The 144179-nt window shown below is 38.8% G+C and overlaps 2 protein-coding genes across 2 annotated transcripts; both read left to right on the top strand.

Moving 5' to 3' along the window:
- Nucleotides 1–26098: 26098 nt before the first annotated feature.
- lig4 (ligase IV, DNA, ATP-dependent) lies at nucleotides 26099–31215 on the top strand. Its single transcript, XM_036557703.1, is given in 3 exon segments — nucleotides 26099–26182; nucleotides 28020–30674; nucleotides 30676–31215. Coding segments are annotated over 2 exon segments (2751 nt in total). The 5' UTR covers nucleotides 26099–26182; nucleotides 28020–28031; the 3' UTR covers nucleotides 30784–31215.
- A 16691-nt stretch (nucleotides 31216–47906) lies between these two features.
- On the top strand, nucleotides 47907–137778 carry fam155a (family with sequence similarity 155 member A). The gene is made up of 3 exons (XM_036557490.1): nucleotides 47907–48665; nucleotides 131267–131438; nucleotides 137383–137778. The coding sequence occupies exons 1-3, from the start codon at nucleotides 47907–47909 to the stop codon at nucleotides 137691–137693; spliced, it is 1242 nt and encodes a 413-aa protein (XP_036413383.1). The 3' UTR covers nucleotides 137694–137778.
- The last annotated feature ends 6401 nt before the right edge of the window (nucleotides 137779–144179 follow it).

Genomic DNA, 144179 nt, shown 5'->3' with positions numbered 1-144179 from the left:
TCTCTTTCAGTTATCCTCTCCCATGAACACAAACATGCACAGCCAATAACAGACTTTTATCTAAGTAAGTAGCTTTCCGTTCATTTCTATATAATTCACAATGCTCTAGTTTTCTTGAACCTTCTAGATTTGACACCATTATACAGCTTCTAGCCTCATACACATTTCAGCTCCAGCACCATTTAGCTCTGTCCTTTAGAGTCTTTCTGGATTTGGCATGAGCTTCTTCACAGACACGTGAAGCACCACTGCGTCTTTTTGAATGGCTGCTAGCACATCATCACTGGATAGCTCAACACACTTGGAAGAGAACACTTACTGTCGATTCTGTGACATCAGCTAACAGACACTCCTGTTGGCTAGCATTGTGCTGGGTAATGGGAGGAGAGGGACAAATATGCTCTCTTGGATTCCCAGCCAGGCTTGGTGTGTTACTGAATTGCAATCACCACTGGGTCACAGCTTTCCATCCAGGTTTTCCATACTTATACCCTTTCCCTATCACATTTGTTTTGTACAACTGGGATTGGTACAATTTGTTTTGTACGACCTGGATCGGTATAATTTTTGGATTTGGCACCATTAGCTTATAGACATGTACAGATCTCAGCCCCATCACATTTAAGAGACTTCTGGAGCAGGCCAGTCATACACATTTGTGTTTGAGATGGGGTTGCCCCTTTAGCCCTGTAAAATTCCTGGAAACTCTATCAGTAGCTTTATTTTTACTAAATTAAGTGGACAGGTAGCTGTGCTTACGATGAAGTCTAAAGTAGATAGAAGTCAGTTCAGCCTCCTAATCTACTACAGTTATCATGCTGCAGTTGTGCACCAGCACCAAATGTGTACTTTTTCTAAACAACTGTATTCACACTGAGGGTCATCTGAACTAGTCAAACCCATTGTAAGTATACAAATGGTTTGACTGGATAATAAGAAGCAGCTTATCAGATTAACTAGGATGCATTGGCTCTCTATGTGTAAAATGTCTCAGTGTTGAGCTGCTAGTGAGCAACAAGGAGGAAGGGGAGAAGTGACAACACCCTGCAGTGATTCACACCTCTACACAAAGATGGCGTGCTACATAAAACGTACAGCACAACTCCAGCTTTCTTCATGTCAAACAATTGTGAATAACTGATCAAAACAGTTGGACATTACATTTTAAAAGGTACCATGAAAAGAGGTCAAGGTCAATGCTTCTGGACAGGGCTGTTTCTTACTATACATTGTGTAACTCTTGGCTCTTGAAGCAAAACCTTGTAGCTCCAAAAACATACATATACAGAAGAAGGGAAAAACGTTTCTTAACCCCTTAAAATCCCAGTCTTATTACGTACTAAGGTATTATTGTTTGTAACTGGTTGAGCTATTCTTAGGTTATAGAAGTGTGTAATAAAACTTTGGCCATTTAAAAAGTTAACTTTCAGTGTGAGTTAATGTAACAAAATTTTATTGTAGGTTATTTGGGACTATTTCTACTGATCCATTACTTTGGATCAATGTAAGTGGCAGCTGGTATTTTCTAATTGCATAAACAAATGAAAAATGACAAAAATGGAGATACACTTAGGGCCCCAGAGCCACAAGTAACACCATATAAAATTCATTTTATTAATGTTATTGTTATCTTTAGTATTATTTATTGTTTGGGTCAGTCATGGTACTGGAAGAAAAAGGTCTTTGTTGATTGATTTCATTTTGTCATTTGTTAATTTTATTAAAGACAATTCAATATTCAATTTATTTTAATTATTGTTTTTTACCTGATTAAAATAACAGAATTATTAATTATTTTCCATCCTTGTATACAAAATAATAAGACTGAGGTGGGTAGAGGGTGGAAAGAGTTTCTTAGAGACCCAAGTTTTTGAAAACAGCCAAGCTTACTGAAAAACAAAAAATACAGTCATGCTCAGTTGGTGCGGTGCATAGATCCAAAAATTTGTCTCGACTTTTATTAGCAAGCTCCAGTGAGCTTAGCAATAACAAACCTGTATGGGTGCGCTCTTTTCTGTTGTACGCTTGTCAGTTCTTGCAAAGTGATTTGGCAAGAATTTTCCACCCTTTAACGCAAGTCCACCCGTCATGTTTTTGGTATCGAGTGTTGAGTAACAAGCTGCACCTCCATGACCTATAAAGACACAAACAGCAGCCGGTCTGCTTTGTTTACAGCATGGTGGCCCTACCAAAAGCCATTAACCTCAAATTGGATTCCGCTGCTGCGTGCCAACGGCGTGAGAGTGATGAGCGAGAGGAGCGGTTAACGGCTTAGCATGGCAAAGAGGCTCAGCCTTCCTGATTTTTTGTTTCCTAAACTTTAGGATTGGCACTAAAGCTCATTTGGGAGGGTTTTTGCGAGCAATGGTTTGCCACAAGCTCACACGCTTCTTTTGGTGGAGCTGTGATGTAAATGAGCAAGAATAGCTTTGCTGTTGGAAGCTGGAGAGAAATGAACCTGTTGATCCTACTGTTAAAATGGTGAGATTTTCTTTGAAGGCACAGATGGCCAATGAGGGAAGGGTTTTAGAGGTTTGTATGTGTTGGGGAGGGATTCATAGACAGCTGGTCTCATTCCTATGTGGCCTTTTCAGCTCCCCAGACCTTTGAAGTGATTCAAAAGATACAAAGATGGAAATACTTAATGCAATCTTTTGTGTATGCAGATGCATCTACCATACAAACATTTGGAAAAAAAAGTTTTCAATGACATAAGACCAGTTTGTTTGAAGGAAAAAAAAGAAAATATGCCATGTCTAGTTTATAAATTAAAATAATTACTAAGAAGCTACGAAGTTGTTAAATACCCCTCAAATTTTAGACGCATATTTGAATACTGGTGATATCAAGACAGATAACTTAAAAATGGATGTTAATTGATAATAGACCTTTAGAGAAAGCTTTAATATTTCTAGGAACTAAAAATAATTTAACCCCTGAACACATGACAAGTTTTACTTAACTTTACATACTTAAACATGCCATTTTTCTGCAAATTGTAGTGCACAAAACTTGTCTATTTGCCTTAACACAATGGAAAAAAACAGAAAACATAAAATATAAAATGTGCCATAACTTTTGCACAGGCCACATTTTATGTTTTCATTTCTCCACCAATTTGTGGTGTTAAAACACTGAATAAAATCTAAAACTACTTTTTGGTTCATAGTACTTCATTAATATTAGTTTAGAATATTAAAATCTACATGGTATAAGTTATTAATGTATATAAAATAACCAAAAAAAAATATATATATATATATATATATATATATATATATTACAAGTGACTCCATACTTTTAAATGGTAGTTTCCGTTCATGTTTGATCATTTCCAGAAGCAGTGCATCAATATCCAGGCCTGAAGTCACCAAAACATGATTAATACCACTGGTTGTACAGTAAAACTGTGTTAGGCAACATGTAAGCTTTGCTAGAGCGTAATTGCAAGAATTTTGTTCTAAATGGAGGTGGAATTTAATTTGGCTAGTTATATCACAGCTGCGATATCGTTCCAGCTCCCAGTTTCCATTTGATCAATTGGAACAGGCTGCTGCAGCATCCCCTGCCAGAGGCACTACATTCAGACCAAATACACACTCACACATGGTCTCACGGCAGCTCTGCAGGAAGAGGCCTGTAGTCTTTTTCGTGTAAGCTGTCACAGAAAGGCATGTTTGAATCTGTGAAGCACAGGGAAGTATTTTGACCCTTTGGCCTTCACAGGTTCATACTTCCTTTAAGCATCGCACAGGTGTTTCTAACTCTACAACTATGTGTGAATGAGTTCTTAAAGTGATAGTTTGGTTAATAAAATCTTCTATCCCAAGGGTAGTCGATCAGCCAAAACATGTTTGGTCTGAAGTTTGCTTCTTTTGTTTTGCATTTGAGCTACAACAGAGCATTTGTCCAAACTTGACACGACCCAGGTGCTTACACTTCATAAATGTAGTGGTGTGCAAAAATTTGTACATTACATTTTGTTGATTTTATTGAAAATAAGTTAACACATCATCTACAGGAAAAAAACTTAAACATGACATTTTCTGCAATTTTAGAAAATAAAATGTATAATGTCCCATAACTTTTGCACAAGCAAGCTAAAAAGACAAATTATTTTTACTCAGAACATGATTATGTGGGTTGGGTCAGTTCAGGTTCGGACAAAAATATTCTCTGAGCAGGTTGAGTATGGACGCAAAACTTGGCACTGTGGGTTGGGGCAGGCTCAAAGAGAAAGTTTAGGTTGCATTCAGGTTCATGCCAAAAATTTCAGGCCTGACTTAAGCTCTAAGCTACAAGGCCAGTGTAGTTAATAAGCAATGCAAGATCACAGCCTATCAATTAGCATTGTGCAAACTGCATGCCTAAATCATCACACAGTTACCTTGAGTTGTTAAGTAATCCTAAATAGACTTGCTTATGTTGCTTTTGACATTTTGTCCAGTGGTAAACCGTGACTAGTAGAGCTTCAGTTCAGTCAAAATGCAATGATTACACTAATTTCTGCGAGCACCCCTAAGGGATTTCTAGTACTATGTTAGTCTAAGCTAACAGTGGTGTGCATGGACATTTGTTTGTTCTAGATTAAACATGCACATCTGAGAGTCTAAAAGACATTCAGTATATTTTATATGAAGGTTGTAAAACATCAATATATATATATTTTACCTTGTATGTAACAGTTTTGCAGTGACTCTTTCAGAAGAGGCCATGGAGCTGCCACTATGGCATTGAGTTTTCCAGTTCTAACAACTGACTGAAAGCTGGATAGACTACAGCTCAAATTCAGAACCAGTGACGTATATAGTACTACTAGAAGGCCAAGAGTGGTGTTTCTTTCATGAAATCAGTCCCATCTTTTGGAGGAAATTTTGCTGATTCCACTGTCACTTCATAAGTATGTTGGTAATTAGTCTAATGTGGTCTTCAGTCCAGCTTTTGAAGACTTAACAACTAAGAGAACTCGCTTGGCTATATCTACCCAGGTACCACAAAGAAAAAAAATCCTGATTGGACAATTGATTTTTTTGTTGAGTTATTTAAAGGTTTTTTGTTTCCAACCAAAACTTAAAACTGAAATAAGAGTATTACTACAATACTTGCAGAGTTTAAATGCAACAAACCTAAAGATTCTCTTAAATAGGCCTAAATTAAAGTTAGAGACATTTGTTTGGCCAGTAGCGTGTTTGAATGGTCAGTTCAGGGCATGAAAAATCAGAAGATTCAGTTCATTTCTGCATCCAACACACACCCGACACACGGATGCTGTCCAAGCACCACAGCCATTTCAGGTCACTGCTCTTGCCCAGTAGTGGTTGTGACTGACAGACCAGCGTGGACTGCCAAACTGCTACTGCTCTTGCCACAAGAGAGAATAAGAGCCTCTAAGCCATAAAGAACTGCTTTGACTGCAGCCAATAGACCTTTCCATAATATGCCCACAATATCTTTCATAACTACTGTTGTGAGATTGAACAAACTTTACAGAATGTGGCAAAAGTCCCATTCAACCTAATAAGAAACCATAGAACACAAATCAGTTTCCATCTAAATATGCTAATATAGAGCATGTAATTCATAACAAATTATATTTGTTTGGTATGCTTTTAAAAGGTCCCACTTAGATGTTTTTTATGATAGGGTGCAGTTTCTTGCAGAGTAAGCAAGGTTTTTAGGGATAATTTCTAAATACCAGCTTTATCTGTTTTAATATTTCTAGAAAAGCTAACCCCTAAAATCAGGCTATTCCAATCTTAAGGCTTATTATTCAGTAGCTACATGGACAACACAACTACAATGCAAATTGTCTCAGTTATTCTTAAGTTATGGAAGTGTATATTAAAAGTCTGGTAACCCCATCTAAGTGATTACTTTTGCAGCCTACAGCACTAGCAACTGTAGAATGTAGAAATGTAAAGTGGTTAGTTACTCTAAGGGATTTGACACTAACATTTCATGCAAAGTCAGAGCCCACCCATCATTTATTTAATTTAATTTTATTTTTAATTTATTTTTCAGGAGACCTGCTTTCAGCTTTTCAAAGAAATCTGCAGGGATATTTTTCCACACCACCAAAGTTCAGTCTTAGAAGTTGGTTGTCTTTTCTCCTTCTCACAGTCCAAGTAATGATCTGGACTCTGGGGTGGTCAGTCCATTGTTCTGAGTATATAATGCCAATATGTACATGGTTTTGACAAAGAGTCACGCACCACAGTTTCTCATGAGGTTGAATGGGACTTTTGCCAATGTTCTGTAAAGCTTGTCAAACCTAACAACAGTATCCACAAATCAATGCGTTTGTGAGCAGAGCATGGATAGATGAATTACAGAATGCTTGCTTTTTCCCACTATTAGCTCAATTAGCATTTTTGACTTAAGTTTGACCATGATGATGGAAACCTCCGCCAACACCCACAGTCAACACAAGCTGGCCACTAGTCTGAAGAAGCTCCAACTGTACACCATATTTGGGGGCGACTGTTTATTCGTGGAGAGAGCCAGGGCTAGACCAAAGTGTTGTAAAGAAGCTCTGTGTGGACCACAACATTCTGTCTTCTCGTCTGTGCTACGTCATTTTAGCATCTATAGGTGGTGTGTGTAGCTAAGAGACATAAAGAGAGAATCACATTAGCAAATATATAGGTGACAAAAGTACATTTGCATAGCTAAAAGGCTGAGCTATGTCTTTAATTTTGTCTATTTAGCAACACTTGACTTGAACCTTGATACATAACATTGACATAACCGTGCTATACACATGTTGTGAAGAGCTGCCATCACAGACCGAACCTTTGTTTAGTGATTTAACAGTGTTATGTTACCATTTACTGAATTGTTATGACAGATGTCATAACGTTTGATGACATGACTGCTAATGAGTGCAAAGCAAAAATGAGCATGTGACATAAGCTGTCATGACACTAAACATTATGACCTCTGTCATTACAATTACTAGTATAACCTGACATATACAACTCATTACATCATATGACATCTGCCATAACATGTTTATGGCATGGTTATGTTATTGTTATGTAGTAGGTTCAAGTGAAGTGTTACTGTCTATTCTTTTAGATAAGTTTGTCCACTGATTTGTAAAAAAAATCTGCATAATTAGGTCATGAACAAAGTCATTCAAAGTCATTTGGTGTGAAATGCTGTATTCTAGAGAAACTTCACAGCTTCTACTTTCTAAAATTAAAGGAAAGTTCTGGGCAAGTGATTGGAAACTATTTTAACTTTTCATTTTTAGCTATTTAGCTCCATTTACTCCCATTAATTGAGGATTCTGCTGTTTAGCAGTCCTGTTTTTGATATAACGGGGGAAGTAGGAAGAGGCCAGGCTCATCATTAACTGGCTCTGGTACATGCAGGGTGTTCTAAGGCAAAGTAGTGCCCAAAGAAGCAAACATATTTTTAAATTTTCCACTATTTACCATTATCAACATTTCATTCAAAAACTCAGAGGACACATGGTAATTTTGGATGTCAAATAAAATGGGTATATTTGTGTTCTGGACATTGTGACCCCTGGTTCCCATCACCACCACTCTAAAGAAGTCACTTTGTTTCTCTACAATGCACCATTTCACATCAAACCACTTTAAATGACTTGTTTACATATTAACAACTTGATTATGCTGATATTTTGAAAAATCTGAACTCCCCTTTCACCTTTCATCTGCTGAGCCAGCATTCTCCCCCTGAGATGACTGTTACATATGGGCCCAGGTGTCTTGGTCCATTTTGTTCTCCCCTTCAGCCAGTGTTCAAAAACAGAGCATGTTCTCATACAGATCAGACTGTTCGCTCCAATCATTTGCTACCATGATGGAAATATCTGATGTATGATGACCCAGATGCGTGAGCTCATAACAGGATGTCTCCAATGTTATTTAGCACCTCATAACCCATACCAATGTCGTCTTGCCATGTTGTAGTAGTTGTACTGGTAAGTTCCTTTTCATGAACACATCACAGGACCGGCATACTGTAGATAGTATTCCACAATAGCATGTCCACCACGAGTGGCATTCTGTAGATAGTATTCCACAATGGAATGGGAGTGGGATATGGCAACTGGACAGTGCTTTTGAGGACAGTGATGTGTGCCAAAGCCAGACTGCTATGAATCACTTGTACCTTCTTTTTGTACCTTCCTCTTGACCCTACACCCTCAAATTCCCTCAGGCCTTGTAGGTGATGATGGAGGCAGTCTTCTGTGTTCACACGTCTCTCTCTATAATTATCGCTAACCTTATTTCAGCTTGATCATGGGCTCCGATTCTAATTCTGCTGTGTTTTCTTGCCTTTCTTTTTGCTCTTGAGGAAGCCTCTTAGCCTCATTCGCCCCCATCTGAACGGAGAAACCAGGACGTTGGGTGTTAAAAACGGAAGCTGCTTCAGTCAGTCTGGGTAATTGTGCCAGCAAAGCGAAGGCATTTTTCAGTTCAAAAATGACTAATGTGCTGCCATACACAACCACCCACGTTGGTGGTTATTTTAGCAGAGCAGGTCCTCTTTTGCAAGTGTGTATGATTGGATGATGTTTGCATGAGAGGTGAAAGGCTAAATGAGGAGAAGGTATCTAAATAAAGTCCCCAACACTCCATATTCATGGTTCTCAAGAAGTTCATAGCAGGATTGATGATTTTTATATCATTTCTATTGTCCATGTAAGTCCAAGTCTAAAAACTTAAAGATAACATGTGATCTAACATGAGTGAACAATTGAAGGAAGATCATTACAAACAGCAAGTCTGTCTCAAACTCTAACATTAGATGTCTTTCATGACCCACCTACACCGTTAAACCCTGACTCTAACTGTTTATAACTTTTCACCTTTGTGCACAATCATGCAAAAACACAGTTATGAGATCTTATCAGTATCTCTAGACCTCTGAAGTCATGCATCATTCAGCAATTGGTGCCATGCCCATATTAGGAACTCTGAATCTTCATGGGAAAAATGAATAGCATGCTGCCCTATGGTAAATAGATTTATCAAAAGCATTCTGTAAGACTATGAGTGTGTAGATATGTAGTCATGTCCTTTCTTTGTGGGACACATGTGAATGTTCTTCCCAAATATTTCTAAAACAATATGTAAGCATGTCACCATCTTGTTGAACTGTGGGTTCATGATAGATAGCTAGCAACATTAAGGCAGCTGAAGCTGGTTGAGCTTTCTGCTTAGCCTATAAATCAGATATTATACTGTATTTGATTTATAGGCTAAGCAGAAAGCTCAACCAGCTTTGGTTATCTATATGTTACTACCTAGCTAAGTCAATGGCCTACACTACTAGCCACTACAGTGTACACTCACCAAAAACCCCACACAAACCACCAATTTTTTTTAAAATAATTTAGAGGATCCAGTTCCAAACCTGATATACTTTGTCCTGTGTAGATTTTTACCATGACACTCATGGTAAAAATCCAGGTACGCTTCTCTCCACCCTGCCATTTTTTTCACAACAGCCTTGCACAATATGGCATAACCTCGCAGCGGATTAGCGCTCCCGTGTTCATTAGAGTCTTACGTAACGGATTGTTTTCCAGCCACTGCTCTGTGTATCTCGGAGGACTTTGTGTGCTGGAGATAGAGAGATAGCGATAAGTAAGAGCCGCCAGCCGAGCTGCTGCTGCTGCTGCCGCTCTGGCTGCTCGAAGCCTGAGTGGCTTGTGCACTGACCTGGTTTCAGAGACAATAAGAGAGAGAGATGGAGAGAGAGTGAGAGGGAGGCCTTGTGATATATGGCTCTACTTTCTCCACTGTAGTTGTGCTGTTTTTATTGTTCCTCCGCCGGCCATGCAGCACCCAGTAGCCGCAGGGCTCGGCCCAGGCATGGCTCAGATTCCTCAATTAAACCAAAGCAAGCACCAGCACGCACACTCGGCCCTCTAACCCTCGAGATATTCCGGTGTTGTAAAGGAATCGTAATTCTCCTGTTTATGAATGAATTCTTAAACTGTGTTTTCCTATTTTCTCATTTGGTTAAATGGGAATTCCACTGATTTTTCAAAATGTCTGCATAATTCACTTGTTGAGATGTGAACAAAGTCATTCAGAGTGGTTTGATGTGAAATGAGCCAGTTTAGAGAAACTTCAGTCAGAACTGGTCACAGTGGTAATAGGAACTAAATGCCTGGCGCATTAAATACCTTGAAACGTTACATCACAGAAAACTATTACATGAAATGGTTAGGAACACATGGTCTGATGTCTGAGACATTGTGTTAGAATAATTTTGAGTGAGATAAGGTATTGGCATCAAACATAATTTTAAAAAAAAATAATTCATGGCAGAGAGGAACATGCCGGGTGGGGCAGGGCAAAAAAGCACCCCAAAAATGTACTTTTATCAGATTTATCACAATTTCACCATTATTAGCATTACATATAAAAGCTTAGGTGACTCATGCATGTTCTCTGGGTGTTTTGGATAGTAAATAAAATGGCTATATTTGTGTTGTAGACATCAGGACCCCTGGTTCCCATCACCACCACTGTAAAAGAATGGGAGTCAGTATATTCTCTACAATTAAACATTTTACATGAAATGCTGTCCATGCTCTGTGCATCTCGACAACTGAAGTATGCAGAAATTTTGTACCCTTTAACTCTACTTGAAGCTAGCCTAATGGCATTTTGAACAATAAAGAACTTTACACTTTCTATACTACTCTCAGTGCCAAAGCATACATACTAGATTATAATTTATTTGATCTATATGACTTTGATTGTCTGGATATGACCATGTATATGTACACGCAGCCTCAGCAAACAGCCTGTCCTGAAATTCACATTTGCAGTTTTGTGTGCTTAGTAGTTTTATGTTCATTTTCCTTCTGATAAGTGTGTGCCACATTTCTTATACGCGAAAAAGCACAGAGCACAAGAACTCACTAAATGCACACTAAATGAACTCTTTCCCAAAAACACTTCAGAGCAGTATTGGGCCAAGCATATCCCACAGGTCAGCGTATTGGTGATGTTCTAAAATGAATGTAAGAATGTAACTGCTGTTCCATTTAAGGTGGAATGGGAAAATTTGAACAAGAAGCTGGCGAAAGAGAGGCCGACTTTAGCTTTGCAACTTTTTGGTGTTTGAGAGTTTCTCGCTGTAGATTAAACATATCAGGAAACCAACTGAGTGCTTATAAAGTAAATAAGACCAGTGGTCTCTAAATTATGAATTTAAATCTTTCTCTTTGCCTTTTTGTTAGCTACTACCTAGGGCCAGATTGTTGTCTGCATTACTATGGTGACCAGCAGTCTGTGTGCTGATCTTCAAAGGCTGGTTCTACATTAACACCAGCGTTTAAGACGTTAAACCGTGTTAGAATGATCAACAGAGCCTTATTTTACTGCAAAGGAGGATTATTTTATTTTTACCTGTAAATATGATTCTGCTGTGGAGCCACAACAGGACAGTAAAAGAGCCGCATGTGGCTCTGTTGCTGACTCTTGCCGACCCCTGGCCTTGATGTTCCAATACCTTCAGAGGAGACTTGTTACTTTCAAACTCCCTTATTTTAAAAAGAGAGGGAACATTTTCTATGAAATGTGTCCTTTAAAATGACGATATGCTATTATTCCTTTACAGATAATCATCAACTCAGAATGTCTAATTATAATAAACTAAAGGATTTGAAATAGAGAAAAACTGCATTGACCATATTTGTGTAATGCATCTCATATCAGCAGCACAGACTCACTCTGTAATCTGCATGCTTGAGGGTCAACCAATGCAAAAACCAAGCTCTAGATGAGAATGCCCAGAAATAAGTGTCCCTCAGCAGTGTGCTTCCTCCACTGTGTAAACCAATGCCAATCACCCCATAGACTTCACAGTAACATCATTATGATGCCCCATTTGGCCCTGGCCAGGGCTGGTTATCTCTCACAAGGCAATGTAATGGGGGATGGGTAGCGGTAGAATTTGCCATTCTAAACTGACCTCAGGTCAGTTTTCCACTTTAGTGTATAATGGCAAAGATTAAGGCTTGAATAATGGGAGATGGTAACAGATCAGAGTCAAAGGGCAACAGCTGCTTGGAGTGGATGGGAAAGGCTGCTAGGAGTGCTGATGCTGAGAGATAGATGGCATTGGAGGAACGTGAGGGGTGGCTTCGACACGTGCCTGGTGCTCTTGGAGGAGTCATTTCAATAGAGGAGGTGAAGGTGCTAAGGTGAGGCCATCTCCTTATTGAATTGCTAACGCAGCTCAGGGTTAATGTGTCTTCCTTTTCATGCTTTAGTAAGCATGTTGAAGAGCAGAAGAGCTTGCAAGGTGATGCTGCTTGATTTTACAAACTTGAAGCTGTATTCATTGTGTGCACATGTGCATTGGACCATTTTTGAATTTAGGTGATGCTGATCTCCAAGCTATAACAAGTATTTTGTAAGGCTCTGGCAATTTAAGACTGCTCATACACATGCTAATGAAGAGCTTGATAATTCTCTAAGATCTTGTAACAAGAACGTCTGGGGTCAATCATGAGAAATTCTGTGAGAGGAGAACTTATAAGGGTGGGAACAAACTGTTGGCTAAACCAATCCAACATTTTGTCAAGGCAGAGCTCAAAGTAGAGATGGTGAACTCCACTATTGTCAACAAGCCTGTCATCAGTGCCATGGAGGTAACAGAGCTTAGCATATCTGAAAAATCCTCCCAAAAACTATATGTATGTGTCATGTCTGTGGAGAACACTTTACATGTGGTACAAAAAACATTTCCTCCTGAGTTTCGGTAAAGTATAAGCGAAACGTATTTGAAGTGGTTTCATCAATTGTATCAGCTCCAGACGTAAAAAGACACATAACAAGAAGAATTTGGGGGCAGGTTTTAGATGGGTGTACCTTTGTTAGTGGCAGATTTCGCCACAGTCCAGAAAAAGTTTTAAGAGGTCGTCCCCAGATGTGTAAGGTCAAGTCCGGCCCTCAAGTCTAGATAAGTAGCTGAAAAAGGCTGTATCTATTCTCTTTGAGCCAAATGGGCATTAAAGTGTGCAGCGCTGTAAAGGAAGAAATGGAGATGGAGAAATTGCCTAAAAGTTAACTTTGGGGCAATTCATAACGTTCATAGCAGTGTCACCATAGAGTTGAATGGATTAGGCCTGGTGACCATCCACCATCTCTAAAACATTAGCGTTTAAGACTAAGACAGAATATTTGATATATAAGGGTTGGGATAACACATTTTCAAGTAGAAAAACTCTAATCTGGCTAATAATATAAGCTAGCAGCTCATTTTAAGTAGTGATAAATCCAAACAGAACAGACTGAACCAAAACATTTGGTCATACTGGAAGAAACACTGTTGTGTAAAGGATCAGTGAAAGTTCTTAACGCCCTTTGCAATCTGAATACATTTCCTTCTGCTCTAGACAGCTTGCCAGCCTGCTCGCCCTCATGACTCTCTGAAATAATGTAACAGCGCATGTAGCAATCTGGAGCAGTAGGACTGCAATTGGAGTTAAAGGGGTCCAGTCTAAACCTACTCTTTAACAGGATATGTGTCATAAATGTGATATTCTGTAATGCAGCATTGCATCCCTCCACCTCATTCGGTTGATAGAATTTGTGATTTGGTATACTTTTGTTTTTGTGTTCATTAATGTTGTCTCCAGTATGCATTAAGCAAATACATCATATGATCATTGAGGAGCCAAACTACTAGTGAAGCCACTGATGTAGAGGCAAATAAATACAGATGTGAGATTTGGCTTCCTAGCAGTAATATTAGCTAATATTAGCACCCTCAATTATCTGTCCCAAAGTGCTTGTAGTTTTTCAAAAGTTCCTCCCACCTTCCAGATTCATCATTAGAAGCGGGTTGTGCTAATCTTTAAACCAAAAAGTGTTGCTTTAGAAATTACTGCAGCACCACCATAGGAAGCAAATGGGCCCAGAGCGGTAGGCAGCCCTATCCACAGCACCAAGGGAGCAGTTGGGGGTTAGGTGCCTTGCTCAAGAGCACTTCAGTCATGTCCTGTCAGATAAGGGGATCGAACCGGTGACCTTCCAGCGACAAGGCTGGCTCCCTAAACTCCAGCCCACAACTGCCCCCAATATCAATTGTTGCCTCAAATCAGATGCGGTTAAGAATGGAGTCTCGAGAGTCATGCTTATCTCCAAAGAGTCTGGTGTGCAGAGCTGACAACATGCTTGCTACTGTTGACAAGTTTGCATTTAGATGATAAACAAACATTTGTTTCACCACAAAATTTCATGGACTCATAAAAGTGTTGATTATTTCAATGTTTTTGAATACTTTAATTAGCAAACTTATCAAATATTACTAAACATTTATTGTAGCTGCACTCTTAAATACTAAATTTAGTACATAATCCTGTTGTTGAAAAGAGGTTTCCTAGCTTACTCATCTATGATGTAATACCTATGGTCTCATCTCAGAGCTGGGCCAGTATTGGCCTCTGTGATGTAACCATTTGGGCTGTTTTTTATGACTAGATTAAGAGTCCCTGACCGTTTACACGTGCAGCCAAAGTGGCACCCAGATGTTCAGACAGGCAGCATTGTACCAGACAAATGGATTGCCCTGATATCAGTGTGGAGGCCTGCTCACTTACACACAGAGTCTTGTATTACTGTTTTTAGGGGGGTTTCCTCTGAACGATCAATTACTTTAGTTAAACATTGGTCTACTTATATATAAATCTAATTCTTACCTCAATTTCACTGACCACAAGGAATGTTCTTTGCTGTCAGATTTTAAGTTTTGGTGCAAAAAAGCTTTTTTTCTGCACAGAGATCTACCACATAGGTCCCCACAATGTAGAATAGTCTTGTTTTCATGATGGGGTTTTATCTCAACAAAGCATGTATATACAAAAACATCCATCCACAGCAGACTTAGACTGATAGTTTGGCAAAAAACGTCAAATATATACAATATTTCTCTTACCAAGACATGATTTGTGTCTTTAGTTTTGCTCTGGGGTGACAAATTCAGTTGGTCAGGTCGATAAAAAGTAATAAAACCCAATAAGGTTCTACACTAGTGGAGTAGTTGGGTGTATACATACGTATAGGCTGGATACTGACAATTTTTTACAGGGCTTTTTCCGTATACTGACTTCCAAATCTTTGTATATACACATTTATATGTAAGTTTCCTAACATTAGCTCTGTTGAGTTAGCAGTGTTTTAGCAGCTGAGTAAAAGACAGACTGTGGCTTCAAAATAAGGCCAAAATATTCAGAATCAAGAGGGCCGGCACTGATGTCAAAAATGTTACAATTAAAAAAATCTTTATTTGTTGTCTGCCCTGTGATGGACTGGCGACCTATCTAGGGTGTTTCCTGCCTTCTGCTTGATGACCACTGGGATAGGCTACAGAACCCCCCCCACGACCAAGAAGGATAAATGGCAAAGATAGTGTGCAGGTTTATAGTATGCAGATTTTATAGTATATACAGTGGAGTCCAAAAATCTGAAACCACCAGTGAAAATGCTTTTATTTTACATTCTTGCAATATTTTGCAATTCAATCAAAAATGTTTAATTCATTTCATTAATAAATTATATCATCAGCATAACAATTGAGTGAAAAGTAGAGTCTCTTAAATAATACATGAATGTCAGAATTTCTTAGTGTTTGGTGTGCATCCTTGAACTTTAATGGCAGCGTGCACTCGAGTTGGCATGAACTCCACAAATTTGAGCAGAAACCTCTGATGAGCAGATCTGAGTCATCTGAACACAAGCTTTAATGAAAAGAATAAGACTAAAAAAACTCTGACTTTGTACAAAGGCCTTAACATGCTCAGTGTCAAAAATATGCTTGCATTTAAATAGCAACTACGACAAAGTGCAGAATCTTGCAAATTTCTTCTTCATTTTACGGAAGAAAAATTCAAGATTCATAACCTCTTTGTTTTACATTTTTCCTCATATTTTCTCAAGTTCTGTTGTTTATTTCTAGATTTAAACAAAAAATAAATCATAGATCTTCAGTGCATTCTCAGACTTATGCCACTCTGTATTTCTCTCGTTTATACCAGCACTCAGGCCTGGTTTGGTTGGCTCTGAAAGTTATAGGTACAGGTCAGGTTCAGGCTTAAATTTCATGTGTGTGCAAAGCAGAGATGTAGATCTAACAAAAATGAGTTCTCAGACTTTTGGACCCCATTATAGTGTCAGTGACAGTGACAGATGGATTATGACAGACACAATTTTACAGCGCTTTGCTTTGCTGGTAAACGCTTGAGTTTAATGACAGAAAATGATCTAAAAAGTCTACACACAGAGGTTTTGCTATAGTCAATACACACTTAAATGGTATGAAAAAGTACTCAGACATTTGTTTTTGGCTAGTAGCTGCTGCCCTAGCTCGACCCAAAATCCGATATTGCTGTCTGGCTTGAGCAGAGAGCAGACCTCTATATCTCAATAATTAGCATCATGCTAACTGCAAGCCCAAAAATCATCACACACACACACATATGCCAAACAGAGGGACCATATAAAGCTCATTTGAAATGACTTAACAACTCAGTACAGTTTAAAGGCAAGTGGGGTTGTTAGCTACATTAGCCTCATATAGCTTCAGTACAAAACTAAAGATAGAAACTTCAGCACCAAACATGTGTTGGCTGATCAACTACATTTGGCACAAATGTGACTGTTTGCCAATCTATCCCTTTAAATCAGAGAGGAGTCCCAAGCAGCCAGCAGCTCCACTGTCTCTCTCTGTTGTTTACCAGTCCCAGGAGGGCAGCAGAGCGACAGCGTGGGGACGGGCTAAATTTAGGGAGGTCACTGTATGCGCGCATGTGGGTGTATATCTGCCCACACGTGGGCTACGTGAGCAGACAGACAGGTTGTATAGTGTTACGCTGTTTACTTGATTTAAGGAGGCAGCGTTTGGGAAGAAATGCTGAGTGCTGTGCCACACTGGCCCCAAACTGCACCTCAAGTACTCTAACAGCTGCCTGTACTGGTACAATCATTGGATAGAAGTTTCACAGTTTTCACAGTTGTTTACAGCTTCAACTGTTTTCTGCTCTTCTCTGTGCTTTTTGTAGGACTGTCCACCATCAATCAACTTCACCAGTGTGGCCAGAGGCTTGTAAACAGCTTCATCCAATGCATTTCCTTCAATTCAAAAAGCTGTCCAGTCAATTTTTCCGAGAATGCTGACTGTCCAAAACGTGTCTGTATCAGAAACTCCACTCATGCATGCCACATGGCACAGCTGGGACTCAAACTTGGGCACCATCGATGAGGCTCATGTTAACATTGCTGAAACAGTACTTTGTCCAGATGGACCTGTTAAGGACAAGAATTTACGATTTTATTCTTAGGTTTTGCCATCTTTCGTCCAATGTAGAGGTTCCCATGTACAGTCATATACAAAAGTTTGAACGCCCCAGTCAAATGACATGTCTAAGTGAACATAAGTTAACACATCATCTATTGGGAACAAACTTAAATATAGAATTTTCTGCAATGTTTAGTGTACAATTTCTGTTTGTTGCTGAATTTAACATTATAGAAAAAAAAAACATAAAATATACAGGGTGTCCCAAAAAAATTGACATCATTTCGTAGTCTAATAACAATTCTCCCTCAAATGATCTCAAATTTGAACAAAATGTGTAAAAACTAACCAAGTTTAATTTTCAATGTTTTTTCTCAGGTTGAAGAATGGCGTTCACTAGATATGAAAATGCATTTTGTGCGTTAGAATATGCTCGAACACAGTCAAACAAGAATGTGCAGCGCGCATTTTTGAGAAAATTCAATAAAAATGCACCAACTGGAAAGCAGATCTGGACATGGCACAATAAATTCAGAGAGGAAGGCTGTCTGTGCAGGACAAAGGGATCTGGATGACCACCAGTACACTCTGAAGCATTACAGAACTCTGGCTAAATTACCACTCAGTGGAATGAATTCCTACTCAATGGGATTAGAAATTGTAACACATTACTGAGTTTTTGTCAAAATGCTTATTAATTTCAACTTATATTTATTTAGGGTGCATTTGAAAGCTAACACCGTCAAGACAGATTGGATGTAATCAAGCTAATGTTAGTGTGGTGGGAAATCGCTGTTGACATTTCCAGCCTGCCTAGTTTCAATTACAACAACATTGTCCAGCTCTGTGTTGTGGAACATTTTTGTTTTTCCTCATTTTAAGTTACTTTCTTTTTATTCTTAAGTTGTAAAGCTCACTCATATGAATGCTCTGAGTGCCAATGCTGAATCTCCATTTCCTTTAATCTTAGTACACATGACTTATCATCAGTACAAATACTGACTCATCTAGTTCTGTATTTACAAGTTATTGATTGATGCTTGCATTGATACTTGTGTTTCCTGACTTGCTACAATAGACATTAATCATTAGCAACTGCACTATATAAAGCCTGTTTTTCTGAATTGTCACATTTAGGCAAAGACTCACAAAAGTATTGTAGCATTTTAAACTGGAAATGTAGTGAGTAATAGTGCACTAAATTTTAATTGAATGATTTTGGTGAGCAGTCTGTATCACTTCTCCAAAAGTTGTGACAAAAGGACACATTTTAAGCGAAGCATGGATATGCCAACTGGGAACCACCACACTGGATGAAAGATGTTTGTTTTAGCCTCACTAGATTTCCTCACTGTAAAGAATCAGTGTAAACGTACAACGGAAATTTATCAGTAATCTACTCTATTCCTTACAAAAATGTTGCATTTTGGGAGAAACAGGTCAAGCTTCTCATCAACAGATAATGGTAAAACTGAGTGCTACAATTTGTCATTAGTTTGAAGGGAAATGTTGCCAGCATTCTCTAAAGCTTGCCCAGCCTTGCAACAGTTCAATAAAAGAGCATATTTGTGGGTGCAGCATGGATAGGTCAACCCTGGTGCTGCACTACCACCTTTCCAGCACATTTTAGTGTGTTCTCCACACTTACAAACTTATGTCCACACATTTAGGGCTTGTTAAGAAGGAATTCCACCGATTTTTCCAAATTTCTGCAAAATTAAATGATTAATATGTGAACAAAGTCATTCAGAGTGGTTTGATGTCAAATGGTCTGTTCTGGAGAAACTAACTTTGTCAGATTTGTTCAAAGCGGTGATAGGGACCAGAAATCTAAAGAGTTTTCTCCCCTAAAAGCTACCTCACAGAAAACCACTACACGAAATGGTCATGAATATACTGCCTGATGCCTCAGACATTGTTTCATGCCAGTTTCTGGTCTAAAACTTTTTTTTTTCCAATTCCATTCGAGGTGGACAGGAACATGCAGGGCAATCTAAAGCAAAATAGTCCACAAAGAAAACTTATCTTTTCAGATTTACCACTAATTTTCCATCATCCACGTTACATTTAAAAACTCTCTGGAGGTTCAACTCGGTGTGGGTTTACTGGCCAGATAAAATGGCTTTATTTGTGTTGTTGACATTGCACTGTGGTTCCTTTCACCACCACTGTGAAGAATTTAGAGTCTGCAAGCTTCTTTACAATCTCACATCAAATCACTCTAAATGACTTTGTTAACATCTCAACAATAGACCTATGCTAACAGTGGAATTCCCCTTCAATGAGCTGATTAGCTGGACCAGGTGCGTTAGAGCTGGAAACCCCCCAAAAAATATGGAGGACAGGTGGGGCTCGATTGGGACTCAGTGACCTAATGGTTAGAGTTAGGCTTTGGGTCATGGGAAATGGTGCTCTATCACTGATAATACATCAGGCATCATCACTTATCATCTACCAGTGAGTAAACATTTCCCATACTTGTTTGGTTGTCAAGCCACTGAAGTCTGTTTTGCTTGTCCTATTGCAGGTTGATGACTCCCTTCACTCACGTCACTCCTGGACATTTCCTGGCCTGTTTGTTCACAGTGACCTCACAGTCCTGTATTAAACTGGGCATTGGTGCTGGGAACCGCTGCAGGCTTTTGGGTCAATAATAATGATCTCATGTGCCTTCTAAAAACAGTGAGCAGTCCTGTAAAGATTAAAACAGCAACAGCGTCTGGGTATGCGCATGTAACAGCACTGACCCCAGAGCACTGACATACACAATTCCTCCTTTAAATCAAAAAAACCTCCCCTCCACTCACATATGCAGTGCTCGGTTCTGGTTGGAAGCGGACTTCACATCACTGACGTCACTTGTTTACCATCTTCCAGGTCAGCTCTCGCTCTTTTCCTCAGCGTAGATCAGCTTCGCTCTGCACTGTATCTCACACACATCCACACACACACACGCACACCTCACACGGGGTGTTATGTAACCCTTTTTCTCATTCCGTGACCCGCTTGATAGTCAGGCGTACAATTGTTATGATGGCGCTTTGATGTGAGGGGACTGATGCTATGCCACTGGAGGAGCTTTTTTGGCGAGGTCTGGAGAGATGGAGGGATGGAGGCAGGAGAAGACAGGACGAGTGTGCATCCAGAGGTTTCTCTGCTGCTGCTGCAGAACTGGTGTAAACAAGCCAGGCTTGCGTGTGACACAGTTTCTACTGCGCAGCTCTCTCTCAGTTTCCCTCTGCATTATTACTGTGCAATAGAGACTCCTCCTAGTGGTCAGACCTTTCTAGTACTGAAGCTCTGTTTGAAGGAATTCTCCACCCATAGTCGCAGTGTTTTTAACGGAATACCCCCTTATTCCCCTAACTGACCCACATCTGCAGTATATGGTTGATTACCACCGAAAATAATTTCTCATTAGTAAAAAGTAAACAAATCCTGAAACCTGACCTGAAACAGTTGACTGAAATTAATAGCATTCATAAAGCATATTTTTAAATGCAGCATAAAACTGATTTTAAAAGACATACATATACATATTGATAACAGTCTACTACTGTAATGCTACTGTAATCCTGTAAAATCATTTTTCTGAATAGTACTCATATACAAACAAATATTAGGAAATAAAAGAGTTAAAACTGCTAATAAATACCTAAATAGCTTTTAAAGACCTAAGAATTCTAACATTAAAAAATCCATTGTTTCATTTCAGTTTTTTAAAAATACAAACAGCTTTTCTTTCAAAAGCTAACATGCTAACATGCTTCTCTAATAAAACTCAAAGTTAGGCTTTAAGTTGAAGTAGTTACTTTTAATCACCTAAAAACTTCAATACACAATGTGAAAATATGTTACATGCGCACAAGCTCCAAAACTTGTGTTTAAGTGTTTAAGCTGGAGCTGTAAAATTCTAAACTCAACACAAATTTACTCGATCAGGCAAGACATGTTTGATGTCTAAAGTTTGTTTCTTTAGTTCTGTAGAAGAGCTGTGAAGCTAATGTAGCTAACAAGCAGTGGAAGCAATAACCACCACTTAGCATTATGAAGACTCATCTTGAATCCTCATGCACTTTCCTCAAAGTCATTTTATGTCACTGTATGACACACTGTTACCCAAACAATGGACAGAAGTATGTTAAATAGGTAGAAATAGCAGTTGCAGCCATTGTCCACACTCACACCTGAATTTTGTCCAGTTGTCCAAACATCTTGGCTGATCAACTAGATTTGTAAAAGTTGGGTAAAGGGAAAAAAAATAGTATGATTAAACAGTAAAATGCTTCACATAAGCTGATTTACATAATGACAAAAATAGCACCCCACCAAAGCAAGCCAAGACAGACAGATACGTATCTTTATGCTTGACAAAAACCTTGATATTTTAGGACAAATTTATTGCCATGACTTGTCCACGCACACCCACCCCCCCCCCAACCCCCCCACACACACACACACCAAAGTCATGTAGAAAAATACCTCAGCCATGAGCTAATAGAGCACAGAGTCATGATAAATTCCTGATTTTATGAACAGCCCTGTAGTGTTTCCATGCGCATGAACAGGGTCATAAAACATGTTTGAATCTGTGAAAATGAGTGAGGTATTTAAAGCTGTTTGCTTCCTCAAAGTATCACACAGATGTCAGGGCTGTTTTTCATTTTAAGTAGCTTTATTCAGACTCTAATAGTCAGAGCAAATATATATGAACAGCACTGCGCTGAAGTCAGAGAACACCTTTCGTTTATTTTATTTGCAGTCAGAACGGTAATTAAGTACAAGTTATTTATTTTTCAGTGTCAGATTTGAAATTTTCAGTATTTAACGTGTCCACACTTTGCCTTTATCCCAGCTCCTATTTTTCAAGAGATTTGTTTTCAGTTTTTCAAAGAAATCTTCAGGGATATTGTTCCACACCTCCAAAGTTCAGTCTTAGAAGTTGGTCGGCTTTCTTTCTGCTTCTCATCATCCAAATAACACCAATTACAAATTAAACAATAAAACTTTACATCCACATCAGACATCCAGTTTTGATGTTCTAGTGTAAAATTTCTTCTTGACAGCTACACATCCCTTGAGACTCATAGTGCTGAGTCTGAGGATGGACAGAAACACCTGTGGATTTTTTCAGATCTGAATCAAGGGTGGAGATTGATTTTCTCCTCTCTCTCAAAGATGAAAGATTTATGTTCTGTTTATCTGATGGTAACAGTTTTGGTGGTCCACCAGGTCTTGCATGGTTGTTTGGAGCACCATTTTCTATGTGTCTTTTAATGATTTCTTGAACTCCAGTTTTCCCCCTTCCTTATGCAACAGGATTGTCTTATATCTAATCTTCTGAAAAATATCTCCTTTAGTCATTTGAGATGAACATGAGAAAGAAATTTTAAGGTGGCTGAAGTGAGTCTGGGTAACTGTGTGTGTGAATGTTAGTGTCTCTTTCAAGGGGAACATAAAGCCAGTGACTTTTGGGAGCAGCTTTGGTTGGGAGGCCATTGCTGTACCTTGTTGGTTTTAAGATTGGAAAGATGGAAAATTAAAATGGCATAAACATAAAGAGCCTACAAATTAAACACTGATAGATTACTGTAATTGCCAATCTGTCACCAGCTTATCCTTGATGCTGAAGTTATGGCACATTTTATATGTTATACGTTTATTTTGTCCAATATCTTAAACTCAGTAAATAAACAGAAATTGTGCGCTAAAATTTGCAGAACGGTATATTTAAGTTTCTTCCTGTAAAGAATGTCTTTAACTTATTTCCATTTAAAAAATCAACAAAATGTATTTTGACCAAGAGTGCTCATACTTTTGCATATGACTATATTTAGTGGTGCTATGGGAACATAACTGTACAATTTTGTCTTTTTTTGTCATTTTACCTCATTGGAAAATGCCATCTGTCCTTTACATTGTGCTAAAATTTCATGATTAATGGACCAAGAGAAATGGTTTTAAATGACTTGAACCTGATTACAATAACATACATTAAAGTGTGTGGCATTTGTGTGGGTTTACATACTAAGAACAGTCATTATTTATTTTTACATGACCAACTTTCTAATCTCTCTTTATCCTTTAGACTTAAACAGGTTTAGTTACTGTGCATGACCTCTGTTCTGTTTTGCTACCCCTGTTTTGTGCCTCAATCAAGCAGTCCAGGCTGAAACACTCTTTATAACGTCAACGTGAAGGGGCGGAGCTAAACTGCTGTAGGAAAACAATGACAAAAACAATGAATTCGAAGCAGGCTGATTTTGCAGCTCAGTTTACATATATGGACTGCATTATTGCTTTGATTGTACAGAGAGAATGGTATGTTTTAAAACCTGTTTACATTCGACAATAAATTCTTGAATTCGAGGAAATTCAGATCATAATTTAGTCACTTTAACCTCATAAATATATTTACCCCTGACTTCAACTAAAACTGCATAAAGAAAAACCATTGCTGCAGTTTGTGTGGGTAAAATGTAAAAACAACTCTGGTTCCTCAGCTAATCATTGAAGGTCTGTTTATATGGTGTAGTCTAACATGTATGCACTCTGGATAAACACAATGTACCTGGATGTGCATCACCAGCGGAGAGAGAAGGGACTCAAAAACAAGAACTTCATGACCCAGTTCATGTTTTTTCCTACCACGTTCTGCTGACAGACATTTCTTTCTTTTTTTTCTTCCTGTGTCTGTGTGTGGTGTGTACTCTTTTATGTTTTACTCTCTTTGTAAGAACCAGTTTGTTGGTCACGATTTTCCACACAATCTGCAGCTTTCAAGTGGAAAAAATGTAACGCTGTAAACTTTGACATTGTTTGTGCTTAAATAATCACTATAATTTCTTTTATCACACTTTCCCTTATTAGTTGTTACCATTTTATCTAGGCAAAAAATTCAAGTGTACTTACAACAAACTCAACAAAATAAACCATAGCAGCAGGTAAAACGTTGTAAAACACATACAACATTTTAATTGCTCAAAAAACATAACCAGTGTATAAACTTAAACATATATGACTGAATAAACTTGTTTTATTTCGAAAAGTGGAACATGTAACACATCTTTTGAGCCAAAATCACAGAGTTGAGAGGGCACATACCTTCTCTCACAACTGCTTTTTTCAAGGAGGACGAGAGGCGGGCTGCACTTTTCTCTTTACTCTGTTGGCCAAAACAAGCGCAGTGCCAGACGTCAGCCCATCTGCTCTGCTGCAGGTCTTTCTTAGGACTTTCCAGTATGTTTTTAATTTACAGTTAAAACTGGGACATTTCCAGGGACATTAGCACAGACAATAATGTCAACCCGTTTCCTTGAACTTGCTTAAATAGAGGATCTGTTAACTTTGAACTCACTTATAACAAAAGCCGTTGAGCTTCTTCTGAATGGTGTGAATAATCATTTGAAATATTCCACTATATCATGGAAATTTTAATTACTAATAACTGAATAATAGGCCTGCAGTTAGAAAGGTTAATAGCAACATATACACGGAAAAGCAGCGTCTGACAACTGCTTTGGGGACAGCGGCAGCACAGTTTGTAGAAAACTGATGGTAATCAGTCTAACCTGACTTTTGAGTAGCCTTTTACTGATCAGTCTATTTACGTCCATATATTTAAACATGTAATAATCAAATACACTTCTGATTTCTACAGAATCTGTGCAGTCACTGAACAGAGACACAGACAAACCATCCAAAGCGTTTGTGCTTCAAAGCTGAAAAAAGTCTAAAGGCGCCACCTTCTGGACTTCTTAGCACAGTGATCTCACGGGAAAACCAAATCCAGTCACCCACAGCATTCATCCGGCTGCCCTCCAATACGAGTATCTGAGCACTAAATGGTGACCACAGGACCTCCAGCGTAAAGCAAAAGAGTCACATCACTCCTAACATAGTTCATCTTCATCGGAACAGTCTTCCTCCGCTTTGCCCGCTCGGCACGTTTGTCGTTTGATTAATTTTGCCAAATGTTGCCTACACTATAAAAATGTCACCCAAGTTGACATAAAAAATATTTCATGTGATAACAAGCGGTCGAAGTAGTATTATTTCATTTAAAATGCTTTGATTGAAAGAATGGAGCATTTAAAGTATTTATTGTAGTTGAATCAAATTAGTTCACTTGCTTTTTACCACATTAAATATTTTTTGTTAAAGGTTGTCCTTCCATGGTTGGTGACTCATAGCCTCTAAAATTAATGGAGGCACATTTGTTAGACTTTTCAAATAAATAAAAATACAAAAGACGCCGTTAATATAATGAACTTATTACTTATTAATTTATTTATTTTATTATGACGAATTCTGCCCAAACCATGAAATTCACATAAAAAGCATCCTGCGACTTGTAAACGTGTGAAAGCTGCGACGCTTTAACGCGCTCACAAAAACTCTACTCTGTTGTTGTTTTCTTGGTGTGTCTGAATCGTTTACTGAAGCTCCCTTTCCTCCCTGCGGCCCTTGATTTGCCTGATCTGTAGATCATCGCCTTACCGAGCTGTACTGACGGAGCTGACATGCAGGCGCCTCCGCATGGCTGACAGATCAGGCAGAATCAGGGTCGTGAGGGATTCCGACTCAGCCCTTCTGTCGAACAGTGAAACGATATTAAAAACGACTCTATATGTTACGTTTTTTAGTTTTTAAATTATAAAGTAACCAGTTTTTTAGGAGATACTATCCGTACAATCCCTACATCAGAGGTTATATTATGAAATCAGATCCGTTTCCGTCACAACGCGGAAGAGGAAGAGGTTTAGAAAACAACGGCAGAAGTTTGTAGTGACACCGACTCTCCGTCCCTGTAACCGCAGGTCAGCCGCGCTGCGGCTTTCTTTCTTCAGGTTTGCAGCTTATTAAGATATCGAGCAGAAATGATATATGTCGTGTCAGAAATATCGTATTTATGTACACATAAATTGTATGTAGCGCACATTAACTCCGCCACAATTTCTTGTTTACTAACGTTGGTGGGAAACTGAGTTTTAGAGTTGGGGGCGTGTCAGCAAAAACAATGTTACTGTAAACGGGTTGTATTTCAGTTAACTAGCAGCCACACATGAACAGGATGTGATCATGATCACAAGAAAATACAGATTCAAACCGATTTTATGTACGAGGTTGTAGTCGGCTTCTTATTTGCCAGCGTCTTTTGTGAAGTTTCCCGTTCCACCTTAAATGGTGCAGCAGTTAAAGTACATTCTGGCGCCTGCCGCACCTTTTAAGGTGGAACGGGAAAATTCGAACAAGAATCTGGCGAATAAGAAGCCAGCTTCAGCTTCCTCTGTAATGTGATGCTTCTGAGTGAATAAAAACATTAGTCATCTCTTAAACATCCACTGCTTCACTTTGTCGCAGTAACTCAAAATAAACAGACTCTCTAAGGACAGAAAAACAATCTTAGCTAAGTTGTTTTTGACCAATATCACTTGAACACAAATCGAGTCGTACCTTCCACCTTCGAAGTCCTTAGTAGGAACTTCCGAGGAGGACTTGAAGGCAGCAATAGTTAGCTAATTTAGCTAAATCATTGTAGTGAACTGCAGGCTTCATGAACTTGAACCAGAAGACCTTCATCCAGAGCCTCTTGCAGCGATAGCAAAATGCTGAGTACACCTCCTTCTTCCTCTTGTTCTTCTTCTCTGACCTTCTGTTTTGTGTCGTTCTGTAATGGAAATAATGACTATATTAGCACCATAAAAACCATTTGACTAAGTATTATCACACTACCCCTATTCATTGTTAATTAGAATATTGGTTAGATGGATATTACACACATGTAATCTTCAGCTAAGGGTTGCACAGTGACATTGCAATCATGTCTTACAGGTAGTTAATTGCTTAAAAGTAATTAACATTATTTGCATTGGACAGATGTTTAAATATTTCAGACTGACATTCGATGAGGTGTTTATTGTATTCCAGAAGAGCAGAGTGATGCTGGTGATGCTGGGCTACTGTGCTAAATGGCTGAACGATTTGGGGAACATATCTAGTTGCAATTTTTTTTTTAACAATTTTGTGATTGTTATTTTAATTTCTATTATCTTCTGTAAATTGAGGTTCATACCTTTTTTGCCAAGATTACCAGCATTTCCACCTTTTCTGGCTTGTTGTGGTTATGATGTCACAGCACGAAAGTGTTTGGTCTTGATTGGTTTTAATTTCAGTATAAAAAAAATCGATTAATGATACATTATATAATTTAGAGTACAACCTTTGTCTAGTGTCCTAAATGTGTTTTAAGTATTCAATAGGTCATCATGCACCAGCAAGGAGGGAAAAAAAAACTGTTATGTTCCTTCTACACAAACCTATCACCAAGCAAAAATGTCTCAGATACGACTTTTGATCCCTGATACCGTGTTTCACTTGAAAATTCATCACGATTTGGAAAGAAAATAATTTAGGATTCACATTGACTTTGTAATTCTGTAGATAGTTTCAAAGATGACACTATACATTTTCATTGAATGCATGTGCCAAATTCAGCACACCAGTCTCTACAAGGTAATAATTAGTTATATAACTAACTAGTATCCCTCTTTTCTCACGTGTGCACCCACAATACATTCAGCATGTTGTTAACTTGCATTACAATACCTTATTGGATATGAAAAGATATTTAAGTATTGAAAAAATAAATGGCTAAGAGTGAAACATTAATAGCCTTTGACTTAACATTGTGTTTATGTTTTGTTTACTTTTTCCCAAAGACATTCTCTGCAATGATGGAGGGACCGTCTAAAAGTGATGCTACACCTGGAACCTCCAAAAGCGATGTTACGTCTGTTGCTGCTCAAGTGCCATTTCTTCACCTGTGCACAGTTCTGGAGAAGATACAGAAAACCAAACTTAGACCAGATAAAGCCAAGTTCTTAAAAGATTTCATGGATTCATGGAGAAAGTTTCACGCAGCCCTTCACAAGGATAATCCCAACACTACAGACTCATTCTACGCAGCCATGCGTCTAATTGTGCCTCCGTTTGAAAGGGAACGAATGGCCTATGGTATCAAAGAAAACATGTTAGCCAAACTCTACATTGAGGTTTTGGGTCTTCCAAAAACTGGCCCGGAAGCAAACAAACTTCTCAATTACAGAGCCCCCACTACATCCCAGGGGGAAGCAGGAGACTTTGCCCTTACAGCTTACTTTGTTCTCAAAAAAAGATGCACAAGCCAAGGTAATCTAAGCATTAAAGAAGTCAATGACTTTTTAGACTCTGTAGCTATGAATAATGCTAGCAAACAGAAAGACCTTGTGAAAAAAAACCTTCTACATCTAATTACTCAGAGCTCAGCTCTGGAGCAGAAGTGGCTCATTCGTATGATCCTGAAAGATATGAAACTTGGTGTTAGTAAGGAAACAGTGCTCCAGGTTTTCCACCCAGATGCTCCAGAACTCTACAACGTCACCACAGACTTGGATAAAGTTTGTAGACAGCTTCACGATCCCTCCATTTCCTTGAATGAGGTATCCATTGGTCTCTTCTCTGCTTTCAAACCCATGCTGGCCGCTGTAGCCAACATCCGCCAAGTAGAGAAACAGATGGGAAACCAGACCTTTTACCTTGAAACTAAGCTGGATGGTGAACGTATTCAGCTTCATAAAGATGGGGATGTTTACAAATATTACACGCGCAACTCATTTGAGTATACACAGCAGTTTGGGGCCTCACCACTAGAGGGTTCCCTCACACCATACATCCATAATGTCTTCAAGCCTCATGTGGTCAACTGCATCTTAGATGGGGAAATGATGGCTTACAATTCCATGACAGAGACCTTCATGCAAAAAGGCAACAAGTTTGACATCAAGAGGCTAATGGACGACTCAGATTTACAGACTTGCTTTTGCGTGTTTGACGTCCTTCTTGTCAACGACCAGAAGTTTGGAAATGAGCCTCTCAAGAAGCGTTACGACACTCTCCAGACGGTGTTCACACCCATCAAAGGCCGGATCCAGCTGGTGCCCAGAACTGAAGCCAAAACCATGCAGGAAGTGGTGAATGCCCTTAACGAAGCCATCGATGACCGGGAAGAAGGGATCATGGTCAAAGACCCCATGTCCATCTACAAGCCAGACAAACGTGGTGAAGGGTGGCTGAAGATCAAACCTGAGTATGTGGATGGTTTGATGGATGAATTGGATTTGCTGATAGTGGGAGGCTACTGGGGGAAAGGTAGACGGAGTGGGATGTTGTCCCACTTCCTCTGTGCTGTTGCAGAAACTCCAGCTCCTGGAGAGAAGCCCACAGTGTTCCACACGCTGTGCCGCATTGGATCAGGCTACACCATGAAGGAGCTATATGACCTTGGCCTGAAACTGGCCAAACACTGGAAAGTTTACCGCAAGAATGACCCTCCAGCAGCCATTCTGTGTGGAACAGAGAAGCCTGAGGTTTACATTGAGCCACGGAACTCGGTGATCCTCCAAGTGAAAGCAGCGGAGATAGTAACCAGTGACATGTATAAGACTAACTGCACACTGCGTTTCCCCCGGATTGAGAGGATCAGAGAGGACAAGGAATGGCATCAGTGCATGACCTTGGATGAGCTAAATCAGTTCCGTACGAAGGCTTCGGGTAAGCTGGCGTCCAGGCACTTCCAAATCCAGGAAGACCAGCCGGACAAGAAGAAGCGTAAGCTTGGGCCTAAGTCCAAGAAAACCATTGGTATCATCGACCACTTCAAATCTCAAGACCTCTCCGCAGTCACTAAGGAGACGGACATGTTTGAAGATGTGGAATTCTGTGTGATGAATGGAAACGATACCCATTCTAAAGCTGAGCTTGAGAAGGCTGTGGCCCGTTGCGGAGGGATTGTGGTGCAGAACCCTGGAAAGGACACCTACTGTGTCATTGCTGGTGTGGAGAACATGAGGGTGAAGAACCTCATCCGTTCCGACCAACATGATGTTGTATGGGCTTCCTGGCTGCTGGAATGTCTGGAAAGGAAACAGGTGCTACCATGGCAACCACGGCACATGATCCACATGTCGCCTTCCACGAGGGAGCACTTTGCTAAAGAGTATGATCGCTATGGAGACAGTTACTACATCGACACGGATGAGCAGCAGCTGAGAGACGTCTTCGGCAGAATTGAACCTGCTGAAGTGGAGCCGACCTTTGCAGCTTCAGTAGAGGAGAAGTACGGCTGGGATGACTTGCCTACTAGCATGTTCAGACCGTACTGTGCGTACTTTGATCAGTGTGCTGACATCGACGACCTAAAAAGTCTCATCCGGGGTACATGTTTAGACACTAGGGCTCTGGAATTCCGCTTTCATGGAGGCACTGTGGTAGAAAAACTGGAGGAAGGCATCTCGCATGTGGTTGTGTCAGAAGAGGTGAGATTATTGGACCTGAGGGACATTGAGACGTCTGTTTACGAAGAAGTTCAAGATTGTTCGAGAAACATGGGTGACTGATTCAATTAAAGCGGGACACTTACTGAATGACAATGATTACCTCATGTAATGGTGGAGGCAACTGGGCAAAACTACATAACACTTAAATCTTGGTTCCAGCTGTCATTAATTATGAAGAGATGTGTGGCTCTAGTAGTACTTTTTAAATTGCTGAAATGCAAAATGTTTTAGAATAACCCAGGAATGATCTTTGGGTTTGTTTTATTCACATAGGCCTTTTTAACAGATATGACTTTTTAGGTGCCTTTTTAGTTCTACATAAACATTCTTATATTTACTCTGGTCTTAGTTCGCTTGCTTAGAGAGCAGTGATTAGTATGTTTTAATTTTAAATTATTTGATCCTTGAAGGTTTTATGGAAGACAGTTTGATCATGTTCTAGAAGAATGGCAGGGAATGTTTTTACAATCCATTTTGCTACATTTTAAGAAAAGTTGTGAATATTGTCGATATAAATGAATAAAGATTGGAAAGGTGAACTGTTTGTTGTATTGTAATTAATATATTTTTGGGGGTTGGCGATATGGCAAAAGCATATCACGGTGTTTCCAGTAGTGCCACATTTACAAAACACTATCAAAAACTATGAATACAATGATTATTCAATGTTTCACATACTGCACAGCCCTAAATCCAATTAAACATGGCTAATTATGCTCTCTTTGTAAGTTGGTCAGTATTTTTTACTAACGATATCTGTGACATGCTTAGAAAAGCACATTGTGACATATCATGGTGACATCAGTGCTGTGTTCGACTGAAGCTTGTTACTCAGAATTTTCCACATCTGGATGGATGGTGCTCTCAACCCCAAGCTCAGTGTATGACGTCAAAGCAACATGGCTGTCAATAGTAATAAAGAAGCACTTCTTTACTTCTGAATGATTGCAGGCATAGTAATTAGTTAGACCACAAAGTTCAATGTATTGATTAAGTAAATACATCAAAAAATATGAGATCACTCATATCACTAATGTTAGCTGGCTAGCTTGCTGCTAACAGTGCTCACTTTGATGGAGGGATCCATGTTTTCCCCTTTTGCTGCTCGAACATGCAGAGACCGAAAATTATGCAATTCTGAGCTACGCCTTCCCACTTTCAAGCTAAGTTGGTTCCAACTGTCATTAATTTTGTCAGTAAATATTGTCAAATATTGCCGTATTGCTCACCCTATCTTTGCATAGTTCTGAACTCAATCAATTAAAGTACAACTGTCAAAGCACACTGCGTTAACCTGAGCTGAAATGAGGTAAAACCCAAGCAATTTGGGTCTTTGACAAGCATGAAAAGTTTCATTTAGACAGCTTGTCAGGCATACAGAATTTATAGATCAGGTGCTTTGACTTGCTGATTGTTTTGCATTTGAGTAATTCCTTCAGCAATTATACCGGCAGAAGGAGGAACTGAATAGTTGTCAGAAAGCCCTCGCTAACATGAGCTTCATTGAAAAGTGCTTCTGTTTTTTTTTCCTAACAGTAATAGCTGCTTGCTTAATCTTGGTTCTACTAGTTTAAATCAAATATCTTAAGAGGATTATGTTCATATGAAGTTATATTGAACTTCCCCGCTTTTGTTCTTTCCAGCTACATTGAAAACATTGGTGACATTTTTCCCCTAAAAGCACCATTTCAGTGAACCTGAAAATGCAACATCGCTCTCTCTCTCGCTCGCTCACTCGCTGACACACACACACACACACACACACTCATTGCTCTGAGGGGATGAGAGGAGCTTAAGAGCCCTTTATAAAGGTAATCCAGGGGGAATGAGGAAATACTGCTGCCAGAGGGTTTGGACAGCAGAGCGAGGGCATGGCTGCCAGGTAAGAGGACAACAGGAGTCTGAGCTGAAATGGCTCCCTGAGTGCTCGCTGGAGGGGGGCACCCATCTTTGAAAGGTTCCTGTTTGGAAAAGGTCAGCGAAGTATTGAAGGACTGTGTCAACTTGCATTGTGTGTTTTTTTTTTTGTTTTTTTTACTGTAATGGTAGATGTTGCCCTTGGCTGCTCTTTTGTGAGCTGTTGGGTGGTCTTTCTTATTAGAGTATAAGGGGAATTCTGTCCTAAAACTGGCCTATGTTATTTGTGGTGTTAAATGTTGTGGTGCTATATGTTGTAGTGCAATTCACAATTGTATACCCTTTATACACTTATATGGACAAAAGTATTGGGACACCCGTCCTAATTATTGAGTTCAGGTGTTTCAGCCACACCCACTGCTAACAGGTGGATCAAATTAAGCACATAGCCTTGCAGTCTCAACAGGCAAACACTGACAGTAGAATGGGTCGTACTGATGAGCTCAGTGACCTCTGCCACAAGTCAGTTTGTGAAATTTCTGTCCTGCTAGATCTGTCAATAGTCAATGCTATTATTGTGAAATGGAAGTGTTTAGAAGCAACAACAGTTTAGCCACGAAGCAGTAAACGATGCAAACTCGCAGAGTGGGGCCTAACTGCATTGTGCCAAATGTAAAGTTTGGTGGAGGAGGGATAATGTTGTGGGGTTGTTTTTCAGGGGTTGGCCTAGGACCCTTAGTTCCAGTGAAGGGAAATCTTAACGTTTTAGCAGACCAAAACATTTTGGACAATTCCATGCTTCCAACTTTGTGGGAACAGTTTGGGAAAGGCCCTTTTCTGTTCCAGCATGACTGAGCCCCAGTGCACAAAGCAAGCTCCATAAAGGCATGGCTGGGTGAGTTTAGTGTGAAACAGTTTGGTGTGAAAAACCACACAGAGTCCTGACCTCAACCCCATCAAACACCTTTGGGATGAACTAGAACAGAGATTGTGAACCAGGCCCCCTCATCCAACATCAGTGTCTGATCTCACAAATGCTCTTCTGGATGAATGGTCATAAATTCCCACAGAATTTATCAAAAAATAATTAAGGGTATAGTTGTTTTGACACCATATAACCAAGCTAATCATATAACCACAGCAATAAACAAATCCACTCATGTACAGGTTAATAAATACAGATGTGATATTTAGCTTCCTAGCAGTAATGTTACCTATCTGGCTTTCTATTGCATTGGCCAGCTAGTGATGGGGAAAAACACAGTACAAAACAGCCCACCCCCAAGATCCATGCAAAGCGGTTCAAGATACCTTTAATATACCTCATCAGAAGGGAGATTTCCTAGTCTTCAAACTGTGAAGTCTCACTCTAGAGACTACTGTGCTATCACTGTTGAAGATGGGTAAACAACTGATGCAATGATAGCTACATTTTTCATTTTGAAGTGTCTCTTTAAAGTGAGATTATTGGAAATGAATTCTGAAACTAGATCAGTGCTGGTCACTTTTACCTCTTATGGCCTTTATGCAATGCTGTTGTGTTCTTGCCATGCCTGTTGAGAGTGGAGCTGGGGTTATTGCTTGTGATCTGTAGAGGGAGCACTTTCTTTTGTCTTTCACAGCAAGAACCTACTGTGGAATAATGTGAATCTTTTCAAAGAAAAGAAAGTAACTGTATTATTGAAAGTGTCATGAAGGAACTGCCACATAGCCACATGTCTGCTTTTTCATAGGAGTTACAGGAGCTTGATTTAAATAAGGGAAAATCGATCTGTTGCTGTTGCTCGGTAACTGATGGCTAATTTGTCTGAAAAGTAGAAGTCTTAATCAGTTAGCAGTGGTAATTGGACTTATCTCCTAGGCAGACAGGAGAAGGGGTTCCGTCGCTCCAGGCCTTGCCAGGAATAAATCGTTTGGAAACGGCTGCGTGCCTTTGACAGAAATGAGGCACCCCATGTGGAGAGCCAGCAGACGTTTACTAATAAAGGCTGGATTTGCCTTGCAAATGAATGTTCCTTGGCTCGAGGGACGTATTACCTTAGAGCTCTGAGTCCACTGACTACTTTTGGATAACTAACCCCCCAAAAAATTCTTCCCTTCTTACATGTCAAGGTCCATTAATGTACAAAAAGGCTCAAGAACAGGGCGCAGTTGTGAGGATGTACCTTTCTTTAGGTTTCGCCTCACCCTGTGGTCGTGTTTCAAATGTTATCTAGAATCTTGCTTTCCACAGAGTCCTTTATGGGAGTCCTGAGTATTTATTCTTCTGCCCACAGATGACAAGGACAACCCTGCCAATCAGATCTTACAGTGAATAATGAAGGAGCATGGACTTTCATAGCAAGTTGTTTAAAAGAAAAAGTCAGAGACCACCATTCATTTAGTTAATTTCCAGTCAAAAAAGTCATTTTTTGGTGTCAGTAAAAAGCAGAAATTATATATTTAACAGAAAGTTACACAGAGGCCTGACCAACTAAATAGTCTATCATTTTATTCAGTATTTAATGTGTCCACACTTATTGTCTTTTTTACAGTTTCCATTATTTTCCGTAGACTTATTTCATTTGGAATCAAAACAGCAACTGAGGAAAATTTATATAATTTTCAATATTTAATGTGTCCACATTTGGATTTGTCGCAGCTTCCATTCTTTTTCGATAGTTTTGCTTTCAGTTTTTCAAAGAAATCTGCAGGGATATTTTTCCACACCTCCAGTTTTTAAGTTCAGTCTTAAAAGTTGGTTGCATTTTCTGCTTCTAATGATCCAAATTATCTCAATAACAAATTCAGACTCATCAGTCCTGATAAATTTACCCCACATCTCAGGTTTGGTGTTCTAGTACAAATTTTCGTCTTTTTTTTCCAGTTTTTTTTTTCTCAGTAACGGCTTCTTCACAGCTACACATTCTTCCAGTGTTGAGTTGTCTTCTCACAGTGGAAAGATGGACAGAAACACCTGAGGATTTTTTCAGGTCTGAATCAAGAGTGGAGCTTGTTTTTCTCCTCTCTCTCAAAGATGAAAGCTTTATGTTCTGTTTGTCTGATGGGGACAGTTTTGGTGGTCTATCAGGTTGGGAAGAGTCTCTATATCTCTTAATAAAATTTTTGAACTCTAGTTTTGGAAACTCCCCTCTCATGCAAGTGGAATATCTTATATAAAATATATCAAGGTGATATCTTGGAAAAAAAACGGTTATAAATGGTTCTTCACACTTAAAAAATATGGTTCTTGAAAGGTTCTATAGTGAAGGCAATGTTTCTATTTAGAACCATGAGCTCTATATAGAACCACTTCTGCTTGAATGGTTCTCTGCATGGTGAAATGATTCTTCAGGTTGATATAAAATGTGGAGAATTCAAACTTCCTTGTATATAACATCAAAAAGGGGTCTTGTATTGTTAAAAGCTTGGCATCTTAACAAAGAACCTTTTTTTGGTGTTATATAGAACCTTTTTTTAAAAAAGATCTTCAAAGAACCATATACAGCACATTTACCTTCAGTCTGAAGAACCATTTCACCATGCAAAGAGCCATTTAATCATGAAATCATCTAAACCCGAAACAATGCCTTTACTAAAAAAACCTTGAAGAACTATCTTTTTTAAGGGTGTTGGCTTCTACATACGGTTCTAGGAAAAAAAAACTTTTACTGAACTATTACCTTTTTTTAAACTTTAAGAAGGTTCTTCACACTCGCATATCTCATTTAAAAAGATGCTTCCTTGAAGAATCTTCTCTTGAAAGGTTCTTCTATGGCATCACTCTAAAGAATCCTTTCTGGTACCTTTGCTGTTGAGAGTGTTGGTGTAGGTGTGCACTCTGTCTGCACGTCTGCCTGGTTGTGAAAGTAGAATAATGCTTCAGTGTCTGAGCGGCATCCATCCCTCATTATGCTCCATTTCTAATCTCTTTTGAATGAAGCGGAATAAAGCAGCGTATATGGATGCAGATTGGCATGCAGAATCTACAACACAGTTTGGGTCCAACTGGCTCCTTTCACTTCTGCCTCCAGCCAAATGCTACTTTTTATTGCATATTATTGCATGCAGCAGTGCCGGGCCACTGGACGTCTATTCAGGAACGTCTTTATAATAGTTCCATTATTGTATGAGGACGGGGCGAATCCCTGGTGGAGAACACCTGGCCTTTTAAAAAACAGATGAATAAAGAAGAATGCTGAATGCAAGAGTGTAAACATCTTTGCTTAGGCTTTTAATACTAGTGTATTATAAGCATAAGCAGAGCATAGTGAATATACATTGTGATTGGTAGTCATTTCCAAAAATTGGACTGCTGCATATGGTCCTTTATGTCTTTATTTGTTTCTTTTGTTTTCTTTTTCTCTCCGATTTAGTCATGTCCAATTCCAAGCACTAGCTCGGTCTCCCCAGACCACACAATGCTACCAAGCTGGGTGAGTGAAAGCTACACAATTCTTCTGAGACATGTAAGGCAACTTCTCCTAATCCGCTTAAATCACATCCAGATCATCATTAAGGTTGCACAGACTTATTGATGTGGATTAAAGCACAATATGACTTCCTGCAAACTATAAAAATGAACAAAAAACCTTTTAACTCCCCTTTATGTGCACACACCACTAACCAGGAATGCTGACAAGTTCTGCTGTTTTTCTGTTAAACACATTTCTTTAGATAGAAATTCAAGCTTTAGAGTGTGCTTTTCTAAAAAGAAACAAGAGCAAATGCAAATGCATTCTTTAGTGTCCATATGCCTGCAAAATCTAGTTCACCCAAAGAGGAGTTAGAAAACAGCACAACACCTGTTGTTGCTAGTGGCTAGTGACTGCCTTTGGCTACACAGTGAAGTTTTGTTCATTTTTATAGCTCACAAGAACATATTTTGTGTCCTAAACCACATTTACAAGTCTGCTGAACCTTGATTGAGTCTTTTTTATTTCTTTTCTTTGGGAATCTTTTCCCATTTTTTTCCACCCACTATTTATCTTATTGAACTGCTGCTAAAGCAATGTCACTGGACAGCTAGAATGCTAATCACGAGTTCAGTGACATCAGCTAACAGGGGCCTGCACTGGGTGATGGGGGGAGGGCCATCCTATTGCGGTCTCTTGGGCATCTGTGCAGAGATAAAGCTTGTGATCTCCTGATTATAGGGTTAACTCTTAGATGGTTGCACCTATCAAGAGGTTTGAAGAGGTTGAGAGAAGTTTTAGTGATTTCATGAAAAATATTTGGGCGACTATTGCCTGCACCACACAAAATAGTATCTTGGCAAGTGAAATTATCTTCAACCTAGCCAATATATCAAATATTTCTCATTTTAAGATTGTTGTAAGCTTATTGTAACATTATTTAACTTATTTCTAGACATTTTCTCACTTGTTTAGGTGATTTTAGTAAGTCAAATTATCTCACTTTATGGGCAGATAATTTGGCTCAGTTCAAATGTATTTCTTACATCAAGTAAAAATTATCTGCCATAGTAGTGAGAAAATTTGACTTACTAACACCACCTAAAACTAATACAAAAATCTCTGGAAATAAGTTAAATAATCTTATAACAATGTTACAACAATCTTAAAATGAGAAATATTAGATATATTGACTAGATTTAACCCTCCTATCTTTGGGGTCAGTTTGATCCCATTCAATGTTTAATGTCTCCAAATAAATGACTGACATCTCTTTTTGCTTTTTTTTTCCCACTATTCCTAATTTAATAGGGACAACTGGGTAAACATAGAAATGAAGGTGATGATATGTTTTCAATGTCCTACATACATTTTGTACAGTATTGTCTGGGGTACAGTAGTGTTTGACCCCAGGCTGTTTTAGCTGTGAAAACACAAGAAATATCAAGAAATACACACATTTGTTTTGGTTGTTTTGGATGATATTGAGGTCTTGCAGTTTTATAGTCTTCAAAAAACTTCCCTCTGTTTTAGGGCCCTAACCTAACATAACCACAGCTGTAGTGTGAGAACCACTAATAGTTCACACCACATGGAGGAGGAGGAAACATAATTGATACTTTGAGGTTTAAACTGATGGGTCAAATTGACCCCGAGGTTAAAAGACATTAGTAAATTCTGGAAAAAATGGAAGAAATTCTGTAAATTATTTTTTTTTGTAAATGAGAAATACAAGCATAAAGAACAATTTGTTAAGCTTGAGAAGTTCCACATGCAAAGGTTCCATACCAGTAAATCTAAAAGTCTAAACCAAGAACCATTTAGGAACCTTTATTCACTTTGAAGTGTATTAGTATCGATATCCTCAATTGTTCAATATTTATAAATAACTGTGAAATAAATGTACAGTTTCTATACTAACTAAAGATCTTTCCTAGGACCATACATCCAAAACAGGAACAGTTTAGGACCTTTAAAAAAGTCTGCATCAACATACACACCTTTATTCTCGGAATGACTCATCAATCATTTATGAGCTGAACCTAAGATCCCTTCTCAGATCCTGGAGGAGGCTGGTGGTTGATGTTAGTCTTCCAGCTTTGACAATGTGCACCAACTCTCTCTGGAGTTGCTCTCGCGCTCTCCGCTATGACCCATTTCTGCAGTGAGGATAAACTCATGCGCTGAGTGATTAAGTGTCGTCTCCGACCTTCTTCCATACTTTTCCCTTTGAAGTAATAAAGCTTTTCCTAAATAGTTTGTGGAGGAGATTTTGGAATTGCAAGGCTAGACTGAGCGAATGGGGACATTTTTTTTGCTGTTTGGGCGTCACTAACTTCATTAAAATGCACTATAGTTAACATCACTGGAATATTAAGTGCTTCTTTACAGGATTTTTCTTGCCAAAGACTAACTGAATGTGAAAGTAATCACTTTTTTGTGAAGGGTAATTCCCTTGGCTCCTGGAGTTTTTGCTACTGCCTGTGTTGACAGAGGCTTCTTGATCTCTTCAAAGTCCTTATTTTTGGCTCCAAGCAGATACTCTTCCTCATTAAACACCCTTTTAATCAATGTATGATAAATTTAACTCAGACTTATGGTCTGACATTACGCTGCATTGCTCTGCATTAAGCTTAACTGCCCCATTTATTCATCATGACATTATTTTAGCTATATACAATATATTGGATGTCTGATTGTGTTGGCATGTGTGGTTTCTATATGTGTATATATATATATATATATATATATTCATATACTGTCCAGTCTTAACACTGAGTTACAGCAGAGTTATGCCCAACCAAAGCTGTTCCCAAAGGTTCACTGACATGTTCCCTTAACATTTACACAACCAACTACCCAGACACACCTCAGCTGCCTTCAGATTTCTTCCTCATGTTCATCCAAAATGTCTAAAAGAGATATTTCTGAGGAATGCACTTACATAAGGGAGGGTAAGGTCAAAGGAAAATAAGTGAAACAACATGGCATCTGAGATCTTTTTTTAGTTTTATGGACTGATGAGTCTAATGAGACTAATGAGCAGAAAATGCAACCAGCTCACTTCTCCTACGCTCCATGAACACTCAAAGAACCATTTGCATGCTTAAAGCGTTCTTTGTATGGTGAAATGGTTCTTCAGATTGATGATGAATGTGTTGTATATGGTTCTATGTGGCACCAAAATGGGCTCTGTTATGTTACAATGTCAAGCTTGTAACAACTAAAGAACCCTTTCAGGTGCTATATAGAACCCATTTGCCAACAGTTCTATATAGAACTGCTCCATCAGTCTGATGGACTGTTTCACCATGGAAAGAACTATTGAGGAAAACAAATGGTTTGTTGAGTGTATATGGTTTACATAGAACCATTATCTTTATTAAAGAACCCTTGAAGAACTATATTTTTTAAGAGTGTATCGCTAGGCTATTATTTATAAGCCTCTGACACAAGACGTAAGATATTTAGTAAACAATATGATTAATTTGGTAACTACTAAAACACAGACATGCATTGTTAGCAAGGAAGAGCAGCGTAGGCCCAAATACAGGCCTGCACAATTCAAGGAGTTAAACTGGATAAAAGGACAGAATCTTTTAGTTCCAGGTAGAATCATTCCTTTACAAAAACCATCCGCTATTGTTAGAATTGTTATACATGGAACTTGGTTATTTATGAGAGTAGCTCATGTTTATGTATATAAGGCCTACTTTCATTTTTGTATTTTACCAAAATTTATTTGTACTTTACGAAAAACTAATTGCTCTTTGGTGTTAATTTCATAAGGCCACACATTTCAGATCAGTCAAACAGGGGAAAGACAGCATGTACAGACTTTTTTATCTTCACATAAAATGCAATTTTAATATTATTGGCATATTTTTGGATTGTAAATCAAACAGGCTCCTTGGTTCGTTTGGATGAGCGTATATAAAACAATGTGTTTTTTTCCGGGGCTGATCACCGCCTCCCTTCTCTTGGTTGATATTTTCATCTTCCAGTAGATAAAGCCCCCAGTGGGCTTTCCTAAAGAATGCTCACGTCAGAAACGTATTGATTTTCTGCTTTGTTTGCGGATTGAGCACTCCGCATCCTCCGCTGAGGAATGAAGAGATGGTGTTATCAATGTGAACGGTCAGGCTAAGTCCAGATGGGCTCATTCGCACTGTGTCTCTGTTTTAAAGGGTATTTATTTATTTATTTCACCGTAGGTAAGAATATGGTGCATTTCAATTACATGCAAGTTTCTTTTCACAGATCTCTAAACTAAGTTTAATATTTTTAAAACTATGTTAAATTTAAAAAAATTGTTTTTAGGGAAGATTTTCACCCAAATGTTTGTAGACATCTGCTAATCCAGTGTTTCTTCTGAAGCATATGAGTAAGGAGTCTGTCCTCTTTCGCTGCAGTAACAGTTTCTACTCTTCTGAGAAGCTACACTAGATGTTAGAACATTGCTGTGAGGATTTGATTGCATTCAGCTACAGGAGCATTAGTGAGGTCAGGTACTGATTGGCTGATGGTTCTGGATGCCACTCCAACTCATTCCGAAGGTATTGGATCCATCACTCTCAGATAACACAGTTCCACTGCTCCACAGCCATAGATGGGGATTTAAGTCAACGACTTGGACTCGAGTGGAATGTTAACTGACTTATGGCTCGTCTAGGACCTGAGACTATCACTCATGAAATTACAGCCTGAATAAAATCGTAAACAAAACTGATTAATCACCAACATTAATGTGGAAATTGAATAAAATCTTTAGTTTCCAACCTTATGTATGAGACTTCTCCACCATGAATGGATTTCAAAAATGTTTTAAGCCAAAACTTTCTTGAAAATGTTTTAAAACAATATCTTGGCCATCAGACAGTGTGTTCATAACTGTTTTATATAACTTTCTGTGAGGGAGCTTTTAGAGACATTAACTCTTCAGATGTCTGGTTCCCATCACCACCAATTGTTCACCAACAGTCTGAGTTTCTCTTAAATGGAGTATTTCACATCAAACCACTGAATGACTTCAGTTCACAGTGATTTATTTATGCGTAAATCTTGGAATATGTGTTATCCTCCTTTAAGATCATTTCTTAAATGCATAATGTCCTAATAAATTCATTTAAATTTAAAATCTGGACAATTTGAAACCCTGATCCCTTTCTAACTAAGCATAAATGTCTAATAATGGCAGTATGATAAATAAACCCAAATAAAGATTTGTACCTTTACTTTCAGTGTATTTTCCTTAAGGGAAATGACTTGATAAAGAAGTCAATCAGTACCCTATCAAAACAATAGAGCAAGTTTAATAGCCTTTAAAACACACAGACTTTCTTTCCATGGAACACAGTTATCTTTAAAATGTTAAAACACAGCTCACCATGTGGCCATGATGAAAGAGCCATGCAATCATCATGTCGTTTCCTTGTCAAGAATGCAGAGGTGGTCTGTCTCTTTCTCTCACACTTGTTCTCTGTTCTGCTTTTTTATCATTCAGTTCTTTTCAGTGTTTAATAAAGGTGGGCAGGGTGGTCCTCTTTGATGCTGGAAAATGGACACAGTGGACCCTCTGGCTGGGTTTTACAAATCTAGGCCAAATGCTTCATGCCAATCTCAAAGCAGGTGGTATCTCTCTCTCTCTCTTTCTCTCTCTCTCTCTCTCCTTCTCAAGCAACTGTCAAGGTCATTACAACCATCTACTAACATCAATATGTACAAAATGTTATGTCCACTGCTGTGCAAAACCCAGAGACCACCCTTCACTTACTTTCAGTTTTTCAGTGAAATCTGCAGGGATATTTTTCCACACTTCCAAAGTTCAGTCTTAGAAATTGGTTGTATTTCCTGCTTCTTACAATAGAAGTAATCCCAAACACTTTCAGTGATTCATTTGAGACCTAGACTCAGGTCCACTGTTCTGAGACCACCAGCTGTTTTTTTTTTTTTTAATTTTTGTCTGTTTTCTTTCCTGAGTAACGTCTTCTTAACAGCTACACATCTTTTCAGACTTATAGTGTTGAGTTGTCTTCTCACAGTGGAAGGATGAACAGAAACACCTGTGGATTTTTTCAGATCTGAAGTAAAAGTGGAGCTTGATTTTCTCCTCTCTTTCAAAGATGAAAGCTTTAAGTTTGTCTGGTGGTGACAGTTTTGGTGGTCTACCAGGTTTTGCGCGGTTGTTAGAAGTCCTATTTTCTCTGTATCATTTAATCATTTCTTGAACTCTATTTCATTATTTTCTCTTATTTTCCTTTGACTTTTCCCTTGTGCAAGTGGATTATCTTATATCTGCTCTCTTCAGAAATATTTCCTGGATATTATGGACTCTGACTTTTGCACAGTACTACGTGTTAAAAAATAAATAAAATCAATCTTCCAAAAAGGCTATTTTGAGGTGCTATGAACCACTTTTACTTACCTTTTTTGCCATAGAAGAACCACTATTGGTGTCTATTAAATTCTTTAAACAACCATCCACTAAAAGCCACCCAAAAGTGGTTCTTTTATGGCGTTCCTACAAAGACCTCTTCTTGGCGACTTAAAGTTTAAGAAAGTATCTGGTGAAACTGATTATTAGTGGCATTGATGGTTGGTTTTGGCTTGAGGTTAAGGTTAGGATTAGATATGTGAACATCTACAAAGCATCTAAAGTAGACTGTCCAACTCAAATATTACCAAATGACCTTTTCTCTTTATTTTCACTTCAGTACTTCTGTGGAATAGGCAATATCACACTTTGAGCTTTTATTTTTTTCTTCCTTTATTTTTTTCTTCAATCTTTTGAAAAGTTTTATAGGCTACAAAAAGTGGCTCTGCCATGGCACTGTTCAAAGAATCCTTTTTGGCACCTTTATTTTTAAGAGTGTACCTTTGTGTTCATGTAATAACACTGTCAGAATACTTATCTATTAACAGAATTGCCTGAACTAATGCTACACCATCAGTCTAGAATGTTTCTCTGTCAACCAGTCAACGAGTCTCACAGCAAATCAAACAGCTGGTGAAGGGGAAAAGGCAGGATGAACCACTGTCAATCAATAGTAAATGCTTTCAATCAAATAGTGAACGCTACAAATATAGTCGATTTCAATCATCTGAAATCTGTTGGTGAGTGCAGTTCAAAATGATCTTTGTTTTGTAGTGTAATATAATATAATATAATATAATATATTTTTTACATAAAATTTTACATTTATTTTAAATTTATTTTAAAATATTTTAATTCAAAGCTGAACTGAGGGACCTTTTATAGCTACTTTCATAGCCCAACTGAAGATCACTATGCCCAGAATATAAAAATACACTCCACATGGCTCATGGTACACGGTGGTTGCATTAAATTACTTCTTTATTTATGTTATGGCTGTGTCTTCTTTAATTTACTACATTTCAACATCCACCCTGAAAGAGCATAACACGATTATAATGTAATATCAGCAACAATGTAATTGAATGTAATGTATATATAATTCCATGTACGCAATGTAATATGAGATCAGTCACATTATTAGTCTAGATTTTGTCACCTGCAAGCACACCACAAGGTGCTGATACAAAGAGCGATTTGGCAGAAGATACACAAGCTAAGGACACATATGTTGTTGATTAGCCACCTCTCATGTGTCAGGCTCCAGGTCAAAACACACCGTGTGTGTTTGTGTGTGTGAATGTGACAGGTTCACACTATACCATATGGCTGTCCACTGTGAGACAAAACAGGAAAACAGGGACCACTGCAGAGTACCTACCTGGTACTTTGGCTTGTCCTTCCTAAGACTTTAATTTGGGACAGAGTAATCTCTGCTGTAAAGTCTCTACATTAGGCCTGAATATCAATCATTCAGCATTATTGTGATATTGGTCTTTGCAGAAGGCTGTAATATGCAAATGAGCCTGCTAATAATATATATATATATATATATATATATATATATATATATATATATATATATATATACATATATAATCTGTTCAGAAATAACTACTGAAAACTTATACTTACTGGCTTTGATGGGCAAAATTACGAAAATTAAGGATGGTCTTTGACCTTTGCATAGAAATATATACATATATATCGAAGAAGAAAACCTTGTATCTCCATTTTTGTTGTTTTTCAGTTTTTGACATAATTTGAAACTAACTGTTGCTCTTTACATTGTATGTGAATTTCAATATAAATGGACCAAAAGAAATGGCCCAAAATGACTTGGGTAAAAGTCTGGCTCCATTGACTTACATTAAAAGTAAAAGTAGGTTTTTTCCTTCTCCTGTTTATTAGTTACCTTTTTTGGAGATATGAGGTTTTCTTCCGACAACAACGATATGTACCAAGAGAACAGTACATAGCCATCATAGGGGGTAGCTCTGCTATGCTGAGGGGCATCTTGCTGGCATGGTTTGAGTCTACCTTATAGGAAACCCCAGCAGCACTGCTGTGTCTGATCCATTCGTACCAGCACAACATACACTAACACGCCACCACCATGTCAGAGTCACTACAGTGCTGAGAATGATCCATCACCCAAATACCTGCCCTGTGGAGGTCCTGTTGGGGTCCTGACCACTGAAGAACAAGGTAAAAGGGGCTAACAAAGTATGCAGAGCAACAGATGGATATATATATATAATATATATATATATATATATATATATGTACCAAATACTAAATTAAATCTAAACAAATCCATGTATAGGACTTTTTTTTGCATTTTGCATAATCAGCAACATTGCTTTCCTCCCTGCTTATGTAGCTAATCTGTCACTAAGTGGTAATAAACCATCACTTAAAAGTAGAGTTCTTGTAAACAGATGACTGTAATAAAGTACTGTTACAGTCAAGTAGTCTACTTACAGATTTTACAACATTTAAAGGGCTCTTAACTTTCCACACTGGAAGTGATCTGTTGCTGGAAGTGTTTTGATGTTGCTGACACAGATTTTATTCATATGGGAGAGAAGTAAATGTCTAAATAGTTGTCAGTATTTATGGGCTGTCTGTCAGTGGAGAACACTGCTGTAACTAAACCTTGTATCTATGATATGGTGCATTTACAGGAGAAGAAAAACATTTTTAACATGTAATATAAGTTAACATTACTATATTATTATATAAGACCTTTTGTAATTTTGGATAATTTCAGTTATGTCCATTCATCATAATAAAAAAGCAATTGCGAGGTTGAACATGTTTTCCTTTCAAGAGCCCATATCCTGCATTTTTCTCATATTTTATTTTGTTTTTCCCCTCTTATGATGACTGTGTAGGTTCATTTACCAAAAACAACTGTAATTTATTTTAATCATTGTAATCCAACCTCTCTTTATTCCTTAGAATTAAACAGACTGCTTTTGACTAGGCAGACATATGTGAATGTGTTGCTTTTCATGACATCATAAAAGCCAGTGACTTCAAACTAGGCTCTTTTCAAAGCTTATAAACAAACTAGAGTGAATGGGAAGAGAACATTCTAGAATCTTTAAACCATCAAACATGTGTAGGTCACACCAACCAAACATCTGAGTTTCCTTATATGGACTGTGTGGACTGAGGAGTAAATATTTTGAAACCTTAACAGTGTTTATGTCACTAAAGTGTTTCATTTGAAAAAGTGAAGAGAATGTAGTTTACCATGACAAGTGTTATCATCTCCATTTGTGCAGTAAGCTATTGATCTATAACGCTGGTCTTCAGTTATGAATTTGTAAATATCAGATACAGAATCGTTATATTGTTGTGTACACACTTAAAGATGGTACTTAACAGGTTATTCAGTAAAGGTAATGGTTGTATATGCAACCGTGAACATTCAGAGAACTATATGAATGCATAGTTCTTTGCATGGTTTCTTCTATAGAATGGAAAACCTACTGTATATGGTTCTTTAAAGAACCTTTTAAAGCACCAAAAATTGTTTTTTTTTATTTTTTTAAGTTATAGAAACCTTTATTGGTCTTATACAGTTAATATATATATATATATATATATATATATATATATATATATATAGAGAGAGAGAGAGAGAGAGAGAGAGAGAGAGAGAGGACCATCAGTAATAATGTTTGTAGGCTATTGATCTATAAATATAGATCTGTTATGAATATGTATCGGTTTGCTGAATTGTTCTGTATACATATTGATGTGTATGTGTGTCTTTAAGTGAATCTCTGTCTGTAGTAGGTTACTGATCTAAAAGTATCCGTTATAATGAATATGTGAGTATCGCTGAGGGGTATCGATGTGTATCGGCGCCCCTCATATCGGGGCAGATCACTCAGAGCGGACGGGATGACGCAAACGCTGCTGCTCTCAATAAACCGCTTTCAAGACGAACATGGCGGCAACCCAACATTAGAGCAAGATGACTGTGGCTGCTGAAGTGGAGAGAAAAGAGCCCAGCACCTCCGTTCACGGACGCGGAAACGAGAAGAGTCGGCGCGCCGAAATCAGTCCCTGCGCTCGTGAGCAGAAACCCCGGAACCAGCAGCAGCAGCGGCAGCGGCGGCGGGTCGGGCGTGTAGCGGCGGAGGGAACGGCTCGTGCGCTCGAAGGGCGAGAGAAGCGGACGCCGCGCTAAAAGACGGGACAGGACAGAACGGGACGGGACGGGACGGGACGCCGGGGTGGCACGCGCGCGGAGGGGGGAAGGGAAGGGAAGGGAAGGGGGGAGGAGAAGAGCCAGCCATGTCGCCGCAGCCTCGCGCCTGCTTCTTTTTCTCGGTAGATTCGCGGCTCGCGGGCACGGGGAGTCGACGATGCGCGCTCTAAAAGCCGCCAACTGCCGGGAATCGCTCGAGCACCAGCAGCAGCGGCGGCGGCGGCAGCAGCAGGACTCCTCGGCGGTGCGGGGGAAGACGCAGGGCAGCGGCGGCGGACCAACACGTCGATGACCATAGCGGCGGCGGAAGAGCCCCCACGGTGGAGTCGGCCCGTGCTGCTGCTGCTGCTGCCGTGCGTGGTGCCGCGCGTGCCCGAAATATGACCAGCGGCGCTCGCAAGGCTCGACATCGGCAGCGAGACGACGGCTCCAAAACGTGGACGTGCTGTTGGTGCTGGTGGTGGTGGTGCTGGTGGTGGTGGTGCGCGCGCGGCCAGAGCTCCGACGACAACGAAGACGACACACCGCCGCTTTTTACCGACTCCGAGAGGGCCCAGCGATGGCGCCGGTCACTCGCCTCCCTCCTCTTCCTCACCGCGCTGCTCTCTGACCGCCTGGGGCCGGGCGCCGAGGCCAGGCTGACCGGGAGCCTGGACAAGGTGATGTCCGCGAACCTGGGGACGGGGACGGGTGCGGGAACGGGCCGCGAGCCCGGCATCCTCAGGAGTAACGAAGATACTACTTTTGTAGGGAACTCCTCCGGCGCGAGCGCGCGCGCGTGGGGTCCGGAGAAGAAGACGTGCGCGGCCAAGAACTGCCTCACTTTCGTCGACGCCGACCACCTGTGCAGGGGCCTTTGGGGCGCGAGTGAGTGGAACGTGAGCGCGGCCGACTTGTACCTGTCCTTCTGCGACGCGTACTCCCTCATGGATCTGCTGGACGGCTCGTCGAGCCCGGACCGCTTGAACTGCAGCGTGGACGCCATGCGCGCCGGCGGCGTGGGCCGCTGCAGCCTGTGCGTGCAAGCGTACCAGCGCTACGACCTGCACGCGCAGGAGAAATACGAGGAGTTTGAGCTCATGACGGACCGATACGTGACGGATGCCTACTCAGTAAGGACGTGCATGGAAGAGTGCAAGGTAGGGCGAACCTTGGCTACAGCTCGCGGCTTTAACTTGGGTTCTTCTTCCCTTTTTTTTGGTTCGCAGTCCGGTTAGAGTTGGGTCTTCCACCCGGTCGTCATGGTAACTGCTGACAGTTTCGTGGAGATGTTTTTTTCTTTGGTAGGCACCAAAAAAAAAGTGCATTTTCATATCAGAACGCTCGCTGTCTTTGTTCTTCACTGATGCACCGCTGCTGGTGTCGGTGCATCAGGCTTAGAGGTCTGAAAGAAGACGTGGATACCTGTGTGGAGTAGCATCCTCACCCAAAAATCAAGGAGTACTTGAGCTTTCACCCTCTCCTGCTGCAGTCTTATTAGGCCAGGCTATGAGGGGCCACCAGGTTCAGCACCATGGACAGGGCTCACGGTTTAGCGTAGTGTTTCTAAATGAGCGAAACTGTAAATAAAATATTGGCCTTTAAAAAGTTGGTAACTGAAGAAAGGAATGATTTTGTCATTTTAATATCCAAGGCCTATGACGTGTGTCCATATGACATAATCCAGTTCACTGTCCCATATGACCTGGTGCCCCATAAACCTTACAGAAAGAGCTGCTAATACAATGAGAAACTAGTGCTGTAAAATGCTTTTATAGTGATCTATAATACTTTAATAACGGTGTAATATGCCTGTAATACTGTTCTGTAGTGAGCCATAATGCTTTAGTGACAGCCTATAGTAAACTATAGTCCCATTTTACAGTGCTCTTACTACAATATACTATAGTGCACTGCACAATACTATAGTATTACTATACTATTACTATACTGTACAATACTGTTCTATACTGTTGTATTACTATTACATTACTATATTATACTATAGTATTAGTATTACTCTAATGTACTATACTAAAGTATTACTATAACTTGTTCTATACTATACACTAAGAACTGTTTCTGCAGTTCTTTTTCATAAAAGAATAAGTAAATCCGTCCAGTTTAGTGCGTATATTGGACAATGTGAAAAACAAACAGGTTGTTGTTACAGAGCTTTGAAGGTTGCCAGTGGTGCAAGGTTACTGTGTCAGTGGCCAAACAGCTGCAACGCCACTTCTTTCAGAGCGCGTGCGTCATTGTATACAGCACAGGTGCTGTAGGATAAAAAAGGAGGGGTAGGGGGGCTTTACAGGGTCTTAGCCTTATAGCAGCTCCACCAGGTGTTCATGCACGTCCGCCCCACTCCACACTGAGTACATTTCAATAACACTAATAGGGCACCGGTGCTTTCCCCGGCTAATCTGTCAGAAGAGCTTTTTCCCTCTCGCTCATTTGCCCTTGTTTGCACATCACTCTACGTGACGCTGAAGAAGCGCACCCTCTTCAGCGCCATAAACTTGACATTAAGGTTAATTTCGATGCTGCCATTGTCATCTTAAAGGGGTGGTGGGTGGGCTGTTAGCTACTTTTTGTACTGATATGATAAGGAAAGTGTTTCTTGTTTTTTGTATTATTTGTTGGTGAGTGTAATCAATGGTCAAACATTTACAGAGAAAGCGTGGCGTGAAGGCGGAGCAGAGAGAGCGTGCTGGAGATAAGCTGCTAAAAGAGTGGCTGATGTGTTTGGCTTTATTGTCGTTTCATTTAGAAAGAGCAGATTCTTGCTCATAGCGTTGTGTCTATAGAGAGAGAGTGAGTGAGAAAGAGAGAGAGAGAGAGAGAGAGATAGAGAGAGGAGGGGGGGGGCTGTCCGCAGTGTTGAAACTCCAGCCATTCACTAAACAGCGATCAGAGCTCAGGATATGTTGTAGCATGCTTTGTGTTTGTCTTACATATTAGAGGCAGGCTTGGGTGGCTGATGGAGCGAAAACATTTCATCTGTTTTTGTGACTGCTGCTGTCATTACACTCTTTATGGGCTCTTTGGAGTTGTGCCACAGGAACTGGATACCTAAAGAACCCTTTAAGGTGGTTCCTTAAAAACCTCCCATCTTGTGAGAACCAAAAGTGGTTCTTCTATGGCATTGTGCCAAAGAACTAGTTCTGGCTTCTTTATTTTAGGACATTAAGGTATCATTAATAACAACAATTACAACAAAATAGCCCTGCAACAGGTCTTTTTGTGCATGAATGCCCAACTGTAATACTTCAGTATCATGAATGAGAAGATTTTGCAACAGGTTGTAGGTTTGTCCCTACAGGCTGAAGCCGCTTGTTCTTTTTGAATGCACAAATCAGTCTTGCATTTTAAGATTTGATAAAAATTCAAAGTGTTCATGCCACAGAACATAGAAAGTGTTTATGCGTTAGTTACTTTTGGTTCCCTAAGGTACATTTCAATAGATAGTTCTTGAAAAATCCAGTTGAAGCCATTGCCGTTTTGTTTTTGTGACTGAAAGTTGTTCTTCAATGGCATTGCTCGCAGGAGCCCTTCTTGGAACCTTTATTGGGCATCATTCACCAACCGTCCTTAAGAAGAAATTTCTTCTTAAAACCCACTAATGCAGTTTTCATGAAGATTTTGACATTCACTAATGTTTTCTTATTTAGGATTTGTTCTCAGGTAGGAACAGAGTCTACACGCAGTCAAGAGCACAAAGGTGCGAACAGTTCTGTGGTTTAAAAACACGTCATGAATCTGTCGTAGACTTTTTCTTAGGACCTTTCTCAAGAACAGATTTAAGAAAAAACCTGTAAGAAGATATTGGCGAATGAGGCCCATTATCTTTAAGACATCAATAATAACTGCGGTCATAATTATAGGCTGGTGTATGAACAATATATGTCTAGCTTCAGTACTAAAATAGCATGAATGGAGATGTTGCAACAGGTTGTAGGCTGGTTCTTGCAGACTGAAGCTGTTTGCGTTTTCTGAAAGTGATCCATGCTCAAAACCATTCTCGGAATCTCATGTGCTACGCTCTCAAAAATAAAGGAGCTAAAAAGGTTTCGTTGCAGCTATACCATAAAAGAACCACTCTCAGGTGAGCAGTTTAAAAAAAAAAAACATCTATTGAAAGTGATTTGCTCTAAAGCACACTGTTTGATGTCTTTATTTTTAAGAATATACTTGACTTGAACTGTTGAGAGCCAGCACTGTATTCAGCTTTACCAAGAGAATAATATTTTCCTACCAAATAGGCCTACAGCAGGTCTTTGCACCTTTATTTTTAAGAGTGTAGAACATTGCCATTAAGACATCATTAATGACATCATTAATTATAGGCTGGCATTTTAACAAAATAGGCTACAAGAGGTCTTTTTTGTGTGTGCATGCCTAACTTTAGTACTTAATAGCATGAATGAAAAGATTTTTTAAAACCAAGCTCGGAACCTGATGCACTGCACTCCTAAAAATAGAGGTGCCAAAAAGGTTCATTGGTGCATTACCATGAAAGAACCACTTCCAGTTGAGTTCATTTTTTGTGGTATCACTCTAAATAATTGTTTGAGGCCTCTATTTTTAAAAAATACACGTATACTTTTTTGTGTGAGTTATATGAAGGAAAGGATTTTGCAAGAGGTTGTATAATGTTCCTTATAGGCTGAAGCCTTTGGCTCATTTTTAGTCACTGGCTCTTTTTTCAGTGCGCCAAACAAATTTAGAATCAGGATTTGCATTACCTCAAATGATGGTGCTTACAAAAGAAAAGTGTAACAACATATTAGAAGAACATATTTCTTTTATTTGACTTATCCATGCTCCGCCCATAAACATGTTCTTTCATGGCAACTGTTGGGAGCTTGGACAAGCTTTATAGAGTGTTACAAAATCCCATTTAACCCTTGTGTGGAGGTCATGTTTTTGTTACTCAGTGGTCTGGTGGACCCATCACATTATTTTTTTTAATCAATACAGTCATAACAATTTATGTAAAAATACCAGATGTTTAAAATATCACAAGTGGTCAGCATAGGGTTCTTCTTTAGCAGCTGTAGCCAGTCAGCAGCCTGTCCATGTTGTCCACCCTCTCACACACACACACATATACAAACACATACACACACAGACACACACACACACACACTAACATCAGGCCATGTAGGAGGAGAATAGAGTGAAGGGACACAGCACCTCCACACTTCATTCCCCGCAGGTTCACCCCAACACCACGTGTCATATAAATGTGTTGATGTTAGTGTGTGTGTGTCTGTGTATGTTTGTATATGTGAACAGAGTGAAGGCACTGAAAATGTGTTATTTTATAAGTTCTTCACTGAAAATGAGCAAAAGCCAAGAAAGGTTGAAATAATAATAAATCATATTATTTTTTCTTTTGATAAACATTGCAACTGGGTCCCACAGACCCCAACACCACACATTAGACTAATGAATTTTGGTTAGAATTTTGATTTTGCACATAAAGTTTACTTCCAGTTGGACCCCTTACATGACCAGGACCAGCTGGCAGGTCCCATTGCTATAGGTTACTATGCTGTGCTACAGAGCTGGAATACACTATTATAGCTACATTGAAAATTCACCAAGCCAGTGTTAGCTCTATTATATGACTAAAAAAACAACACCTGATTTATCCTAAATCACAGCCTTTCACACAAAATAACTTTACACTAATGGAATGGAAATTAACTTGAATAGTTTTAAGTAATGTAAACATATCAAATATTTTTCTGTGTATGAGATGAACAAGGACACCGTTGTCTCTCTGTATGTGTCAAATGTTGTGACTCTGTGTGGAGCTGCTGGTGAGCAACGAGGGGCAAAAAGTAGTGAGAACCTCTTGCTGTGAAGATGCTCGTGAGATAAAACAAAGAGCACAACTGCAGCTTTCTTTGTATCAGTGACCCTGCGTTCACACCGGCAGCGATTTTTCATCTCTTGTTGCCCAAATAACTGATTGCTGAACTCCAACTGACCATGGGTTGCAATGGTTTCAGATGCGTTCCCTGATAAGAAATCGCTTGTGTGCTTATTTTTTATTTAATCCCTGCATCTGTGTAGTCAGTATGTGAGGAAAACAGTATCTGGTCTTTGCAATTACTGTCAATTTGTGGCAAAAGCACCGCCTCCATTATTCCGTCTCTAGTAGGAACAATTATCTAGGACCCAAACGGAGTGTACTGTTTCACAGTGGTGGAGATAATGCATGTACTACTCTGCTGAATGCTCAATTCCTATTGGTGATTGCCACATCGCTTTGCTACTTATTTGCATAAAGTGAAACACCGCTCGACTTTGTTGTGTCACAGACTCCGCCCACTTTGCGTTGCCAACATTCGCACTGCCTCCTGTTGCCGAAAATCGCCAGATCTCATTGAAAATAAATAACCTCCGACCACCTTGTTGTGTAGCTTCGCTGCCGGTGTGAGCGCAGGGTAAATTGTGTACAACTATAAAACAGCATTTAAACAAAATAGAAACACTTTCGTAAATGCTGACTTGCTTGCTCACCTACAGACAAAGTTCCAGTTCTCATGCACATTTCCATCACAATATGTTCCATCAACTTCTTTGGAAAACTGAGGGACCTCCATTTGTGGAGCATGGATTGGTCAGTTAAGCTGACCGCAGTTTTGGTGGACGTGTTTTCTCTTGTACTTTGATGGAATTTGAACTGATGTGTCTCTGCTTGGGGGCGAGATAGCTTCAGGGTTTATTTTTTCATGTGGAGAGTGGCATGAAGGCTGACTCCCACCTGCAGGTGAGTTATGCTAGCGGGCAGAGAGGCCAGCACATGCTGCCACCTGTTATTCCTTTTGAAATGTCTCGCAGAGCAAACATCGACACAGAGGACGTGACGGAGGCAGACTCATTGTTCCAAGGCCATCAGAACAGATAGGCTAATCTCCACAACCAGATGTGAACAGAAGATTGATTTTCTTATAAAAATATAAATAGATTTCCAGCACCTCATATGAAGAGAGACATCATGAAAGCATATTGACAAACAGTCATATTACGGTAATCTGCCTGTGGCAGAATTGATACTGTTACTTTTTTTTTGTAATGGCTCTATACTGTGGCCTACACAAACATTTTGCCAAGTCATTATTGGCCATGCTCAGGCCTGGCTAGTTTTTAAAGGCTTTGTGATAGTGTAGTGTCAGTCAGCTGAGGATTTGCAAAGTGGCAAATGCCAGTTTTGGCATTATGACAGATGATATTTTGAAATGGACAACTCAGCATAAGCCTGGTGAGAAAAAAAAAACATACATCCTAAACCTCATGAGCATTCACTTTGTTTGTCTCCACGCCTTCAGTCTGGCATTACCCCAACTGGAAACCATTTTTTAGTTGGACCATGTTTTAGTTGGACCACTTTGCGTGTTCTGATCAGCTCTGGGAATATTCAGTTGTTGTCATCAAACTGATGTGTGAATTTTGGTTGAAGACGCCAACTAAAAGCACAAATTTAGGCCAAGAAGCAGCGACAACAATGGTGACGCTCTTGAGATTGAATTTAACTGAACATTGCTATGGGCCACATGCATAAGTGGGCTGCTATTGGTGGAGTGCCAGACTGAATCCATGGAGTGAACCAAGCTGAAAGCCTCTGAGATTCATTGCCTGTTATGTTCATTTAAAAATGAGAAGACAGTTCAGTTATAGTCTTGTATAGACTGCTGGTCCAAAGGTGAAATTCTCTACAAAGATCAAGGAGTGTAATGATCCACTCAGTTCAAAATCCAACTCAGTTCACAATATTGAGCTCACAATTGGATGTTCTCATGATATTTTGGGAGGCATTTGACACTGAACTAGGGGTATAGCCTTATCTAGACCGGTCTTTTTTAATATAATAAAATTTGATTTGTTTTCTGTGCATGCTGTCACTATATCACAGCCAATGAAAGCATTCTAATCAGTCTAATCACATTCAGTCTTCCAATCACTGCTTAGCACATGTTGCTATGCACCATTGCTTCAAGCTTTCGGTTCATTATCTATGTGTCAGTGTTTTGAAGCTCCAGCTGTGGTCAAAAGATGCCTGGGAGGGGCTGTAAAAGTAAGATCCCCAAGAGTAGCTTATGTTATTTTCTACCCATGAAACACCAAATACAAATTTTAAAGACATTGTTGACATCAGTTTTCAGTGAATTTGGTCAATGCTGATTCCCTACAAAAGCTAAAATGGGCTGGGTCAAAATGTCAATGCAAACTACTTCCATACATCGAGTCACCAAAAGTAAGACATAAATGGTCCATAAACATTTCTCATGCCTGCCGTGTCAGTATGCTTTAGCCTAGGATGTTTAGGTTTAGGTTTAGTTGTTGTTTTCTCTCATCTTTGTACACTCCAGCTGTCTGATTTTTACTCTTTTGTGTTGTCTTCAATGGGCAAAAGTAATGCATATTTTACAGTGAAGGGTGCTGTAGTGCTGGTTGAATTCTGTCAGCAGTAGGCTAATGCCTGATGTTACGACATTGCAGTACATAGCACACTTGAAAATTTTATCTACCAAGTTGGGCCCACTTACTTTTTTACAGACCTACCCCCCAAAAAAACACCACCGCTTTGACCGTGATGGTGTGGGTAATGGTGGCTGCAATGATGTTCAAACAGAGCAACAATGTTTTGTCACACCTCTGTTAAGCCAAAGCTATCTAACCAAGACCTATCTGATAGCAAATTTTGCAAAATGGATCACTACAGATGATATTTAGAGTTTATCAAGGTTAATGACGGTGTTAGAAACGGCAGTTTCTTCGACCCACATTTATGTTTTGACGTCCTTTCCAATAAGGACTCGCAAAAGTGGCCAGTTCATTTTCCACACAGTTCTCCTGAACGAATCTGAATGGAGTCGCTGATGTGGAGGAAGGTGGCAGGAGTCAATCTGAGCTTCTGGCAGGCAGCTGCGAGAGATAGCCAGTCGCAGCTGTGATTAAGCAGAGGACAGCGAGCGAGAGAGCAAGAGAGAGAGTGAGGGAGTGAGAGAGTGAGTGAGTGAGTGAGAGAGAATAGGTAATCACTGTGACAGCCGGATCAGCCCTCAGGTTGATTTAATCTGCCAGTGTCTCTCCGCCATGACTGGCTAAGTGTGGCAGGAACTGTCGCTTGTGTATATGAGTGTGTGTTTATGCTTCATGGGGGTGGGGTAGGGGGGGGTCTAAAAATAGTGAACAGACATGTGAACGTGCACTCCAGCAGGGGGGACAGCTTACAGGGGAAAAACACAGCGAGTGTGGAGAGGATACAGGAGGACATGTTTTCATTCAATAGCACGCTATTCTTAGCTAACGCACCGAGTTCGGCGCCGCCGTTACCACTACCGTTACCGTTGCCGCTACTTTTAGCATCTCTCCAACCATACTAATGCTTTCTCACCATCTCCAGCCGTTCCTTGAAATGCTCCCAGGAGTGGAGGCTACATGGCTGAGGTGGAAAATTGCGGCCAGGGCGCCGTCCATCAAGACATGTTTTATCTCACTCGTGTGGCAGAGTGCTAGAGCACAGAGCAGCCAGGCAAAGTGTTCATTTCACATTTCACAGGGTAAATGGAGCATGCAAGGTATGGAGGGCAATGTCCGATTGGTTGCATCATTCCCAAGCGTAATCATTTCAACTGATGGGATATTCCAGAATTTTCCAGATATCATGAGGATCTTCCAAACTGTGACACTGACTGCATGCAGCACTGCAAGAAATACCCCCTCAAAAAAAAAAGATATATATATATTTTTTGGACAACCCACGTTACACTCTTACAAATAAAGGTTCCGAAAAGGGTGCTTTACAAGAACCACTTTGGGTTCCCTAAAGAACCTCTCAGTGGATGGTTGTTTAAGGAAGGTGTTTTAAGTTTAGAGAACCGCCTCTGGGAAGAAGTTTTGCATTATGCGAATGTTCCTTTAAAGGTTCTTCATACCCACAGATCTCTATTTCAAGCATGGTTCCTATAGTGAACCAAAAGTGGTTCATCGATGGCGTCACTAAAAAACCCTTTCTGTCTCTGTTTTGTAAAGCACTGTGGATGCCTCAATGCATAGTTTTTCAAAAGACCATTTTAAGATCAAGTTAATGTTTTACAGTTTTATAAATGAGGCCCCAGGTGCATTTTTTGAGCTAAAGTTAGATTTACACCATTTCTAGATGTGGTTAGCTCACATCTAACCTTTAAATTCAAGAACCTTTTTCTGGATATTTTTTTGAAACATTTTTGTAATTTTTTAATTTTTAAAAAACCTCCACCTCATCTACATAATATCCACATAATGTTCTTCACCAATTAACCGTAAAATCCAACCCAGAAATCATTTACTTTAAAGAGTGCAGTTTGTAAGCGATTTGAGTATTTGTAGATAAGCTGATGAGGACCATTGAAAGTAAGTGTGACTGATGTTTGATGGGTAGTTATTAGTCAGTCATGTGTTTTTTTAATGACATCACCAGAGTTTCGGTACAGTAATGTAATTACTTTTTCCTGTAATGAAGTATCCATGCTTGTCCTTGTACAAAATTTGTGTGCATATGTGTTACCTTCAACAGCTGACTGTGTGACCTAGACTATAAATATGACCAGTGCAGTGCAAGAAGCACCTTAAACTAAGTAAACAACATGCCTATATTAAACCTCATAAAGATAAAGGATAAAGACCTCTGTTCTGTACAAATGAGATCCCCAACCTTCCTTAAACAGGCCAAACTGCATTTTCACTCAGAAACAACTCTGTAAACTTTACATTTTATTCATAAACTGTTTCTACTTGTGAGTTTTTCTGTTTTCAAGCAGCCAGATTTCTAATTTTAATTAACATAGCTGGCTGTGTCTTGAAAGCAAAGACAGGGACAGGCTTTTTTAAAGATGTTACAGTGATTGGCTATTTCTAAATAAACATGGAATTTATCCTTGTACTTTCAGTACAGTTGTGTTTGTGTTTTATCTCTAAGATAGTAAAGTAATGGGTAATGTAAAGAGTTACTTTTTCCAGGAAATAATAAGTTCCCTATGTTTATTTATTTCATATATTAGAGTTGTCGAGATATCATAGGTCTCTTCCAAATTTTGATGATGGATGTATCATTAAGGTCCCACATTAACTGAAACAACTAAACAATAACAACAAAAAGATATTTTTATTTAGTAGTTATGAGTCAGCAATAGATGTCCTATATCCACAGCAACTGGGAAGTATTCAGCACACATTTGGCAAAAAGAAAAAAAATTCTCAATTTATATTTCTCATGTTTTACTGCTTTATTAGATCAGATATTCCAGACTTTCCCAGTAATTATATGTGTCTTTGAAATTGTAAAGAGTGAACGCTACCCACATATAGTTGCTGGCCATTCCCTTCATCAAGGTGGGTGTGTAGCTTTCTCTTTTATGTCCTAGCCTTTTAAAAAACTATTTTACATGGAACATGCCATGGAAATGAAGGTTTTAGACATTGTTTAATCATGACATGTAAGAGTGCCTTGGTGTGAGCTTTGAATATTAGGCTTTACACTAAATGTTGGAACGTACTGTGAGGATTTGATTGCATTCAGCCATAAGAGCATTAGTAAGGTTTGGTACTGATGCTGGTTGATTAGTTCTGGATTACAAACTCCACTCCAACTCACCCCAAAGCAATTGGATGGAGCTCCATCACTCCAGACAACACAGCTCCACTGCTCCACAGCCCAATGCTGGGGGAAATTCATACCCCTCTAGCCAATGCTTGGCACTGGACACGGTGACTTTAGACTCATGTGTCTTAAGGATAGTTTTGGACATAGAGTGTATTTCCCCTGGGTAGTTGTTATAGGTCAGTCATAGTTTTCTGTACTATATCATATTGACACCAACTGCAACTTAATATCACATACAGTGAAAATGATTTGATGTGCATTTGGCAAAATAACACTAACTTCACATTTTACAGGCAAACAGTGGAAGGCAGCATGTTGTTGGTTGTCCCCAAGTTTAATCATTTCTTCCATTTTATCAGCAATCTGACTTTTTCCTGGATGTCATGGGGCTCCACTAAATTGTAATGTTGGCTGTATCACTGAAGCGCCTAATTACCGCTGTATTGCTGCTAAATTGCTGCTGTTACACTTACTGCTCTCTTATGAAACCACCACTTTATTAAACGACTCATATCTTAAAACTGTTCAGAGAGTGGAGGCCAGGTGTTCTGCTTGGTAAACGGCCAAAAGTGCTGCTCGTGTTACAGTTTCAGAGTAAAAGTGGATACATAGCATGTCTGAATGAACGTTTCACTATATAAACTGCACTGGTGGAAGATCTGTTTAAACTCGACAGCTCTTTGATATGACTCAACTCTGATATTACTAAGCTTGTTATGCATTTAGTATTCAGTAACTACATAAATCATTAAGTGGCGAACCATGACTTTTAGAGCAAGTCCTTCGGTTTGGGCCATAAATGTCAAAAACAAGGCAAATTGATAATACTAATTTTTGCTATCACCCTTGTGGGATTCTAGTAGTGTGTTAGTGCTAGGCTAACAGAGATTCACATGAAGATTTCTTCGCTGTTCTAGATTAAACACAGACATTAGACGCTTGTGAAAGACATTCAGACATATTAACATATATTTACCCTTATATGTAGCAGTTTAACAGTGACTCACTCTTTCAGGAACCTTAATATAGAGCTGCTGATGTTGCAATTACAGTTTGAATACACAGTCAGTGAGATCTTCCAGACACTGACATTTTTTCATCATGAAATTTGTCTCACCCATTAGAAATCACTTCCTAATTATGTCTGTTGCTAGCCTGACACATTTGGCCATCAGTCCAGCTCCTAAAGTCCTAACCAATGAGAGAGCTCACTTGGCTGTATCTACCAAGATACCACACAGGAAAAAAAACCTGATTGGATTGTTTTCCACTGAGCGTTTCCAACCAAAACCTAACAATAAAATAAGAATATGGGGTTCCCACTCAAATCATTCAGTTACTGAACCTAATATATTAGATATAGATGACATATGCAGTTATTAGAGTGAGGAATTAATGTGTGAAGCCACTCATGTATCCTTGGAGTTTAAAGGGTTAACCTGTAGAATCAATCAATGCAACTTCTGAGGGGTAATTACATACGGTCACTAACGCTCCTCTTGAACACTTTTTCTGCAGAGTTTAGTTCCAGCCCATATCTAACATGCTGCCTCTCTCCTCCCCTTACCTCACACTAACACATCTGATCCAGCCAATCAAGAACATCTGAAGAAGTTAATCAGCTGGGGCAGATGTGGTAGATTGTGGTTGGAAAATAGATGTATTTCCCCACAGGAAAACAGATATTTTTCACAGGTCACATTTTATGTTTGACTTCTTTCCCAATATGTTAAATTAAAGAAAATAAACAATAATTGTTCATTCAAATGTGCAGAAGTGTGATTAAGAGGATGTGATAGCTTATTTTCACTTAGAAAATCAAACAAATGGGTTATTTGACCAGGGGCAGCCAAATTTTTGCTCAGGACTGTACATGTTAGCTAGAACCAACACTGAGGATGAAACTCATTTCTAACTCTCTTGCTTTCCCACTCTTCTTTTTCATTTTAAAGTAGTTTAGCCCTTCAGAGGTAAAACATGATGTTTATCTACAGGCTACACTAATGAAATTTTACGAACTTCAGTTCCGAAACTTGGCCTCAGCTGTAACCTGATAATGCCAGCAGTGACTGAATTGCTTTCTTGACTTGTTTCTTCTCATAGTTTTAACATGATTGCATCCACCGTGTGGCATCTTATATCAGTTGTTATTCAAGGGTCAAATTCAGCTTTTCAATTCAACTCTTTCTTTAACATGTTTACAGAAAGGCCTGTTAATCTGTTTTAATTAACTTCACCAGGAGAGCTATTACTGCAGGTCTCATTGTAATCTCATGCTCAGTCTTGGTTGAAGCCATCATGAATGCTGTAGTGTTGTTTAGGTATGGAGAATTGTAATTGTAATTGTAATTGTAATTTGCAATTGAGTAGACAAGTAATATGATTTGATTTTGAATAAAAATGTACTTGAGTAAATGTAACTAGTTACTACCCACCTCTGAATAGGTTTATAAAGAAATATTTATATATTGCCTTTAATTGCATAAAAGGCCATTTTCGTCAGTGGTCTAATTGCGTTTTGTCACTCAGCCAGTGGTTTTACATGTTTTGCCCCACCACTTTTGGAGGTGTGGCACCAACCCTGGACATTATGTTTCATTTTTGCAAATGTTCTTTGGTAGAGTGAACTCTCAGAGCAGTCACTGTCTTTTCTGGCTTTGGCATGATGACAACCAAGATGATGAATGCGCTGTGTCCAAGCAACTAGAATTTTTAACAAACAGAAGGATTACATTGCCCTCTGCTTCCTCACGGATGGTCTTAGCATCTTCAACAGCAGCTCAATCAGGGCTCTAACTGGGCTACAGACATCCGAGCTACACTCTCAGAAATAAAGGTAGTAAACTGTCACTGGGGCAGTATCCCTCTTATCACTGGGGTGGGACCCTCAAGGGTACAGCTCAGTACCTTTTGTCAGGGAATATAATTGGACCATGGTCCATTGAAATTATATTTTCTAAGTTGTACTGACTTTACACACCCCGTCTCATCTCCAGGCTTTTTATTTTATTGTTCTGTTATGAAACGATACAAATATGTACTTTTCACCTGGAAAACTTACTTAAGGTACACAATTGGAGCTTAAAACCACTGTAGTTCCTTTAAGGTAGATTTACATTGTTTATACCTTGATGAATGAAAAATGTACCTGTACAGAACCTTTATTACTAACACTGTATATGTAAACATCTGTTCCGGCAGTCGAATGAGGTGGTGAAACTCTCCATGCTGCTTTTTTTCCAAAAGTCTACCTAATTACCTACCTACATCACTGTTTGCCAGTATTGTGAGGAGCAAAGAGTTTCTTCTGACACATTTGTGGTGTATAATGGCTTTACAGGGAAAAAAAAAGAAAAAAAAAGAAACATTTTATTTGATTGTATTGATCAAAAATATTTGAGTCAATTTCCATTCTGCTGATGGAATGCTGGACTCGTTTTGTGAAGTGCACCGAAAAATGTGAGGAATTGAATGTTTTTGAAAGGTGAAAAATAACCAACAGTATATTACATCAACACTGCTAAGCTTTTTTCAATGTCATCTTGCTGTTTAAGCCACAAGCCTCCCATTCTGAATAAGCTGACAAGTCATGTTTTTGTGCATTACTTGTGCCACACGGCACACATTTCTTATGCTATTGTCAGATTTAAAAAGTGATTTCAAATATGTTTTGGAAACTTTATTGTTGCTTTTAGTTTTATCCCTCTCTGAAAGACATAGGAGCTTGGTCTTGTAAGACTGGAAATGACTGGCTGGGGGCATTGCCAAGATGGTTGTTGAGTGGACAGACTTTTCTATAAGGACTGATTATACCTAACATAGATGAGATTGATCTAGAAATGCAGCTGCACTTGTTAAACCTGCTCTGTGCTGCAGGCAAAAGCATAACTGTACAAAAAGCAGGTTTCAGAAAAAACTTGTCTCAGCTCTCATTCAGCAGGTGAAACAAGTAATTTCAAATGGTCTTGAGAGTAGAAGTTAAAGGGCTAAGCTAAGCGGCCACACACACAGGTGGTGAGGCTCATGTGACATTTACAATTCTGTTCTTTCCTGCTAGAATAATTACAGTTTAGTGGCCAAATTAAAGATGACAGTGTACTACAACACAGTTACCTGAGTAAGAGGACTCTGTTGCTGGCACAGGCTTAGTGACAGCAAGGTTCTTTGGAGTGATAGCATAGAAGAACCATTTCTTGTTCCAAGAGCTTTTCAATGAATTATTCTTTGGTAAAGAGCCTCCACATGAAAGATCTACACCAGCCATTCAGGAACCTATACTTCTAAAAGTGTGCGGAGACTCTGCAACTCATTAGTGCAAGCGAGAAGCTCATCAAACCATACTGAGATGAAGCTAGCATAACACTGGCACACTGTGTAATTCAAATAGACCTTGCAATGCTGCGCTAGACAAAACAAGATGGCTATTATTAGCACCGGCTTGGAATTCGATTTGCCTTTCACACTTATTTAGTGCCAGCTTCCTCAGTTCTAAACTTATGGAACCATTTCAAGAGAAACTGTAAAACAGATCTCAGATTATCAACATGGTAGAAAGAAGAAGAAGGAAACTCATGTTTGATGGAACTTGTTTATAGGCTGTAATAGAAGCAAATCAGGCACTAAATTAATCTCAAACTTACAGAACTATCTTTTATCACATCAGTAGCAAAATATACAGAAAGTCAGATGAGAAGAAATCAGCAGAAAGATGCTTGAACCGCAGGTGGTTTTCAAAGCTATTTGTTTTCATTAACTAACAGTTATTATTTCTACATTTTTTCCTCAAACGCTGTTTCTCTTCTATGCCTCAAGAGCTCAGAGCAATATTTTATACTCCAAATGAGCAAATATAAAAAGGGTTCTCATTTCATTGTTCACAGCCTATAACAGCATGACCAGCGCAGCTTCAAAAATACATCTTCAGGATATTAACTGTTTGTTCTTCAATCAAGAACCACCCATTTCATCCCTTTATTGCAAATCAAGTGATAGAATTACTGTTTTCTTCTTGTTAAATCACGAAATGCACATTTAAAAGGCAGCTTCAATGATTTATGTATTTCAGTGTATTTTATTGAAGATTTTAATAAGTACGCTGCCTGATTCCTGAGACAGTGTTTTATGATAGTTTTCACATAAAGTTTTAACATTTGTGGCATGCATGTTCACGGATCATTTTGGATAGTATATAAATGGTCAATATTTGCTTTATTCCTGCTTCCCATCACTGTATCATAGTAAATTGTCAGCAACACAGCCCATGCACTGCTATTTTATTTGTAGTCAGTGTAGTAGTGAACAAGTGACTGGAGGGTTATATATGTGTGTATATATATATATATATATATATATATATGTGTGTGTGTGTCTGTGTGTGTGTGTGTATGTATTTGTATATGATAAATATGTATTTAAATGTAAATATATTTTATATATTATTTATTTATTTATTATTTACTTTTTATGTTTATACATATACATACATGAGAGAGAGAATACTGGTCAACCTCTGTGGTAAAATACCACAGTACTGAATAACAAGTGAGAGTTTGTTAGTGGTGGAATAATCTGTAGATTTTTTAATCATTTTAATGTGAGGTGTCCAGCTTAGTGTGTGTGGTGGACGGGGGGGGTACTCATTCCCTACACCTCATCAACTTTCCACATTTCATAAACAACTAATTCTATATACAGTGTACAACAGCACTGTGAAAATTAGTTTTAAATGATCTAAGAGCTGCATCAAGTTATAAGCAATGTAAGTAAGGAATGCGCAATGATCATAATGGTCATAATTGTATTGGCTGAGGTAGAGGGGTCTAAACATTTTCACTGGCCACTCAGAATTATAGAAGCATGTTTACTGTGTATACATTTTATGTACAATTGAAGAACATGCTTCAGTTCCAAAAACCAGCCAAATATTGCTTTGAAATATTTATTGAAACTTTTAAATAAGAACTGTGCCATCACATTAGCTATTTCAGTGGTGAATTCAGACAAAATCTTTTTTTTTTTCAAAATAAGTTATTAATGGTGGATATTTGTGAATATGTGAAAATTCAACTGGTTTGTTTAAAGCAGAAAAAATACAAGGCAAGTGGACATGCTGTAGTCAGGGGCACCATGGAGCAGGCAGTGTCTACTTGTGGTGGTGCCACACCAATAAAAAAAATGTGGCTGGCTAAGTTATAAGCAATTAAACCACTATCTTTCATGTCATGCTAGTAACATCTCTATAAACCTACTGATGAACAGTGTCGGTGTTTGTTTTGAGTCTGTGCTTCACTGGGTTCAGCCTCATATAGCCAACTTTGCTAGCTAACATCTCTGGCTGTTTTAAAACCCAGTCCATTTTCTAAAGCCCAGAACCGTCTGGGTTTTTGTGATATTGTATCTTGGTTAAGTCCTCACTCTGATAACTACATACTTTACCTATTGTTAGTTGTTTCCAAATAAAACATCTTGAGATTAAAAACTAAATAAGCCACATACGGCCTCTTGCAGTTTAAGGGGTTAATATAGCCTGACACACAGCTTGTCCAGTGTTTTTTTTTTTTTTTATATAAAGAAGCCATTCAGACATGCGCTGGTCTCTAGATAAGCTGGCAGCCAGCCAGCCATTACCCCTATCTTCATTAAGGTGGAGGTTTCCATTGGCTGGGGCATGTGGGGTGTAGGGTGAGGGCTGTGCTCTATTGCAGCCCCCTGTCCCCCTTCATTAAGGCAGAGTTTTCCATTGGCTGGATCCTGTATGAGGAGGCGGGGCTGTTTGCTGAGGCTGAGGCTGGGGTCAGGTCTCCATGGCAGCATTAGAATGCGGAGCATGTTTGCTCATTCATAAAAGCCTCTGCCACAGGCTGCTGCTGCGGCAGCCTCGCAATGTGGAACACAAGCGCACCAAGGTCAATGTCCCTGAGCCCGGCTACTGCTGCTGCTGCAGCAGAGCATCTGCACTAGTGAGACGCGTGCACACAAACTCACATAACCGTCCAGGCAGGCATGTGCACCCACGCACGCCCACACCACCATGGCGAACTTCAAAAGCTTAAATCCATGCATGTACTTATTTTAATTATTGCTGCTCTCTTAAAGAGGGAATTCCACTCATTTTTCAAAATTTCTGCATAATTAAATCATTACATTGTAAACAGAGTTGTTCAGAGTGGTTTGATGGGAAATGCTCTGCTCTAGAGAAACTTGCCGAAACAGAATTGTTTCCAGTGGTGGTGATTAGAACCAGACGTCTGAAGAGTTGAATACCTCCCTCACAGATAGTTATTACATGAAATAGTTATATTTATTGCTGCGGTTGGAAGAAAACCTTGTATCTTGTTTTTCAGTTTTTGACATAATTTGAAAATGCCTGAGGTCTTTTACACTGTGTGTAAATTTCATGAAGAATGGTCCAAAAGAAATGGGCCAACAGGACTTGGAAAAAAGTCTGGTTCCATTGACTTACATTAAAAGTAAAGTAGGTTTTTTCCTTCTCCTGTAAAGTTATCGTTTTGGTGATATGAAGTTTTCATCCAACAACAGCAATATGCATTCTTCAACATTGATTAATAATACTTTTGATGTACAATTTTAGCTTAAAACACTCAACACTTAACACTTAACATTAATGGCAGAGAGATACATCTGGGGGTTTGTGAGGCAAAATAGTACGCGAAGAAATCTTCACCACAATTTACTACTATTTTACCAATATCACCATTATATACGCACAGTCATAAGGCACTTGTACGTTTACTGCTTTTGAATAGTAAATAAAATAGCTACTACTGTAAAGAAATCTGAGTCTTGAGTTTATCTACTATAAACCGTTTCATATCGAACCACTCTGATCGACTTTGTTTACATCTCATCATTTGAATTATGCAAAATATTAGAAATAGCTCTTTAAGAAAAGCTCATATCTCATGAATGACAACTTTACCGAAAAAGGAAAACAGCTTGTTGTTAATGTGACAAGACTTTCTTTTGAGAAAATTTGCTCCACTTATCATTAAAATGTTCACACGTTGTAAAAGGAACTTTCGTTCAGTCAAATAGATTTTAGTCGGCCTACATCTTGTTACCTCCACACAATGCAATTGCATGTTAACATGGACACATTTTAACCCACTCGGTTCATTGATTGAGTGCCTCAGTTTGTAGTCCTTTTATCAGTTGCATTGTTCTTTGGGAATACAAAGCCGAAGTGATTGCGTAGTAAGCACGAGAATTAGCACAAGGTTATTCCGGTAACTTGAGTTTGCGGATGAAGGTCGCCACGCCACTGCAATGGGTCAGCATTGCCTTTCAGTTGCCGTGTCGCCAAGGAGACAGTACAGCAAATTAATCAGCCACGGGAAGTCTGACGTCAATCTTCATTCACCTTCTCCCACTGCCAACAAAAGGAGTGCGATACACCTTGGGCTAGCAGGGCTTAGCAAGTCATACCTACAGTGAATCCCAGTCTGTGTGGATTCAAGCAGTGGTTTGGTGACCACAGTGTAAAGCAGTATTGAGTTAGGTTGAATAAGAATATCCACTAATGCTTTACAGTAACATGTATGTACATGAAACATTCGTGGCATATTTATTGTTCAGTATAGTGACACTACATTACAAATTGCATAAACTTTTGAAAAACAGTCATTAATTACATTTGTTAATGAGTAACAAGCCTGTAATATACAGAATTGTTGTTTCTTTTCAGGGAACAAATGCAGTTCTGCATGATCATTCCCTTAAAGTCAACCTGAAATCAAAATATTTTACCATATTGTTTCATGTGTTTGGATATATTAAGCACACTTCATCATATCACTTAAAAGACAAAATGATTGTTTTCCTCTAATTTTCAATGGCAGTGTTATGATCTTTGCTCGCCTTTAAAATATCTTCTGATTTTTATGTTAGCATGCGCCAGCGGGTGGGGAGGATTATGATATGAATTATGAATGAATTATGTTATTTACCGGTAACATTCTGTTTCACCTCACCCTTGGTGTTCCTCTCATCTTAGTGATAGATGACAGTATGTAGCTGTTCAGAATCGTAAATCTCCTACTGTGTTTGCTACTAAGGGTGTCCCACAGGGCTCAGTTTTAGGTCCACTACTCTTTACACTATAAATACAGACAACATTCAGATCTCTGTCAGCATCAGCCCTGCTCAGATTACACCACCACCTGCTTTATAAATACATAAGGTCATGGATGAGTATGAATTTTTAAAAACAATGCTAGAAAAACTGAGGTGCTTTTAATTGGCCCTAAAAGCTCTGACATCCAGTTTATTGAAATTGGTATCAATATTGATGAACCTCCTGCTTACATTTGGCAATCTTGGAGATAACTAAATCCCCACACTCTCCTTGGACATTGACAGTTCAGACAGCATTTTTCCATCTCTGTAATAATTTAAGTTTCTGGTCATCCCTCAGTCTAATAGATGTAGAGACATTTCAGTGAGACTACTATAATGTTCTTCTATCTGGTCTCCTTGTCAAAACCTTTGATAGGTTACTGTATGTACAGAATGCTACTGCTAGAATCTTTACATACTCTAAGAAGACTGACCATATCTCCCTCCTCCTTCAGAGTCTTGACTGGTTACCCATTGCATACTGTATTCAGTATAAGGTTATATGGCTCCTGATTACCTGGCTGAGCTTCTCCATTTATATGTCCCCTCCCATACCTTACAATTGAGCAGTTTGGGACTTCTACCCATCCCACTGCTCAGAAACATGTCACAGTGTGAAAAGAAAACTTTATTTCTGATCTATGTTGACTTGACTTTAAGTGTACACTACAAAAACCGAGTTTTTTTCAATTCATTACATATGTTTGTTACTCATTAAAGAAGGTATTAATGAATGTTTCTAAATAATTATGTAATTTTAATAGAGTGTTATTGTACTGTTCATAAACATGCAATTAATGTTTCATGTGGATGTAGGTAATGTAAATCATTCCCCAATATCATAATGATGGGTCATTCTACAGAAACATCCATTTTTCTATCTATCCATAGGTGTCACTGGTGTTACCAATCCTCACTGGTGTTACACATAAGAAAGGTAACACCAGAGACAGTAACACCAGTGACATTTTTAATGAAAAATGCATTTTACAAAATGACTGCAGAGTATCAAACCACATGTTGTTAGTCATGGAACATCCACTAAAATATGTAATTTAATCCATTTGTATTCTATTTTTTCACACTTACCTGAGAATAAAGTAGGTCACACCAGTGACTCAGCTTCATATGAAATCATGAGCTAAATGAGAAAATGTCTGATAACTGAAAGACACAGTGTACTCACCATGTGCTTTTTTCAGAGATCCTCAGAAAATGGGTAAAATGAAAGTCAAGTGATGTCATCAGTGTGATTTTTATTTCAAAATAAGAGATTTTTTTGTTACACGGTAACACCAGTGACACGACTCCTGGGGACAACAACTTTCATTATATATTTTATAATATTTATTTGGCATTTGTTTTCTTTATGTCATTTAATTTATATATTCCATAGTCATGTATAGATAATTGTAGTTAGAATTGCAGAAAAATGTGTTTTTTATCTTCCAAATACGGCACTCGACCTTTACACATGACTGTGGGGACAAGCACTTCTGTGGTGCTTGGAATTCTATATAATTGATTTAAAAACCAATATTGCTAAATTGGTGGCTCAAGAAGGTGTAATTGTTAAAATAACTTATTGTTTTATTTTAAAATATAAATAAATTGTAACCCTAACATGTTCTTTTTAAGTGTAATATATCTGTAAATGCTAGGGACACAAAAATGGACGTTTCTGTAGAATGACCCTAATAAGAAGAAAACTCTTCAGTAAAATATCTAATTCTTGCAATTTTCCTCCTACCCAGAACATAGTCAAGAGATGTCTCATATTTATGAAACTTTATTCTGTATGACACAGTATTATCTATAGAGATAGACAAAAGTGAGAAAAAAAAAATCAGGCTCGTACACGGCTGCTTGTACTGTTTTAGCATGTATGAACACTTTACAATAACTTCAACTGACCATCACAAATCATTATCAAAATCTGAAACTGTACAAATATTTATACATGACAGTGTATAAATAACAATGTAATTGTTGTGTGTATTCATATTTAGAAATGCTGGACATGGTGTACCACATTCACTAATAGCTAACCCCTTACCAAGCCACATACTTCTATAACCTAAGAAAAGCTCCATTAGTTTGTATTGAAGACCCAGTAGTTAATGAATAAAAAGACTTAGTATGTAATAAGCCTGGAATGTTAAGGGGTTAATGAGTTGTACATCAGTATGTGTATACAAATCATTGCAGCATATTACTAAAATGCATAGCTTTCTAAATGTGATATAAGCTTTGTATTTTGTCCAGTATTTATATGCATAATGACAAAATATCTTTTGGCTAAATAATTAGATAATTAGTATGTAAAGCTGAAACTCCTGCTAACAGATATTTGTGAAATATGTATTCTTTAGTTGTAGACCTTTTTGCAGTAGCTAAAGTGGAAACTATAGCCAACAGTTTGTATCACACCTCACTTCCTTCATAAAACCCACAAAAAAAAAAAACAAATCGTTTTCTTGTTTTTGCCATTTAATACAAGTTCAAGAAATGCAAGTAATGTTAGGAAGTGTTACTGATACATGTTTATTCATTTTATAGATAACAGCATATCATACAGTGTCAGAAATGACCTATTTTAGATTATTTAACAACACAGTTTGAATCAGTTTTAATGGTGCTAATTATACATAAGCTTCCACTGTGTGTTAGCTACATTAGCCTTGTAGCGCTAGTTGAAAACTAAAGACACCAAGCTTTCCTTAGTACAGATATTTTCAAGATAATGTATTGAATGGGGTTAAAAAATGTAATTAAACCATTCTTTCATAAACCATTTGATGTAGTACCTCACATTTACAATGGCAGCTAATGTACTGTAAGTCCTTAGTGTAGCCTTAATGGCATCAGATCTTTCAATAGCTGCCAGGAATCCAGCATGGGACTTGCTTCTTGGACAAAGAACAATTTCACACCTTACTTCCACTCCTCACTGTTTAACAAGGTTACTCATACCCCTAACTGCACTGCACAGTCATCCAACCACAGTTTCGCTATAGGGAAAGACTATACAACAGAGAACAGCCTTCTGCTCATTCAGTCCAGTGATTTTAATTGATCACACACAATTCTGCAGACGGATTTCAGAACAGGAGTGTTTTATCCTAACTAGCAAAGGCTTTTTAGTTCACATTTTCTCAGCAGGCTGACTGAAATTGCTACTTCACAAGCAGAAAAAAGACATACAGTAAAATGACAGTAATTTACTGTATTATGCCACCAAGTTGTTTTGTATATTTACAGCATATTAACTGTCATGAAAATACAGATTTTAGAAATAGAAAGGAGGTGATAGTGTGAAGAGTCTGAATATGAGACAGGAAAAACAATTTTAACTGTGCAAAAAATAAATAAATAAATAAATAAAATAAATTAAGCCTGCAGATCTTTATTGTGAGGTAGAACTGCATTTCACCTGCCACAGTTTTACTCAGTCTCGTCAACAAAAGGTAGTCTAATGCATGGCACTCTGGAGGTGTGATGGCTGTAATATTGAAGCAGAGAGAAAGGAGAGAGAGAGAGAGAGACAGAGAGACAGAGAGCAGGAACCATAGCTCGGGCTAAAGCTAATTCACCTGTCCATTACATGTCCGGTAAGTGGTGTTAATGATGGTAATCACTCCCCCGATGGCGCTGATGGTCAGTTTGGCCTACACCAGACAAGCAAAGTGGAGCTAACCGCCGAGATTATGACCATAGCTCCCCACCGCGCAGGAAACTACTGGCTACTCATACCGCTCTCTCTTACGGGGGTAATTTCATCCCAGCATGCTAAGTCAAATGTGTCATTTATGTTAGGTGTAGGCTACATGATGGCTGGAGGAAAAAGCTAGAAGGCAACACCAGCACTTAGGCCTACAATCAGCCATGCTCTTATCAGAAGCTGCAAGGGTCTTTCTGGCTTTGAGTCAGCTAGTGAGGACCCTTAGACATCCATGTTCCTTCTGCAAAAAGACCACAGGCCAGGTAACAGTATTAGCATGGTAGGTCTTCACTCTTAGCCTTAGAAGCTCTGTCCCACAAATGTACATGAACCGCCTCATATATATATTATTATATATATATATATATATATATATATATATATATATATATCCTCTGAAAGGCTCATTCTCAGCTGCTACTGCTTCACATGATCATAACACTGTAACACTATTAATATTCCTAATGTTCTACATGAGTGGCCAGTATTCGTTCTTCAGACAGAGAAAACATGGGCTGTTTATATCACTGATTCATTGATTCTTTTGCTCACCTAGTTTGGTGGCTCCTCCGGGGAACCATAGATAAAATCAATGGGAAACCAATTTAGGACTGTGCATGTATACGTTTGTGGAGAGGATCAGGCATCTGTTGCTTTCTGATGGCTTTGAACCAAGTTGTAAGAGAGATTCTTTAGGTTCACCTGCAGCTCTGGCATATGTTGTAATGCTGAGATCACTGTAAGACTGGCTCGCAAGATATGGCCTGTTTTCTGCCATAAAAAGACTTTTCAAAGATCCTTATCCAGGCAGAATAATACATTGAGCTTGAAAATGTTGTCTGAACTTGAGGGGACCTGACTTTTGACTTTGAGCTGTGGTTGGTTTCTGACATCATTTTTTAAATGTTTGTCTGGGTCGGGTCAGATGCAAATGTTACATTCATATTTCTTACCTTGAATGGATATTCGTCTGCCTTCTCCTCTTCACTTTATTCATTATCAGGAATTTTATTAGGCCTACCTTAAACGGTTTTCAATCTGGCATATTGGTGTCACTGAGGTCCACTGAGGTCCACAAGGCCAGCATGACAACAATGCAGAAGCCTGTGTAAAGGATGAATTCATCAAAGTGAAATTTACATTTCAATAGATAATAATCAGACTATATATAGAATATATATTTTGAACATTTTTAATGTCAGTGAGCTGTTGATGGCTGTCACTAACACAAAGTAACTTAACATCAGGTGCTAACAGTAGAAATGTTGAATCTTTGTTTTTTGTCTTTCTGAGACTTCATGATTTTCACATCTAGCTCATTTGCTAATGTCCGTTTTGTGACATGCTTTTATTCTTCAGCATTATTTAACAATAGCTTGCCCCTACATGCATACACAGCACAGGTCCACAACAGAATTTGAGTTTTTGTGACATTGTATCATTTTTTTTTATTGGGATTCATTGGATTCACTCAGCAATGGCTAAAATGCTGAAAGTGCTAATAACGATCTACTTTCTTACCTGAACTTTAGTTTAAAATCCAGGGCTATCGCTCAAATATATTTTTGGAAAAATGTATAATTCTACCCATTGTGTTGCATTATAAGGAGGTGGTTAATTTGGCATCAGTTTGAATTGAACAAATCAGTTGGCCAATACGTGATCCAGTCTACCAATATATGTTCTGCGGTCCATTAGTTAAAATAAAATGCTTTGTTTATATTCATCTATAACTGTAATGTGATTACAAGAATTTAACCCTCTTGAGTCGAGAATATTGCATGTGACCTCAAACTATACATAAAAGAGTATACATCTTGGGAACACTGCATGCTACAGACTTACTTTCATTTTTTCCTTGAAGTCTAGCATTTTGCTGTTTCAATTAGGCCTGTGGTGTGATCGTACCTCTTTCAGAGGCTTTCTAATCCAGCTTTGAACTGCACTTTTCAGAGATTTTGTAAAGTAAGTCCATAATGACAAATCCAACATTGAATGTCTATTGTGGTTATTTTACCATTTCTCCTTTTTGAAAAGAATTACTGTTGTTGTTAGCATGGCTGTAAGCCATCCGCTGACACCTTGGGTTGAGTCTGTTGACCAACTAGAGGCTGTGAATAACACTGCTCTTCTAGGCAAAATGGAAGTACATCTCTAGCATGCAGTGTTCACAAAATATTCATTCTTTTACGTACGATGTGCTTTGATGTCATATATGACATCATCGACCTGAGAGGGTTAAATTGTGTCGCATTACGTCATTACAGAAAAACAGGTTCAGACAGAATTTCAAATCAAACAATTCAATTGGAACATAACATAGAAAAACTCAGAAGACGTGTAGCTTCACTCGCCATTTCGGATAATAGATAAAAGGGCTATATTTGCACCATAGACACTTCAACTCACCACCTATCACCACCATTATAAAGTCAAGAGTCAACGCAATAAACTATTTCACATAAACTTACTTTGTTTACATCCCAATGACTGAATTATGTAGAAATTTTACAAAATATTGTGTTTAAGTACTGGAAAAAATGTAACAAATATGTATGTATTAACTCTTGTTGTTTGGCTCTGTACTCTTGCACATGTTGGGGTTCAAAATAAATTGATGACTGCAGTTAAAGTGACAATGTTGGCTTCATTCCACATAAAAATCACAGTCCATTTTATAAGCAGTCCTTATCAGAGAGCCTGGGGGTCCAAAACCGCTTGGATAAATCACCATAATCTATGCTAGCACTGCTCTTCTAGGCAAAATGAAACTACATCTCTAGCATGCAGCATTCACGAAATATTTATTCTTTTTCTACAACGTCCTTTGATGTCACATATGACATCATCAACCTGAGAGGGTTAAATTGTGTCGCATTACGTCATTACAGAAAAACAGGTTCAGACAGAATTTCATCGAGCCATGATCAGGTTCCGACTCAAAACTTTTTGTTATGGGTCAGATCAGAGTCATTCAAAATATTCTCAGCTACATTTAATATCACAGCTTTACCGTGACATTCTATGGTGTGAATCAGACAAAACACTGGTGACCTAAAATCATCTGCCATGGTCATGTAATTGTCACAGTGCAAAACAAAGAAACTGGCCTTAGATCGGTGCTCTAACTCTGATGCAGTTTTAAGTGGGAGTATTTCAACTCGTGAAATAGATTTTTAGTGAGTCATTTGGGAGTCAGCCAATGAAATCCATCAACCACACCATTCTTTCTCTATAGCGGTCTGACTCTTAGTCCTATGGGAACGATGCTCCTACGTTATTGGCATTCGGCCTCTCTGAGCCTGGCACCCCCTCAGTGGGACGTATGGTGCAGTGGAGCAATGCTTTATGCCCCCTACTGGGGCAGTGGGAGAGGCTGGCACAATATGAGCCTCGATGTTTCCTCCTGTGCCTTATTGCCTGGGACACCCTGGGGCACATTTAGCAGGGCTTTACATTGTAAACTAAAAAACCTTCAAAACAAACAATTTACATTGAAACATAACATAGAAAAACTCAGGAGACGTGTAGGTCATTTCGGATAATAGATAAAATGGCTATATTTGCACCATAGACACTTCAACTCACCACAAATGTTGGCTTCATTCCATATAAAAATAACAGTCCCTTTTATAAGCAGTCCTTATCAGAGAGCCTGGGGGTCCAAAACTGGTTGGACAATTCACCATAATCTATGCTAATCCATAAGCAATGGTTTAAATCAAATTTACACAATTTTCCTCTTACTAAAGGTAGCTGTTCAACCAGGACATGTTTAGTTGTTTTGCACTGTAGCTTTAAGGCTAATGTAGCTAACAAGCAATGCAAGCTTACTGCAATGCTAAAAGCTTCATTAAATCTATAAGGAAATTAATACTAATGCTTATGTGGTTATTATGTGATTAGTAATGTTCAGTAATTAGGAGAGTTTTTGTAATGGTCACCTTACACAAGTCTTAATAATATCCAGACACTCAGTGCTGGCTCTCTGCACCAAATAGATGGAACGAAGAAAGTGCGTAGAAGCAAAAAATATATACTCATGATCTTAAACATACTACTTTAACTGTGAAACATGGTGGAGGTAGTGTGATAGCTTGGGTGTGTATGGCTAGCAGTGAAACTGACTTGTTTTGCTCACATCCTTCCAAAATCCTTAAAAAATGCTTCACTTTGCAAATGGACTATAACCCCAAACATACTAGTTAAGCAACAATAGAGTTTTTCAGGGCCATATGAAATGCTCTTTATTAGCCAAGTCAATCATCTGACCTGAACCTCACTGAGCATTAACTTCACTGAAGGTGAAAAGCCCCAAAACAAAACTAAGCCTTCTGTGTTAGTTTTAATCACAAATGAGATGCATTCAGCCTGTGCTATGGATGAAACACCGACAGCTAGATGTTGCTGAAAGTTGTGCTGAAAGAATAGAGAAGACGCAGCGTACAATGTGCCGTGATGCAGTTACAATATGTGCTTGCAATCTGAATGATCTGTATAGAATGTTTTGATGAGAAATGAGTTAAATTATTAGCGCCACTATCTCTTCATCATTGATCTTTCATTTTCAGTTTTGTCTCAGGCTTGTTCACAGCCCCTCTATTTCACTGCACCTTTTAAACTGGTCACCTGATGAGTGTGCCAGCATTGAATTGTATGTTAATTTCTGGCACACTGTAAATGAATATTGTGGATCAAGGTACAATTTGCATTGCAGCTATGCTCATACATACATCTGGTCCTGAGTATTTTCTTTGGTGGCGCTCTGCCCATAATGCAGTCATCTTCATTTCTTGCTTGTTTTAAGGCTTTTCACCTTCAGTGAAGTTCATGCTCAGTGAGGTTCAGGTCAGATGATCGACTTGGCTAATGAGGAGCATTTCATGTTTTGGTCCTGAACAGTTCTGTTGTTGCTTTAGTACTATGTTTGGGGTCATTGTCCTTTTGCAAAGTGAAGCATTTTGAAGGATTTTGGAAGGATGTGAGTGAGACAAGTGAGTCAGATTCACTGCTAGCGATACACACCAAGCTATGACACTACCTCCACGAGGGGTGCGGGAAAAAATCGATTCTTAGATGCATCGCGATGCAGACGTGAACGATTCTGAATCGATTCACAAATGTCAAAAAACAATTTTCTAGATACTGACTGAGGCGCCGAATGTAAAAGCGGCACCATTTAAGGTGGAACGAGAAAATTAGAAAGAGAAACGACTTCATCTTCGCAACTTTTTAGTGTTTGACAGTCTCTCGTTGCAGATTTAACGTACCAGGAAACCAACTGCGCTGCTTATAAATGCGAGTAAGTCCATTCATCTCCAAATGTTCGTCTGTCTTTCTCTTTTCCTTTTTGTTCGCTACTAGCCAGGCGAAACCTCGTTGCTACGTGACCTGCAGTCTTTCGCGCTCCAAACCCCCAACCCGACCAAAACCGAAGTTATGAAATCACTAAAGAATATATAACGTGCTGCATGGTCATCTATTACAACTGGACCTTATTTCACCGTAACAGTGCATTTTATCGCAGATGAGTGGCAACAGCGTCTCATGTGCTCCAAACAAGAGCAGTGAATGAGAGCCTTCTAGTTCATTTGCCACATCACTTCAATTTGATTTATTAATAAAAGATATTGGACATAAATGCATTATGGATCATTACAAATACTTTGTTTTAAAACTACCAAGTCCTCAGACAGTAAGAAAATAGAGATCATGTGTAGAAAAAAAAGATGCATCGAGATGCATCGATAATCGTTTTATAATCGCATCACAGCCCTCTGAATCGTAATCGAATCGAATCGTGAGGTGCCTAAAGATTCCCACCCCTAACCTCCACCATGTTTCACAATTAAAGTGGTTTAAGATCACGAGTGTATGTTTATGTTTCTCCACACTTTCTGTGCTCCATCTCTTTGGTGCAGGTTAATCTTTGTCTCATAAGACTTTAGCCCTATTCAAGCTGGATTAATTTTACCAGAGGAGGTCCTGTTGTGCATGATTTGTCTAGGCCATTTTGTAAGGAATCAAGAATCTTAAATACCATAAATACTTTAAATACCTTTAATAGCCCAGATCAAAACATTATCATGTAGACATTTACATCGGCATCATTTTGCAACAGGCGCCACATTCTGAACAATAACAACATGTAAATGGTAAATATATATCAAAACTTCTTGAGGCTGACCGGCTGAGGTTTTGCTGACATGTTCTTTGCTTTTAAGCATCCTGGGCAGTATTCTGGATCAGACCAACAATTAAAAACTTTTTTTTCTATTCTTGTTATTAATCCGCTACTTTGTTCTTCTATATTGTCGTATGCTGTTTACTCACTAGTCCACCAGTGCACCTTTTCTTAACAATGCACCAGTTGATGTTTGTTGTTTGACACAACTAATGTTTTTGCTATGTCTCTGCTTGACTTGTTTGGTAACCAGACAGCAGTTACAGACTCCAGGTATACATGTGACAGCTGGCAGGTTCTTTGTCAAATCCAATGTGCTGTACAAAGTGGAAACAACAAAACATCATTACTCTGTATTTCTCCAGTGCAGTACATGCTCAGATTCCATTGGATGTAGCTGCATTTAATGTTGCCTTACTTTAAAACCCTTTCACTTGTTCACTTACTGAAGCATGACAGTACGGAGCCCCGCTGGTGACATCCTGTATAAATAAAAATAATGCGTGGCCACGACTTAGTAAGGCATGGGAATGAGATGATTAAGTCGTGGCCACGCCTTATTAATGCATGGGAACGAGATCCTAATGCGTGGCCACGACTTAGTAAGCCGTGATCTCGTTCCCACGCTTTACTAACTCGTGGCCACGACTTAATCATCTCATTCCCATGCCTTACTAAATTGTGGCATTATTTTTATTAATACAGGATGTCACCAGCGGGGCTCCATATGACAGTCTGGATTGCCTTTTTTTTAAAACTGTCTATAGCAGCCACTGATTGCTGCTATTGATTGTCATAAGGACTGTTCTTGTGATTTGGCTTGCAGAGTGGTCCAACTCATCCCCATCCTTGTCAGGTGGGTAAAGGGCTTTTAGTTATTAACTGACTGCCGGTCAGTATCTTGTATATTGGCATTTTGAATGTTTGCAGAGGTATGTGTCCAGGCAATTGTTAAATTTAGTGTTTTATAGTATTCCTAAGCCTACAGGTCTAATGTAAGCACAGTACTATCTGATCGCCAACTATTAGTTAAAAGGGAATCCACCAATTTTTAAAAAATTCTTAATAATCAAATCATTATGATATAAACAAAGTCATTTAGAGTGGTTTGGTGTGAAATACTCTGTTCTAGGGAAACTTACTTAGTCAGAACTGTTCACAGTGGTGGTGATACCAGGTGTCTGAAATATTTAAAGCCTTTAAAAACCACCTCACAGAAAGCTATCACATGAAATGACTTACAGTACACTGCCTAATGCCTAAGACATTGTTTTCCAACACTTTTATGATAAAGTTTTGGCCTGAAATGTACCAGTAATGCTGCAGGGGTACATGCAGGGCATTATAAGTCAACAAAGTTGCCAAAAGAAAAGATATTTTTCCAGATTTACTGCTATTTTACCATTACATTGTGATTCTAAAAAGAAAATTCTGATTCAGTAAGTTTCTCTACAAAGAACCATTGCAAACCATTCTACTCTGAATGACTTTGTTTACATCTCAACCACTGAATTATGCACAAATGTAGAAAATTGGGTGGAATTCCCCTTTAAGGCTAAGTTATCAAGTGTTTACTAGTCAACGCTAAAGCTTTAGCCATAAGGCTGTCTAGAACACCATATGTCAAGACATGTGCTAGCTAGCAAAGACAAAAGTAATAGTTTTGAGTTCTATAATTTGTTTTCATTTAAAATATTAACTGATTATTTGTATATTTTATAAACATTCAACAACAATCAGGAAATTAACCGGTTCATATCCAATGACTACATTTACTATAATAGGGAAACATGCCACTGAGCTTGTTCTGATTGGCCTAAAGCAGTGGCCACCAACCCTCCTCCTGGAGATCTACTTTTCTGCAGAGTTTAGTTTCAGCCTGTATTTATTATGCTGCCCCTTCTTACCTCACAGTAACACATCTGATCCAGCCAATCAAGAACTTCTCAACAAGTCAGTTAGCTGGAGCAGGTGTGGCATAAAGGAGTTGGAACAAGACTATGCAATAAGTAGATCTCCAGAACCAGGCTTGGTGACCACTGGCCTAAAGTAATGCAATTTTTTATAGCTATATCTTGGATGAATATCTAACAGCACCCATTAGAATTTAGACTTTCATCCACAATCAAACCTGTTTTTCTATTGCTTTGTTTCAGATATGGACATTAATGGGTTCTTGTATGTTCATGTATATCTCATTAATCTAATCAGTTATTAGTAAACACTAATTCTTTCCCTGAAACGTTTAATTGTTTCCAAATTGGATTTTGCTCATTTGAACTGAGTGATTATTAAAAACAGGGATGTCTTGTGGTGGCGAGTTGGCTACAGTTCAGAGCATTAGGCGAGGCTGGGTTTGGTCTGTAGAGACTTCTGTTCCCGCAGAACAGAGCCCTTCTCTCGCTCTTCCTGTTTCTGCTCATTAAGCCTCCTGGGGTGCGTTCAAGGTGCACAGTGTTCTCTCAAGTTCTCCCTAGACACCTTCACGCTTTATTCATGTTTTGTAAAAAATAGCAGAGCTGTAGCAAAGCTGCAACTTTATTACTATTTATAGAAGATAACAATAGTACAGTACTGTAAACACACTGCAAATCATTTCTGCTGAAAAAGGTAATGCATTGAATTTACTTGATTCAACAAAAACAATTCACATGAATGAAATTTTGTCTGAAAATTTCATGATGAACAGACCAGTAGAAACGTTCCAAAATCACTTAGAATGATTCACTTTTTCCTTAACTTACACCAAAAGTTAAGAACATTTTTGCCTTCTCCACTATTTTGGAGATTGGACATGAATAATCTACAATTTAGTGGGGGCGATGTGCACATCTGAATCAAGTAAATTCAATGCCTCACTTTTTTCAATTCACAGTTTAAGAAGCCATTGTTCTCTCCACCATTCATAAGTGCAGATTCACTCTTTTGAATTATATAAAGCCAAAGTTGTTGCAAATGCATACTGTCGCTGCCCCCAAGCAGCTGTCCTTTATATTGTGTTAAAATTTCATATTGACTGGACTATGGACTCATATTAAAGACAGAAATGGAAAAATATGTCATCACTTTAACTTACATTAGAAGTAAAGAGTTTTTGGGATGCTTGTTATTCTTATACATTGATGTTCAGGCATCACATCAGGCATCACATTATGATCATCTCCTTGTTTCTATGCTTATTGTCCATTTTATCAGCTCCACTTACTATATAGGTGCACTTTGTAGTTCTACAATTACAGATTGTAGTCCATCTGTTTCTCTGAGTGTCTAATAGAGTGGACAGTGTGTGGACACAGTGTTTAAAAACTCCAGCAGCACTGCTGTGTCTGATCCACTCGTACCAGCACAACACACACTAACACACCACCACCATGTCAGTGTTACTGCAGAGCTGAGAATGATCCACCACCTAATAGTACCTGCTCTGTGGTACCTCTCTCCATGGGGGTCCTGACCACTGAAGAACAGGGTAAAAGGGGGCTAACAAATTATGTAGAGAAACAGATGGACGACAGTCTGTAATTGTAGAACTACAAAGTGCACCTATATAGTAAGTGGAGCTGATAAAATGGACAATGAGCGTAGAAACAAGGAGGTGGTCATAATGTTATGCCTGATCGGTGTATGATGCATCAAGAATGAACCAGAACCAAATTGGACCAAATCTCACCGATCAAACAGCTATTCATAATAATTTTGTGAATGAAATGACTATACAGTGATAAACAGCTAAGTTTTTAATAACATTTACTATTTCAAACCATGCCATAAATTGTCACCTCTACCAAAATACCACTTAGTATTCTTTACTTTTAAGAATGGGCACAGTACAATACACTTACATGAACAGTATAATACTGTAATATAATGTAAATGGACAGTAAATATTTAATTTGCAGTCCATGTTTAAACATCGTAACCTGCTTTGTGATCAATGCAAACATGCACTTTCAGTTTGTCCATCTATATTTCCAGGCAGTCAGAGAAAAACTCGTTTCCTGGACGCTGCAGAGAAAAGCGTTTTCTCAGAACAGATCTGACCTCTTGCTCTGTCCTGTTCACCCTGAAAGTTCATAATGCGCAGTTCCCTCAGGTTCTTTGTGCAGACGTTTTCCAGGGATGTTCTGATGACAGGATGTGATTATGTGTGGATATGTAAGTGTAAAACATTCACTTCAGACTCAGCACTTCAGTGTAGTGCTTAGATGCCTTCATAAATCCAGAGCAGCTGAGCAAGACTTACCCGCACCTTTACAAAATCTCAGCGACTGATAAGATACCAAATCTCAGCACATAACAAGACATAATAAAATAATGTTGATGAAAAAGATAAACAGAAAGCTCTCTCTCTCTTTCTCATGCAAAAGGCCTCTTCTTCTCAGTCACTTAACCTCAGTTATTAAAGGGGAATTCCAGTGATTAAAAAAAGAAAATGCAAGTAATTCAATGGATGAGATGTAAATAAAATCATTCAGAGAAGGTGAGGTGATAGGAACCAGGGCTCACAATGTTTACAACACTAATAGAGTCTTTTTATTTACTATCCAAAACCTTCAGTAACCCTACAATTGTTTTTTACATATAATGTTTAAAACAGGCAAATAGTATTTTACTTTAGAACAGCCTGCATGTATCCTTTGACCAAGAATGTGTTTTAAAACAATATGTATTGTATGTAATATGTATGTAATAATTTTAGGCCAGTAGTAAAACAATGTCTCAGACATCAGGCAGCGTATTCATAATCATTTGTGTTATAACTTCCAGTGAGCTTTTGGAGACTCTTTTGGAAACTCTTACTCTCTGTAAGCTTCTCTAAAAAGGAGCATTTCACATTAAACCACTCTGAATGACTGTGTTTGCATCTTAATAATTTCATTATGCAGAAATTTTGGAAAAAAAAATGTTAGAATTCCCCTTTTAGGTACTTTTGTTATAGTCTAACTATATAATTATAATATGAATTGCATGGTTAAGTAATTTCATTTATATTTATATACAGACAAAATGTTAACATAGCAAAAATGTAAAGGATGCTTTTTGTCCCACAAAACAAGAATGTCCACACAACAGTAACTTTTCAAACATCGAAAGATTCAGATTTATCATGAGTTTAACATTCAAAAAATGCTGTTCCACATGTTCATTTTACTACCAAAGCACAAAGAGTTTTAGCCCATAGGCGGGGCCTTATTTTAGCCACACCCGGCATTTTAGGGCAGGAAGTGAGACAGCATCCCTGTCCCTCATGGCCACATAGTGAGCAGTCTGATACCATTGATTAGAAGTAAATGTGTCCCAAAGTCTGAAAATCAGTGTGTAACATTAAGAACTGTCACTACTGAAACACATATTTTCTGCTAAACGTTTTGTGTGTTTTAATGAAACTGTCATGATTTTATGTGTGTACAGCTGTTTAAAGCTGCGTTTGCTAGCATTTTTGCGTTCTGCACAGAATGAACTAAAATTGTCACTACTGAAACAGTCGCTACTGAAGGTTTCAGTATTGTGATTGTTTTGATAGTGATGAAATGGAATGTTCACTCATTTGTTTTAATGAAATAAACATAATGAATGTATAGGGTCACTCAAAGCAAAAGGATTTTAGTCTACAGTCCAAATCAGTGAAAAGTCTGAAATGTGTTTTCAACTCTGACTTTGAAGCAATTCAATAAAATCATTCATATCTAAAAACAGAAACCAGTAAAATGTGAATGGAAGCCTTGTCTCTCGGTTTGTAGCAGAAAGTCTGCCTGACCTAAGACTGTCTCTGTGCACTCCCATTCATCTCAGTGTGACTGTGCATGAATAGCAGAAAGAGAGCAGTCTAAACGCACCTCTCTCACTCACTGGAGATGAGGGAATCCTATAGACTTCAAAGGTTCTTCCTTTCTCCACAGAGAAAAAAGTGATGCGTTGAATTACATCACTTTCTATGAAAACAGTATATTACAACATTTATTTTCAAAGGTAAATTAACTGAAAGACAAAATTGTGTTGATGTAATATATTTTTATTGTCACCACATTTTTATTAGTTATTTTCCTACATTATTCGAAAATGCCATATTTGCTGTACAGTTGTACGTAAAGCTTGAACAATCCTGGTCAAATGAAATGTTTGTTGATTTTCTAAGAAAAAAAAAGTTAACATGTCCTTTACACAAAAACACTTATAAATGTCATTTTTAGTGCACAATTTATTTATTTATTTATTTACTAAGTTTAACATATTGGATAACATAAATTATTAAATGTGTCATAAAATTTACACAGGCCACATTTTAGACTTTATTTTTTTCCATTATGTACAATTCAGTAAATAAATAGTAACTCTGTGTTAAAATGTACAGACATGTGTTCTCTGTAGATGGTGTGTTAACTTATTTTTACTTAAAAAATCAATATAACATGCCATTTGAACAGGGGTGCTCAAACTTTTGCATACAAGTATACATTGTATAAATGTTTTTGGAATAAATTGTAAATTGAATGTTTTGGTCCTACTTTACATTAAATGTCTCTAATAACTATGTAATTATACATTGACAATACATGCAACAACAAATATAGCTACAAGCAATGATATTTGAGGTTATATTTGGGTTACAAAGTAGTACAGCTGAATACAGAATTCTGTATTAACATTAATTTCTATCTTATGTAATGTGTAATTCTGATTGTAACAGCAGGTGTATAATTAGATGGACAGCAGATACCCACATATATTTAAAAGTAATTTTAATGAAAATATGCACATTGTATTATATGACACCTAAAGTCTGGACAACCAATGTGCTATTTTACTGTACCCACATAACAGCGACACAGGAACTGTCCACTTAAATAAAAATGTGACCTTTGCATAGTTACTGTGGAATATTTGTGTTGGTAACAGGGTGAATCACATGGATTAATATAATCTGTAATTACACGGTGCCTACATAAAAATAAATCTTCTAAAGATAAATTGAAAACTGCTGTTGCATCATGTTCTGTCACATAACAGAATGGTTTAAAGCCAGAACATATCACCAGCATACTAATGCAGCTAGCTAAATGTTAGAATAGTTGGTATTTCCTGGGCAGATACAGAGTATGTACTATTATGATAGAGTCTTGTTGGAAAAACAGCCATTGTTTTAGTTACAAATTTGTAAACAAAAACTGAAGTTGATAGACTGTAATCCATCTGTAACAGTGAATACATCATCAGTAGCTACACTGTTGATGCACACACAGACACTTAGTGTCCGGTGGGGCTAAGGTTTATTCCTTCTTCCTTTTTTCCTGTTCACATTTAGAAATACACTGATATTCTATTTTTTATGTTTTATTCTGTCAATTCAATATCAATATTTCCCCTTTTTCCAGAGAAGAATCAGCACAGAATTAGTTTTCCTCTGAACTAGGATCGGTTTCTTCAGAGAAAATCCTTAGTCTTAGTCATTACACTTAGACACAAAACCAGCCTCTGATCTGCTCATAAGGGCCACCTTTCCACCAGTGCTTTTCTCGGCAGGGGAGGGCTAAGAAAGACGCTGTGTGATTGGTTGGAGCTAATGTTTGCGGCGGTGAGGAAATTGAATCAGGAAGGACTGGTTCTTGTGAAGCAGAGCTGGGTATGCCCTGATTGATGGATTGATATGTGGATCACAGTACACAGGAGAGTGCAGGGAAGCTGCTTGCTGCATAGAGAAAGACCTGTTTCTCCATTTTAGAGGGAGAGAGATTGCAGGAAATGCATTTACTGTGACTGCATGATGTATGAGCTTCTGTGGAAATGAAATATATTGTTATATGTTATGACTCCATTTCAAACCTGCCAGTTTATAAGGGTAAACCTACCCTGTACCTGCATCATTGGCCATTTTATCAGAAACACCTACCATATAGATAGACTTTGTAGGTCTGCAATTACTGACTGTAACCCATCTGTTGCTGCACACTCTCCACCTCATCCATCAGTTGAAAGTGACCATCATAGAACCACAGCTGACCAGATTATAGAGTGTTATTTGAGTGGTGGATCATTCTCAACACAACAGTGACACTGAGATAGTGGTTGTATGGTAGAATGTGTTGTACTGGAAGCATCGCTTAGGTTTTTATATACCTTATTGTCACTTCGTTGAGCATAGTTCACCTAAAATATCCAGCCAACAGGTGTCCTGTGGCCAGAAACTGACCACTAATGAAGGACTAAAGGGTGACTAACACATTGTGCTTGGGAAAGATGAGCTACAATCTGCAGGACTGTATGTAAACATAAGCTCACACAGTTTTTTCACCGGTATTTAGCTGTAATCTTTTTTGTATTTGCACAAAATTCATTTCTCTTAGCATGTGCAAATATTTTGGCACACTATTACAAAAATATCCTAACTCTGAAATCTGATATCTGTTTAGTCACCATGATGACTTCAGTAAGGACTGGATTGGACAATAGCTATTGCAGAACAACAGTTCCTAACTTCTGGACTTCATACTCTTACCTCCAGATAAGAAAACCCCAGAAATGTCCTAAATTATGTTTTAAACTTCCATTTCTATCACTTTTAGGCAACTGTGACATGTAGCATAATTCACTACTAGTTAGGTTACATTTATTTATATTGCTAAACAGTTTCAATTGTGAGATGTTTTTGTTTTGTAAGTCTGCATTTTAAAAGTCCCAGATACGGCAGACGCGATTTCCGCATTAACCTTCGTGTGTTATTGTTGATGAAAACTCATCAGATAAAATATTACACTGATAGTGGTGAATCATGAGGAAACTCTGTTGGATGTGTTGTGTGGCTGTTTATCAGTACAAATAACATAGCATGGCTTGCAGCTCGTTTGTGAAATGGAAACTGAAACTGGAGAGCGGTAGCGCTCTGCCAAACAGCAGGGGGCACTGTCACAAAATTCTTAATTAAGAACAGTTCATTGCACTTTAATTTTGTTTTAAAATAAACTTTATTTTTTACATCCAATACAATAGCTGTAACTTACATATTGTCCATTTTTTTGCGATTTTTACTTTTTTGCATCATTTGAGCTTAGTAGCTGTCCTTTACATTGTCTCAAAATTTCATAATGACTGGACCAATAGAAATGCTCCAAAATAGCTTAGAATAAAATCTCTCTCTTTCCATTCACTTACTTAGAAAGCAAAAAGAGTTTTTGCCCTCTCCTGTAAAATTACCATTTTGGAGATTCTTTTTTTTTCTTTGGACAGCGATGATATTTAAGATTGAGTATCAGTTAGATAAAAGTAGTTTCCCTAGGACAGTAGTAAGATTTCCTAACTTGAGAGAAGATAAGATGTTGTAAGATATGATAATATTCCTCAATAACATTAAAATTTGCTTCTGTAATATGAATTTGTGAAAAATATCCTTGTCCTTAACTTAGGGCAAAAGATAGGATGTTTCTGTAATATGTCCACTGGTCTGTAGCTGTACGTTTACAAGGTGAACCAACAAGGTAGATGTTTGTAAAGTGGCCAGAAGGGGTACACAGTAGGGATGTGAATTATCAACCAAATGACCCGTTAACTGACAAACAATTGCTTGACTAATGCTATTGGTTAAAAAATACAATAATTTGATTTAATTTCCTATGAACAACTGTTCCTATTGTTGTGCTACAGTTTTGAGAGGACTGTAGCAGAACTACAGTCCAATCATGGCATTTGTATAAATGGTAAATACAACTTCACAACTTTAGAATGTTGAACTTTCAGTAGCCCATCGTTGTATATCCCATTCGTTTTGTCAACTTTGTAGTTGGTCCAAAAACAATAAACATGTTATTATATTGGGTATTTTTAATACGGCTTCAGCTGTTACTTCATGTATGTGCTTATGCCTGGTTCTTCCTGTCAATTTGTTTCATGATCCATAGAAGGAACACTTTTTATTATCTTGGTGCTTTAGTAGAGAATTCAGCTGTGTAAGCTACTAAGTGTACATATATCAAGTATTCTCGAGTGGCTTCGGACGTGGCTCAGCCAATCAGATTTCAGAACTGTAACTATCTGTTTTATAATAAATATTTTATTGGGTTGTGTATGCACAATATACACATTATTGAAAATACACTGTATGCAACACACACTGCCATGTCAGTGTCACTGCTGTGCTGAGAATGATCGATCACCCAAACAATATCTGATTCTGTGGTGGTCCCTTTCCATTGATGGATGGGTTAGAGAGTCCTTGATAAAATGAGCAGCAACAGATGAGCTACAGTCAGTAACTTTAAACCTACAAAGTGCACGTATATGGTAGAGGTTTTGGATAAAATGGCCATGTCTGTGTGTAATAAACTGTCAACCTAATAAACTTGTAAAATATGTTCGATACATCGTGGTTCTTTTGTGTGGGATCTCCTCAGTGTGAAAAGGAGAAGGAGGACGTCTCAGTGATATAACAGGTGCCATAAGGCCTGGTGATTTCTCATTGGCCGTGGAGCTCAGGGGCACAAAGCAATTACCTGTTTCTAGCTTTTTCAGTCAAGTTGCTTTCTGGCTTTGGGTTACAATTAGAGCAGCCTCGCACACACTCGCACTAACAAACACACAGCACACACACATTGCCTCATCGCTTAATTTCCTGGCTACTTGCGTCAAAGTCTTAATGAAGCAGCCTGGGCAAACCGAATGGGCCTCTACACCATGTTTGATCTGATAGCTTTTGTCACAGCAGATACAAAAAGGCACAGCAGGCGAATCTCTAAGCCTCTCTGGCTTGTGCTGTGAATCAAGAAACTGGGAGAATAAATGAATGTTTGGTATTTCGAAGTGAAAGAAGTGTATATATGAGAGAGAGAGAGAGAGAAGGAGAGAGAGAGAGAGAGAGAGAGAGAGAGAGAGAGAGAGAGAGAGAGAGAGAGAGAGAAGGAGAGAGAGAGAGAGAGAGAGAGAGGATAATAACAGGATATGTTTCAGTGAACCATGAACAATGTCTAATCTGACCTTGTGACATTTATCTGTTATGTGTCTCAGCCTTGTAACTCTTTTCTTCTTTTTTCTTTTACATTATTTGATAACAGCAACAGGTCTGACAGAAATTATGTAAAATTATTTGGAATAAGACTTCATTATATTAACATATGTTTTTTCCTTTTCCTGCACAGTTACAATTTTGGAGAAACAAGGCTCTGTTATGACTGTGACATAAAGAAATGGCTTTTGACGGAAAATATAATGTACACGATTTTCCACTTACCCCTGAGGGAGTCGATCAGCTGAGACAAGTTTGGTCTCCAAATTTTGCTTCTTCAGTTTAGTCCTGTAAAGACAAGGCTAAATTTGCTAACAGACACTAGAAGTGAATAAATCCTTTCTGTATATACATCTCACAGACTTATTTACGACATGGTATGACTTACTGTGAACTATAAAAATGAACAAAACATGGACGCAGACATTATATTCCTTATGTTTCTGTTTGTAAATATATAACCTTAGTTAAAAAAAATCTATACAAACAGAAACAACAGACATCACAAACATAATCTAGCGTCCATATGCCTGTGAGACGTGCATGCACACGAAGGGGAGTCAGACTTTGGCATAACATCTGTTGTAGCTGCCTGCAGCACTCAGCTGCAAAGTGAAGTTTTAATTATTTTTATAGTTCACAGTAAGTCATGCTGTCATAACCCACATGGACAAGTCTGTGTGACATTAATAAAGACCTGGATGTGGTTTTAATAGCTTGAGATGAAAAAGATTTGAGTGACCATTGACTTCTAGTGTTTGTTAGCAACATTAGCCTGAGAGCTCCTGTTTAAAAGTAAAGAAGAAAAATTTGCCAAGCAGATTTGGCTGCTTTTTGGTGAGAAATTGTTTAGCTGAATTACTCCTTTAACTGTAATATAAGTTAATGCTGTGCTTTCAACTCTGGTCTTGGAGAGCTACATTTCTGCAGAGTTTAGTCCCAACCTACATCCAATAAGCTGCCCCACCTCTTACTTAATTCACATCTGATTCAGCCTATCTGGGACTTGAGAAGAGGTTGATTAGCTGGAACAGGTGTGGCAAATTTTGATTGTGACTAGGAAGGTAGCTGTCCAGAACCAGGATTGGAGACCACTGGGTTAATGTTACAAAATTTCATTCCAAATAAATCTGGATGATTTTTATTAGCCTATTTGTTAGGAAATGTTCATGCAATGTAAAGGGAAGCTGGCATTTTCAAGTGCTAATTTGACATAAAGCATTTTTTTTCTGTTAGTAGTGCTTGTATATACTGTACTGCTGTATATGTTAGCTGCAACCTACTTATAGTAAGTATTATGCAGAACTTTCACATATATCAGTGTTTATGTCATTACTCGAGACCGCCTTTGATACTCTTTGATTATGGGGTCATTGTGATTGCAAACACTCTGGGACTGTTTTTCATCCCACAATCCTCTCTGGCATACATAAAGCAGAAAGGAGAGGTGCGTTTATCTGGCCCAGCCGAGAGTGTGTCGTGTCTCAGTGCTCAGCTAGTATTAATAACAAATACGAAATGCCAACTGTTGACCTGGAGCTGACCTTAGTCCTCTAACCCAGAATGCACTTGCTTGAGTAGCTCTTTCCAGTACTGTTGCTTTGTTTGCTTTTACCGATGTAATGTGCGTGTATGGTTTGAGTCTCTGATGCTACACATTAGTGAATCGAGTCCTTACTGTTAGAAGCTCATATATTGTAAGAATTGGGGTAGTAAAGTAACCCATTACAAATGACTAATTACTCCTCACACACCGTATTGGAATTACTTGTTACTTCCTTTACTTTTCTTCTACATTAGGTTGGCTTTACACGGTGAAACATTCATACAACATGTTGTTAGCTGCCTGCAGCCAGGGCTGCACTGGGAACTAAATTCAGCCCTGGACTTCTGTCTAGACCAGTGCCCTACAACCACAGTGACCCCCCCCCAACACAACACTTGAAAACTGCGACAACTCCAACCCCCTGGGGGTGGCGGCATTTTGTGTGACTGGCCGATGGCAACACACTGAAAATTCGGTGGGCCACTAATGTGTCTAGCTATGTGCACTCCAGTATTCACCCAGCACATGCTGTTTGTCCAGGACATTTTCCATTCATTTTAAATAGGACTACATTAAAAACAACTATACATATCCCTCTTTCTCCCTCTCTCAGTGATCCACACACACATAGCAGTTGTTCCAGTCCTCCCGATAGCCAGTCCATCCCTGCCTTCAACATAATTTTCATGCAACTTGACAGTTACACAAAGTAATTCAACAACAAAGTTGAACGTGGAACACATTCAGTTACCCCATTAGATGATACATCATATTTGATACACCATATCATTCTCGCTAAAAAGTCATTTCCCAAGTGTAATTCACATATTGGCAGCATTTTTATCCTCTTTGTATATTTTTACCAGCTGTCATTGCTGCTCTATCTATCTATCTATCTATCTATCTATCTATCTATCTATCTATCTATCTATCCATCCATCCATCCATCCATCCATCCATCCAGTATATATTTGAGTTTTTATCTGTTGTGTGCATGTTAAGCCATAGAAAATTAATATTTGAATAGCCATTACTGTTATATAGCACAAGTAGTTTATTGCAGACCGCACCACAATCTCCTGTTCTGTAATAATGACCATTATGTGGATTCCAAAAGAATCTGAGCATCAAGAAAGGAGAAAAAGAATCTAGCTACATAAATCACATCACCAGCAGGCTAGAGAAGAAGAAACAATGGTACAATCAGCTGTTTAAACAGCTGATAGCATTAGCTGCATTACACAGTTGGTTACAGGAACATTAGAGGTTCCTCAGTCTGTAGGTTAAGACCAGCCTATCAGGCAATATTCGTGGCACCTTTCTTCTATGCATTCTGAAAACACTCTCTGCTTTTTTTTGGTTTGTTTTTAAAGTAGATCTTGCCAGTAAAACCCCATGAAATTAGTGCACTCTAAATGTATATACATTGACAAAAACTACAATTTCTTGTTGGGTTGAATGAGATTTTTTCAGGCATTCAATTAAGCAATAAGCCATGAGAGGCTGTTCATTACTGAAATTTTATCATGGGTAAGGGTACCACATGAAGCAGAGGGCCTAAAACTCCCTTCCCTGTGATAAAATCACAGTAGCACAGTGCCTTATTGCTTTTATAAAACGGTGGACAACATAAAGAATGATAAAATACTTTTTTTTTTCTGTAAATAATTTATTATCAATAATAATCAACATAAACAAGTATTCTGCCAAGAAACGTAGTTCCTTTAGAGTGTGGTACTGTTGCCAAGCAACCACTGACTGCTAAATGAGGAGAGGAACGTTTGGTCACCCATCGCTGTATATTGCAGTCATTTCATGATCTTTTTTGTTGTATAATAATGAACATATCGTAACATAACACTGTTTAATGCAATATCTTTTGCTTTAGAAGCACTTTTTGGTCACCGAATTACCACTGTCATGATTATGCTAATTTCTTTTAGCACTTCAATGCGATTTAGCACCAAGCTAACAGGGGCCCTCTTCCCACACTGGAGCTGAATCTCAAATGGCTCCCTGCTCCCTACACAGTGTAAGAATTTAAACACTAGCTCCTGCACCTAAACATAATATAGCTTTAAAAAGTAGTCATTTGGGATTCAGCCACATCCATACTCAGCAAACAGTGCACTATTTGGATGTAGAAGCTATAAATAAACAAAATTTCCATAGCAAATTATTTAGGGAATATGGAGTCGCTTCAGATTCAGTCTGGGATTTGATGCTATTTATAGCAGATGTGACTGAATGGACATTTGAAGCATGTAATCTATTCAAGTGACATTTTTAGTCTTTTATATTACAGTTTTACAGCGAATCATAACATAAGTACTTTAATTCAAGCCTATGATATTAATGATGCAGTTACCCTGTTTGCTAGCTTTGTTCTAGTTAACAGCCCCTCAGTTTAAACAGAACCGGGTTCTTACTTCATCACTCAGTACACTTGGTGGTCCATGGAAGCAGCAATTCTTCCATGAACTGCACAGGGATTTTTCATGATGTGGTGCAGTAGTGCAGAATTCAGTTGTTTTGAGGTGGTCATAGCTGTGCGTATATCAAGTATTTTACAGCGGCTTACAACAGGGCTCAACCAATCAGATTTCAGGACCAGGACTATTCATTGTGTAAGCATATATACATCCAACCTATACATGGACTAGCTCGCTCATTTCCTGCATGGTTATCATTTTGAAGAAAAAAAAATTGTTATGACAGTTACAAAATGTTTTCACTATAACTTATTCCTAGTGATTTTGGGCCATTTCTAATGTTGAAGGTTATTAATAGGGGGTTTGTCCCCCTTTGCTGCAGTAACAGCCTCTACTCTTCTGATAAGGTTTTACAGTAGACGTTGGAACATTGCTGTGAGGATTTAATTGCATTTAGTCACAAGAGCATTAGTGAGGTCAGGTACTGATGTTTGATTATCCCAAAGGTAATGGATGGAGCTCACAATTCCACTGCTCCACAGCCCAGTGCTGGGGGGCTTTATATTACTCCAGTCAACGCTTGGCATCAGGCATGATGACCTTAAACTCATGTGCATCTGCTTCAGAGTGTTTCATTCTAATGTCAGTGCTTTTCTATGGAGTCTGTGTCAACAATACTTACACTGAAGTCACTAATTATAAGAGATGTTTGTGAGTGGAGCAAAGATAAATCAGTTGGCGATGATTTACGATGATCATGGTTATGACGTTAAGGTCTGTGTCTGCCATAAAATAAATATGTGTATTGTGAAATTTGAAGGCTTCTGAGCTGAGATGCATTTTCCCCCCCTAGACAGCTCTTTTCTAGAGAGAGCTTTGAGAGTTTTAAATGATTCATAGGCAAATACAATAAAGTACTGTAAGAGTGATGATGTGATCTCTGTCTCAGAATAGAAACCTGTGAATGTGTGTTCGCGCTAGTTAAACTAGGGCGCGGTACGTCTCCCATTGTGTGTGCAAGGAGTCCTGTAATTAAATACACCTGATTTCGCTCTAACGTGGTGATGTTGACTCATCTGGCTTCTTTATTTAAACCTGGAGTTTGTTCCTTAACACAGGTGCACATGAGTGGACTAGACTGCCAAATGGAGCTAAATCCATTGTTACACTGGGGAACTTTAAAAGGCAGCTTGAAAGCTAGATATTGAGCTAAATGCAGTAGGAATGATCTTTTTGGGGCTTTGAGTTGCAAGCGGGTAACGCCTTTGTTCAAATACTGATCAGGATGGTGTCTTTGCTTATAAATGTGTTTTTGTGAGCTGTCTTTCCATGCCCAACTAATTAGGACCAAGGGTAATAAAATATGTTTGTTTTATTTTCTATATATGTTTTTAGTTAGCTCCAAGCACCTAGTGGTGCATTACATTTCTCATATATTAATGGAAATCTATACTTGAGACTGAATCATTTACAATGAACAGGGCTGTGTGGTGCAAGAGAATTATTTTTGCTGTTATATAATACAAAAAAACAGAAACTACAAAGTGCAACTAATCCATGTGTTAGGCTGGCAGTTAGAGTGCTTTGTTGTCACTCATGGACCAATTAGCTTTGTTAGATCCAGTCATAGTCACATTGTGTATCAGGTCTGAAAGAACAATACCAAAAGAGAAAAAAGGGTTACTGCACAGTCCCCAAGGTAGTAACGCTGTCAGTGTTCCCTCAAAGGCACAACGGTCTTTATTGTCCAACCAGGGGCATTTTGTCCATTATGGGTGCTGGGGCGCCACCCTACAATGAGCAAAAAAAGAAGAATAACCATATTAAAATGCTAAACTATTTTCTACTAAATGCTTTGTGTTTGGTACAGGGCCCCCATAATGGTTAGTGCTTTTTTTACCCCCCAGTTTTAAATTTGTACTCAAAGTATTCATGTGTGTTCAAAGAGCACATTTTCTGGTTTCAGTAAAGGTTACTTTTATTTTTGTTTTACCAAGAAGAATTGATGGCACTTTTCATACAACCCCCAAAATGTTTGAGACATAGCAGTGACATGTACAGTAAATTAATCATGTTTAGTATTTTATTGCATATCCTTAGTATGCAACGACTCATAGACATCACTTGTTGTTGAGTAGCTTCTCTGGTGATGCTCTTCCAGGCTTGTATGCGGCCATCTTTAACTCCTGCTTGTTTTGGGGCTAGCCCCCTTAAGCATTTGAAAAGCATATTCAATGGGATTCAGATCAGGTGACTGAGTTGGCAAGTTAAGAATTTTATAGTTTTTAGCTTTGAAAAACTCCCTTGTTGCTTTGGCCGTATGTTTGGGATCACTGTCTTGCTGTAGGAAGAAGCACTGTGCAATGAGTTTGGATAAGGTATTATGGCCTGGGCCTGTCTGGCTGCCACAGGTACTGGCTCGCTCATCAATGAAGATGAATGAGCCAGTACCCATGGTACCCAGACAGGCCCAGGCCATAATACCCCCTCCACCATGTCTTACAGATGAGGTGGTACGCTTTGGAATTTGGGCAGTTCTTTTTCGCCTCCACACTTTGCTCTTGCTATTTTCCAAATGACCTTTTTTTCCAGAACTCTTTAGGCTTGTTTAAGTACTTTTTAGCAAACTATAACTTCCTGCTTTTGTGGCTAACTAATGGCTGCATCTTGCAATGTAGCCTCTGCATTTCAGTTCATGTCTTCTATGTAGACTATTCATTGACATTCACACGTGCCTCTCTAAGAGTGTTTCTGATGGAGATCTTTCTTCATTATGGCGAGAATTCTTCTGTGAATTTAGCTATGGGGGTGTTTCTTGGGCTGCCAGTCCATTTTATGGTTGCTAAGCCTTCTTCTAATTACTTTGTTCTTAATAATGCTCCAAAAAATGATTTTGGTAAGCCTAAGGTTTGGCAAATGTCTCTTTTTGTTATATTCTTATAAATTTTTATGGTTTCCTTGACTGTCATTGACACAACTCTGGTCATCATGTTGACAAACAGCGAAAGCAAACTCCAAACAAGAGTAAAACCAGCACCACAGGATGGTGTAATTTCTACATGGTAAAGTTAAAACTGTTGCAGGTCCTCCAGATGATCAGGATAGCTGGTGTCAGGCATTATACATGCCTCAGTAACATCTTTCCACTATTTTTAGTCTAATAATTCCGAGCACTTTGCCACCGCCGTTCTCACTGCAGGTTTGTTGTTAGGAGTTCTTTGCCTGATAGAACATTTAAAGGTGTGACTGGCTAAGATCCGTGTAAATGGTCAGTTGGAGGGCTCAAATCAAATAAAGATAATGGAAAACATTCTCAAGTTTCTTCTCAAACAAGGAAATTGAGGGCAATATGCTGAAGAAGTGGTAGAAATTGTGGAAAAGGAGGCTGACAAATAGAACGATAAAGACCTGGAGGATGGAGAGGAGGTTGAAAGGAAAGGAGATTGGTGTGGAGGCTGATGTGCAAGGAGAGAAGGCCAGGTGTAAGAGGAGGACAGCAGTGTCAAGGCTAATGCTGCACAGTACGCTAATCTCATTTTTTTAAATTGCCAACTGCGAATTGTAGTTCAGAACATCTGGGACAGAATCTGTTGTTCGAAAAATAATTGTTTGATGATGCACTATGGTTTTGATGCAGTCGGTGCACATCCCTATACTGTATTTAGTTGCAGTATGACTGTAGAGCACATATGAAGCCAATACAGTAATATCATTATGTTCCCATTCATTTTAAAGTATAAGTCAGATATTCTGCAAATGTAAGTAGGTAGTGCTACCCATTGGTGTGCTTTTGGCCCCCTTGTGTCATCCAATATCTAAAACTGTGGACACACCTCTAGTTAATGGTAACCTACTTTCACTTCCCCAAGAGCAAGGTGCATATTTGTAGTTTTATGCAAAAGTTTGGGTGCCCCTGCTCAGATGAAAATCAACAAAATGTGATTTGACTGGGGTGTTCAAACTTTTGCATATGACTGTGCCTTTTCGGAACTTTTTTAAAGGTAGAACGACAAAATAAAAAGCCTGGAGTCAAGACTGAGTGTAAGGAGTATATGCAATTTAAAAATCATTGCAAAGGAATATGATACAATTATATTTTCTAACTGAAGGTACTGAAGACAGACCCTTGAGGGTGTCAGCCCAGTGATGGGCATTTGTATTCTTAAAGGTACCTTTATGTTCTGAGAGTGAAGAACAAATAGCCATTTTTTGGTATCTTGTTTATAAAGGTTTACTGCTTATATTATCATAACGCTTTATTAGGCTCTGAAACTTGCTGGGAGCATTAAACACCACTATTCGCTATGCAGCAGATTCAATCCACTGAATAATTAAGTAACTTTCTTATTACACAGCCTTTACTTAAGAAATTAGAGCAGCGGAAAGAACCAGGCAGTTTCCTTTGATTAAGAATATATTATGTATTTCTCTGCCAGTACCTGCTCGTTTCTGTAAATAAGCAATATTTTTTCCTCCTATATCCAAATTCCAAACTGCTGTGTGTGTGCTGTATTCTCACTTCTCTCTGGCACGTGACAGGTGTGCATGTGAAAGATGAGGGGGGAGGGGGAGAAAAACACCCCGCTGAATAAACGTGTAAAACAGAATTGGGAAGAAGTTGCTTTTGAAGAAGTGAATCTGTGAAAGAGGCTTAGATCTCCAGGCTGTCAGTTGCTGAAAGTGGAGGCCCTTTGAAGTGGGTTGCGTGGAAATGAGGATGAGGCACTGATGTGTTTATTCAAATGGAGGTATCCCCTCTGTCTGTGGGTGTGTACTGGTGTACTGGTGGAAAGGTCTCTCTTAGAGAGTATATGGAGCGTATAGAGAGTATATTCTACCAAGTTAGATCAAACTGCATTCCCACAATTACAACAACTAAAAGTATTCAGACCTTATATTTTTACAAGGATTGTGTTATGAGCTTTTTAAATCCAAGGCATTAATTGTGACTGTAATAAACTAAATAGATAAAACCATCATTTATATGGTGATATCTCAACAAGTTAGGCTTTCTCTTCAGCTCTTGAAGTCCTGACCAATAGGAAAGCTCACTTATCTATAATCTAGCTAGATACCATGGAGAAAAACAATACCCGATTGGCCAAGTTTCTGCCCAGCATTTCAAAAATGTCAGATTTTGTTTCCAGCCTACAAGCAACAGTGAAACAAGGATAGTACTGTAATACTTGCAGGGTTTAAATACAAGCATGATTCCATTGAATAAAAATGAATTAAAAATTGCAGACATGCATTGTTTAGTTTCCAGAAGTCATTAGGATTTCTCTCAAGGCCTAGAAGACCATGAGGGTTCCCTTCTGGTTATTTGACATAACAGAATTGTTGGTTCTCCTCCAAGCGTGTTCGAAAATATGTGGTGGTGGTTCACATGTTTCAGAGCCTTCACCCTCCCAGTGCGGCAGCATCATGTGATAGAAGGAGGAATTGGCAGCAATTAAAATTGGGTAAAACCCCTCATCCCCCCCAAAAAAAACTAGCATTGTATTGGCAGCTTTTCATTGTATTCAACCATATCTTGTTTGAGCTAGTGAATTAACAATGTGGAATTTATGGGCTATATTTTACTATATGGGCTTTATTTTACTATATTTATTGATGCTGTACATATAAAAATTGGAATAAACTTTTATACTAAACTGGAAAACCCAATTATGCACTTTTGTCACAATCAAAACTGCATTCTGCACAAATATTCCTGATTAACTAAAGCCAGTCTACTTTGCGGTTATGCAAACAGAAACTTCTGGCAGGAACTGGATTCTGAGACAGTTATACAAGAAGAAATATTTTTACAATGCAACCAAAGGAATTCTGCTTTCTGCTTTCAGAATGTTTCAGAATGAATATATTCCATAAACTGAAAATGTAAACATAATGTATTTTTACACGCATTCATTTGTTTGAAAAAACAAATTTCATTATTTAGTGTCCACTCTTTGTCTTTATTACAGCTTCTATTCTTTTTGAGAGACTTTTGACGAAATCTGCAGGGATATTTTTCAGTTCAGTCTTAGAAGTTGGTTGCATTTTCTGGTTCTCACCATCCACGTAACCCCAAATTACCCAAAAACCCTCAGTCCATAAAGTCTTACTAATATATATCAGATGTCCAGTTTCAGTGTTCTTGGGCAAATTTTGTTTTTTTGCCTGTTTCCTTTTCTCAGTAGTGGTTTCTTTACAGCTTTACACCTTTCAGACTCATGGTGTTGATGTTTTCTCACAGAAGAAGGATGGACAGAAACACCTGTGGATTTTCTGTCTCTCTCTCAAAGAGGAAAGCTTTAAGTTCTGTTTATCTGATGGGGAGAGTTTTGATGGTCTGTCAGGTCTTGCATGGTTGTTAGGAGCCTAATTTCTCTGTAGCTTTTAATCATTTTTTGAACTTCAGTTTTGGAAACAACAGTTTTTTTTTTTTACTTATTTTCCTTTGAACTCCTCTTCCTTGTGCAAGTGCATTATCTTATATCTAATCTCCTCAGAAATCATTCCTGAAAAATGAATACTTTGTACTTAATGGCCAATTTTGAATGGAAATTAAATAAATGAGAGGTGGTCTCTGACGTCTGCACAGCACTGTATGTGTTAATTTATTTGAATACCTACAACTTCGTAAGTATTAATTTAGCTAAATTTCAATGTTATCAGAGGAAGAATTCAGCACTGATGATCTCAGCTTTTCAGACACTTGCGTAACTGCATAATAGTACATAGCAAAATTAATAGCAACAAAAAAAAGTTGTAGCAGCTGTTTTCTCTGTCAGTGAATGCAGATTAACAGACTAACAGACATTCCAAAACAAAAAGTCCAAAGAGGGGCTAAGCAGCACAGTTCTGCAATACTTCATACTGATGTTTGCTTGATTTCGCTACTAATAGCATCCAAAATACTATGCGTTAGTGAAAGTTAGCATGTAGTAGATTAATGACATGTTTTTAAACTGCAGAATTGTTTACACCTTTGTGCTCTTTAGTGTGTGTAGATTCTGTTCTTACCTGAGAACAAATCCCACATAAGAAAACACTGGTGACTGTCAGAATCTTAGTGAAAACTGTGTAAGTGGAAATTTCTTCTTAAGAACGGTTGGTCAGTGAGGCTGTCTGACAGCATAAAGTAAAACACTAAACCATTATAAAGAAAAGGCAAAGGAAAAAGGAAAGATGAAAAGAGCATCTCTGATGACCACTTGAACGGGCCAGTAGCTACTAATCTTTAACCCAAACCACAGCCTCGGAATGACCACGGAAGCATAACTACATGTCCTTGAACACGTCTCTGTGAGGCGGATGTTCATATAGAGCCGCCATGTGGAAACTGTCTATAACCAAAGGCAATGTTCAACCGTAACTCGAGGAATATGGTCTGATGAGTCATTGTTTACTTTTCTTCTTTCTGCATCTGGACAGATTGTGTTAAGAAAAGTCAGATGAAGCCCTTTAGTCTACTCCGCCTGTTCCCAACTGCTTAAAATGCTGTTTTTCCCCTTAAAGACCTGCTGTCTTGAGCTCAGAAATCTCTCTGATTCATTTTATTTTTACACAATTTTGTCATTATTATTATTTTTTATTAGTATTGCAGTGTGGAATCTGTGTGTCCATGCAACTCTCTTCATTCATGAACTGCACACAAGCTGCAAGAAACATCAGGTGGGCTAACAGGCTTATGCAAACAACAGAGCTGTCATACAGGTAATAACACATTTCTGAGGAAATGGGTTTAATTTGGTTCAGTGCTGAAAAACAGTGGAATATAGGGTTTGATTCGGTGCAGTGCTAAAAACAGTGGCATGTTAGTTTTGATTCGGTGCAGTGCTAAAAAAAAATGCTATGTAGGGTTTGATTTGGTGCAGTGATAAAACCAGTGGAATGTTAGGTTTGATTTGGTTCAGTGCTAAAAACAGTGGATTGTTAGGTTTGATTCGGTTCAGTGCTAAAAACAGTGGAATTTTAGGTTTGATTTGGTTCAGTGCTAAAAAAAATGCTATATAGGGTTTGATTTGGTGCAGTGATAAAACCAGTGGAATTTGGGTTTGATTTGGTGCAGTGCTAATAAACAGTGTATTGATGGATTTTATTTGGTGTAATGATGTGTTTGGTTTGGTCAAGTGCTGAAAACAGGTTGTAATGTTGGGTTTGATTTTTGTCCAAAGCTAAAAAACAGTGAAATAGTTGATTTGACTTGGTTCAAAGCTGAAAAGCAATGAAATAGTGGATTTGGTTTGGTTTAAAGCTAAAAAGACAGTGGAATATTGGGTTTGATTTGGGCCACTGCTACAAAAAAAACAATGTGATGCTAAGTTTGATTTGATTCTTGTAACTGTAATTTATTATTGCGCAGGTAATAGCATATTTCCGCAGTGATATTTGGATCATGATTTGGTTCAGTGTTAAAAAGCAGATGGGCTATATTGGTAAAACACAAAATGCCTATAACACTAAGGCCTGTAATGTTTATTATGGTGCAGGCAATAACATGATATTGAATGAATTGGAGAGCATGGCAGTTTTTTTGTAATCTCATCAGGGGTAAACACTGTCTCACTAACAGGTTTGTTGTTTACTTCTGTGTGGGTCACATGTTTCTGAGGTAATGTTTGGTTTGATTTGGTCCTGGATTGGCACAGCAGTGTGTGTGTGTGTGTGTGTGTGTGTGTATGTGTGTGCTCTGTCACTTCATTAGGGGAAGCAGTGACTCAACTCAAGGCTCGAGGGGGCGGAGAAGTCATTTGCGGCGCCCGTTCTCCCCGTCCCCGTAATTAGTGTCTGTGTGCGCGTGTGTGTTTTGTTTAGGGATGTTGCCCTCTAAGGGGCATAATCACAACCGAGTTTAGAGATCACTGGCTCAGAAAATGTAACTAACAGTGTGTGAGCAGTGTTTCACACATGCCTTCTTTACACTGTAGAGTTCTATTGTTTAATGGTGGTGTGTCTGTATAGAATCATATGCTGGTTGAGCTGATGGCTGCATCTGAAATCACTCTGAATTTGTCATGTAGGGCACTATTTTTTTATTTTTAGTGGATCATTGATCCTCCATATATTTCACTACAATCATGTAATGACAAAAGTGTATCTTGATAGAATCTTGATAGTAAGTTTTGCCATGTCCTGTAAAGTTTTGGAGGTATAATTTTTGGACAACAACAATTGTATGGACTGTTGTTTTTCCAACAATACCTTTCTGATTAAAACAGGAGGTGTGTAATTACCTACATCTTGAGAGTATTTACAATGCATATGCACAAGAAATACTATCAAAATATTTAGCTAGCTGCAGTAGTGTGCTTCTGTTATGACATAGTTTTTATTAAGTAATTTAAGTTATCGTAGTGTTATATGTTAACATGTTAATTGGTTAACTACTCACAGACCTGTATAAGTGGTTTCCATCTGCATTTGTCATGATCGAAAATGACTGCCACATGATAGACTTGCCTTTAGTCGGCTTTATTGTCCTTTACTTGCCTTTATTAAGAGCACTTTCCATAACTGTGACCATTTGACAGTTTTAAGGCCTCGCCGATTCTGTAGTCTACAAGAAAGCAATTCACATCATTCATGTAATTGTTTACATGGTTGGTTGCTTCTATTTAAAACTAATTTAGGACTGCTATTTAGAACAAGTTTCTTACTGTTTGTTATTTTGTTTTGTTGTGACTTATCATTTCATTTCCTCCTCATTAATTTGTGGGATTTCTTTTTACATATTTGTTGTCCCGCTCCCGCCCACACTGTGCTAGTTAACTGTTCACTCCTGAATGTAACACTGAAAATTAAATCAAATCATGATATTTTCTGCAAAGCTCCACCGTTTCTTCAGCCCTCTAAGCACTGTTTGCTATCTGCCATTGCCTCAAGTCTTCAGTTCATTATCAGCACACTAGTGTTTGAATTTAAAGCTCTAGTTGCAGTCCCAAGATCTAGATGGGGGGAACTGTGAAAATTGAGAAGTTGTTGTTTTCATTTTCTACCCATTTCAAAAATTTCCACAAAAAAAAACCAAAAAACAAAAAAACGAAGTTGTCATTATCACCAGTTTTCTGCTAATTTGGTACTTGCGAGTACTTTTACTGCAACAGCTAAACTGGCCTTTCAAATGTCAAAGCAAAAGTTTTTCCATTTCAATTTATTGAGTCCTGATGCCTGCATCATCATAACTAAGACTGGTTATAAACATGTTTCATGCCCTCTGTGGCAGTATGCTTTAGCCTAGGATGGCTAAGTCTGGATTTTGACTTGATTTGAAGTTTTCTTTGTTGTCTTCCTCATCTTTGTACATCTCAGCTGTTTTATTTGGAATCGGTTATGTTGTCTTTGTTGCATAAACATGCCTGTGGGCCTGTGGTGAGCAGACTCATGCTTAATAGCAAAGGGAGTTGCAGTGTGGGTGGGGGATGGCTGCACTGCTGTCAGGAACAGTCTGATGTTATGTGATGGTACATTGAGGGACATTAGTGTGTTTGGAAATTATATCTACCAAGTTGGCCTTCCCGCTTTTTCACAGGTCTCCCCAAAAATTTATTTCTGTCTACATCACTGACATAAACATTATTTACAATACGTGTAAAAACATTACTCTTTTAAGGTTGGCTTATGTTGGCATAGCCAGATTTTTAATGCTGATGCCAAAATTGTGGTGCAGAAATTGCAGGTGACATTGCCCATAAATCATGGCTATTTGAGACATGGGGTCATTTCTGACATCATTTGTAGTTGCCAAATTATAAAATTGCACTATTTAATTGCATAAAATACACCATGTCTTCTGCTCAGATTATGCAAAATCATGTGGTTGATCCAGGTCATGTGACTGTGAGTCATCCTGTGCTTCTGGACATTAGTCCTTGTAGTCAAGTCTGGACAAGATCGGCCTTGTTTACTGCATAAATAATTAGCTCCCTGTAATTATTCCCTTAGCCTGGTGCTCCACAGTTACTGTGCAAGTCAGCTCTCATCTCAGCTGGAGGTCTAAAATCAAGAGCTCCACAATTCTCATCTCCACTCGAGAACTCTGATTTTTTTCCCTTTGCTTTTGTTGAACACAGTGAATGCACTGGGCATTACATAAGAAATGATGTTTGTCCTTGCTCTGCTGATGCTGCTCTTTGAAGTCCCAAAGATCTTGCTTTTGTGGGTAGCAATAATCATGAGGCGAGCAGTACGTGTTCATCAAATTGAAGATGAGGTGTATATTATGCATGAAGTTCAGTCTTCTTTGCTAGTGTAATCTCTGCATGAAGACCTATGATGGACGAGATGGACAGCTGCAGTAAGGAGCTCTCAGTTAAAGGAATACAGTTTTCAACCTAATCTCTCTCTGCTGCATCTGTGGTGTACGATGAATTGAGATAGACAATCATTCAGAAGTTTTCTGCTGTACTTACAAAAGAACAGAACACATGTTGACTCAAAACACATTTGTAGTGGAAGCTGCTGAAACCGAAGCTAACAGGGAATGTGTTTTACTGTGCTGCTGAAGTGTTTGAAAGTTGGGTTTGGAAACTTTAAACATTCTGCAGTGTGATGTTACTTACACAGCCACAGCACAGGCAGCTGAATGCAAAAGTATGGGCAACCCTGGACAAATGATGTTTATAAGTTAACTTAAGTTGATTATCTTCTACAGAAAATGCATTTCTGCACATTTAATGCACAATAGCCATTATTTCCTGAATTTAATGTATTAGGGGGACAAAAACATAAAACATGGCCTGTGCAAAAGTTGTGGCACATTTTATATTGCATGTCTTATTTATTTATTTTTTCTATATGTGAAACTTAGCAAAGAAATAGAAATTGCGGACTAAAAATTGCAGACAAAGGCTACATTCAAGGTTATTCCCTGTAACTTTTCATTTAGAAAATCAACAAACTGTACTTTGACTAGGGGTGTTCAAACCGTGCATACAGCTGTAGAAGATGCTACATGAAGCTTGATCCTGGTGTTTTATAAGATACTTAAAAAAACCTTTCTTTTGGCATGTGGAAAGGAAAAGTTATGGTTCTGGTAAATTTTAGTCTTGATTTTGTAGTAATGTAAACAGTGCAGTGTTATGTTAATGGCAATAAGGCATTCTCTTATGTTAATATTGCTTTATTGGATGTGCTGGTCTTGCTGTTATCTATAAGCTGTTTCGCATAAGGGACAGTCAACATACAGCAAAGATGTGATCTGAAATGCTATTAAATGCTTCTTGCTCCTTGCCTGATTTGCTACTGTAAAGCAGAGCTGGCAGTGGTTCCCTGGGGCTGATTGCACCAACATGGCTTATAAATTTCCTGGTGTAAATTTGAGGTGCGCCAGCTGCTCTTCAAATAAATTTTCACAAAACTAGATGTAAGTGTTATGCCTAAGTTTTCTTCATTTGGAGTACATAAAATAATCATTTAAAATGTACTATTAACCAATAATAACATTTTTTTTACCTCTCCCTCACACCACCCCTTATCTAATGGGTTTTGTCCTTCCTGGATTTGCTGAAGCCTGGATCATCCCATAGATTTATGGCTGCATCCACATGGACCCCAGCCACTAGGGAGCCACATGAGCAATTATGACAAAATGTAATCAGTTGTCTTGACTCACGGTGGGAACTTTACTAGCAGCACAGTGAAAAAATGAACTAATATCTGGCAGTTGCAACTTCTACTAGTCGACTACTTGACAGTACTGAGAGTGAGTGTGAAAAGTATTCCGCTAGTAACATTAACTTGATAAGTATATAATCTGGGATGGAGATTCTGCAGATTAAAGTGCAACGTGCTTTTCACAACGGTTTTATTTGTTGTGTTTCTGTATGTTTCAGTCTCAGTCATCTCTCAGATTCTAGTCTCTCACAAATAATTTACACAGGTGACTGCTTTTCACTGGTATTATTAGTCTGATGGGAAACAGAAGACTGTTTGTCAAGCTAAATGCTAGTAGCAAGCTGTTGCGTCTCTACTTGCCAATAAGCTTTTTAGAGCAAAACATAGGCCTAGTGGCTGAGCCAGAAGACATTCATGCTGTTTGAAGATGTTATTCCAAAATTGTATTTGAAATCATATTAGCAAATGAGAAATCCTTGTGCATTTGCTAACCGGTACTCCACAAAAGCAAGTTTGTTTTCATTGTGCACGTCACCCTAAATATTCGGTGACTGGTCATTTGCATGTGATCAAAATGGCCCTTTCCTCACAGAGACGCAAGTTATCAAAGCCTGCCCGCAAAGTTTGACACAACTTGCTGTGGTTTCATCTAGTATTTCCTTACTAATAAAGTACTTTGGGTTTTGTGTTTAGTTGTCTCTCCTCCTGCTTGTAAATGGCACTGCTTACAGCGCTGACTAGTGGATTTATTATTCTAATATTTGACGCAACTCCTACTAATTTCAAACTTGCTGATCATGATTATGACGCTGTCCATGTCTTTCTTGAACATCTGCTTCATTTCTTCCTCCAATCACTGCAGGTTTCCAGGTTCTGGACAATTTAATTGAAATATATATACATATATATATATATTTCCTAGAATCATGTAGATAACCTGATTTTATTTTGTATACCACAAGCTCCAGACTATGTTGGGAGCCTTCCAAGACAGTGACATGCACCCAGGGGTGTAGCACCAAATTTTGGGCCCTAGTTAAGCCACCCACTCACCAGGGAAATGAGGAAAAAGAAAAAAAAAATGTATTATGTTCTATTTCTTTGCTTGGTATGCATGTAAGAATGAAATAGCTGACAATCAGAAAATTAAGGAAACAGGCAGGTTCTCAGAACATGGACGACGCAGTCTCATATTAGTTATCTCTATAGTAACTGAAAGTATCAAAGTTTGAAACCAGAATAAAAAAATGCATGTCCAAGGCTTCCAAGGCTTTTTGTCATCCAACACCATGATTTGTATGCTGCCATCATAGTGCTGCACAGCTCTCATGTAAACCTCTGTGATATTATAAAAAATTAGCCAGGTAGGGACCCTTTAAACGTTTGTGCCCAGGGTCTATGATGATGATCTGGGCCTGGCCTTGCTCAGTTGATTTTTCCACTTTTCTTTATATCTTAAATGCTGTTCTCCTGAAACCATTATTTTCCATGTCGCCCACAGATATACCAACAACAAACCAGCAACACACACCAAGCCATTTTTTTGTTCTGTTTTGTTTTTAACAAAATGTCTATTGAATGAAAATGTCTACTGGGTTCAGGTGTGATATGAAGTTCAAGGTTAACATTTGCAGTTCTGTGTGGGTTGTGAATACAAAGCAAGAGGACGCAGCTTTCAGTTCAAAGAGAAACTGAACTGTAATCTAACATGACGACCTGTTTCCTGACTTATAACACACTCCAACTCAAACGTCATCTTCCCTCTCTCTGTGACTCCCCTCTCTCTAACAGACACTGGCATTTCTTAAATTAATATGCTTCTTTTTTTTGTTGTTTGAGTTCAGCACTTCTCTGTGGTGAAGCGCTTTTGTGGAGAACTGTTGGGCCAAACAGTAACCCTCTAAACGAGCTTTGGGTAACCATGGTAATTGGACATGTGCTTGATAGCTCTCTCTCGCCTCTTGGCCATCACTTGCTTGTGTGTATGTGTACATGTGTGTGTGCATGCAGAGATCGCCTGTCAAGTCAAATCGAGTCAATACAGTACCGGTCTCCATTTTCAGACGATTCTGCCCAGGGCAATGCTGCCTGGAAACGACTAGTACTGTGATACAATGCCTGAAACAGGCGTGACCAACCAGTAACTGTAGGAAGGTCATTCAGACTGACAGTTAAAGGAGCTCTCTGGTGTTTTTCATCCTAATCTCCATCTGCTGTATCTGTAGCAAACGCTCCATTACCACAGATGCTAACTTCGTTTTGCTTCCTTGCACTTAGTAAAAGAATAGAAAACCTTTAAGCTTGAAAGGTATTTATAATAGAGGCTAATGGGCAGTTGCTTCAGCCCATTGTCTTCTGTTATAGGACTGTTTTCAGCCAACAGATTTTCTGTTCTTTTTTAAATACAGAGAAATTCTTCAAAATCATGAGTGCACAGAGGCAGCAGCTGAGATGAAAAAGGGCCTTTAAAAGGGCTTGTTGTGGGGGAGCTTCTAGAAGAGTTCATATCAGGATTTGATCATGAATATTTTATGTACAAACATGCATTCAAGTGATTTTTTTCCTGTTGCAGGAACAGACTTTGTCCTAATAAATGTCCTATTACATAATTACTGTGACACTTTAATATCATTCAATTTTATCATTCAACCATTATTTTACAGTTTCATTCTTTGTGATACACCAAAAGCCAACCCGTGCATAAACACTATGTGATGATAGCAGTTAGCTAACCAGGAATGCTTTGTCCAAGCTTTAAATGTAGTTCTGTTAGAACTGAAGTTTGGGTGGAGGAACATGCCTGAAACCCCTCCTTCTTCCAGTCTAATGCCCTATAAATTCACACCCTCACCTTCCGTTGCTGTGACAAAAGGTTCGCAATCCCCACCACCACCCCATCTCCTCCCTGCTCCTCAGTCCTACATCAGTCCTTCTACAGCTATGAGGGGGTCTGGCCTTTTAGCTACAGGCAGAAGCTGCCCAGAACTCCAGCCCAAGTTCTCAGAGTTCTCCCTCCTCCCTCAATAAGTCTTCCCTCATACTGCTACCATGTTGAAGTCATGGCCTGGACTCACAAAATGTCATGAAGCTTTGTTAAAATACATTCTTTTTTAAAAATGTAGATATTTCCAACATCACTTCTTCATTTATTTAATGTTCATTATTTTTGGGAGACTTGCTTTCAGTTTTTCAAAGAAATCTGCAGGGATATTTTTCCACACATCCAAAGTTCAGTCTTATAAGTGGGTTGCAGTTTCTGTCCTTAAAAATTCTAATAATCCCAAACACATTCAGTGATATTGAGGTCTGGACTCTGAGGTGGTCAGTCCATTGTTCTGAGAACACCAGCAGCTTCTTTGTTTAATTTGCAAATTTTCTTCTTTTTTTAATCTATTTTTTTTTCTCAGTAACAGCTTCTTGACAGCTACACATCCTTTTAGACCCATAGTGTTGAGTGGAACACAACGGAAGGATATACAGAAATCTGTGTATTTTTTCAGATGTGAAGTAAGAGTGGAGCTTGATTTTTTATTCTATCTCTCAGAAATGAAAGATTTAAGTACAGTTTCTCTGATGGGGACAGTTTTGGTGGTCTACTAGGTCTTGCACAGTTGTTAGGAGTCCATTTTCTCTTCATCTTTTAATAATTTTTGAACTCTAATTTTGGAAAATCCTGCTTTTTTCACTTATTTTGCTGATGCTTAAGATTATCTTATATTTAATCTACTCAGAATTATCTCCTGAAAAATGAATAACTAGTACTAATTGCCATTTTGAATGGAAATAAAATAAATGAAGGGTGGTCTCTGACTTTTGCGCACCTCTGTACTTGAGCAATGCACCTTGTAGTCATGTACGTTGCAAAAGATCTGCTGGAGCTATCGTATGACATAAACTGAAAGCATTGGGCCTTGAATTTTGCGCAGCACTGTATGATGAGACTGGTGTTTTATGGACACAACCAAACTGTGCCCGCTTTGTGTTTTACACAGGTTTTTCACATTGAGCCCACCAAAAAGGGCAGTATTCATTTTCAGACAAAAGGGTCAAGGTCTGTCATAATTGACCGCATGCTACAGACGCAGCTGGACTATCCCTTTAAGCTCTTAACAGTGCGTGAATGCTGTCAGTAGGACATTTGATTAGTTTATTGTGTTAGATGTCCACAAAGTGGCCTATGTCATGGCGGTTATTCCTGCTTCAGTACACGGGAAAAGCTCGTTGAATTCAGCAGGTAATTATCAAGCTCTTCACAGGATGAGTCATACGTGTTAAAGGCAGGGAAAAGAGTGTGTGACTGAGACCGAGAAGCGCTGCTATTTACCCTTGTGTACTACTGTTTACTGTATACGTGTCGTCTGTGAATGCCAGGGTGGTCTCTGTGTGGGCCTGCTCGAATGAGACACGATTGTTCCTCCTAAATAGCCATGACTGATCCACCAGCAGGAGCCAGTCTGCTTTGGCTGTCTCCCAGTGCCTTAGCTTAGCCGTCGCTTGCTCCGTTCTCTCCACCTGAGACGTTTTGTTCCTTTTCCACTGCTACATCTTTGTTCTGCGCCTTGTTGGTTTGGATAAACGGACCTGCCATCGCATAGGATACGCTCCAGCGTAACTGAGATTCAATTACTGGTGCCTTGCACTCTGCCAAGACCAGAGATATGCTCAAACTGATGTTAGCTTGCTAGCGCTGGGAGAAGAGCTAGCCATACAGGCCTTCTCTGCTGGCTTAGCCTCAGATGTTGGTTTATACGAATATTCTGCATTTTGTCTCCATTGTATGTAAGTCCGGAGAGGCCATGAAGTATTTTTGATTTTCTGTATTGTTAAGATAATTAACTTGTTATCTCAAGATGGTGAATTTGTTATCTTGAAATAACAGGTTAGTTATCTTGTTATCTCAAGATAACAAAGGTTGTTATCTTGAGATAATTAGTAAATTAACTTGTGATCTCAGGATAACAGAGTTGTTATCTTGAGATCACAAGATAATTGTTCCATACTGTTGGGAAAAAACCCTGTTATTTCCTTTTTCCATTTTTTAAAATTATTTAAATTATTTAAAATTATTTAAATACTACCTTCCCTTTACATTGCATGAACATGTATAAGAAATGGACCGATCGAAAGGGTCTAAACCTTGCAAGTTTATTTTATAGTTACATTGCCAGACACTGAGTCTAGTGTGTTTGGTAACGAGACCTGCCACTGAGGTGAGCAAGAAAGATGGACAAAAATCACTCTGACATCATGCAGATGAAGGAAAAAGTGTGTTTGTAGTTAGCGAGGAATGTTGCCTATCAAAAGCTATCTTACTGAAATATGTGCAGTCGCAGGGTGTGAAAACAAAATGAATAAATCAGAATGGAAAGTGTGGATGTATTGAGAGACGTGTAGAGGGAAAAAGAATTCTTTCAGTCTTGCTGGAAGCTGACAAAACCGAGTAAAGTATAATAATTAAAAAATCAATCGGTAAACCTTAATCAATGTTCAACATCTTTGCTGGGAGCTTTTGACATCTTTGAAACTCACATATTTTATGGCTTTAAGGCTTCAGTCATGTGTAGTTCTATTCTAGGTCTCCTGGGAAGGCAGGTTCTTTTATAAAATTGCTAAATATAGCCTGAGTCATCAAAATAATTATCTGGGGTGAGTAACAGCGTGGTATTCTAGTGAAAAAATACACAGTTATTTTAGTGCTTTTCAGTTAAATAGTGCTTGACTGTTGAGCTTTAATTCTGAGCTGTCTGTTAAAGGGGCCACATTACAGTAAACCAAATGGTTTCAAAATGTCACATAACATTCCCTAGCTCATAAATGAAATAAATGAAAACTAAGCTGCAAAAGCTGTTTTGAATTCATTATTTTGATATCACGACCATAAATGCATTTGCATATGACTGCCCATTTAGCAGTTTACCCCCCATGAAAGATATACAGAAACAAATAAACATTGTGCTGTTCATGGCTGTCAGAAAAAACGTATCATTTAGAGATCATATCAGTATTTCATGGGGATCAGTGTCAGAAAAAAATGCTGGATCAGATATCAGAGCGAAAAAAAGAATGAATCCAATTCATTGACAATGTAATAATCTGATAACTGCAAAAAACTGATTTGTCAGTAATCCAATAAACATGTTTACATGCACTTGAGTAATAAGATAATGGAAAAACTCCAGGTTTACATGAGTCCAGCAGTAATCAGATTTCTGTTTTGCGACCAGCCAATGAACTCAAAGTACATAAACATAACGTAATACTTAAACTTCATGCCGCAGCTTTTTATAAAAAAAAAACATCGTGCCACTTTACCTGAAAATATGAAAATACATCATCTAGATGATAAAGAATATTTAATTCTTAATTTTGTCAAGCATGTAGTTGGTTTCAGTGTTGCTCCAAAAGTGTTTTGCTGCATCTTGCGGCAACTCTGCTGCTTATTTCCAGTACTCCCATTTGTTTCGCATGTGCACAGACTGAGAAATCTGAAAAAAATCAGAGTAAGAGTTTACATGCACTGAGAAATCTGATTACTGAGCTAATATCCAGCTCTCTTTATCAGATTTCTGAATCGGATTTCTAGACCTTACTTTGATCTAAGAAATCAGAGTATGATGTTTACATGACCATTTGAATAATTATATAACTGCAGAAATCCAATTATGGGATGGGTTGGATTATTGAGTGCATGTAAACATACTCATTGTGTGCTGCGATGTTGCCAGCTGTGTTCCTGTGCAGTAATAGAGTGAAAACTCATCTTAAGTGTTTTAATTAAAAATACCTTATTTTAAAGTTTAGTTGTTAAAGAAAAATGTCGGATTGTATTGGCTGAAGGTTTCAATATTGGTGTGGGATTAGAAAAGAAAAAATGGTATCGTGCCATCTCTGCAATCATTGCAGCTGTCCAAAGAATACAGATATTCTCTCTGCCACCCTTGAGGATTTCTCTCTGAACCGAACAGTTTGTTCTGTACACTTGAGCTTGGACTGCTTTTTGAATGAGGTGCAAAACATTCAGAACAGCCAGTCAGAACAGAAGTCATTTACATCCAGTCCCCTCCACAGTTACTGGCACCTCTGGTAAAGATGAGGAATAAAAGTTAGAAGAAATTCACCTTTTGGTGAATAAGCTTCATCTCACACTGAAAAAAAAGGAGAAAAATATAACCTTTAATTGCAGTAAATTTATTCAGAGAAAAAAAAAACTCAAGAAATAATTATTTCTAACAAAACCACATGTGGCACAATTGTTGGCACCCCTGCATTGAACACTTTGTACAACCTCCCTTTGCCAATAAATCAGCACTTAGTCTTCCGTTATAACATCTTATAAGCTTGGAGAATACAGAGCAGGGAATTTGAGACCATTCCTTCTAACAGAATCTCTCCAGATCATCCAGGGTCCCATGCCCTCTCTTATGCACTCTCCTTTTTAGCTCACCCCTCAGGTTTTCTATGGGGTTCAGATCAGGGGACTGAGATGGACATGGCAGAACCTTGATTTTATGCTCAGTATACCGTTTTTATGTTGATCTGCACATATATTTTGGATCATTGCCCTGCTGGAAGATCCAAAGACAACCCATTTTTAGTTTCTTGGCAGAGGCGGACAGATTTTGATTTAAAATGTCCTGGTATTTCATGGAGTCCGTGATGCCATGTACTCTCACAAAGTTCCCCTTGGCCTTTTGGAAAAAATCAACCCCATAACATCACAGACCCTCCACCATATTTAACAGTGGGCATCAGGTTCTTTTTCAGTGTAGTCATCTTCCTTATTATGCCAAACCCACCTTGAGTGTTTGTTGCCAAAAAGCTAAATTTTGTTTCATCTGACCAACACAGTTCCAGTTAAAGTCCCAGTAGCTTTTAGCCACTTCCAGGTGCTTATGTTTGTGGTTAGATGAAAGGAAAAGGCTTTTTTCTGATATGCCTTTCAAATATCTTGCTGGCATGGAGGTGGTGTCTGATGGTAGTTTTGGAGACTTGATGACCTCAAAATGCTACTTTTTCCTGTAACTCAGTGATCCTTGGGGATTTTTTTTGCCTCTCTTACTATCCTCCTCACTATGCATGAGAGCAAAATAAACTTGAGTCCTTGTCCAGGTTTGTCACAGTTCCAGTTGATTTTTTTTAAATTATTGCTCTAGCAGCAGATATAGGCATTTTCAGGCGAGTAGCCTTTCTCTGGCTTATGAAGGTCCACGCACTTTTTTCTTATTTGAATTGTGTGTTCTCTTGTCTTTCCCTTGTTGAGGAATGACGTCAAGGAGCTCTGGTTGAAATTTCCTAAACACGCTGATCAACTGTTTCTGTTACATTTCGTTTTTAAGAATTTCTAGGGGTGCCAAAAATTGTGACCCATGTGGGTTTGTTAAAAAAAAAAGAAATTCTTGACGGGGATTTTTTTTTTCTCAGAATAAATTTACTTAAATTAAAGGTTGGATTTTCTCATTTTTAGTGTGATGTTAAGCTAATTGAGCCAAAGCTGAATTTCTTACAACCCTTTTTACTCATCCTTATCAGGGGTGCCAATAATTGTGGAAGGTGAGTGTAGGTGTAAGTGTAGGGACCATTTTTCTTTTTTCTGTTGGCCACCTCCTCAACTCCCACTCTTTAGGGGACAGTAACACTTATCACTTTATTTTAGATTAGATTACAACGTGACATAGTGGTAATCCTGTGTAACCTACCCATCCATAAGCCCCCAAACTGCACCTCCCCAATGCATTCATTTGGATTTTATGGGTTTGAATTTAAGTTTGAAAAGTTTGCTGTATGTGTGTTTTTTCTGTAACCATGCTGTGGGTAAATGTCAAACTTCATATACATACTTTTAATGTCTCCATAGAGACAGTGTGAGACAAGGAATTTGCTCTTAATATACTGCAGAAAGTGAGGCCAGGCTTCCTTAAATGATTTAGAGTTATTTTTCAGATTTGCTGTGTCTGTTCAGGTTGGAGTCATCTGTAAGGAGGATGAGTCAGTGGTTTATAGAGATTTGGGTTCTACCTGTCCAGTTCAGCAGAATATTTGTTGGCAATGTTGAGTGATATTAATATAAAGGGTTTGGGATGTTTGGGTATTGTTAATGAAGATATGTCATTAAGTTGTACTACAGTGGGACAGGCAGGAAAGCTGAAGCCCAGAAATTATCTAACCTCTTTTTATCTCTTACAATTAAACATACTGTTTTTCTTCCTGCCTCTTTAAGACTGATACATGTAAATGAGCTAAATGAGCTCTGTTCTGATGGGCGTGTGCCTTGTTCATAACAAGCTGAAACACTCCTGAACTGCTGTAGGCTGAGGAATGTGTTAATCTGCTGCTTTTTGTGACTTCACAAACAGTGAATGCAAAAATTAGCTTCCATTAATGGACTGTATGGACTGGTGAGTGAGCAGTTCGTTTGTAAAATGTTGGAAAATGGTCATGTGAAAATAAATTGTGGCTGTTTTTAGCACATGAAACAACACAGTTAGAAGTGGAGTACAGTTTGACCCCTAAAGTTTTGACAGATACTCCTATTTTGGTAAACCAATGAAGCAAAATGAGGATCGGAGCCTTTTTATCACATTCTGTCACTGCCTCATTGGTCCTAGTCATCCAGTCATAATGACGGCTTTACGCTGCATTGATACAGCTGTTGTCAAAGGAAGTTTACGCTTAGAGTGCGCACTTCCGGTTCCGTCTGCCTAGAGAGATAGATAGAGAGAGAGAGAGAGAGAGAGAGAGAGAGAGGAGGCTTAGCAATGTGCGCATGAGCTCATTCCTAGAAGAAAGCTCTCGAGGGAAGCAACGGGTGTGAGCATGCCCAGGACGAGTGCAGCACTCTCTCTCTCTCCCTCATACACACTCAAACACACTCAAACACACACACGCACACACACATGGGGAATCATTGGTTCTGCTTTTCAATCTAAATGCAAATGCATGGAACGAGGAGCTCATGAACAAAAGAGACGAACACAGCAGACAAAAGCAAAACAAAGGCCGAGATTCGAGAACACTTGTTTCATGTATGTTCAAGTGCTCATGTGCGTGTGCCAGAGAGCGTGCATGTGAATAATTGAAATGTGAGGTAAGCACATGACTAGTGCTATAGAGTTCAGTGTCTGGCTTTAGCTGCTCCATCGCAGTGCACCCGCCGGCGCGAGAAATGTGACTAATTTTCCCTTAACAAGCTGCCAGTGTCATCAGTATGATGCGTAAGCCATTTTCCGCACACGTGATTGGCTGAAACCATGGTGATGAGGCAACTTCCACTCAGCGTGGCCATCAGCAGGATCGTCTCAGTCATATGGTGATGCAGTTACATCATGACAGGCATGAACAGAGATGACATGTATATAGACTGCACTAAGTTTAGCACATCTAAAATAGCATAGCTTATGTCTCCTGCTACATTACCTAAATGAAAACATCAGGGCTGCATGCAACATTGGTCTTGGGGGTCCCACTCCAATTCTGTTCTTTTGTAACCTAATTACCTTTGATCAGGAAAAAATAAGAAAATCTCCAGATTGCACTTTTCTACAAATGATACTGAATTTATTGAATGATGAATTTATTTTTCCACATATTATCCTTCCACTGTATGAAGACAGCTCAATGCTATGAGTCTGAAAAGATGTGTAGCTGGTAAGAAGCTGTTACTGAGAAAAGACGAAAACTCGCACTAGAACACCAAAACTGGACATCTGAGATGTGGAGTAAGATTTTATTGATGGATGAGTCTAACTTTGTATTTGGGATTACTTGGATCATGAGAAGTAGAAAAGACTGAACTTTGGAGGTGTTTACAAGAAGAATGACACTGAAAAATGGGTACATTGTGCTTAGAAGCTGATTTGGAAACACCTTATTTTAAAGAACACATATTGGGGGTTTATTAATTGTTTAATCAGGACTTAAATTAGACACATGTCAATGGTTTATTCACTATGCATTGAGCTTTATTTGTGATGACCTGTATAGGTACATAATTGGAAGTCTGTTATGTGGAAATCATTAATTATTGCATTATGAGTTGCTGTAATGCACAACAAAAAATGTAAGACAATATTATGGAAATTATATGAAGGATAAGGTATCTTCTAAATTCACATTATATTTTCGCATTATGGCAACATTTGCTTTGATGGAGTGTTGAAGTTTTACTTATTTATTTATTATTTATGATTATAATGCTTTAGTTGAGTTTGTTACTTAAGAGTTGATAAGAGTTCAGTGAGTCACAAATAGTTTAAGATGTTTTCCATATTCTAAAGTGCAGTTTTAGTTATTATCTTTTAAGAATATAAGCTGCAAACAGACTTAATGAAAATTTGGTCAGTGCTTTTTAACTAATTAGTGCTAAGTAAAACTGTAATATAGAATATGGAACATGTTTTGATGTATTTGTGAATTATTAAACTCTTACTAGCTGCAAAGTAATAAAGCCAGATAAATCAATAATCTTGACACTATCTAGAATCAAATAGTGCCATAATACACTAATAAGATATGAATTTAGATGGTAATTCATGCTCAATAATCAGCATGACAAGGTCTTACCAAAGTGTTTGTTGTGCATTATTACAACTTATTGTGCAATTATTAGTAGTTTACAATACCAATACAGGTCATAGTGTATAAAGCATAATGTACAGTGAATAAACTGTATAGAAGTGTCTAATTCGAGCTTTATTGAACAAAGAAGGGCTTAATAACCCCCCAACATGTGCTCCTTAAAATACAGTTTTACTGGTCTGACTGAAAATTAAATAAATGATGTCATGTCAATTATAAATATATAAATCATCAAAGCTGTTGTTTTATGAAACTTTTATTGCTGGAGCAGCACACTAAAAAGCAATCTGCTATCTGGCATCAACACTATAATGCTGGTAATATTGCCACTTATTCTTCCCTCTGGAAAACTAGTTCCACATCTGAAAGAACAAACTGTACAGTTTGCAACTTCATTTAAAAATTCCTTTGACTGCTCATTGGCTTTAAAGTGCGTTTTGAGTCAGTGAGTTTCTAAGTACAAGGAAGTGTTGAAATTACGGCCCATGATAATCGACCGCACGTTATATATGGGTCAGATACAGATTAGGCTGAAAAACACTAGAGTATTCTTGGAAAGCTCTGCTGACAGTGTCAGACTCGGAGAGGAGTCGACATGCCGTTATGTGGTGTGCATTTCACTCTGTTTATTTCACTCTGTTTATCAAAAGGGTCGAGTCTGATGTAATAATGTCTCTCCACAGCCAGTGGCAACAGCATTTAGTGGTTGTGTCAGAAACACATGTAAAGCCATGTAATGCACTTTGCTCCCTTCAGAAAGCCAGGCATGGGAGAGTTGTTGAGTAGCTGTTGACTTTGTGCCATCGTCTTCTCGATGTTTGTTCCTGACGAGAGAGTTTGAAGCGCTGTACGGGCAGAACGCAGCACTGAGGGTATTACGTAAAAGAAGACTGCATACCTTGAACAGAACTTCAAGTGTTGTGAAAGCTGTTCTTTCTCGCATCTCTCTCTCTCTCTCTCTCTCTCTCTCTCTCTCTCAGACACCCTCACACATTCCCAGTTGCCTAAGCAAAGACAAGACAATATTTGAAGGACGGCATCCATTCCCCCGTTCTTGGCATGCGTGCATAGTGTAGGGAGAAGTGCTCTTTGGCGCAGACCCCATCTTTCTCCCCTCCTGTCGTGAGCCTTGCGACACACATAAGCAGTTGCCAGATTAATAAATAAACAGGCGAATAATTGCCGCCAATTAAATATTGAAATGCAGCAGTTGTTTACAGAGAAATGCTGGAGCTACAAATTGAGGTATTAAGCTCCAGTATGAAACAGCATGTGATCTCATTTGAGGGATTTTGAGGAGCACTTGCCAAGTTTCACCGGATCTTTTCATGTGGCTTGCTGCTAAGGATAAGCCCTAAACTATGGGTCAAAAACGAGGGTTATCTTTTCTTTTTTATTTGATATTGCTAGCTAATTGCTAGTGGGCTAACAGCTATGTGATTAGTAGTTGTAACTGGAAATAAACGGTGCCACTTGACCAGATCTCTGTTTCAATTTGCGCTTGCCATTTCCTCTTAGGGGAATCCTTGATGCCAACATATGGTCTGTTCCATTACTATATTAGCTCAAATTAAGTTCATTAGATGACCCCTTTTCAATGACAATTTCCTTTTCATGCAATATATCATTAGCGTTATCATTAGCTTTGGAATTTACAGCCAACAGTCAATGTCTCCACATTAATCTAACTGTTTCTGTCATTTTAATGTTCACAGACTTCAGGTAGGACAGCACATATGGGCTCAAAGTGCTATACAGCTAGCAGCTAAAAAGGGCAGTAAAGACCTGAAAACCTGAAGCCACTGCCACACAAAGCAATTATTCATTGGGCTTCTCAAATTTCTCAAAGTTTGCTTTGTAAGCTAGTTAACTGACTGAAGCTAGCTGAGGAAAAGAGCGTGTGTACTGGAAAGTCCTGCTCCTTGCGGTTCCTTCTTCCCCGAGCCCTGCAAGTGACCACTTGTGTAATGCAGATGCTATACTCTTTTAGAGGTCAGAGTGTATTCTGTCCATAACACCATGATATCCTAGGATAGGAGGCAGATTCCGCTGCATTCAACTTCAGCGGAAAAGCTGCCCTAATCGTTTGTCACTTTTCAGGAGGTAACTGATCAGAAAAGAGGGCGGCTCAGACTGAACCTGAGAGTGAATACTGGGCTGAACAATAGAGCAGGTTTGCTCACATTTATGCTCACAAATATGATGTGTCTCTTTGCTGGTTGTGGTATTAAGGCACTTGTTAAGGCTTGCTAATGTTTACGTGAGCTGATTATGAAGAATTAAACCTGGTGGAAGTGCAGTAAGTGCTAGTTTCTTGTGCTATCTAAGTCATATGGTAAAGTTGGCCAGGGTAAAGTGTTTTTTAGGGCACACTCAAAAACTGCACATTCAAAAACAAGTACTGACCCAACCAGGAACCAATAGAACTTATGGTTCTAGCTCAAGTTCTTTTTTCACCTACTTGAGAGATAGCGTAATAACCTCGATTCTTCTTTTTTGGCAATTTTATGCCACGAATGTTATAAAAGAATATACTTCACTGCCCTCTGGACAAACACTCACATGTGTCTACAATTTCACAGAATCGTATGTGTCAAACAAAGCTAACATTTTTCTCTGTCAAGTGTGAAAACATGACAAAAACACTCATTCTGTTGAGGCTAGATTGACTTCCTAACTAGCTCACCTTATCATGCTAGTTTACATTGTAGTGCAACTATTGGTCATATTAAATTGCTTGGTGACTTTATGTCCATCTGGAAGACTAAAGAATTTGATAAACTGCTGTTGTTGTTCAGCTGCAAGTGTTAGCAAAGACAGAGGTGAAACACCCTGAAGTGTCAAAGACCATGAAACTTTGGCACTGGAACCTTCAGGATGTTACCTGATTTCCAATGGAAAAAGCACAGTTCCAGTTTGCTGGTGCCAAAAGTTCCAGTACTTTATGCAGTAAAAATAAATTGGAGCTGGTGCAGAATCGAAAAGCATGTAAAAATCATTCACTTTCTGAGACTGTGTGTCGCAGTGCAACTCTGCTTTATGTAAACGGGGCTATTAATGCAGCTTTCAGTATGCACCTTAGGGCTGGGGATCAGGTGTGAGCTAAAGTAGCTTGTATGCGAATATGCTTTATGCTGAACTTATTCTCATGCGTAGACCGACAGAATTGGTAAATACAAACCATTGCTCACTCACCCGAGCATAGAAGTCAGGGTCATAGTTATTTATGGTTTGTGGTCGCCTCTTGCTTTTGTGTTGAATAGAATATTGATAGAAATACTTGAAAGACTCAAGTGTTAAGACCCGATATCGACTCTCTCCCCCTGTATGCATATGTTGGCCATTGTGTGAAAAGCAAGGATCCATGAAATGCCCACAATCTTTAAACACCTGACATTTAGCTCATTATCCTTTTCCACAAACCCAAGTGCTGAATGCCGATATTGTACACTTCAGCGCTAAGAACATCAGCTTCCTGGTCTCTTTATTTTTCTATTCTAATGGGGTGGTCTTGAGTGCTTTCTATGTGCAAGTTAAACAGTGGCGATGAGAACCTGTAAGTGCCAGTGAGTCCACCTGAGTCCACTTAACGAGTGCAGGGTTACACATGGCTGAGTGACTTGAAGGAACACTTCAGCCAAAAATGCTAATATCACTTATAATGAACAAACACTAGGAAGGCTAAGCTGTTAGCATTATGCTAATGTATGTCAGTGTTAGCCACATTAGCATTTTTGGGTGAAATCCATGCACCATTGTCACTTTAGTGCTTTTTCTAATGTTGCAATTCTGTTATTTCACAATGCATTGTGATGTAGGCCTATTTTTTAATGTTTATTCATGGACAACTAATTCTACATATTTTACCACAGCTATCTTTGACATGATTCAAATACTCTCAAACGTCTCTTTTTATTAACTACTGCTGTGGTGAGAATTAGTATTAACTAATCAAGAATCTGCACTGTTTGCATGAAAGCAGCTTGAAAGCTGATGGACAGTTATTACTGTAGAAATTCAACAGTAATGGGAGGTTGGTCACTTAAAAAAAAGACATTCTGTATAATTTCAATATATTGATATTGGCTAGGTTGCCTGATGATAGAAGAGGCCTTAGAGGAACACTTTGGCCAAAAGGAAAAATGTAACCATTTATACATCTGTTGAAAACATGCTTACTCGTCTCCTACATTAGGCCGTAGTGTCTAGAGTGAAATATTCCAGTTCAAAGACAATGAAAAACCCCTTCTGATGATGTGTCTTGAAGGTGGGAGGAATTTGTGAAAGAGGACAGTGGGGGACCCTAAATTCCTCACAGAAGGGCCTCACAAGCCAAAATCAAATGTCAACATGAAAGCAAAGCCAAATTCCGGATATTTTAGGCAATTTAGAAATTCTGGCTGGATGCATTTTTTTAAGACGTGTCCTGGAAAAAGAGGACGTATCCTCATCTTAGAGAACCTTTGACAAACTACAGCTGCTTCAGGGAGGATTTTTGTTTGCGGCCTGTTTGGAAAATGTTTCTCCTTTATTTTTTCATTAGGTGGTAAATGCAGATAGCTAATATTACTGCTAGGTAGCCGAATATTCCTGTTTCATCTGTATAACCGTAGCACCTGTTTTAAAATCATCATTACAGTGGAGAAAATGGATTTATGTGACAGAAATAACTCAAGGAAAAGATTAGAAGGACAGCAAGCTAAAAGCTAAAGTTAGCAGGCTATCCAAATACTTTACTTCAGTTTAGCTTCGTATCTCTGAATGAAGGGGTAAAAAAACTTGTTCCTGGCATCCATTTTATCCTGAATAAAGACAGACTCACAGATTTAGATGAGCAACATAAGAGCTGCACCAATACTAGGTTGGCTATATTTATTAGCCTTTAGCTCAGTGACTAGACTAGCAGTCCCGACTGGTTGACACCACAGAGATTTCCAGTGGATGTATATTGTAATTGCATAATGCATGCTGGGTATTGTAGTGAGAGAATAATGAATGAAAACATGAGTTCTATCAGAACAATGAGGGTGAGGGAGACAAAGCTGTGCTACAGAATACTGCACAACACAACAAATAAAATATTAAACTGGAGTTTTAGATCAGAATGCCTCTTTAATAATTCAGGTACAAACTCTAAATACCACCACTGCGACTGCTTGTACTCTGCGACAAAGCGTTCACCTACTGTCTACCTTACTCCCAAAATGCCTGAGCGTGTCGCATTTATCAAATGAAGGTTAGAGATCACACAGTGATTATATTTAGTGTATTTTTCTCACCTCCTAAAATTAATGCCTGGCTATGCCACTGGGTGCAGGCCTGATTTTAAATAGCACTGACTGATAAAAGTTACTGTGCTAAAGCGTAATGGTGCGGGAAAATGTACACTCTGGGGCCATTTGCGACTGACCAGAATATCTGGGTTATGTAAACTTGTTGAGGGATATAAGCACAATACAGTTGTGTCTGTGTTCATGTGAAAGGCTAACAAATCGACACAGAAGCTGAACAAAGCTGAATACAACATATCTGTAACCTGGGACACAATAGCTTCTCCATGATGCTGTAAATTATAACAGAATACAGTACTGTTCAAAAATTTGGAATCAGTTGTCATTTTAATGAAGAGGTTTTATTTAATATTAGTTGTTGTTTGGGAATATGAAGTCATTACTATGTGACAAATAATATACTGTTATTATCTAAGTCCTTGATTTTCTGCCTTGAGATTTGATCACCACTTAATTCAGTGTTATACAGCTTTCTCAGTCAGTATGGAATCATCTACAGCTCTGTTCATCATTTTGGACCTAACTTTTTTTCTTTTCACAGCTTCCTCTTAATTAGCATTTTAAAGAAAAATATCAGTCAAAAGTACACACTGTTCCACGTTCCCCAGATGTAGTCGATCCATCAAAACATGGTCCAAATTTTGTCCAAACTTTGCTTCTGGAGCGAGGTCAATCAACAAACACTGGAAAGCAATAGTCACCCAAACTTTTCCTGTAAATACATTCCCAAAACTTCTCACTACCAGCTTTAATCATATCTAGCTCTTCACTACAGTTGTGCAGACTTGTCAGTGTGGTTCAGAGAAAAGGTACTTTTCTCACAACTTATTGTGAACTATAAAAACGCATGAAACCTCACCATATAATTAAACGCTTTAAACAGGTTGGGAAAGGTTTTGGGTGACTGTTGACTTCTACAGTTTGTTAGCAACATTAGCCTCGTAACTCCAGTGTAAAACTAAAGAAGCACAAAGCATTTAACCAATCCTATTTTAATATTAATCAGGCATAACATTATGACCACCTCCTTGTTTCTATACTCATTGTCCGTTTTATCTCCGCATACCATATAGGTGCACTTTGTAGTTCTACAATTACAGACTGTAGTCCATCTGTTTCTCTGCATACTTTGTTAGCCCCCTTTTACCCTGTTCTTCAGTGGTCAGTACCCCCATGGACCCTCACAGAGCAGGTACTATTTGGGTGGTGGATCATTCTCAGCACTGCAGTAACACTGACGTGGTGGTGGTGTGTTAGTGTGTGTTGTGCTGGTACGAGTGGATCAGACACAGCAGTGCTGCTGGAGTTTTTAAACACTGTGTCCACTCACTGTCCACTCTATTAGACACTCCTACCTTGTCAGTCCACCTTGTAGATGTAAAGTCAGAGACGATAGCTCATCTGTTGCTGCACAGTTTGCGTTGGTCATCCTCTAGTCCTTCATCAGTGGTCACAGGATGCTGTTGGCTGGATATTTTTGGTTGGTGGACTATTCTCAGTCCAGCAGTGGCACCAAGATGTTTAAAAACTCCAGCAGGACTGCTGTGTCTGATCCACTCAGACCAGCGCAACAAACACTAACACACTAACACACTAATTCTGAACTTTTGAATGGTAGTGTCTCACAGTCGTTTGTCTTTGAGGTTTATTTGCCAGACTGCTGTTTTCCAGCGCTCTTGTTGTCCACATAGCAAATAATGCAAGTTCATCATCAAAGCTAAGAGCAGCAGTTGCATCCTAATAAAGTTGCTTTTGTCTTTTTTTTCATCTGGTTTTGTTTGAACATAAGCCTGTCTGCATTACACTAATAAAAATAAAGGTTCCAAAATGGTTCTTGGCTTAAAAATTGTTCAACTAGTGTAGAAACTCTACATTATAGGGAAGTTCTTAAAGGTTTAAAATGTTCTTCACACTCTCACATTTCATTTACAAAACTGATTCCTTAGGGAACCAAAAGTGGTTCTTCTGTTGCAACAAACCCTTTTCAGCACCTTTATTTTTAAGAGTGTACCTTCAGCATTATGCCTGCAGCTTCCTGCTTTACCCTTGACCAATATTTGACAGCATTATGCGAGTCTAGAAATGTAATTAGAATTCAGATTAATACAGTATTATTCAAACTGTTGAATATTCCATGGACGTGAGAAGAGAGAGAGAGAGAGAGAGAGAGAGAGAGAGATAGGATCTTCTCGGCTTAAGCTACGGTGTTGAAACAAGGGAGGGAAGGGGCGCTTTGATCTTCTGTATTAATTATGGCCTAATTGAGGGAATTCTCTCTTGCACACCTCTCTAAGCTCTTTGAAGCTCACCACCATTCAGTTCTTTGAATTCCCATCATCCCTTTCTCCCTACCCCACCCCCCACTTGTAGTACGCTAACACAATGCTCACAGAGAGACGTAGCCCGATTTCTATTCTTCCATAAACCATAAACAGCCGCAAGAAGAATGCGGGCAGGTCGTCTCCGATGTCTTTCGGGTCTACAGAGAGAGATATTGGATGTGACATTTCGGCGACCTCTCGCGTTAGAGCGAGTGGAGGCAGGCGCCTGGCGCAAGGGCGTGCGATTTTTCCGCTTAGAGATGCTATTTTGAGACCCAAGCTTCGAAAAACTTTGCCTCGGAGCGCTGAATATTCAGCAGGAGGAGAGGGATGCATGTTTGGCAGGCGATTTTTGATGGCATCCAGAGATGACAAGTTGAGTGTGCGGTGCAGATGTCTGCTGCTAGCTCGGCTCCCATCTGGAGACGCAAGAACTCAGAATGAGCACGATCAACATTCGGCTTCTTCCGGCTCTGAGGTGCAAAGAGAACAGGGAAAAAGCGTCTGCCTGTTGGAAAATGACTTGCATTGATAGGATTGCATTCAAATGATGTGGTGCTGTTTGGGTCCATGGCATGAAAAATCTACTTTCCTTCTTTTCTACTGTTGCTTTTTTTGAAATAAAAGAGTTTTGTTATACTATGTAAACCCTATGAAAAGTGTTTCAGAGTGTACCTCTTACTCCCTTCATAAGGAAAATAAGCTGAAAATAACCTGTTTAAAACAGGCTGCTTTAAATTGGAAATGGTTGTGATGTCACAGCCATGAACACATTTACGTACACTATATGCCCAAAGGTGCTAAACTGCACACTCACTCTGGAGCAACCACACATGAACCATGCCACAATGCCAAGGGTCAATTAGAGGGTATGAAGCCCTCCCAGCATTGGGCTGTGAAGCAGTGGAGTGATGGGGCTCCATACCTTTGGGATGAGTTAGAGTGGCATATGTGGTCCAGAATTAATTGTCCAACATCAGTACCTGACCTCACTAATACTCTTCTGGCTAAATGCAATCAAATCCTCACAGCAATGTTCCAACATCTAGTGTAAAACCTTCTGTGAAGAGTAGAGGCTGTTACTGCTGCAAAGTAAGCAAGTGTTACTGCAGGGGAAATACATGGGAAATACTCGACCCATCCATTTATGTTTAAGTGATAAGAAGTGTTGTTACTGCAGGCACTGTAGTCATTGGAGCAGAAAATGTGGGGAAAACACAAATGTGTCATATTAGCATTCCAAAGGATTTGAACATCTGACAAATAGTTGAAGTTTATTTTTTCCAACATCCCTGAGGAATTCTGTCTCTTTCAGAGTTAACATTTTGTTCCATGACTGTCAGCCAGACTGGCACAACACAGGGCAGTAAAGTCATTTACATATATCAGGTCTTAAAAGCACAGGAACAATACCAGCTTGTTTAGTTCTAGTGGATGAAGGAAGGTTAGTAAATGATCATGTGAATATTAGTTGTGTCTGTTTTTGGTACAAAAATCCACACACATAAGTGGACTTTGGGGTAAAATCAATTAAAATACAGAAAATGGCCTCTTTAAGATAACTTAACATGAGCACCCCAGCCAGAATGAATAATTGTATGTCTATATTTGATTTTATGTCTATTTTATGTCTATATTTTAAGTATATTTTATGTTGTAAACATGCCTACTTGCCTCCTACAGTACACGATAGTCTTAAGAGTGTGATTTTGTGGTTTAAAGACTGGTGAAAACCCGCTTCTGATGATGTATCTTGAGGAGGAGGTACTTTTAAAAAAAAAACTACAACTGCTTTGGGGTGGATTTTTGGAAACAGGCTGTTTGAAATGTTTGAATATTTGCCCCTGCTAGCTGTCTAAAGCAGAAAAAAGCCAGATGGCTAATGCTACTGCTAGAAAGTTACTGATCCTAGTTGTTGAGACTTCTGTCTGCTTGTAACTTGTACTTAGTGTTTGTTTTGACTGGAAATGTAATAAATGAAAGGTGGCCTCAGATTTTTCGCAGTACTGAAGTACAGTACGTGGAGTTAAAAAATATGATTTTTCTTGATACATCTCTACAGATTCTCACAATGATGAGTTTAACGTGGCGGATCCACGAAAATAAGTGCCAGATTCAATCCGGAAGATGCAGGATCCGGATCTGGCTTGTTACGGCACAAATTAAGCCCTGTTTACAATGTATAATAATTATTAAAGGTAAAAGGCATTGCTAGGCCACTGCATAAGGGAACAGCCTTCTGAAGAGTGTGCTGGCTCTCAAGGCTAAAAACACCATTAATCCATTAGCCAATGCCCTTAGAACATAGGGAACATCTAATTTCATCCTCCAGTCTGTAACTCAGCCCTAAATGATGTTAGGCACTCCCCCACCCTAGAGTTGATAGTTGTGTTAAGTCCAATTGCCTCCAATGTGGCATTTGTCCCCAGTGCATGTACTCATTGGCTCACAATTACAGTCAACGTTGCACAAACTCCAGGTTTCTTAATCTAATCGTGTTTCGTAATAATGTGGCAAGTCTTTTTTTCATATAATTAGTTACCATTGATGCATTGTAATGATCCTCGGAAGCAGTCTAATTAGATTTGAATCATTAATGAGAAACTTATGGTTAATGAAGTTTCATTGAGCATGTGAGATATGTTCGCTCACACCCACAAGCATATATTCACTCTGAGGTATCTAAGAGAAACTACCAAACTAGGCTAATATTGTAGAGGAGGATGTCTGTGTTATGTAACGCTTCTTGATAAGGGATGGAATAATGTGTGTGCATGCAAGTGTTTGTGCCTGTGTGGTAGCCTGTGCACTCACATATGCACTTCTACAGCAATAAATATATCCGTAGCGCTGGCAGGAATCCAAAGAGTTCTCTTTTTTCCACATAATCTCTTCCTATCCATCCATCTGTCACCAACCCTCAGCCTTTCTACTCCACAGTGGCCACTGAGCGGTTTCTTTGTAACATCATTGGCCATTAGGGATAGCATGTCGCTTATTGATCAAGAATAGACTGTGTCCATTTGTGACCTTGCTTATCTAACGCCTTGATCTCAGTCCCTTGCAGGCACCACGGATACAAATGCCAATTGCTCAAAGTAAGACATCACCGATGTGAGCTACACATATTGTGCACAGAGAACTTAAAACTGCCACTAGCGATTACTTCAGTGATGTATTAAGCTATTGACTGCTAAACTATATGGCTAAAAGTATGTGGACATTTGACCATCACACCTATGTGACCATTTCAAAACTATGGGTATTCATATGAAGGCCCTTTGCAGCTTTGAAGCCACCACTCTTCTGGGAAGGCTTTCCACAAGATTTAAGCATATTTCTGTGGGAATTTGGTCTGATATCACAGTATGAAGAGCATTTGTGAGGTCAGGCACTGATGTTGGATGAGAAGGCCTGGCTCGTAAACGACATCCCAAAGGAGTTCAGTGGGATTGAGGTCAGGACTCTGTGCAGGTCACTAGAGTTCCTCCACACTAAACTTGTCAAACCATGTGTTTATGGATCAAACTGTTGACTCAAAGTTGGAAGCATAATATTGTCTAAAATGTCTTTGTGTGCTGTAGCATTAACATTGCCATTCATGGAAACGTAAGGGCCTAGCCTAAACCCTGAAAAACAGCCCCAGATCATTATCCCTCCTCTACCAAACTTTACTATTCGCGCTATGCATCGCATTAGGTAGCTCTCTCCTGGCAGATCATTTTGGCCATATAGCGTACTTGATTCATTTCTGAATGGAATCATTATGCTTTCTTCCATTTCCCCTCCCTTTCCCTCGTCACAAGACGCCATCATTCAAAGTTCCATCTGTGCAACACATGAAGGTATTATAGTGAAAAGCCAGGTGTAAACACCCCCAGCATGCATGTGATCGGATTATGATTGGGTCACTCAAATCACATTCGGAAGTGGTCAGAGACAGATCCTCACCACATTTAACACAAGTGTAAACATAATGCGTTTACGTTACCCATATGCAATTATATAAGCAGAAACGTGTCTGCCGTGCACTGAGAAGCAGATGAGAAAATAAACAATGAAATGGAAGGATACGTGAGGCTGGAGTTCCCCAAGTCAAGAGCCTTCTTGCATTCGTGGCCGATTAAAGTGTCCAAGCCATGTCTGTCAACTCATATCGTAATGAGGAATAGAGTAAACAAAGGTAGAACTAAAATGGCATGTGTTGATGTGCTTTGCAATCGGATCTCATTTGGTCACACTGGGGACACATTTTAGTGAAAAGTGTAAATGGAATCCAGCCAAAATGCATATCAGTGCAAAGTATAAACAGACTCTTTGCTTTTAAGCAAATGACTTCAGCATTTTTCAACAATTGCTGTTGTTGCTTTTGTTGGCATACAAAAAGGCCTTCTTGTTGTCTACATCAACAAACTGACCACAACTTGCCCACTTAGATACACATACATACAGTGGCAAAGCCAGCAGGTTAACCTCATCAGTCGTGATTCCCCAGTGTTCTCCATGTCCACAGGTCACATCCATTTGCATTTTCTTCCACGGTCATGTTTGCTAAGCCTCCCCAAGCTGTATTTCCCATGTATTTCCCTTTTGCACTGCATTCCTCTCGCTGTCTATCTCTGTCGATGTCTGACTGATGCTATAGGCATCACGCGTGTCCATGGTCCGTGCTGGAAAAACGTTTCCATAACCTTCGACCTCAGCTCGAGGCCACACAATCATGAGCGGTCCCAGGAGGCCCTACGGTTGATAATCACAGCGCTTTCTGGCATTTCGCTGCCTCATTTGCACCCCGATTCCCAGAAGGCAATGCAAGCTTTAACCTTTTGACCTTCCTCTACCACTGTGTGGGATGTGGAAGGATTGGGATGCGCTCATAGCTGTGGAACTTGCAGGCCTTTTTAGAGATTTCGTTATGCAATGTAGCGCTGTGATGCGCTCGTCGGATATATCCAAAGTAGAAGCACGTTTCTTGACACGTGAATGAGCCACCGACTCTTTTCAGGCACTTCGTTTTGCGCTCGTTCTGGTCCGAACCTTGGACCTTGTGCAATGGTACATGGATTTGTACACGGTGGGGAAAAAACAAAGTGACAAGGCCGCCTTCCAATCAAATCTGACTTTTCACTTTCCACCAGTTTCCCTCTGGGATGGCGATTGGTAGATGAGAGGGCACTCCCCTTCTGGCGAGCTGCTTCTTGTTCCAAGCCTGTGCCAGCTTGTTTTCTGAGGTATTCAGAGGGAAGAGAGGGAGAGAGAGGCAGGAAAGATAGAGGGCGAGAGAGAAGAGAAGAGAAGAGAAACGGAGCCTCACAAATGAGTCTACATCTCCGGATTCTCTGACAGCCAGACAGTGCTAATGATGACCTGCTTTTCTACGTCTCCTGTTCTCTTTTTTTTCCTTTTCCTTTTTTTAAAACACACACACACACACACACACACACACACACACACACACACACACACACACCGCAATTTGTGGATGCACTGCCTTCTTTCCCTTTCCTCAACAGCGGCCTGTGCTGGGTGCACTATGTAGGGCAAAATAAATGAGCTAGAGCTATTCTTACAGTGCTGTCACCCTCGCTAGCGACCCCATCCACTGCCCACTTCGCTCTCATCTTATATGCAGACATGCTAGCCTGGTGCAAAAAAAAAGACCACGTGAAACGAAATGTGCTAATGTAATGCGTGTTCATGGTTGGGGGGAAGGGCGAGGTTAGGGACCGATTGGGGATCTGATGGCGTAATGATGCAGGCAGGATAAGAGATCATGAACTAAAAGCAGCTGTTTTTCGTGCCGTGACTACGACCTTAATAGCCCTCTGTGACTCGCAATGAGGTGACAAAAGCAACAGAGCTGTCCTGAGTAAGATTGATGCAATGAGGAAAAAGGCTCGCGCATAAGGTGCATTTTAAACCAAAGCGCCCCCTTCTGGTCATTCTCAGTATTGCTTGTAGACAGAGCTGTGAAAAAACTGCTACTTTTATCTTTTCTGTTTCATTTGTCATTTGGTTTTAACACTATTTTTGTATTTTTTATGCTTTTTAATTAACTGATGTAGTATTTTTTAATGTTTTGTGCTGTACAGAGGTTGAAAAAATGTATCCATAGTTAAAAAAAAACATGCATTTTAGCAGTTCTCTAACCAATACAGAGAGAGATTTTAGTGTTGACACTTCCAATTCACACATATAATGAAACTGTACACAAGTAGTCTACACATAAAAATTTGTAGGCATTTTTGACTTTCAGGTGGCATGTTTTGCTAATCTTACTTTTCTTCCTGCCTCTTTTTTTGCAGATGGTATACAAGCCTTGGCTCTGCGCTCAGTACTTCCAGAGCAATCAGTCCAGCTGTAGCCGCAAGGTTCCCTGTGAGCAGTACTGTCTGGATGTCCAGCAGAGATGTCCCTTCATATTGCCTGACAATGATGATCTTATACATGGTGGCACTCCCAGTTTTATATGTACAGGTAGGTATTGTTTCTGATGGTTCTATACATTTGTTCCCACTACTGTTGTTAAGGATGCAAAATACCTCTGCCTATTTTATGTGTATATATCGCCATGTCAAAAAACACTTATTTGAGATTACTTAGCAACTCAGTATAGTTTGAGGTACCTCTATGATGAATTAGGGATGCAGCTTGCACAATGCTAATCACGTATACATAAGCTTCCATTCAGGGCTGGTTCTTCCTGAACAACCCCAGCTGTCAACTCACAGCACATTCCTCTACTGTTTATTATAATATTTTATAATTATTATATTATATACTTTTCAACAGAGTGCAGAGAACCTCAGTAGGCCTAAACACTTTGTGATGTTCAAAGTAAAGTGTGTCTGGTCACGTCAAAGTGTAACAACAAAGCGTACGTTATTTTTTTATTATCCACACAGACATAGTAGCTGTGGCAGATTTGATAGGATGGCTTTGAAGCAGGACTGGAGTCAGGAGGTCATTTGGTGGAGCAATGCCTCACTAACAGGACTTCATGCCCCAATAAACCGACTATGTTTTATATATGTTTGTATAGCAGCATGCAGCTAAAACCTATAGAGCCCTGGAGGGGACATGGGTAAAAGTGAAAATTGATTTGAACGTTTTTAAATTTGTACGCACATTTTCTTTTATTTGTGATCAGTTTTTCTTAATTCATTAACAGTTCGTTCTCTCATTTTCTTTTAATCATACACACGTTTTCTTTAATTCGTGAGTATGTTTTCTTTTATATGTGTCCACGATATTTTAATTTGTTCTCTCGTCTTCTTTTAATCATGCACATATTTTTTTATTTGTGCGCAAACAAAATAAATGAAGTAGATACAGATCGTTTTATTTGTCCTGTACACAAATAGGCTAAAAGCTCCCTGAAACTGTCTGACAGGTTTCGATGTGTTAGACTGAAGCGATAATGGACAGAGAGGTGATCATTAGGTCTGATTCTGATATGAGTTCGTTATAAGGACACTGTAGCTTCCCTTCACAGCACATTATCAGAATCAGCAAACGGCCACAGATTCATCAGTGCAGCTGCAGTTTGGTGGTAAAATGAAAGATGACAATAAACTACAATCAAAATCTTCACTAAACTGAACTTTCTAATAATCATATGTAACAGAGATGAAGCCACAATGCAGCCGCTTATTGTTTTTACTCCCTGTCAAACTGCAATGTTGAGGGCCGTCATAAAGAAAAGTTCAGCGTCAATGATTAAACATCCTCAAATTAAACACAGAAACATTGATGTGGCATGAGGACAAACGGTGAGAGTTTAATAGATTGGACTAATTATTGGACTATTAAAATCATTATCAAATAAAATACTTCACTGTTTACCAAAATAAGCCCTGTAGTGTACAGAGATTAAACATCTGTATATTTCTAAGTTCGTTTGATATTATGAGGTCTAGTAATGAGAGAGTTTAACAGATTCATTTCGTTATTTTTTTCACAAGTGTGTAAAAGAGAACGAGAGAACAAATAGTTAATTGTGGGAATGAATTAAGAAATCGTGACCATGAATATGTGTGAACAACTTGCAAAATGTTCACTCAAGTTATAAAACAATGTGAAAGTATACTTCGTGCACAATGATATAAAAGACTAACACAGAAGGGTTTGCATGCATCACTTGGTATTGGCTTCATATTTGCGGATGCACTGCATGTTGTAGGAAGACAAATCACAGACAGATTTCCTAAATGGGAACATCTTTGGTCATTTGCTGTAAATGTGGCTAAATTTGTGGCTCCTTTTGACAGATCTCTTTTTCTTAGCCTTTTTCTGGGGCTGTGCATCTCACCTTCCCCCTTGTTGACTGAGTTAAAACTTAAAGATGTATCTGAGATTGTCCACATCCCATCGTGTGTGTAGAAAAGCTAAATTCTAAAGGTGACATTATATAGTGGAAGAACTATGTGATTAACATGATGATTAACAGCAGAGGACTGTAAGGGGAATTAAGGGCTGTGAAGGAAAGTTAAGATGAATATGGAGATACGCAATTTTGGGTGGGTTTTGCTTAGGGCCCCAGGAAGGCTAGGACTGGCACTGCTTCCATTATATCCCTTCACTTTCTAGTTACATTAGCCTTGTACCTCTAGTGCAAAACTAAAGAAGGAAACCAAAGATGTCTTGGTTGACCGACTACATTTAGGGTAAGCGGATAACTGTGGTAGATTTGATTTCTAGGTGATTTAATCTAGATTTAGATCTATATCATACCAAAGAGTCAGAAGAGGTTGGTCCTGTTTCTGATGGATGAGTTGCTTTAATCTAGATCCACATCAGAATATCAAAGCACAGTCTGAACAGCCAGTGCTGCAGTCTGTTTTGTACACAGTCTAGTTAATGAATGCTTCCCCACTTCTCATATGTATTGCGCCATAATCTGATTTGGTTACCTAACATTCATATTGTGCTAAGACTTAGCCTCATTCTGGGCTGTATGGCTGCATAGTTAAGGCTTATGTTCTACAAACCAAGTTTTACTTAACGCACCTTAAATCCTGCCAATTGTTTTCAAACAAAAGAATATTTAAAGACACTTTTAGGATTTCATTTGCATCATTCATCTCAGTGTGAGCTTTAAGAGTTTGGATTCACTCTGCTTGTACATGTAAGCCTGTTTTTCAGATGCAAAGTGCCAAAAATGATCCAACCCTAGCACAGACATAGAGGACAGACACTCAAAGCTGTCTGTTCTCTAAAGCTATGATTCAAAGAAAAGTTTCAGTGATGTCTCATAGTGACAACTTGACCAAAATGCACTGTAGATGATGGATTGTAGATCTTTAGTATGTTTTGGTGTTTGATGATATCAGCAACAAGGATGGAAAAAGTGAAAGTATTTAGAATTAAAATGCAAATGTATTTAGAATTGTTGTTCACTGTACTAGTAATTCATGGCGTTATTTGCCAGCCATTTGTCATTCTCCACTTTCCTTCATATAAGGAAGGATTTAGTGATTCAGTTGGGCACAAACTGCTCTTTTTTATTAACAGAAGTGAGTCAAAATGCTACTTAGCCTTAAAAGCAGTCATTTTAAATCTCTTTCATGTGCTTTAATTTCATAGTAGCTGACCATTTATTCATTTTTTTCTTCTTTTACATTACATCTTAAGTGGCACAAGTGACCCGCTAATGTCATCTCTGTGGGGGCAGTTAACGTGTAACAGCATTTGAACGTAGATTTACATAATGTGGATGGTTCACACAGTGCTAGTTCAGAGTGCCATGAGGGGAAAACTCTGAGTACACGAGATTGATACACAAAAATTTGTAAAACAGATGCGTATCTTCACTGCCAGTTCAAAACCTCAGAAGTCTATTATTTTTCCTAATTTGGGAGAGTGTGTAAACTGCAAATAAATATCAGAAAGAAGTGACTACTTTGACCTGTATTTGAATATAAATAGTACAAAGGCAACACTTTTTATCAACTTCTTTGTTGTTGTTGTGTAAATATACTTTTACTGTGTGCAACACATTCTGAAAAAGTTGAGACAGGTGCAGTTTAAGGCTAGAAGTGTTGTGAAGTGTTCAAAAAAACATCATAAACAGGTGATGCAATTATGTTTGGGTTTAAAAAGAGAATTCAGAAAAGGCCGAGACTCTTATGAGCAAAGATGGTCAAGGCTCAGCACTTTGCCAAAAATGCATCAACAAAAAATTTAACAGTTTAAAATAATGTAAAAATCTAACAGCTTACAAATAGTGTTCCTCAGCAAGCAATTGCAAGGATTTTAGGTATTTCACCATCTACAGTGCATAATATCAACAGATTCAGGAAAGTGGAGAAATCTATGTGTTATTAAAAAGGCTGAAAACCACAAATTAATGCCCATGACATTTGACCCCTCAGCACTGCATTAAAGACCAGTGTGCTTCTGTGATGGATTTTACCACATGGGCTCAGGAATGCTTCAAAAAACTGTTGTTGTTAAACACTGTTGTTGTTCTTTGTTGCATTCACAAGTGCAAGTTAAGACTGTACTTTGCACAGCGAAAGTCATGTGTCATCAGTGTCCAGAAACGCTGCCGACTTCTCTGGGCTCCAGCTAAAATGGACATGTATTGTGGACTTATGAGTCAACCTTTCAGACCGTTTATGGAAAAAAATGGACATTGGGTTCTCTGGGCCAAAGAAGAATACGAACATCCAGACTGTTACCAGCGTAAAGTTCAAAAGCCAGGGTCTGTCATGTTATGAGGAAGTATTAGCAGGTAACCTGCACACCTGTAAAAGCACCACTAGCACTGAACACATTTTGGAGCAACATATTGCTGCTGTTGGAACAAAACCTTGTAGCTCCAAAATGATGACTTTACAGGAGAAGGAAAGAATATACTAAAATTCATCATGAAATTTACACACAATGTAACAGGCATTTTCAAATTATGTCAAAAATGTAAAAATTACAAAAATGGAGATGCAAGGTTTTGTTCCGACAGCAATAATTTGCTGCTTTCTAGATGAAGTGTTTTTCAGGGACCTCCATGCTTATTGCAAAATGACAATGGCAAGAAACATTCTGCACATGTTACAGCATCATGGCTGCGGGATCAGAGAGTGGGAGAATTTAACATATCCTTAATAGGGAATACACTTAAATATTTAAAACACAAAACCCCCCATCCCCGCAATATGGTCAATTCAGGAAATAAACAGTAATTGTATATTAAAATGTACAGAATTGTGTTCTCTGTAGAGGATGTGTTAATTTATTTTCACTTAGAAAGTCAACACAACAAAACGTGATTTGACCAGGGTTTCACAGATAATATATAATATACATAACTTGTATATTTACAGGGATCATGGTTCCAGGGGAAGCTCTAGGCACTTGCCTGCTCTTGCCTAGTGTAGTCAAGCCCTGACTATTACAGACTGTACTGGTGGCAGATTTGCTTTTATGTTGCCTCAGTACACTGTTTGGTTACAGTCGTGTCAGGGTGGAAAAAGTGGAGGCTGGTGTGAAACTCATTATGAATATATATCTGACATACTGGTAAAGTTTTCAGGAGATGTGTGTGCCAAACTGTAAACTTTTTTGAGGTGATGTGTTGTGTTGAGAAACATGCTGATATTTTTTGCATTGAAAAAAGAAATGTACTGAATTTTCATTAGAATAAATATAAACAATTAAACAATTACAATGAAAAACCATTATTCTGACTCAAGGAGAAGTTTGGAAATGGCTAAATGAGCACATCAACACATAAAATCAGTACTTATTGCGTTACTATTATTTATATTTTATTTTTAGCTGAGCAAATAAACATTTACTGCCCAGATAAACAGCTTTTTTTCTCAGGTGCTTAATATTATTAACGAACCTTTAGATAATGATTAAGTTCCTATTTATAGGGTTCTCCATCCATCCATCATCTAAACCGCTTATCCTTCTGGGTCGCGGTGGGGTGCTGGAGCCTATCCCAGCTGTCATTGGGCGGAAGGCAGGATACACCCTGGACAGGTCGCCAGTCCATCGCAGGGCAGACAGACAGACATACACATTCACTCACACCTAGGGGCAATTCAGCATGTCCAATCAGCCTGACTGCATGTTTTTAGACTGTGGGAGGAAACCAGAGTACCCGGAGGAAACCCACGCAGACACAGGGAGAACAGGCAAACTCCACACAGAAATGACCCTGGTCACCTGGCCGGGAATCAAACCCAGGCCATTCTTGCTGGGAGGCGACAGCGCTACCCACTGCGCCACCGTGCCGCCCTATTTATTGGGTTCTGTTATTATATATAATGTATATAATAATAGGTATAATATATTTTATTATGTGGACACATGTGAAGTTAAACCAGTGTATTTTTCAGTGTCACTCTGTTTGGAACTGTTTGGAAACCAAAGAAATCCTTATTTTATCTACGTCTTTTCATGTGCTTTCCAGGGCTTTCAGAGACGGCGAGCGCTGAGCAGGAGCCACAGTGCTGCGACGTGCGGTGGGAGCTGAACTCTAGCAACCGCTCGCGGGACACTTTCAAAAGGACTCACCCATCGTGCCAGCACAGCTCCTCCGTCACTGCCGCCGCCGCCTCCGCCTCCTCGGGTGCGCCGCGGCTGGGCCAGGGCAGGCTCAAGCTCTGCCTGCTGGTCCTGGTCCTCCTCCATACGGTGGCCACCATGACGGCCAGCCAGAACTCCACCTGCCTGGCCGGAATCTTCCCGCTGGAAGACAACAACGCCCCCAGGGAGGAGTGATTCGGACAGCGGTGGTTGGGAGGGCTAGCGCTAGCGAATTAGCATGCTCCAAAACCATCTCCCGCCAAAAAAAGGGCGCCCCTCCGCCAGCGAGGAGCAAGCGGGGTCAAACTGGGTCGAAGCCCCGGGGCGCACTGGCCAGCGGCGGTCTCGCCTGGCCGACCCCCAGCTGCGCTTTATATGTTCAGTGCTCTTTAGGCCCCAGCTAGTAGAAGAACAACAGGATTGAAGAGGTACGCAAGAGGAGAAGAAGAGGAAGATGGTTCCAGGTGAAGGTCCAGGCCACGTCCTAACCAAGACGTCAGCTCTCACACGTTCTGAAAACCATACACATGCACTCACACACACACACACAGACATATATACGCGTGTTTTCTTTCTCTTTGCACTAGGAGATGATCTGACTTTTTCATTTCGAGCTTCAGCTGACAAAGATGGTTTTTCCTCTGCTCACTTCACTTGCTTCAGATCAAAATGGAAATGTACACGGGGGGAGGGAGGGTGAAAGGGGAGAGCAAAAGTTATATGTATCCATGTCTCGGTCAAGGTTTTTCTATGTTTGTGCCCCGTTCTATTCTATATTTCGAGAGCTAGCATGAATAGCTTCTCTACTCGCTGCTACTGTAGCCGCAAAGATGTGAATGGTTGACTGGTCGTGGGCCCAATTACATTCAGTACTTGTTACCTCCTTTCTTGCTTTCTCAGATTTAGACAGCATCCGGAAGACCCAAGGTTTTTTTGTTTTTTTTTCTTGGAAGCTCTGTCCTTGCCTTCTGGCCAACAAAATCTCTCATCAATATAGACAGGGCTATATGTCAATGGAGCCTCAAAAACAGAGCCTAGTAGCATGTGCTATTGGTAAGATATGGTCAATCAAAAAAGAGGGCCTCAAACTAAAAATCATGTTGCTTGTGCCACCATTTGTCATTTTATTCTTTTTAGTAGTCCTAACGCTCAGCTTTTGTAGTGCTGCTTTGCAGCCTCCATTATATCCCTGTTGTCCTCTCATGACATCAAAACAGAAAGGTGAACGTACTAGTGGTGGACTGCTGACACCTACTGGCAGGACTGACATGCTTGTATTGTACGATGAGGAATGCGTACACTGAAATTGATGCTGATTTTCAGTTCAAGCACCCATTTAATGGTAGCTGAAGGTCTCGGTAGAAACCTCAAAAGTCTCCTCATTTTGACGATTATAACCACCCTTTGCATGAATAAGCTTGTGGAGCATTCTGCTGTGCTTTCATGCTCGGCTCTCATCAGACAGGTGTTTTATTGAGATTTTAATTAGCCCTGTAGAGTGACAAGCCAGCTTGCTATTACAGTAGAGTGGAATCTTAACATCACCAGGCTGCAATAACATGATTACAGTGCCTGGACTAGTCAAATTGCATAGAAAAATTGTATGGCAGCCATTCTGTCAAAACATAAGGCAAGCGATTGTACTTCTTTTGTTCGGAATGTGCTTGTTATACCACCTACATTAGTTCGGAAATGAATATTCACACACTTTGGGTAGCACAAAGAGGATCTATTGGAAACGACACCATGTTTTGACAACTTCCTCAATGGTTGTTCTTATCGCATCTCTTAAGCATTCAGCACGGTAGCTTACAGCTGACGAAACTAGCTGACGAAAATCATAATTACGCTGTAATTTTGCCATCCTTTTGTCCTCAGAACATCCCGAATCATCGTGTAAAGGGCTCAGCAGATAGCGCGCGAGGGAAGGAGTTCTCAAGGGCTCATATTATACTTCTCCTTCTGTGTGCAGGACCGTCGTCTTTGGTGTCCGACCGCATGGGCCGCTAGCTGCTGATGTGCTGTTTTGCAGTCTGTTTTTACCTGGTGTTTCATCATGGGCCACATAGTTTGAGAAGGTTTATTTTTAGGCTCAACATGTGCTGTACCTTCCCCAGGTCTTTGTAACTCAATTTGGCTGGAGAACTTTGTGTGCACGTTTTATCTTGCGTAGCTACGTCTTTTACCGAGACTGCAGCATCCTTCAATCTGGAAGCCCCCTAAACACCCATCATTCATTTTGTCCAGTGTTATCTCTTCAAAGAAAAGTGTATAATCTGAGAAATGGCAGCAGTAACGGTGGATTCGGCTATGAATGTAATAGAGGTAAGACTAGTAATGTATTGTAGCTTTGTGATGGGTTTGATAAGTGAACACGAGGATATGCTTTAACCCGTAGTCTTGTCGTATGTTCCATTCACGAAATTTTGCTGTTTAAAGCAGCTGGCCAAGGTCTTACAGTTCGAAGGTGACAATCATTCCTTATTTCATTATTCAGCCATATTTACACCATCCTAAGTGCTGATTCCATGCAGCAAACATCAGCAATTATGGATACAGCAGCCCTACTGTTACTACAGTGGCCCCCCAAAAAAGTATTCGGACACTTTAATAATATAACCATTAATAAAGTTCTTTAGTTTAATTTATAGAATTTTTAACAAAAAGATATTTGTTTCAGAGAAAAACAAATCAAACTAGACTCTTAGTGTGAAGAAAGTCTGGAGAAGACTGAGGGAACTTAAAGCACAGAGATGGACATGCCAAAGTCTTGGACAGTTTTTCTTACAGTGTTGTTGGTGAGCTTGTGCTCACTGATGGAATCATGAACTCAGAAGGCATTTTGGATGCAGACCTGCATCTGCAAAGAACTTGCTTAACAGTCTCGATAACAAAGGAAATGATGACAAAAATCACCAGCCGCCTTTTAATAGCAAAAACAAATATTACTTTTTGGAATTACAATTGAAATTGTCTGTTTTAAAACAAATGTCACTTGGTTTGACATTTTGTTTACTAACACAATGAACTAAGTACATTTTTTAAGTATAGCAAAATGCCCAAATATTTTTGGGGGTCACTGTATGTGGAGGACGACCCATTTATTTGATAGATCACATATATAAAACTATTTAGACAAATACAATCACTAATAATTATATATATATATATATATATATATATATATATATATATATATATATATATAAAATACATAATGATATATTATGATCAGCATTTTATTTTCTTTTTTTTTTTAGCAAAATAATATTAGAAAGGATATTTGTAAATGATTAAGTATGCATCATGTTTTTTCAGTTTGGGATATCCAACACTGGAGAGACAGTACTGAAAGCCGATAGCTCCCAGTCCACCACAATAAGACCCCTCAGCCAGCTTTATTTTTGTTCTACTCCTTCTCAAAACATGCTCACGCCAGGCAAATATGTGTTGGCTTGAGTGTGCAAATTGGAATAGAACAAACATTGGACTTGCTGGAAGTCCTTGAGAACTGGACTGAGAACCAGTGCTGTGACATTCTGTAATGAATGTAAACATAATATTTTACCCAGACAGCCTAAATTACGCCAACACGTTTTTGCCTTGCCATGTCAACAACAGCAGTACAATGGACTACACTGCACTCTTAGTTGCCATAAAAGAATCTGTCATAGAAGAACCCTAAAGAACCTTTCACTTTGGGGGTTTCTCAGTCAAACCACTCAGTTAAAGGTCCTTCAGGGAGCCAAAACTGATTCTTCCATGGTATCGCTCCCAAGAACCCTTTCTGGCATCTTTACTTTCAAGAGTGTATGCTGCACATGTTGTCATCAGTTTCCTTATTTTGTCAGACGATGTATTTTCCAAACAGGTGAGCATCTAGAAGTTCTCTACTCTCCTCTACCTGCTTACCTTCTAAAAATAGGCCTGGTTCCTGCCTATGCCTGGATATTGCCTCAGCCCGCGGTTGCCCGTCTCAGCATTTTCCACAACACCTCATGTCAGATGTCCTACGGTTCCGTCTTCATCATTCCCATCTCCTGTTTGAACCGCTGATCTTCTAAAATCCTGTTGATCTATGCAGATGTGCCTATGTCATTCTATTGTAGATTTGTGGTAATGAAGTCTCACTGTTGCCTGTCTTTCTTTGAGATTTCGGTGTATTTTCTCCCCCCAATCCCTCAATTTTTTGCTCTGTTACCCGTTTGTTTTTGTCCCATGTAAGATGTTTTGGCTGCATTTTGTTCAACATGTGTCTAAAAGAAGTGTGAGCTGCTTAAAGTGAATGTTCTCCTCTTCTGGGATGGGCGAAAATCGTGGTTCCTCGGAGTTCTAAACACTGACAAGGAGATGGACAGACATACATAGATATTACAATTATTATTACAGTGTCATATTGTCATACAATAGATGCTTTAGTTCGCTGATTCTCTTTTGATTTTTTTTACACAAAGACTTTGATTAAATATTTATAAATTGGTCTCACAGGTCATGACCTTTTTTGAACGTAAGATGAAAATACAGCTACATTTATGAAAGTTCTGTTCTAAGGAGAAATAAATAGAGATATGTTAACTATTATAAGACTGCCGTCTGTTCTTTCACTGTGAAAAGTTCTGTAGTTCTCAAAAGTGTATGACTGTAGCAAAAACTAACTCCAATTTCAGTCCAATAGTCATGATCAACCAAAGCTTTAAACTGACCCCAGTATTCGTTGTAGTCTTGCTTTACACATACAACACACTTGTTAATGTGAGTACTGTTGGATTCAATCCAAAGGAAACATGCAGATGCAATCGCTTATTCACTGCCACTAAGGACCAAGTTTTTCAGACTAGAAAAAAAAGGAGTAGGGATTATGACAATATAACATAACAGAAAATACAGACACGTTTCCAACACTAAGTATAATATCAAATCTATCAGTGTTTAATTTGTCCACTCTACTGCACCTTACTGCGTCTTTACTGACTGTCCCATCCTTCCAATAAAACCGAGTTACAGATGTATAAGGGAGATATGTAAAAGGAGAGTCTGAGCCAAGACCGAGACAAGAAAAAAAATCTATATAGTCTATATAGTACATATCGTCGCTGTCCACTTTTCAATGCAGGTTACTGTAAAGAGATTTTATTCCAAGTGATTTTAGAGCACTTCTATTTGTCCATTTATCATGAATTTTTACACACTATAAAGGATGCTGGAATGTTGAAATGATGTAGAAAATAGACAAAATGGAGATACATGTTCTTTGGACAGCGATGATTATATATATATATATACAGTATTTAATAATACACTACCATTCAAAAGAGTCATTTTATTAATGTATAACCAAAGTTATATGTGTAAAATGATGCTACATTTAAAGTAATGCTTACAGATTTCAAATAGTTTGTAGGAACCTGTAATAATTTTGATGATAAACAGAGCTGTAAGTGATTCCATGATAATTGAGAGATGTGTACAGCTTTGAGAATGAACTTAAAAATGCCTCATGTTTATCTCTAATAAAACAGGTTTTCATAATTTTTCTTTGACAACACATTCCAATAAACATGAAATTATAGCTTATTAAGTGTTTTTATTAAGTGTTTTTTAATATTATATATATATATATATATATATATATATATATATATATATATATATATATATATATATATACACACACACACAATTTTTTGACCATGTCCTCACCTTATGTTGCTCCCAAAATACTTTGAATAAGGTATTGGTCTAAGTTTTGCTCTCTAGTTTAAACTATTTCAAACTACACTGTATGAGTTATTATAATTACTATGACAAGTGTTTCTAAACATTTGAGCTTTAGTGTATATTTTGTAAACTATAACATTAAACAATATATAGCCCAAAACATTAATTATTTTTATATCAGAGTCTTAGTCAGCCTTTACCATTGTAACTGGAAGCAGTGCTTAGGGTTTCTTTCTTCTCTAAATTATTCAGAATCACCACCTAAAGACAAATTAACATAAACTATATCCATTTTTAATATTAAAATAAAACACAGTAATAATAACATTCTGATCTGCCCTCAGGGGATGTTTGAACTTTGGGCCAATGAACATCAGCAAACAAGTAAAACTCAGTTAAGCCATCATGGGAAGATCAATCCTCAGCCAACAGATTTGATATAACCTGTGGAACAGTGGTTTTCAACCTGGTGGCTGCGCTGGTCTGTGGTGGTACTGCAGTTTTTTTGGTCTTTACACGTGAAGCTTTAGAACCCAACCGTTTACACCAGGGGTGCACGACTCTGGTACTGGAGGGCCGGTGTCCTGCACAGTTTGGTGATTTACCTGCTCAACCACACCTGCTTACACTTCTCTGTTAATTGGCAGGTTTAATGGGTGTGTTTGAGTAGGGAAACCTCAAAACTGTGATAGACTCCAGCCCTCCAGGACAGAAGTCCTGGTTTACACCATCACTCAGAGACTGAAACAGTAAATATGTATCTAAACCTGTCGAATTGAGTCAGAACTCCTCAGCTTTCCTCGCTTCAGTCTGACATCCAGCTCTCTGTATCTGCTAATTAGCCTTCTTATTTGGTGAGTCAGAAATAAGAAGCTTTCACTTTTGTGGTCGTTTTAGGAACAGCAGTGCAGAGAAAGGACTGTTTTGCTTTGTTTATTCTGGTTTTGTTGTTATTCAATAATA

This window comes from Colossoma macropomum, unplaced genomic scaffold (assembly GCF_904425465.1).
Source record: "Colossoma macropomum unplaced genomic scaffold, Colossoma_macropomum, whole genome shotgun sequence".
NCBI classification, from domain to species: Eukaryota; Metazoa; Chordata; class Actinopteri; order Characiformes; family Serrasalmidae; genus Colossoma; species Colossoma macropomum.
Note: the sequence above shows the minus strand (reverse complement) of the source record. Positions and strands in the feature narration are given on the sequence as shown.

Excerpts from the sequence above, each read along its gene's own strand:
- fam155a (XM_036557490.1), top strand. The coding sequence starts at position 47,907 with ATGACCAGCGGCGCTCGCAAGGCTCGACATCGGCAGCGAGACGACGGC. Across the intron at positions 48,666-131,266 it reads CGTGCATGGAAGAGTGCAAG|ATGGTATACAAGCCTTGGCT; the intron begins GTAGGGCGAACC and ends CTTTTTTTGCAG. Across the intron at positions 131,439-137,382 it reads TCCCAGTTTTATATGTACAG|GGCTTTCAGAGACGGCGAGC; the intron begins GTAGGTATTGTT and ends TGTGCTTTCCAG.